At 41.4% G+C, this 117,235-nt stretch overlaps 2 protein-coding genes across 5 annotated transcripts; both read right to left on the bottom strand.

Moving 5' to 3' along the window:
• Positions 1-4,104: 4,104 nt before the first annotated feature.
• On the bottom strand, positions 4,105-60,156 carry vldlr (very low density lipoprotein receptor). The gene is given in 21 exon segments (XM_078271215.1): positions 4,105-5,312; positions 5,968-6,137; positions 6,789-6,863; positions 9,991-10,050; positions 15,762-15,911; positions 18,826-18,967; positions 21,837-21,976; positions 22,530-22,648; positions 22,743-22,967; positions 24,868-25,039; positions 26,658-26,783; positions 28,000-28,119; positions 30,656-30,778; positions 32,687-32,809; positions 33,018-33,180; positions 34,879-35,087; positions 37,571-37,693; positions 44,360-44,482; positions 47,713-47,832; positions 59,613-59,698; positions 59,700-60,156. Coding segments are annotated over 21 exon segments (2,721 nt in total). The 5' UTR covers positions 59,816-60,156; the 3' UTR covers positions 4,105-5,276.
• Positions 60,157-67,729: 7,573 nt separating this feature from the next.
• sh3bp2 (SH3-domain binding protein 2) lies at positions 67,730-106,695 on the bottom strand. 4 transcript variants are annotated; one of them, XM_078271107.1, is made up of 13 exons: positions 106,585-106,695; positions 81,110-81,249; positions 80,807-80,909; positions 79,475-79,592; positions 78,998-79,065; positions 77,882-77,967; positions 77,030-77,110; positions 75,527-76,280; positions 75,308-75,431; positions 73,801-73,856; positions 73,464-73,539; positions 71,665-71,724; positions 67,730-71,122 (listed from the first exon to the last, which is right to left on the bottom strand). In XM_078271107.1, exons 2-13 carry the CDS (start codon positions 81,243-81,245, stop codon positions 70,985-70,987), a joined length of 1,800 nt encoding a protein of 599 aa, XP_078127233.1. In that variant the 5' UTR covers positions 81,246-81,249; positions 106,585-106,695; the 3' UTR covers positions 67,730-70,984. The 4 variants fall into 4 exon arrangements, with proteins under 4 accessions (XP_078127233.1, XP_078127232.1, XP_078127231.1 ...); XM_078271106.1 differs by lacking the exon at positions 106,585-106,695 and adding an exon at positions 96,355-96,742; XM_078271105.1 differs by lacking the exon at positions 106,585-106,695 and adding an exon at positions 84,984-85,266 and having other exon boundaries at positions 75,308-75,428.
• Between the last annotated feature and the right edge of the window lie 10,540 nt (positions 106,696-117,235).

Here is a 117,235-nt window from a genome sequence, read left to right as displayed (position 1 = left end):
AACACTACTAAGAGTCTACAGCCATGGTAGTGAGTCTGTGAGGCTGTACTGGCAGAATGATGCTTTGAGCTAAATGCTAATGTCAGCATGCTAACATGCTGATACTTTACAGGTAATGTTTATTATGGTCCCCGTTTAGTTGAGTGTGTTAGCATTCTAACATTTGCTTAAAAAAAAAAAAAAAAAAAAGCATGTTTGTTCGATATGGCCACAATAAATTGGTGAAATTGGGATTAGTCCACTTTGTCCTGAATATCTGTGTATGTGCTCCCATTTTACTTTTGGTTATTCAACGTTGGAACTCCTTTGGTTTAGTGCCACTAACAAATACTGGAAAGGTCTTAAAAGACACGTCCATGTAAGGTCCTATGTTGTATCACGTTACGCATGTATACCATGCTGCTCTTTTATTATTTCTATTTTAATGCAGTATTATCTCATGCAGTATTTGTGATTGCTGTCATGTGTGTATTTTATTAAATTGCCTTTGTTCTAAAAACCGAATAAAATGTTGATTTAACAAAAAAATACTGGAAAGGTTCATCCTCTTAAATACCTATACACTACACTATATAATATATTAAAAAAAACAAATGAAAGTCGAATGGTACAGAGGAAGACTGATAGCTCTAATATAAAAGTGTATATAGTCACACACACTTTTATACATACACGCATGCGCATACACATACGTACAGTTGTGTTCAGAATAGTAGTGTGTTTAAAAAAAAGTGAATAATGCTCAACATCCTTAGAATAGCTTTTAATTCCATAATATCAATGCATTGATAACACTGCACATTCAATTCCAAAAAAACATGACCAAAATTGATGACGTTTGTGTTCTACCTTTACAGAAAGTGAAGAAAAAGGAATGTTATTTGCATTTTTCTTTACAAACTTAAACATTTACTTCATGAACTGAAAAACGTCTCAAGGGTTTGCTTTACTTTGAATCACTGCACTAATATTTAGTTGCATAACCATTATTTCTGAGAACTGCTTCACACCAACTTCTGGCACCTGTGAGCCCAGGACGATTGAACTACATTCCACAATTCCTCTGCATTACTGGGTTTTGCCTCAGAAACAGCATTTCTGATGTCACCCCACAATTTTTCTATGGGATTGAGGTCTGGGGATTGGGCTGGCCACTCCATAACATCAATCTTGTTCATCTGGAACCAAGACTTTGCTCGCTTACTGGTGTGTTTTGGGTCATTGTCTTGTTGAAAGACCCATTTCAAAGGCATTTCCTCTTCATCATAAGGCAACATGACCTCTTCAAGTATTTTGATGTATTGAAACCGATCCATGATCCCTGGTATGTGATAAATAGGCCCAACACCACAGTATGAGAAACATCCCCATAACATGATTTTTGCACCACCATGCTTTACTGTCTTCACAGTGTACTGTGGCTTGAATTCAGTACATGGGGGTCGTTGGACAAACTGTCTGCGGCCGGTAAACCCAAAAAGAACAATTCTGCTCTGATCAGTCCACAGACTCTAGTCTACTCCAAGGTGCTGGAAAGGAGGGGTCGGTCAATAGTCGAACCTCAGGTTGAAGAGGAACGATGCGGATTCAGTCCTGGTCGTGGAACAACAGACCAGATCTTTACTCTCGCAAGGATCCTGGAGGGAGCCTGGGAGTATGCCCAACCGGTCTACATGTGCATTGTGGATCTGGAGAAGGCGTATGACCGGGTCCCCCGGGAGATACTGTGGGAGGTGCTGCGGGAGTACGGGGTGAGGGGGGTCCCTTCTCAGGGCCATCCAATCTTTGTATGACCAAAGCGAGAGCTGTGTCCGGGTTCTCTGCAGTAAGTCGGACTCGTTTCAGGTGAGGGTTGGCCTCCGCCAGGGCCGTGCTTTGTCCCGTTTGTAGTATTTATAGACAGGATATCGAGGCGTAGTCGGGGTAGAGAGGGGTGGCAGTTCGGTGGGCTGGGGATCTCATCGCTGCTTTTTGCAGATGATGTGGTCCTGATGGCATCATCGGCCTGTGACCTTCAGCACTCACTGGATCGGTTCGCAGCCGAGTGTGAAGCGGCTGGGATGAGGATCAGCACCTCTAAATCGGAGGCCATGGTTCTCAGCAGGAAACCGATGGAGTGCCTTCTCCAGGTAGGGAATGAGTCCTTACCCCAAGTGAAGTTGTTTAAATACCTTGGGGTCTTGTTCGCGAGTGAGGGGACAATGGAGCGGGAGATTGGTCGGAGAATCGGCGCAGCGGGTGCGGTATTACATTCAATTTATCGCACCGTTGTGACGAAAAGAGAGCTGAGCCAGAAGGCAAAGCTCTCAATCTACCGGTCAGTTTTTGTTCCTACCCTCACCTATGGTCATGAAGGCTGGGTCATGACCGAAAGAACAAGATCCAGGGTACAAGCGGCCGAAATGGGTTTCCTCAGGAGGGTAGCTGGCGTCTCCCTTAGAGATAGGGTGAGAAGCTCAGTTATCCGTGAGGAGCTCGGTGTAGAGCCGCTGCTCCTTCGCGTCGAAAGGAGCCAGTTGAGGTGGTTCGGACATCTGGTAAGGATGCCCCTGGGCGCCTCCCTAGGGAGGTGTTCCAGGCACGTCCAGCTGGGAGAAGGCCTCGGGGAAGACCCAGGACTAGGTGGAGGGATTATCTCTCCAACCTGGTGTAGGTCCTGCCTGTTTACTGACTCTGGAGGAGTGTAAGTCCTGAATGGAGGGCAGATACGCGGATTATCAGTTTACGGTTAGGTAACTTACGGCTTTGTTTGTGTATGTAAAACAATACTGGAAAGCCAGCAAGGCACTTCCTGTGAAATATATGTAAAATGTATACAATTATTAAAGACTGGGGTATAGAGCGGCATTTATTTTGGTTAAATTTGACATTGTGGGTCAATCTTGCTTTTATTGCTGTTAAAAGTATTTTTAAAACGTAAATGAGGCAGACTGCCGTAGTCCTTTATGTAACTTAGACCCACACATCTGACGTCTGTCTTAATCCAAGTGCGTTTGACGTATATGTCCCACTGATAACTCAAGCATTCAGATAAGTGGAGATTAATCCTTGCTGCAGTTAAACTGGGATGATGAACTGATGGAGCCCGACTCGTTCCAAATAAAAACGACTTACCAGCTCTCCTACCGCCTCAACCCACTTCACAAACACTCCTGTTCATCCTTCAGCTGACTGACCCGGCCATGACTAGTCAGGAGCGGGGAGTTTTTTGCAGATTCAGGGGATGTTTCAGCGGTATTAGCTACATGAGTTTGATACCTGACCGTGGCTTTTGTTTCATGTCTTGCTCTGTCCTGCTCTCTGAAACCGCTCCTTGAGAAGCGGGGTGCATCTTGTTTGAATTAGTTGAATTTTTCCTCTGACTCGTCCTTGCCAGTCTCTGATCCTCAATCACACTTCTTTACAACTTAAGACTCCATATTGTAAAGAGTCTTGATTAAAAAGCAGATTTAGGTGCTATATAAAACTGCGATCTGAAGGCTCATAACCCATATTCAGAAATTGTGCCTTTAAAAACAAGACTTTTGTGAAGTTTTGATGTCACAATTATATAAATCATTCAACATTTATTCATATAGCACTTTACGGCAACCAGCAGGCATCCAAAATGCTTTACATCAAGAACCAAGAATACAACATGCAAACACACACACACACAAAGATCTAACCGTAGACAAAATGGATCAAAGTAGGTCCACGTTGACGGGCTACAACAGTAAAATATTTGCACATTGATGCATCAATGATCTAATCATGTAATATATCAGCCACAAGAGCCCTTTTATACTTTATGTACATTTTGCTGATAATATTGCCGTACTTTTACTTTGAAATGTAGGACTTTTACTTGTAATTTTAGATTGCTGTATTGGTTCCCTTTTTATTAAGTAAAGAACCTGTGTACTTCACCTATGAGAGCATTGTCATGTTGAAGTTGGAATTACCATTGTCTAAATATCGCTGGATTCTGTACATTTAAGATTTCTCTTCATTGGGGCCTAGACCATGAAAACAGTCCCAGACTAGAGCTACATGTTCTAGTATGTAGACACCCCTGTTCATAGTGGATCCTCGCATGCATTCTAGAAAAGACAGGATGCAGTGTTTTGAACAACGTTGTGGACTAGGTTTTATTTCTCAAGTGGTCCAATCAGTTTCTTCACAGATACAGAATACTTTAGTTGTAATAATATCCCCCCCCCCCGCCACACTGTACAAGGCTAGAAAAAGTTCACAGCAACAGCACACAAACATACAAAATAGTTTTACCAAATTGAGTTGCGTTTTACTTCCCGTTTTCAGCTTTTCTTTGTTAAATATTTCTGATCTTTAACCCTGGTACGATGCCCAACCATAGCAAAAATGTATTTCAAGTCAAATGTATACAATCTTATTTACACGAAGAACATTTGATCAAAGTGCATTGAAGAGAGTCCTGATTGACGGTCATGTCTGAGGGCTGATGGGTAAATATATACACAATGTTTACAAATGCTGTCACCATAACTATCCTTACACAGCAATATAATAATAATAATAATAATAATAATAATAATAATAATAATAATGCACTGGCTGAAAAAAAAAAAAAAAAACGCTGCAGAAGGTACCATTGCAAAGACAACAAAATAAGCAAATAAAAGAAATTTCATCTTAGATATTGCTGCCCAAAACATGATCGTACATAAATATTAACACATCTGAGCCCGTTGGATCAGAGGAGGCAAGACAAAGTTTGGTTTATATTTTGCCGATGAAGGCCTCACTTCCTGATGACCCTTGACCCCTCTGTACTCTGAATAATAATCTACAAAGTAGTCTCACGCTGTCTTTAGCACGTCACTCAGATCCAGTTTTAAATCCTGTCCAGCAGAGTCGATCTGTTTGGCGAGAAACGTACGCCGTTCTCTTGTCAGTTTGAACACAGAAAGCCCAGTAACAGGTGATGAAATTGAGGAAATTGGCTGCGTTTCTTTCCTCTCGTGAAAAGATGGCGGACTCCTTTAGAGGGGCGGGGCAAAAAAGACAAAAGCTGTGGTCCGAAAATAATGAGGACCAAAAGGAAAAGAAATCCTCAACACGTTGGACGTACCAAGTGAAAACTGTTATGGACACATAATTCATCGTAGTATTCACATAATAACATTTCCTCAAGTCATCCTCTCTAAAAAGTTAATGACATAATGCACTTCAGAAGGCATGTGGTCGTACTGTAAGGGCTGCTGCGGACAACCGTCGGCATGGGAACAACGTGGCGCCAAGCAACGCTCCGGCAATCATGATAAATCGTCATCTGTGCTCACTATTGAAATCTGGAGACAGAGAGAGGGAGGGGGAGGAGAGAAAGAGGTTTTATTTTGAGTTGAGTGAAGACTGGAGGCAGGGAGAAACTGCTAGCCTGGCTCCGTCCAACGGGAAAACAGCTACCAACACCGCCATCGTTAATTTATCAACACGTTGCATCTCCTTTGTTACACATGCAAACAAAAAAGGGAAATGTAAAAAAGTTTCTTTGCGTTCTTTTTGCTGCAGCTGGGAGTTTAATGGCAGAGGTGGGTGTCCTCTGGCTGGGTTTAGGTTAATCTCTTTAATCTGTGTACTGAGAGATGGGATCTGGGGACGGCCTGCAATGCACCAAGGATTACCCAAGGCCACAAGGTCAGGGTGAGAGGAGAGCTCATTGACATTCAGTCTCCATCCTGTGTCAGGATGAAATTAATTTAAGCTGCGTCGCTGCTCAAACTCTACAGCACCAGATTTTTTTTTATTATCCTTTTATCATTTAAGAGGGCTCTAAAGGTGCCGTGTGTAGCACTTTGTGCATTCCAGTTCACATGTTCTCTACTGAGAATTATTAATGGGAGACGAGTGTGTTTTGGAATGAGTACATCCAGCCTCTGAGGTCGTTCGCCGACCATTCTTACCCATGATGCTCCATGCTCAGAGGCGGTTTGGTTGTTTACTCACCGCAGGGTAGGTGTGACCCACGTTGGCACCGTGCCGGGTGATGTCGATGTTGAGGTCTTCTTCTGTGGTCTTCAGGTAGACGGGGTTGTCAAAGTTCATGCTCTTCTGGTTCCTCAGCTGCCAGTTTCTCCACATCAGGTAGCCGCCAGCCGCCGCCATCGCCAGCAGCACTGAGTGGGGGGGGGGCAAAGGGACACAAATAGTTCGATCATCCAGTATCAGGGCAGATAGGCTGTAGTTCCCACATGTGTATTAAGGTGTACTATCTTGGGGGTAACCTTTAATAAATAAAAAAAACCTTGCCTAGAATTCATAGTGTTTGCCCTCAAATTACAAATCATTTCCTCAAATGAATTCATTCCAAGTTTAGTGACCCTGTTTTTTGTTTTACATTCTTGCTTCATTCATACTTGCTCAAAAAATATTGTCACAGCTTAACTGCCATTTTAGCATTACAAATAACTCAAGGAAACAGTGGATCCAGTTATATTGTATTATTTCAAGCTTGGACATTAGTACAACAACATTTGCTGTATGTGATAGTGGTGTTCAGAATATATGATGGGCACACACAGATCCTCTTAAAACCCTGGGTTCCTAAAGAGATTTTTCCAGTGAAAGGAAGATTTTAGCGAGAATTCCCACTCAACCCTATTTTCAAGGACACAAATTACTGTTTAAAGCAACCTTAACTCTATTGAATGCACATATAGTATGATGAACTTTAGACATATTACTTATTTGAGGTAACCAAGCCATGGCCGATGGATCTGTGTGTGTGTGTGTGTGTGTGTGTGTGTGTGTGTGTGTGTGTTACGTACAGACAGGAAGTATGGCCCAGGCAGCAGCAGACCCTCTGGCTGTGGAGTTCACCTGGATGGATGTGCTCACGGCTTCTGAAAAACAAACCAAACCACAGGTCAACGCTTTAAACCCAACACACATCTACTTGTTTAGTTTGAGAATGCACACGCATTTCAACATGTTAAAAAAGGGAAGACGGTTTAGTCACAAGATTGACTGGCATATTGTCCTGACACGGGCCTGAGAGGCATGCAGGCCAGGGAGCAGAGTTGGGTTGGGCGGGTCAAGAAGATGGCTGGTTTGGGTGCTGGAGCGTCACTATGAAGTGCTGATCTAAAATGCCTCAAGGCAAGGGACAGACGTCTCTATTGACGAATACTGGGTCATTGACATTGGCTCCAAAACTTTAACTTTGGTACAGCACTGCGTAAAGAACAGTTTTTTTTCCCCCCCTGCATCATCATCAAGTCTCGGTGTTCATGCAGCAGGCTGCAGGGTTTTGGTGTCAGCGACGAGTGAGTGACATGACTGGCAAACAGCTTGGCTGAAATCAGCGGCAGAGACTTCAGGACAAAAAAACGGTTTGTTAAGTTGTGTTCTTGCTGCCAGTCAGTCTGCTCTGCTGCCAAAAGGCTTGGCGATGTAATCAACATGCCTCTCGGCCAAGAAAAGGATCGAAACGCAGAGGAGCTGGCCAAACGATGTCAACAATTAACTGTACAAATACACCATACATTCTACTTCCACAATAATTTAGGCATCCACCTGCTTACACAAAAAAGGGGGTCTCTTCTCTAACCTTTAATTGTAGTATCAGGACTTGATTGGACACCGAGACCCCTGGTGTTCTTTGCCGAGTTCACAGACTTGGCATCACCAAGTCTCACAGTAATACAACTATCACACTTTCATTTTGGTGATTTGGGACACTTTCTTGTTGCTACCACTAGGTGCTGCTCCTGGGCTGTGCTTGCAGACAAACATCTGCCAGCACAGAGTTGGACGCTAAACTGTGATTTGATATGCAGAAAACCTTCCCTCGCCAGCTCATCCTAAAGTAACTAAAGATCAAAACATGAAATGGTCAACACCCTGTGGAGATGCATCCTCTACAGCGTTCCATGTGTGGGGAGAAGTGAGCAGACCGCTTTTACCAACATTCTGGCATCAACACAAAACTGAGGGTCATGAGAACAAGTGCTATAATCAGACACAAACAAGATCCCATCAGCAAACTGTCTGTGCTCCTTGTGTTGCTGATTAGAGTCCCTGTTTCTATGTGGAACTCCTTCTCCAACTGCATTTTTCAGAGGATTAGGACAAAGTGAGTGAGCAAACACTCATTTTAGCATACGTGTACTAATCACATTTAGAGAGAATCAACATGCAGCTGAAGTCGAGCCAGAAATATGGCCTAAGACGGACACAAAGCACATACACGGTTAGGCCCAACTAAACTAAATACCATGCACAAAATCGATCATTAATGAAAATGTGGTGTCAGCCTCCATGTTTAGATTCTGGTCTCACCTCAGTGGCTCAACAGGTGCAATAAAAAACATAGAACTATACGGCAATCACAGCACACAGCCTGTGTTCATTTAATCTATGGAAACCTTAACATGAATTGTGATTAAATCCAATGAGAAACATGTAGAAAGTACGTACGTTTCGTGTGCAGTGAGAAAGAAATTAAATCTCAAAACCCCACCACAAAAAAAAAAAAAAAAGAGAGAAACTGTAGCCTCAGCAAACAATCCGGCTACTACAGTTCCCATCGTTCTTTGGGCGATGAAATCAGGAAGTATAACGTTTAGTGGCGCCATTTGTTGCCCAAATAACAGACCAGAGGCCTGTACTACGAAGCGAGATCAACATGTCCTGGATTTCTTTCAGTTAACCGGCTTCACCTAACCTAACACCCGCGGTCCCGCATAAGCTGCATCACGACGCTGGTTATCAACTAGTTCAGTCAACCCAGGGTTTCCCAATCCAGCGGCGTGCGCGTTCACATAAGAGGCGGCGTTTGCACAGCACGACCAATCGCAAACCTCTACCAGAGCCGCATATTTTACATAAGAGGAAATTATAATTCTACATAAATATGAAAAACACAGACGCGACTGTAGATGCGTAAATCACAACGCTTATTAATATCACTTCCCCATCAGTCAGGACCAAGATCTGACCATAATTACACTTGTGCACTTTCCATAAACTGTCGTTGCTTTAGCCTAGTATTTCAGTTGCAACCCTGGCAGTGGGAAGCCATCGTGAGAGCAAATAAAATATATAAAAACAAAATTCAAAACTGATGTGCGCATTGGCAACACACGGCTCAAGAAGCCGAGCCGATATGTAATTCCCTCCCATTACAATCTATACATTTCATAAATACACATCAGGGAATGCTAACGGGGTTGTCGGTCTCTAAATGTTTTAACTTTTATGTGCGCACCCCTTTCTCTCTCTCTCCCTCCCTCTCTCTGCGCATCGAGCTCCGCCTGATCTAAGAACGGTGACGCCGTTATCATTCGAGTATTGATTGGTCAGTAGGCGGTGCTTTTACACCGGTTGATCTCTGATCTCCAACTTAACCTGCTCCCGACCAGGTTAGGCGTTCAGCGTAAGTTACCACGGCGATTGAACCCGATCACAAGTGATCCACCTTCGTAGTACAGAAAACCCTGGGTTGAACCTGAAGTTAGCTCATTAACGCCAAATCTCGCTTCGTAGTACAGGCCTCTGAGGACAGCTGGAATAGAATTACCGATGGAAAACCTCAGGCTACTTATCAGAAGTGCACCAAGGCCTATAACACATCTGAATGTAACCATCAACTAACACCAGAGCACAGCCACAAGCCATCATTAAAGATACGTTGGACAGGAAATAGACATTCAACCCAGAATGTTAAAAATCTCGATACCGTGGACACAAGTGATTTTACAGTTTAATTTAGGCAGTAGATTTAAAAAAAAAAAAAAGCGGAATGATTAAAGAGCACGTTGCAAAGAAAAAGCCAAATAAACTGCAACTAAGGATGCAGCCAAAAATAATTAAAAGCCAGATGTCCAGTTTAACAATTAAAATGGAAAAGCACCTCTTGAATCCACAGTAAGGGAGGAAAACAGTAAATGTTATTTCATTTTTGAACAAAGCCCAACATGCTTTAGAGTCAGAGACGGCAGTGGCGCAGGCAACAGCTGATGGTTTTACCTGGGGGTGGCTGTATCAAGGCTTTTCCATCATCCTTTGAGGGACCTTTGGTAGAATGTTCTGTCACAGAGAGGACCAAGAGTCATCCTTATGAAAAGGAAACAGGCTACAGAAGTTGTCCCATTTTTAAAACTGCACACACACAAAAGTAGGCCTTCTTTGAAAATAGACCACATCTCAGGAGACTAAACTAGTAAATAAACGCTTGATGAAAGCAGGATCCATTTTGTATAGTTGGAAAGAAGCAATAAATAAGCCAAGAGACAAGACAAACAAACAAAGTCATTGACATCATTGGCAACATACACAAACAGCAGCAGCGTTACAGATTGACATAGACAATCCTTACGGTTCCTCACAGTTAACAATCAAGCCAGATGTACACAAAAGCTGGAAAAGATAGCGACATTCCGAAACAACTCAAAACGTTTAAAGCCACATCGCACAGTAAACCGTATTGATCACATCGCCTCTATCAGTTTCTGTACAACCAGGACAGACGGCCGCAGCAACAATAAAATCCTTTCAGGCGAATCAATGCAGCGTTGATTAGCAGAGGCAGCAGAGTGAGGCTGCGTTTACTGTAAAATCCTAGGGCCGTTAGGTCTCCTGTGTAGGAGTTGAAAATGCTTACTGCTACAGGTAAATACCTCCTGCCAAACAATACAACAGTAAGCACAGTCCAACTCGGACTAAAACAGTTTCCAAATCCTTCACCTACAGGACACTATTGTGCGTCGTTGCACTCCTATAACATTGTCGGAGGCACACTGGACTGTTTTAAGAGAAAAAAAAAAGATCAAAATTGATGCAGCAGAAGCAATAATTTAACTCATAACTTAACTGTTAACAGTTCAGGGACATCACTTGAGGCAATTTATCAGACTTCACCAGATCCTCTGGAGCCACAAACTGCTTTAAATTGTTTTTTTTGTTTTTTTTTACATACACAGTAGTGCTCCCCTTAACTTCAATTTGAAGTTATTTTTTATACCAACACTGAGAATCTGACACCTTACAGTTTGTATGTTTTTCTTGTGCCTGCGTGTTTCCTTCCGGGTGCTCTGGATCGCTCACAGTCCAAACACGTGCAGGTTTGGTGCGAATGTGTCCTTCTCTATGGGTCAGCCCTGTGATTGACTGGTGACGGAGGGCGTACCACCCGATGTCAGCAGGGGATCAGCTCCACCCCCCTCCCCCAAACTCAGGTTGTCAGAAACAATCTGACAATGAGAGTGTGAGACAATGGCCAAGGTTTGAAGCCCTCTTTTCTCATTCTTCTCATAATCTATTTGTCATTTTTCATCCGTATAGCCTTGGAGAACAGACAGTCCAAAAGCGTGTGCTTTTGGAAATTTGATTAGCATTTTTGATTCAGAATTGAGCTTTGATACAACATGGACAAACCCTCACTGTAAAACCCTTAATCTAAAACTATGACAGGTCAGACTAATGATGAATAATAAAACAAACTGGAGTCCCAACAGCATCTTGTATTTCAGCCTGAGATTGTTTAGTCTGAAGTAAAACACTCTCCAGTTGCCTCTAAAGGCTGTTATATAAATCCCTCACTGGTAGTTTCAGGTTCAACCCTGAAGTGAAAGCATTGCTCATTACTTTCTTTTACTAACAAGATTAGAGCCGGTCAAAGCTGCAACTGCACAATGCTCTACAGTTCTATTTGTTTCAGCTGCAATGGCTGTAAAATGGGATAAATATGTTAGCTCAAGGTTCAGTAAAGAGCTGCGAGTCTTTTGGCTGCAGCCCAACTCGGAGGAAGGTGGAGGAGCATTCAGCGAGTGACAGGCATCCCTCTTTAACCCCTCCCACACCATTCTCACATTTAAACACTACCAGACACAGACAGGCGTAGAAACACAGTTGTATCGACACACACACAAAGACACTCCACACACACGACAACCCGAGCACTCCCAGATACACACAAGACACTCAAGCTTGATAGAAACGAGTTTGCATTAATCCACATGCTCAGAAACACACCCTGGAACTGCACACACACACACACACACACAGAAGACACACAAGCTGCATGAAATTGTGCAGAGAAAAAAATAAAACCGTCTGGGTGGTACATTCAGTCATCCCAGCGGCTGGAAAGAGCCTGGAGGCAGCTCCAGATTCCTAAACAGGCCGTAAGGAGGCTGCAGGGACGTTCACGATATAAAGGCCATTACATTTCTGTAGACGAGGCAGGCTGTAAAACCGGATACAGAGCTGGCAGACTTTTACTGGAGCACAGAGCTCATCCTACCATATCTACTGGTTCCACACCTCTACCGCCACCCATACTGTATCTGGGAATCTTTCAATGATTCAAATAGAACTGGTGTGGTAAAATAAAAATGGAGATTTGAGAAATTAGAGGCCAGGGGCAAACGGCAGAACCCTCTTAAAGCTTTCCAAATACACTTCAATTTTACATTAAACCACTGGTCACAGAGACTAAACAAAAGCAAACAAATGTTAGCATCCTGGATTAGCCACTGCAGCAAACTGCATAGGGATCTACTCTCCGGTAACCTTCACCATTTGTTTCTACTTTTGAGCCATGTAAAATACAAACTTGGATCCATTTGTAAAGGACAAGAGTAGGTCACCTCCTGAGTGAGAATTTGATTCGTATAAACAAGGTCAAACTAAAGCATCAGCTAACTGTACAGCTCTACTTTATAATTAAGGACAAAGAGGTGGGCGGTTTGTTTTTTTCTCAGTAAAACCTTGGCTACTGGACAATAAGCCCCAGGTTATAAGTAATTGTAATGATACATACAAATTAATTTACAAAAGAAAAACACTCGGAAATTACTTATTCCACCAATATACAACCTGAGTCAGACAACCACATTTGAGGCAGTTATAAATGGAGCAGGAAAAACAAGAAAAGACAGGCTGCACAAACAGTCAAGAAACTCTGGAAACAGACCCAGAAGTTCTCACTTGGAAATCGAGGAAAGTAAAGAACAGAAGTCTTAAAGAAAACTGAACAGGCTAACCAGGCAGACTTTCATTCAGGAGGGCAGGAGGACGACGCAGAGAGTTGCTTGGGAGATGTTGCAGTACTTTGTGTATACCAGTGTCTCGGTCTAAAGTTTGAGTCCAATTAGGAGAGTATGTGCACAGAATTCAGCTGTCAGGTTCCTGGCCGCTGCTGCTTGAGTATGAAAAGGCTAATCTGTGGGAGCGCAGAAAGGAGCTGGGCTGCAGAGTAGATCGGGGGGGGGGGGGGGAGAGACTGATGGAGGGCAGAGTTGCAGTTTGGTGCAAAAATAATGGCAAAGACATAGCCGCAAATATTGAAAATGTTTAAACTTAAGAAATTATTTGCACTTCTCCTCAAGTTGAAACGAAAGAGTCAAACAGCTTGAGGATAAGTGCAAATAATTTCTTCAGTTTAAACATTTTCAATATTGGCGGACATGTCTTCGCCATAATTTTGCAGCACCTCGAGCTGATTTTGACGAGAGGGAAAAAAAAGACAAACTGGAAGAATATACCAGAACGTGAATTTCTGGTAGGTTAGAGAACTAATTTGACATGTGGAGTTCCCCCAAGGGTTCATTCTTGGCGACAAAGATTTACATGACATCCCCTATGGACTATGATCCCATACAATCACTAAACAAGTGGATTAAATGCATTGACTGGATGGGCCAACATTTTATCCAGTTAATCAGGATAACATTGAAATAGTTTGTTTTGCTGCCAAAGAGGACACCTCCGTCGTCACACTCTGTACTTTTGGTCTGGGGCCGTTTTCCCTGGTTTGGGCTCAGCCACTTAGAGTGGAAGAAGGATCAACCTCAGGAACCCACAGAACTCAGCTGTCAGGATGAGACCACAAAGACACTTTCAAACAAAGAGGGAGGAGACAGAGCTGCAGCTGAGATGTGCAGCAGCACGGTGTTGAGGCTTGCCAAAGAGACGGGGGGGGGGGGAGAAACTGGATCAAAACACTAACGACTCAGCTACTGTTCAGCTGTCAGACTACTAACACAAACCGACAGCTGGGTTTGTGGCTGGCATGGATACAGATAGTCAAGACTCGCAGAGGGAACACTAACACCAAGTAAACATGCTTGAGCGGCTGAGAAGCAGAGGAAAAAGGGAGGGAGTGACAAAACTCTTTAAAAGCCAGTTCCACCCAAAGAATTAAAATGAATTAATTTGGTTTCTTAGAATTGATTCCGTTTTGGGGGATCCCCTGTGAAAGCCCAGCTCTCTTTAGCCTTTGCTTTGTAATCAATTCTTTAAGAAGAGGCCCATTTGAGGCAGGCAGCACAGTAAAGGGAAGATGAAGTAGGGAGGAATGCACAGGATGGCCTTGCAGTATGTGTCCAGCAGTTGAAATGCACATTAACACGATTGACAGCTACATGTTTACCATTCGTTTGGTGGTTTAACCTGACCCATTTGTGTAAAAATGTCTCCAGATTTGCCCATATATATACGGTCATAATTCTCTATGGATTATTAATGTTTCAGCTAAAAACAGCCAAACAAGCAAGATGACACAGGATCCACAGAAGAACATGGAGTAGTGTATACTGAACAATTCCAATATCGATTTGAGCTGGCTCCATTTTAAAGCTAGAGGAAAGATAACACTATCATGTGGAGAGAAAAAAAAAAAGACTACCTAATGCAAACATTGGTACCAACCATGTCATCGTTTTCTGGTCAACCGATACTGACGGTGAAGTCTGCAGAGTTGCGTTTCATTTTGTTGACTGCAGAAGTGCGTGTGTGTTTATGTTAATTAAAAAGTACATTTAATTGTTTGGGGTCAATTCTTAGTGTAAACATTTTTGGTAACACTTTACTTGAAGGTATCGACAATCATATCATGACACTGTCATAACTACGACATGACACTGTCTTGAACGTGTCAAACAAGTCCTAAACGTTTAGGACTTCTGTCATTAAGTGTCATTCGGTTTTTGTCATGATGAGTTGACATTGTTTGGGTTGTCTTGATTATGACAACTTGACATTAAATCAAAGTGACATTACCAGAAGTTGTCTTGGTCATGACAAGTTGACATTAAACAGGAAGACATGTCAAGTTGTCATGACAAATACATCTTCTGGTAAGGTCATCCTGGTTGTAAGTTGTCATTACAAAGACATCCCAAACAAATTGAATGTCAACTTGTCATGACCAAGACAACTTCTGGTAATGTCACTTTGATTAATGTCAAGTTGCCATAATCAAGACAACCCAAACAATGCCAACTTGTCATGACAAAAACCGAATTACACTTAATAACAGAAGTCATAAAACGTTTAGGACTTGTTTATAACGTTTATGACACGTTCAAGACAGTGTCATGTCAGTTATGACAGTGTCATGTCACGATTATGTCGATACCTTCAAGTGTTAAATAGTAATGTTTACATTAAGAATTGACCCCAGAAAACGAAATGTACTTTTTTTAATGTCGATACCTTCAAGTAAAGCGTTACCCATTTTTAATAACGTTAAAAGGACTCTTTGTAAAAAATTGCAACATTAGTTCTCTGGGAATCTTATTCATAGCCAAGAAAAAGATAATTGTAAATAAAACATACCCAACTAAATCGATTCGGGAAATCAGTGCTGATAACCAAAATTAAATGGGATGAGAAATGATGTCGTGTTGAAAATTGAAGCTTGCATGTTGCAAATGTGTGCTCCTGGTTCAGGTGTAAACATGACAAATACATGCAAGTAAATAAAGCGGTTTCACCACTGTGGTGCTGTGACTCACCAGGTCTGCAGCGTAAGCTGTCAGCAGCCAGCTCCTGTCCCTCTGGACACACACAGGTGTATTTGGGGGAGTGTTTGTTGAATTGCGGCGCAGGCAGACACATGTAGCTACAGCCTCCGTTTGCACCTTTCTCTGCACACCAGTTAGGACCTGCACACAAGAGTCAGTAGCTCTGAGTACTTTGACAAACGCGTCTAGAAAATGTGCAATCAAGTTGTAGCACAGAAATCATCCATCACATCCAACTATAAATCAAGGAGTGTGTGTGTGTGTGTGTGTGTGTGTGTGTGTGTGTGTGTGTGTGTGTGTGTGTGTGTGTCGCATGCACAGTATAGCAGTGGGGGCAGGGCGCCACATCCCTAGAAGGCTTATAGATTGCGGTTCATTGGCTCTGCTATGAACCCCAGTCTCCTGGGTGAAAGTCCTGAGTTGTTTGATCCCATCCACCACCCCAACCTGCCTCCTTACGCCACTTTCACACTGGCACTTGAAATCAGCTCCGTAATACGCAATGCGCCCCCCAGTGGACATTGTACTACACCGTTGAAAGCGTCAGAAGAGAGTAGAAAAAAAAAAATGGCGGAGAGACTAGAACAACTCATTCGGTCAGTGTCCAAATGCCCAATTCTCTATGACCTCTCATCTGAGGGTTGCGTGGAGAAAAGTTGCCCAGGATGTTGATATGTCAGGTCGGTTAAATGTGATATAGCGGTATAATGTCAATACAGTAGTTTGATGTCTGTTGCTAACCAACTTAGCCATAGCAGGTATCCTATGCATCGTTTCTGCACGGAATAACTTTTCTCATACTCCAAAATGAATCGATTACATGACAACATATCGTTATGAAATCATTATTTTATTAAAATGAAGAATTCAAACTTGTTTATCTGTACCATAGCAACACTAACTTCCGCTCGGATAGGAACCGTCTGTCGTACGAATTCAAGTTTTAACGGACACGATTTTTTTTCACACCGCACTCGTTCGCATCAGTTCGGACCCATTCGCATGCAGCCTGCAAATCTCCATAGGAAATGAATGACTTCTGGTCGTTTCGCAGGTGTATCTACTATGCCAATGTGAAGGCGGTGTCACATGTAGATTTCGGTCATCCCTTTGAGGGTTAGCAACTGCACAGTGACAGGATGTCATCACTGGCGAAGTCATGGCAACCAAATAAACCGCGCGAGTAGAGTAGCAGTTTCTCCTCAGGCAGCGTGGCATACAGCTACGGAAGCCTCAGCAGCCGATTTACCATGAAAACCCTGTGAAATATGACAGCTACAGTAGTTTGGAAAATAGCATAATGGGCAGTGACTTTAATGGATTTACTGTTGATCAGACCCCAGCTGAGACACAAAGCTAACGTCAGAGAACGCTGCGGTCCCTCTGCCTTGGACTCCCTGCTGAAGGAGACGTATTCCCGACACGCTGCAATAACAATACGGTTTAAAACGTTTGAGGTTAGTGCGGATGCATACCACTCAAAACCAAAATGAAAAACGTTCAATGAGTATTTTGTTTTGTGGTTTAACTATGTAACATGAGCGTTGCCATTAAATCACCCGTTTCACGTAACGTTGTTCTAAGGTACTGTCTATGTACTGGAGCAGTGGTTAGCTAGCAAATAAGCCCACTGACGTTATTGTTCATATTTTGGCACAATGTTTAGTAATGACAAAGTAGTGGTCATAGTCAGTGAAAAAGTGATCCAAGATGCACATTGCAAAATGCGTTCTGCATCTGTGTATGCATTGGTTTCGTTTATTTCACACGTCATCATTGCGTCAAACACAATTTCAGAAGGTACAATGACCATACGTAGGTCGCGTGAAATGAGGAACCCCAAATAAGCTACTAAAAGCTTTACGGAGGGGGCACGATAATGTTTAACTGTTCATTAGCTCCAAATGCTCTATAAATCCTAGTGGAAACACTAGGTGTGTGCATGAGAGAGAAAGAGAATGTTAAGATTTTCCTTAAGTCCTTAGGAAATAAACATGCACGTGTATTGTAGATCTGGTTGTATTATTTTTCACATGAAAGAGGCAAAGAAAGTGAGTGGTAGATTTCGGAATCCACCAGCCACAGTAGCAGGTGAACAAACAAAAAATAATTTCTATCCCTGCTACCTGGATGTGTGACGGCTGGACGAAAAAAAAAGAAAAAAAAAAAGAAAAAAGGACATGTCGAATCTCTAGATTAGCCACAGCCAAGCTTATACTATAGTTAAATAGCACACATTACTGTACATTGCTAAGAGCACAGCAGTTGTCAGTCGTTACATCAGCTATCTGGCTATGAATAATGTGCGAGGGGCTGTGCGCGTTTTTGCTTCGATAGAGATTAATGCAGCGCTATAGAGATGGAGAGGGTCGATGTGTTGATAGCCCATCGGCAATAAACAGACGTAGACGCTGCTGGGCGGCAGACTTGCCAGTTATTGTATGCCTAAAATGCCCGGAGGTGCTAGTGTTAAGTCAGTGCTGAACAGGCTAATCTCTCACGATGCACGATAACGTCCTCACCAACCTCTTCTGCTTCGTTTGTCAGACATTTCTTGACACATGCACACAAACATTTTAAATTGGGCAGTCAGACCGACATGCAGGACTTTAAGATACGTGATCGGGTCTAGACCACCACGTGTTAAAAATAAAGAAAAACAAAATGAAACTAAAAGATTTCAATGGCAGAGGAAGGAGCTCAAAATTGAAATGTGTAAGAAAGAAGGTGGTTTGAAAGTGCACTTTAACCTTGGAAACAGCCGATTCACAATTAAAAAGGTTGAACTTTCAAGTTTAAAAATCAGCAAACTCCAACTGATGAACAGCTAGCGGACAACATTGTTTTGTCAAAAAGCAAAAAACTATTTGCCCTTTCCTTTCAGAAATCAGTGGCTAGTAGACCGGTGTAAATTATGGCTGCATGATTAAAGCTAAAATGATAATCATCATTAGTATTCCCTGTACCTGAATCATGTGTAATTACAGTCATTTCTGATTAACTCTCCCCATTAACCTTCATTAACTAACTGCAGCTACTTACTACAGCTTCTTACCTGACAGCTGGATCAGCTCATGGTACACTATGATGTCCTGGGGGTCATTCAGGTTGCTGGCCAGCGTCACCACGTCCGAGCCTGAGAACTTGTTTGCGCCAAAGATGGCTTGATTTTCACCATCCGTCCAGAAGACTCGATCCTGGAGAGGGGACAGGAAAAAAAAGAGACCGCTTATATTCCCATTAATAGCTAAAAGAAGCTCAGAAGTATTGTTGCCGTGGTAACTTGTAGCAGCAGTATCCGGATTCAAAATTTTGATAGACAACTGCAACCTAGTCAGAAACGAGAAGTTTCAGTGGTATTTATTATACAAATACAATATAATCAATTCTTTCTTCAGTAATAAATACTTTCAAAGACATTGATCTTACACTGCCTCACATAGCCATTCCCTGCAAATTATATTTCCTATCTGAACAACCGTGTGAGCCGACTGAACAGAGGTTCACCAGTAGTCTTTTTTTAGAAGGTCCTTTCAAAAATATTTGAGTCCAATGTTCAGTCAGATGTTAAATGGGGATGGAAAGACTACGTCACAAATTCAGCCATCTGTGTGTCAGGACCGTGTGTGTGCTGTTCCTGCACTGCACACGTTGCGGGGACCACCTGTCAGTCAAATCCACGTCTCCACTTGGATTTTCTGCCGATTTAGACTGCGCTCCGTTTTGGCCTCTTCAGCCTTGGTGGCTTTCACCGCTCATGTTAACATCTTAATTCTTCTCATGTTTATCCCCAAAAACACGGAACTTCCTGTGCAGCAGAGGATTTTTCCCATGAAGGAGCGCCGAGGTTGCCTATGATGAGAGCACTGAACCTTAAACGCTTCATGGACTGATTAGTTAGATCACACTTCTATCATTTGGAAAAAGGAAGATGCAAAAATGGCTTTAATAAAACCGTTACTAATTGTTACAACCGTATACTGTAACTAACATTGTGCACTACGCAGTGTTCAGACATGAGCTGCATCTTAAGCACAAGTGTCTGCATGTGAATAAATGTCATCCGTCTGAGTGAGCGAGTTAGCAGTTGTGCGAGTGGGTGTAGGTGAGAGAGACAGCGAGAGAGCCACATGTCCACGATTCTATAATCCCGATAGATTACATGTAAGAAAGCCCTATACATGCATATACTATATGAAGACTACAGGTTTTAACCAGCAGATATCATTGTTGATACTTGAGATTAGGAAACTATAGTTTCAGATAGAAGGCGTGATCCACTAGCCTGGATGCCAGCCAAATTTAGCCCCGCCCACAACATTTGAGGTCGGGAAGTTTGGTCTGGACTTGATCCGTTGTGGAGCAACTGTGCTCAAACCAGAGCTGTTTGGACCAATCAAATTGTCAGGGCGGGCTTTAGACGATGGACAGATGATCAACAGTAACGTAATCAACCACGTCACCAAACAGCGCTCGGGTTGAATTTGTTTACAACAAAGATGGCCTCTGCTGGAGAACTAAGATGTGTAGATTACTCCATCACGTCTGTTATGGAAGATATCAACAGCGCATTCATTTAAAAAGGAGGAACAGAGAACCACGATCAAGGCATTTGTCGATCGGAAAGATGTTTTTGCCGTCCTTACGGGATTCGGCAGCAGTTTGATTTATCATACGTCACATACTCCGTTGCTCTGATTGGTTGGAGGTCTGTCCAGTTGAGTGCAGAGACATTCTCTTTCCCGGTTCGGTTGAAACACGCCCCATAATCACAGCCCAATGGAGCAGCATCAGACTCAGATTCTGACTAGAATCCGAGTATGACGACATCAGGCTAGTGAGCCACCAAGTGTACCTGCTTTCCATGAGTTAATCCCCTCACTAGAAAATAGCTGATATAAACTAAACATGCTTTAAATAGCTGTGTACTCACTAGAAGGCAAACTGCAAGCTATTCTTAATGTTTTCATTTCTCATCAACGTAGATTGCTGGTTACGGCAGCCAGAAAGGAGCACATATTGGATGAGTAAATGCAGACAACACAACGGACGACACGTAGACGGATTAGCGTCGCATTTGCAAGGCAGCCAACAAAATCCAGCAAAACACACTTTCCCTATGAGTGTACCAACACAAACTATTAATCCAAGTTTGCTGTGCTTAATGATACTGCAATCTCTGCAGAAAGTCAAAGACACGAAAGGAAAACATTTTGTATTAAAAAGGGGGAGGGAGGACCGTCAACATGACAGTGAAGTGAATTCAAAGCAAGCTGTGAATCTGCACAAAAAGTTAGCTCCGCCCCGATTCAGGACAGGCCATGGTACTAGAGACATAGAATGATGGTCCTCGATCAGGGCTACTGTTTATTAGTTTCGTTTTACATATGTTGAGGGACCTGATTCCTGTCCTAAAACAAATACAATAATTATAATTTTAATGATCAGACAATTAAACAACCCCTTGTCTATATCGACGAGGATTCATTTGTTGTTCCGGTGCCGCCGGATGTCCCTTATTTTCGTCCGGATGTCCGTCACCTTCCGCTTTCATCATGTTGGCGTTCTAAACTCTGGTGGATTTCTGAGGACTATGGTTAACTGCTCCTCAGATCTCTGCAGGGTAAATCCAGACAGCTAGATAGACCATCTGTCCAATCAGAGTTTTCTGTTGCACGACTTAAAACTTTTTGAACGTACACGTTCCACCAAAACAAGCATCTTCCCGAACCTATTTTGCAGAGGCACCGTGGTTCCGTCTAGCACTTGGCACCGCCCAAGACGACTGGGATTGGTTTAAAGAAATGCCAATAAACCAGAGCTCGTTTTTCTCCGCAGCGCTGCAGAGGAAGGTCTTGCAATGCGAGACTAGACAACCCTAAACGATTTTATCTCCAGACTGTCAACACCAACTGACCCAGACTGCGGTTTCCGTCCAACTTGTTTCAATGAGTCAAGACCAAATGATAAATCATTATAAGACAATCATAACCTGTGTGCCACCTTTAGTTGGTCAGAAAAAAAATAAAGAGTTGTGTGAAAATGAGAATATAACAGCAGCAATACCTCAAAAACCGTGAGAGCGAAGGGATGAGCCAGGTAGTCCGGAGACTGGAGTACTTTCTTCCTGTTGTCTCCGTTCAGGTCAACACTAGAGAGCATGTGCAGTTTAGAGTCAACCCAGTACAACCGGCCTTTGATCAGATCTGGGGGGGGTTGGGGGAGAAACAGGAGAGGATGAGGTGAGAAATTCGAGATGGAAGAAATAACAGAAGAATGGTTAATAAATGAGAGAAAAGAAAAGTGGAAACAAAAGGAAAGGAGTGATACATGATAAATGAGAACAGGGAGTTAAGGAATAGGGGGACGAAAGAATGCAGAAGAGTACAGAAAGAAGATGAGGCATGGCAGGATGAGACAAGGAGAGAAAAGAAATTGAAATCAATACAACATTTCATTAAGGACAAATCGATGGCTTTTCCACAGTGGGGGGGGGGATGCAAGCACAGGAAGAGAAGAGAGACCGAACAAAGGAGAGCATTTCATTATAAAATATGATCTGGTCAGGTGTTTAATAAAAAGAAAATATTAAATTTATTTCAGGAGCGGAGTTATTTTAACAACATAAGGCATCTGGGAAGAAATCCACAACATTTAATTGGCAGATTAAATGTAAACACTGCTACAAAAGGAGTTTGTGTATAAGCTGAAAGACAAGAAGAAGAAAAAAAACGTGCGTGCGTGTGTGTGAGATCCTACCCAGGGAGATTCCATTAGGCCACTGGATGTCCGTCGCCACCAGAACCTGTCTGTCCCCTCCATTCATACCAGATTTCTCAATCTTGGCTGGCTCGCCCCAGTCAGACCAGTACAGGAACCTACAGGACCCACACACACACAGACCTGTAAATGTATATTGTCAAATGGAAATGAAAGGTTTTCACCTGAAATCAAAACGAGCTTTCCACCCACCCAGACAGCGGATCTACAGCGATGGATGCCGGTTCTTTGAGGCCTCTGTTGAACAGAACTTTCTGCTTGGTTCCGTTGAAGTTGGCTACAGAAATGGTTTTGGTGCCGAGATCAGACCAGTACAAGTGCTTATAGATCCAGTCCACGGCGATTCCCACAGGAGTCTGGACGTTGTCTATCACTTTGCTGTGGATGCCGACGTCCCCGCGTTTGTCCAGCACAGTGCTGAGGAGAAAAAAAAAAAAAAGAACAGACCATGTCACTAAAATTTAAGATTCATATCATCTATCAAGACCTCGACAAACAATCAGTTGAATCTTCACATGGCCACATTAGTTTAAATACAATTTTTCAGAAAACAACGCAGGGCAAAGTCTTAACTAATCTCGCCTCAAAAAGTCCAATATAAAAAAAGTCCAATATAAAAAAAAAAGTCTAAATATGGATGCCTTACTTCAGGCAAAGTTAGTGGTTCAGATAAATATACCCAAACTTGAGCTTAATGCTAACATTTGCTAATCAGCACTAAACACAGAGTCCAGCTGAGGATGACGGTAATGTCATTAGTTTTGCAAGTATTTGGCAAATTAAAATGACCCGATGATGGCACTAGATGAAAAGTCAGGGGATTACCAAAGTGATTACAATTCATCCTGAGGGGGCCACAGATGTGTGAACCAAATTTAATGACGAGCTCTAAAATTGTATGTAGATTCTCTGCCCGAGCCGATATTTTCCGCCACTATCCTCGGGCCAGGGCCTTGATCAAGCATTTGTGTTTTTTTAATCACTACTTTATTAGCCTTATTCGGTGGGGAGAAAGCTCTGCCTCTCCAGCTTCTCCTGTAGCTCTGGGTGTCTGTCCTGCACTGACTTGAGTGTGAGGTAAACTGGGCTACATCGTGTCTCCGCCCCCCCTCTGCAGCACTGTTGTCGGCCATTGCGTCAGCATGCAGACCGTGGTGAAGGACAGTATTAATTAGGTGATCGAGACAAGAAAGTCTCCTATATGGTTCCAGGGCTTTGATTATGTTACTGCCCTGATCTGTTACCCACGCTATTCAGCTGAGGGAGCAGCTATAGGGTCGAGTTTAGGTTAGAGTTTTTTTGTTTTTTTTTGTGTTTTTTTTTTTTACACGTTTCTTCATTTCGGATCCATTTGCGATACATTCCATTCTGAATAAACAAACAGCGCAGTTTACATGCTTCGTCCTTGTTGCATTACCTGTAGTTAAGAATTCTAAACCGATTTCTGTAGTTCAAACAACTCACTGCATTAGGCTAAGTGCGGCACGCTGCTCGCCTATGACGGCAAATCAAACGGGGACTTGGATGATGAACAGACATGAAGCAGGCTCGCCGTGGCAGAAAAGATGATAGTCGGCCTTCAACGTCCTCTCTTGCTACTTCTCCAAACATGAGGGCGAAGCAAGCCCTCAGAGAAATGCGTTGAGTTCAAACAACTCAGAATTGTAGTTGAGAACGTCAGTTATAACGGCCCACGTATTAAAAGTGTCGGGTTTAAAATCGGGCTCTGGCTCATAATTCCAGTTAATGTGTCGGGCCGAGCCGGTCTCGGACACAACGTGCACAGGCTCTGGTTGGATCGGGGTGGATTTTTTGGGCCAGATCTAAGCTCTACCAAGAGCCATGCTGCTAGCATGGCTAAAAATAAAATCAGGATTCATGCTGTGGGAAGCACGGACATACTCAACGTCATAGTGACCCATCCAACAGTTAGAGGTTTTACTCTGAACTTGGCGATGTACTTTTCAACTAACAAAATTGACATATGTGGAACCACACCACTAGTATGGCTACAAGACCGCTAAATGGTTTTCTTAAAAAAAAGAAAGATGCCAAGGTTAGATGCACTTTGAAAGAATGATCACTGTGGGTTGTTTTGAAGATGCTCAGAGGTAACAGGTCTTTATACTGACAATTATGTTTCACTGCTTTCATGCAGCCACCATGTTTCTATCATGTTAGAAACCGTGAAAATCTACTTTAACTTGAATGACAAAGTGGAATCATCGTATTGAAATGTCAAATCAGAGGAGACTCTGCAGCTTCTTTGTGTTAGTGGTGTTACCTCACATGCTTCTGTGTGGTGTGTGTAATCTACCTATAAATGGCCCTCTGGCCCAGGTCAGCCCAGAAGATCATCTGCTGGTTATAGTCGGCATCCAGAGCCACTGTGTTCCTCTGCTGCTCCACAATCTGAGTGTACTCCTTCCTCTCCAGACCCAGGCGACGGATGTCACGGCGGTTGGTGAAGATCAGGGAGGGTTCCTTACCTGAGGACAGGGAAGGCTTAGTTTATAGCTCACGTCTTCAATGTACCTCCGGTTGCTCTGTTCCACCTGCTGATGCTGGATCATTTCAAAGCCTTTTAAACATGGGGGGGGGGGAAATCTCTAAATAAAAGGTTTTATCAAATGGTCAAAACTTGTTATAGAGTGTGGGCTCTTCTTTTTGAGTCTTTCATGTCACTCAGAATCTGAACAGAGCAACCAAATGACTGAATATTATAGTGTGATAGAAGAGGAATTCTATTATAAATAACAGTTTATAGGATTGGATGACAAATCAATAGGAAAAAACTACTTTCAGATTGAAGGATACAATGATGGTCTTTGTCAACAGGCAACACAATAAAGTCCTTTCACTGCAGAAACAATCAGACTGCATGTGATCACCAGACTAGAGAATGGCATCCCCACCTCGAGCCTCTCTGATGATATTTGAATGGTGATCATTTATTGATAACTTTAATGTATAGTTTAAGTTCATTTTTTTTACAAATTAAGATTCTTCTGGCATCTTGTTTTCACCTACCCAGCTCTCGCTGAACAAGTGTGACTTTTTGTTCATTTTACTCATGTACTTGCCCACGTTTACAAAGCTGCTTTTTATGATTGTATCTATTAATTCTCAGGGAAAAAATGATTTCAGTGTGCAGCCGGACAGCGGTTCTCAACCTGCCGGGTGGGTTAAAAATAGCATTTAAAAAAAAAATAAAGAGTTCTACCACACAAATGATTTGCCTTTTCCATTACTCAAATTCTTTCATAAAATGCTAATGATTTTGCCTATGCAGGTCCTTTAATAGTTATCCACTTTTTTTATTTTTTTATTTTTTATTTTTTTTAAACACAACCTAGAAACACTGTCAAGACATAAAAGCAGGTCAGCCTATGTTCTTAATGAGACCAGTGGGGTATCCAAGAACAGGATATCGTTCTTTGAAATCTGAATTTTTGCCGATTCAGAATATCTGGATTTTCATTTCAAGGGGAGCCTCTAAGTATTGAACTGCAAGACGACCCACCACCATTTAAACTTTACTTCATCTCTGACCAGATCTGTAATTTAATCTGAACACAAAAATAGACTTTGGGAGCTTGTGAGTCATGTGACACAGCATTGCCAGATTAGTAAAATAGCTCAACAATTCTACGACAACCCATCATTTTCCAGGGCATTTTGGTTAATTGGGTTTTGTTCCCACGACGTGTTCATGACTAGAAAGCTGCATTATACCGTACACTCAGAAGCCCATTTAGAGAATTCACCTATGCGGAGTAATAAACAGCCAAGGTCAAAATGTTCAGTTCATATTCAACCACTTTATATTTTATCTGCCCACATAAAATGGGTGGACAAAATATTGGAGACACCTCTCAGCAACCCGTTACAATACAACAGCCTTTTATCTCTAAATCCAGTCAAGCCAAACAGCCTGACAGTAGCCTGGTATGGTGTGGCTCACAGTTTTCTTGAGCAGAAATTAAGTATACAAGCCTGAGACCTAAAGAAAGAACATTTGGTGTAATACTTCCCCACTGTGCATCTTAAAAGATGAGAGCTGTTCTATTTCAGCGAGTTGCACTGTATTCCCAGCTATTGACTCACCAACAGCCTTGCAGACGCCGGTGGTCGGATCCATCTGGTAGCCGTTGTGGCATTCACACTTGTATCCACCCTTCAAGTTGATGCAGATCTGACTGCAGATGCCGGGGTTCACACACTCATTGATGTCTGCACACAGAGAGACAGACGAAGAGAAGAGGGGATGAGGAAGAGAACACAGGGGGAATACAGCTGGTATGGTACATGTTTAATTAATCAAGCCTGCTCAATGCTTCAATTTGGGTGATCAGACGTTTGCACACGGCTCTTCTACAAACTTTTTAAACAATTACTTTTCCCTTGATTGCTATTGCATGATTGTAAACTGATGTGAGCTTGGGATACACAGTGAAAATTATACCCAACTATAATTGCTGTTGCCATTTTGCCAGAATGCTCTCTAGCCAGATGCTCTCATCACAATCAAATGTAAATACACTGATTTTCATGAGTTTAGTGGTTTATACCTGGGAGTAGATTAAGCGCCTGTGCAACCAGTGGGGTGCATTCCGGATGGGATTATACACATTTCTCAATGTCCAAAGTGGTGCTTGAGGCCAAGATTGGCTCAATAATGAAAGTGTGTCGGATCAGTACCTCCCTAACATAACCAAGAGGATTGCTACTTTTAGAAAAAAATAAATGCAACACATCCAATCCCATTACACACTGAACCCTTCAGAAGCCAGAAGTGCACGGACCAGCCTTAAATCAAACATCTCCGAGTCACAACACCAGCCTACAGTATGTCTGACCCGGCCCGTTGGATTAGGGCTTTCTAAGAAAGACAAATGCAGTAACGCATCTTCAGTCCGACAGTCTCTCCAGTCTTGAGGTTTTATTTTCAAACCATCCAGGACAATAGCCTGACAAGGACATTGCGATTTGGGATTAATTTTGAGCCCCATGATGTTTAAAGCCGACAGTTCTGTCTGATCTACTGTTCAAACAATTGCATGGCTGCCAAGAAACAAAAGTATGTCAGGGAACAACAATAAGTGGTGGCGTTTATGTTGTCTCCTGAAAATAAATGCAATGGAGCCCGAGTCCTAAATACATATGGTAATGTGGAAAATGCTGCCAATGTTTAGCTTACACTAAACGGACTAAACTGGGTTCACTGAATCACATGTCTACGATCAAACAGACTTACAACCTGTAGGAAACGACATTTAACTGGAATAGACAAAGCTAATCTGTGTGTATTTACGATTAATGCTACCTAAAACAACAATGCTATACAAGTGAGTGTTTTGACAATACTACTAAAAAAAAAAAAAGAAAAAAAAAGCAATTTACAAATGCAAATATTTTGTCAAATGGCTCGAATGTAAAGGTCACCTACCTCCGCAGGTCTTGTGGTCTATGAGCTGAAGTCCCGGCGTGCAGTCACACTCAAAGCCGATGACCATGTCTTTGCAGATGTGAGAGCAGCCGCCGTTGTTCATGAGACACTCGTTTAGATCTGAAGCACAGGAAGGAAACAGGGCTTTGTTGAAGCTATGAGAGCACAGTTCAATCATGCAAGCAAGGCACACAAACCGTAGATACCAGTCTAAATAGTAATCCTGTCACGCTCGCATCAGTTAACGGCTATAAAAACAAAAACTTGGTATCATCCAGGCATCGACAGTTTAGACAGGAAGCAACAAGAGAGAGGGATGATACAAAGATCAGTCTGGATTCAAACTGGCGCTACTGAGGATGTTGTGGTTCAATATGCATACTTTAACCATGAAACGTTATTACAAAAAAAAAAAATTACATTTTGTAATGCTAGTTTGTGTGCCTGGTTAAGTCTGTAATGTCAAAACAAAAACAAGTTTTTGACAACGTAGCAGTGAGTTCTTCTTTGATTTCTTTACAAACATACCATTTCTCCTGATCGCCACGTTCTTTGATAAAAACACACGTTCCCTTCCTTTATTCAACAAAGCAGACAGTGCACCAATACTGGAAACAAGATTATCCAGCTCATTAACAACTGTACAACATTACACTTGAAAAAAATTTAGTTATTTTATCCATTAAATTGACCATTAACATGATATGCCAATCTTTTTCTCTGATTGAAGTGCAGTACAATTCAGACTCAGACTTTAGTATTCAGATTGTGGAGAGCATATTCACTTTTGCCGAGTTCTTTGATCCATGAAAGAGAATTATTTAGGAGGCACTATTCATTCGCTCATGCTGAAATGCAGGACTCATTAAAGCTGCACAAGGCGGGATTTCATACGAAAACCCACATATTATCAGCATAAATCAATGTGCAACAGAGAGGAACATCGTGTAGTTTTACCGTGTTTGCCCAAATGAAAATCTTCTTTTAGGTATGGACACTTTCCTGCCCACAGGAAAAGACATCTGAACTTACTGAAAAGCAATTTGTGACAGAGACCTGTCCAGTGCTATCTAAATGTTGGACCTTCTTTTATCGCTTTGGTTTGGTTAGGGTAAATACGGTGGCCCTGAAGTGCAAATCACAACAGCAAATAGAAAAACGCAACAGCAAATCATAAAACACGACGGCAAATAGGAAAACACGACGGCATTAACTTCTACCGGAAAAGATAGGGCCTATCTAGCAGAGGACGGACCCTCCTGATTGGACAGACTGACTGTCTGTCTTTTAACAGGAAGGAGAGGTGAAAAACACGGAAAAGTGCATACTTTTAACAGAGAGACAGTCCATCTGTCCAATCAGGAGGCTCCGTCCTCTGCTAGATAGGCCCTACCTTTTCCGGTAGAAGTTAATGCCGTTTTGTTTTCCTATTTGCTGTAGTGTTTTCCTATTTGCCGTCGTGTTTTGCACTTCAGGGCCACCGTAGGTAAAGCATGTAGAGAATCAGCATTCTAGGAACTCATGATCAAATATTTCTAGTTCAAACACTTTCATGTCACTGACATTGAAAGCTGCCAGCTGGGGAAGCACTACAAGACTTGATAAAAGTGACATTTGCAGATTACAGGAGCCAAACACTGTGGGTTGATCACAGCTCGAACTACAAGATCATTCATATTTACGAAGATTCTAGTGCAAACGTAATATACAAAAAAAAAAAAAAATCAAACATATTGCTCAATCCACATTTGTTCTGCCCCTCGGTTGGGAAGGCTGGGGAAATATTTTAATAATCATCTGTCAAGTGTCATCTACATCCGTTTGGCATAAAAAAGGTCCCATGGCATGAAAATTTCACTTTGGTTTTTTTTTAAAAACATTAATATGAGTTCCCCCAGCCTGCCTATGGTCCCCCACATCCTAAGTAAAGCTCATTGTGGGACTGGCTCTAGTGGCTGTAATTCTGCACCAAGGCTGAATTTCAGGAAAGAGACTTCAGATACAGTATTAGGGGACGACTGAGGTCTATATAAAAGCATCCAAAGAGCACCATGTCATGGGACCTTTAAAACAAAGCTTTTGTGTGAAGGCACACCACTCTGCATCTCTTCAGTTGTTCCTCATTAATGTAGGCACAAGGAAAATATCCTAAATAACTAAACTTCAAATCAGAAAATCGCTACAAATGGTGATGTCAGGCCCAATGTTACTAAACCTGATAACCTGACCGTGACTACAAGACTCCAGGAAGCAGACAGTCCCGACTGTGGGGAAGACGAGCTTTGGTTTTGTGTACACGAGTTGTGTCTGCTGCTGGGATTCCAAACTGCCTACTACATACTACCAACGAACGCGTTACGCAGACAGACCGTTACTGATTGAGAAAATGAATTCTCCATTATGCATCGGACCTTCCAGGTATTTTTGGTATACAGTAAGTTTTGTCTAGATGCTACATTTGGGCCAAAACCATACATATTGCTAGTATAGTAGTAGTAGTAGTAGTGGTGATGATGATTAGTGTATTTATCACAGAACAGACAAAAATCTGTAGAACCTTGAAAATAAAAATCGACAAATGTAGAGTGTTTCTGGCTTTAGATAAGCGTTAATTTGATTTTTTTGAAGATGTTGATTTTCTTTGTTCTCTACTTACTACATTCCTTGATGGGTTCGTCGCTCCAGTCGGGACAGTCTCGGGCCTTGTTGCACACTTTGCTCATCTCGATACACTCCCCGCTGCGACACTTGAACTTCTCTGGTCCGTTACACTGAGTCACTGTGGAGAGAAGCACACAATTTTACATGTCCCGCTTACACACAACATTCTTTATTCCTTACACACAATGCATTCCTTTAAAAATCCAATTACATGAAAAGCCATCATATCATAATGCTTTATTACATATAGATTTAACTTCTCTTTTACAGTCTCCTGTATGTGTAACAGCCAAGCTAGTGGTTGCCCACTGCGACCAGTCCTATGCTAAACTAGCCACTCTCCTAATCTATCGTCCGTACTACGGCATACTACCAAGGATACGCCATACAAATACGTGTGTAGTATCAATCTTCTCATCACACTCAACTGCCACAATTCAAAATATGTTCAACTATTCCTTTAAGGTTGACATTCATTAAAGCGTCAACTTTTCAACTCCATATGAACTTCAGGAAGCGAGACTGCAGACTAGGAATGGGTGAGAAAATATCATTGGGTTTTGAGCTTCACCAACATGTATTCTGTTTTGGAACAGTTGAAGCTCTTCTCAGTCCTTCAAGATCATCTAATAAAAGTAGCTCGATTTCAAACCGAATCGTGACAACAATGTCTCTTTCAGCAGTCTAAATGAGAATCAGGAACAAACTCGTCAAAGTCTGTTTTATGCTGCTACCCCACACACACACGAATGTGGTAGAAAAATTCCTTTAAGGTATAAAATGTATGCATTTCTGCATCGTCATTGTTAACTGCCCTGGCTCTGAGTGCATCTACACTGTCTAGTCCGAAAGACTGAGAACTTTGTCTCAAATTCTTGACATGCTAATGGAGACGGGGTTCTCCATTCTTAGACTGATAGGTCAGAAGTGCTACACAGGCCTCCAGGTGTGACCTTGTTCTTACGAGTACTAGACTGTAGGAAAGATCGTTTATCATGCAAACTCCATGCCACAGCTGTTGTTTGGGGTCTGTTTTCTGGTACCAGTATTGTAAATAAATTAGGGCTGTCAAAATAACGCGTTAATTTCAATTAATTAATCTGAGAACAAATAATGCGTTAAAAACAAATAATGCAGATTAATCCATTCCATATTGACCTTTGACCCGGAGCCGTTCTAGCCACCATTGGACTGTAAAATGAAGGAGGGAGACGAGAATGTTCTGCCTGGATCATTGATTGGAACATTTACTTGTAAAAATCTTCTTCCTGCCAACCCTGGCTACCAAAATCTGGTGCCACTGATGTCTGCGCTTCTCTCTGATGCTCTGAAACACAAACACCGCTGCACGTGACGCTAGTTAACACTATACTCGACAGCAGCTAACGTTAGCCTACCGCTAGCTAGTAGCTGGATTAAACACGGTTAAAATGCTGACAGCTAACGCTAAACGGTGTAAAGTTTGACTGTGTTTTACTGTAGAGGATTCAACAATCTGCAGCTGCCGTCGGAGAAACAACACAGACGGTGCGTTCAATGAAACTGGTAAACTACAGCCTCATGGTGCATTTGAAGTTATTGTAAATGTCCTTTTCCCATCTGATGGTTCAACAGCAATTTACTACTGAAATTAGTTATTGTTATACATTATTATTAAATAATTTAATTTTGACCATATTGCCTTAGCAATAAACAAACCGTTCTTTAATGCCACTAAATGTTTAGTACCCTTTTTTCCTTTTCTACTTTCTTAAAAAGTATCGGTTCAGGCACTGTTAATTATGTATGCGATTAATTAATCACAGAGTATGTCAATTAGATTACATTTTTTAATCGCTTGACAGCCCTAAAATAAATACATTCATTTTAAGACTACATTTTTCTATTTACCAAAATAGAGACCGACCTGAAAGTTCCCTTCTTTACTTGACAATTCCCTCAGGATAATTACACACACACACACACACACACACACACACACACACACACACACACACGTAAAGCTGCAAACACAAAGAGCACATACGGTTTTTGCAGTTTACTTCATCTGATCCATCGGCGCATTCTCTGACGCCGTTACACTGTCTGCTGCCCAGGATACAGTTTCCATCATCACATTTGAACTGATCCGGAACACACGAGCGTACAGCTACCAGGGACACACAAACCTGAGTTACACATGATTCGTGCCAATCACTGGCTCATTCACTTATTGACAATCTTTAGTATATCCGTGAAACGACGATTACCACATTTAAATAGTTAAAAAATTCCAATCTGCCGTGGTACCAAAAATGAATGCCATTAGGCTCTTAAATGCTCAATGGTTAACGTGTCGACAGCTGGTCAGTACATACGACAGTTGGCTTCATCGCTGCCGTCCTTGCAATCTGGGTCTCCATCACACCTCCACTTCTTGTGAATACACTCTCCTGAGCGACACTGCATCTCGCTGGTTGAACACTTGGCAGGTGGAGTCGGGTGACGGCCGCAACGAGACGGAGACTCATCTGACTGGTCCTGCAGTGGAAAGAGACGAGAATTTGATCATACACCGTCTACAATGCAACTACAATTAAGAGTTATCCCTTTTATATGTATTGGTTTGGATGAGGGAAATCGATGCCATTTTCAAATTTTTAAGAAAATAGTCATGTTATAGAGTTTGCCAGTTTTGCTCTGTGTTTTAGCCAACATTCAGCAGTTCACTTGCTCCGAGACCAGTTCGAGTAAAAACTAAGAGCAATTTTGAACACCGGAAGTGTGAGGTTTAGATCTGGTATGGCCCTCTGAATGAAGAGAAATGTGTGGGACAGAACATAAACATACAGAGTAAATCTCATTATTTCCAAAAGGCATTGACTTTGATTATACAAGAATCTGAGTTCACTAAGAGTAAGCTAGCTACAGGCCTGTTAGTGTTTCAGCCCTTGGTTGCACATTGTGGCGCTGAGTGTTTTCCCCTCAGTTGGGCGTGGTTTTTAGAGTATGATGCAATGCGCTCCGACTATGATACACCCACGTTGTTTGATTGACAGGTGATCTGGGGGATGTGCAGGGCAGAAATGCCACAGCTTCAGGACTCTGCTCTCACAGATGTTTATCCCTTTAATTAGAATCAAGCAAGAGAGTGAATAACAATGACCTTCCCATTGAACACAGTACTTTATACATTTGTGGATGAAGAGTTGGCATCAGTTTTTCATTTTGCTGCGAGGCCGTCACAGTGATAACCACACAGCCAATTAGCAAGGAACAGGCAAATTGCCGACTCAGTGGAACTTGTTCTGCCATGTGAGGAAACGTGTGTATGTATGTATTGGGGGGGAAGAGAGAGAGAAGAATTTTTTGCAACAGAGAGTAGCAAATCTTTAGACCAGAAAGCGATTGTGAAATTTAACACATTGATTAAAGGCGCTGGTCCACTACTTGACATAGCCGTAGGCCTGTTGCTGCTCCTCTGAAGGCTTCATGGCGTCTTTTAAAACAAGTCGCTAGATTTGTCACTAGTCACTTTTTTTGACCCGCCCTACTGCATTTTTTGCGCAAGCATGATCGCTTGAAAGACAAGCATGCACAGGAGGTTCCTCAATTTATAGTTGGATTTCAAATAAACTCAAGAAACTCATAACATGAAAGACAAGAGAAGAAGCAGGTCGATGCTGAATAAGTGTAGTACAAAGTAGAGAAGTGGCAGATCGGGACAGGGAATTTAGTTCCTTAATTACCGACATTTGGGCAATTTTAAAAAGTGCGCTAATGAGGGACGCCAGTCCACACTGGTCACAGGCCACGTTTACTGATGAGAACATCTTGTTTTAATTTGGAGAGTTGCAGTATTTTGAATTGCAGCAATCCATGTCTACCATGCATTATACAGCAGAGGAGTGGACTTATTCATGCTCCTTTCCACAGCTTATCAGCGACCTCCACTCCCACATCATCTTGCCATGCCACTCAACCATCCAATCAGGATTGTCAGACTTCCTGTCCAAATATGCTGCCATTAATAATTGCATGATTCAAAGGGCATTCAAAAAGGGCATGACTAGAATTCATAAGGACAATTATCCAGGCCAGGTCAAATTGACTTGCCAAACTCCTGCTAAGTCTTCTGATGGTGCAGGAATAAAAACACTCCAAAAATTTTTTGTCCACAACTTGTAATCCGTTTTTCAGAATGCGTGCGTATGTGGCATTGTATTGTGTTCATCTTACCTGGCAGTCAACGTCGTCGTCACACACCCAGCTGGCCGGGATGCACGAGGAGTTTCCACACTGGAACTCACTGGGGCCGCAGGAGGACGGTGCACACTCCATCTCATCTGAGCCGTCGCCACAGTCGTCCTCGCCATTACACACAAAGTTCCGGGAGATGCAGCGGCCGCTGGCACACGTGAACTCATTTGGAGCACAGGTGATGTTACCTAGAGGCAGTTGGGGGGACAGGAAGGAAATAGGAGAGCACTGTGAGGATTAACAGCTCAGTCGCTAAAAGCAACATGACCGTGTGCAGCAAGCATCACTTTCCAGATGGAAGGCAGGTTATCGCGAAACGGAACTTGATACTGATTTAAACATTTGGGCTGCATCTTCAGCACTGCTGCTCATTGGAATTTTTTTTTTATTTTTTTAAAGGACGTCCCTGTGTCCTATAACACTACCCATACATTATTATTAAAAAAGGGGACATAAGGTTGGTATCACTGTGTGGCAAAAAGTATATGACACCGTCCTCCAATTAGTGGATACAGTCACGTAGACATCCATGCAATCTTCATTGACAAACATTTGGAGTAGAATGGGTCACATTGAAGCTCAGCAACGTGATGCCGTCATAGGATAAAACATTTCAAATAAGTCAGTCAATTTCTTGCCTGACCATTGCTGTTAGTGTAGAAAATGGTCATGCGTTTGCATGGCCTAGCAGTGACACACAAGCCTGAGATTACCATGCATACACAGTCCCAAGAATAAATAATGCAAAGCACACTTCAGTTGGATGGTCAAGTATTGGAAACGTGTTCACCATTTGACAATCTGAGGAATGAATTGGGTTTGGCAGATGCCAGGACAAAACCTGCCACCACCTGCCTAAAGTGCCAACTGTAAATAATGGGAGGAAAAATAATGCTCTGGAACTATGGAGTCCAAACTATGGGAAACCACTCCAATTAAGGGAAATCAAATGCAACAGCATGCCATTACATAGACAAAAGTGCACTTCTAACTTTGTGGCAGCTGCTTGTGTCGGACCCTTTTCTGTTTCAACAGGACAGAACACCGCGCACAAAGCCAGGTCAATTAATCGTTTTCCCACTTTGGTGTGGGAGAAGTTGACTGGTCCGCACAGAGCCCTGACCTCAACCCCCATACAACCCCGGGAACACCGACTGTGAGCCAGACCTTATCACCAAACATCAGTGTTGGACCTCACTAATGCATCTCCTTCCTTGAAGTTTTTGTATTTCAAATCCAGCATTGTTTACATCCATGTTTTACCCGCATGCATGTGCGTCCTTGTGCACGAGTCAAGAGTCCGACCCAGGGCCCTTTGTTGCACGTCACCCCCCCCCCCCACCTTTCCGTCAATGTCTAGAGATTTTGATTTACGTGGGCCTGTGGCAGCTCACTTTAAGAGGTGTGTGTGATTTACTACACTGCAGTAAAACATACTGGTATAAAGAGATTACATGGAAAAAAAAACAAGACAAATAAAAACCGTCTTCTACTAAGTAGCCGATTTCACTGATGCTAATCAGCTCCCAGTACGCCAACACTGGGATGGTATAGATGAAACATTCATTGGAGTGATTAACATCTTCCATCGTCAGATTCATTTTAATCATTACTCAACTTATTATCGGTCAATTTGGTTTGGCAGATAATAAGTCTAGTTAAATTAGACATTATCCTTCATTTAAAAAAAAAAAAAAAAAAAAGGATTCTACCGGTATTTCTCATCCAGGCTTGGGGATGCCTTAAGACCCCCCAGGAAGAGCCGCCTTGCTCAGCCTGCTGCCACAGCAACGTGACCCCTGATAAGCGGGAGAAATTGGACTGACGTATAAAATGTACCAGCATGCTACAGGCTGCTTTAGCGTTTGTCAGATCCAATTATTTTAGTTTATAGTTTGTCCAGGCACAGCATCATGCTCTGCGCAAAAGGCCGTTAGTGTGTTTACGCTGCACAGTGTTTAGGATAAACAGCTGGAGGTTGAGAAGTAATTGATACACACATCCATTAAAAACAGCTGTTACTATTTGAATCCCTTCTGAAAAGCTGCATCATTGCACTTCTTCAGGTCACCGCAGTCTTGTTTATACGAATCAGGCAGTTGTCTGTCCATGGACAATACGAATCAGATAGGAGGAGGCTATGGTTTAAGTATCTTGGGACCACATCGTAGGTCATAGGTCTTTGAGTCCAAGCGCTCATCAATTACTCAAAATGCAGGACATGATCTGGACAAATGAACAAACCACAGCATAATGCAAGTAATGAGAGCCGGCTAATGAACCTGCTAATAAACTTGGAAGTCTGAATTTACCTAACCCTAAAAAAAGCATTCAGGTCCTCATCAACTTAAAGTTTCACCATTTGGGGAGAAGGTGAAGGTCTATTCATTGTGTTTTAATACACCTACAGTATATGGGCCCTGGATCCAACGCTTGGACAATTAAGTACCGGGGGAAAAATAATGCCCGTTGTTCACATCACTCCTTTCAGCTAAAATATATGCAATATTCCCCACTCACCGACTACAAAAATCAACAAATGTTTAAGTCCAAATCCAGGGATTAACTGAAGTGAGTTAGAAAAAGTTAAAGTCTACCATGTTGTGTACTCCAGCAAACCAAAAAAAAAACAAAACAAAAAATGATTGTCCTAAATGCTGTGTCCACTTACCACAGCTGACCTCATCCTCTCCATTGTCACAGTCCTTCTCTCCGTCACATTTCCAGAAGACGGGGATACACTGAGTGGAGCCCGCTCCGCAGCTAAACTCGTTCACACGACATGTCCTTGTGTCTGCATAGACAAAAACACAAAACACACCGTTAGAAAATGTATCATTTCATTTGTGGTTCTCTTTAATTCACACCAAAAAACACATTTAAGAGACGCATATATTTATTGATGACATTACAGAAGTGCAAAATGGAGTGGCCTTTGGATATTATGTTGCAGCCAAAAACTGGCCAAACGTTTTTTGTTTCAGATTGGTCCCTTACCTCACACGTCTTTGCTGGGAATTAATACATTCAAATACATGTAGCTATATAGCTAGCTCTCACTGTGACCTCCACATTGTTTGTAGAGGATGTCCGTCAGTCTGCTGCTGAGAAAACACTTTCTAAGCAGAGAAAAAAAAAAAAAAAAAAATGTATCAAATAGTTCAGTTTAACAAGTTTTTACAGCGGGACGGCCTCTAGCTCAATTTGTAGAGCGTGCGCCCCATGTAGGCTGCATCCTTGGCAGCAGGCCGGGTTCGATCCCGACCTGCGGCACTTCTCTCTCATTTCCTGTCTCTGATCTAATAAGAGGTCTGAAAAGCCCCAAAAACTCTTAAAAATATACATTTCTAATCATCAGGTTTTTATTTTACAAAGACAGTTCATCTGCATATTTGGGACTTCAAGGCCACGTTCAAGCCTTACCAATTCAGATTGACAGCTAAGATCTATCTTGGGATTTCTTGTTGTGTGCTTAGAAACCTATCCTAGGGCAATTTTACAGCGGCCACAACGATCATGGCTGCTGTGCCTCCTCAGTTTGGCCTTCAAAAAATGATATGCCCTGCAGCCACAGTGGCCTTGAGCTGCTGGCACTACTATAGCCGATTTCGCATTAACACCTATGCCTCCTTCCAGTCAATACTGTTTAGTATCTCTTGTCGAGACAGAAATGCGCATATGCATCCTTTGTCAGATTTATGGGAAACAAAAAAAGGGTACAGTATCACGTATGCGGTCACCACACAGTTGCAGTGGCTACTTGTTGCCTACATGACAGCAGGGCCAAAAATAACAAGTGACAGAACAACCAAACTGCTTGTTTCCATAAAATTTCAGCTTCAAGACCCGGCTTATCTCTTCAATCTTCCACTGTGGAGGGAGATAACGAGCAGCGTGGCACAGAAAATCGGACTGCACTGTGATAAGAGCTGCTCAGTGGAGCAGTAGACAAAGGTGAATTGAAGCAGAGGGATCGTAGGCTCTGTTCGGTACTGCTGCTGCTGCTGATTCGTGCAAACACTGTTTAGTTGTAGGTATCAAAGCAATGTTTGTATTGTTTTTTTTGAATGACACATTACAGCCCCCTGCTGGCATGGAGAGATTTCTTCTCCCGCAGGAGCAGAACGTACGTGGTAGTTAGCCAGCGGGTGTAGTCTTTGGTTTTGTGGTCAAGCGCAATTTTTGGGCCAAAGGTGACGTCACCGTCGGCCTTTGTCCCCACTAGATTCTCAGGACAGGAGTGTAAGGTTGTTTGTAGGAGTGGTTTTGCAAGCAGCAATACCACAGTCTGAGCAATGGGTTTTCAATGGACACTGCACTAGGGTTTATATAAATATAAGTGAATTCAGTTCAGACAGTGCAAATTAATAAAATGCATGGATAACAAAAAAGGTTAAAAATGCCAAAATTAGCCAAATGGCAAATCTAGTAACTACGGTTTTCCTTTTGGAATCGTTTTCCATTTTAAGCGAAAACTGGGCGTAACAAATCAGCAGTGTGAGCCTGTGTAAGCAAAACTCAGATGGTCAGCTAAAACCCAGGTTGTAATTTGAGCTAATGGAGAACTGAAATCCTACTTTTATGATGATCAAGTTAATAGAAGCTGCAGCTCACTTCCTGAATTCATCACTGATGCAATATAACTGATGTAAACATAACCACAGCACCTTTACAGAGAAACTGCCAGACGTTTGCACACGCACACACACACACTTTAGATTCCATTCCCAGCTGCCAAGTCATGTGTAACAGCTGGTCAAACAGTACAGTGATATAACAGCTATAGTAGCTGGGTTGAACAGCACGTACACCACTGCGGCTATTACTGGAACTAACACACAAATTATATATGGACTACAAACTGGAATGCTATTGATGACCTTTTGTTGACCGACAGAAAAATGTGCAGACAGGTTGTCCACAATTTGAACTTGATAATCACCAAAACAAAATTGATTGTTATGAAAATAAGAGCATTCATACATTGGAATACAGAATACTAGGTTTGTAATCATTTCTGCTTCAAACCCTTTTATTTAAAAGAGTTTAAAGTATAAATAATTCAATAATTATTAAATAGTGTATGGTTAAGGTTAATCTATTTTCATTGTCCAACACAGGGTTGCACAGTTCAGACCAAAGATTCCCCAAACTGTTTTTAGAACATTGCAGCCAGGCGCATTTGTACCTTGGCGCATTGCTATTATGATGGCGGATTTGCTAAGCAGGAAGGATGTTTTGCATGTTTGTGTGGTGCTGTACATACATACATGTGTAACAAGCATAGTGTGCACACGTTGTGCACAAGCTTATGCGCATTTTAGTAATGCACTGTTAAAATAACAATGAAACGCTGCTTTATTGACTTTAGACCAGGTTTTTGTTGATCACTTCCCGCTGCCTCAAGATAGGAATACGCCAAGAATGCACCTGAACACACCTCCCTGCAAGACCAGCACGCCCATTTGCTATTTAAACGACGTGGGCGCTTGACGGTCTTAAACTAGCAAAGACGCTTGCGTCATGCTTTGCGCTGGCCCGTCACTGGTGCCTTCCGAAAAAGTAAATACCTTCAAATTGCAAGAAATAATCCATTCCATTGTTCTAGTCAATGTCATTTGTTGTATATAGTCCAAAATCCCAAATCACATTTGTCTTTACAATTTCTTTTACATAAAAATTTTATCCTGAAACCCTCAATTCTGACACAAAAATCCCTTTAATGCATAGTTTCTAAAACACGTGTTATGTGTTATTGATTACATTTTGTTGCCTTTTCTTCCGTTTCTGAGAGACACTGCTCATAGATTATCCTTTAACTTTTATTGCATATGATAACCATTGTCACCAGTTGTATCTCCTAGTATTTTTTTTTTTTTCTTCTTCCAGAGTTTTCATGCATAGAGGAATTTTTGCCACCTCCCAAAGAGGTTTGAGCCAGCCCCAAAGGAAAATCACCAGCACCAAAATGATAAGCATTGAGAATAAAAATACCAATTCAAATCCTCACTCGGGCTGATTTATTTAAATATTTTTTTTTTTTTTTTAAACCAGTTTTGTTAATTGGGGTTCATTTACTCAAGCATAATATACATTTGTCACAATCAAATTGTCAGAAATAACAGGAAAATGCATAGATTTCTGTCAAAATTAAGGTAACAGACTCATTGATTTTACTGTACGTGGACCGATCATGCTTACTGCCATGTGTAGTTCCCCCCCCAAAGACCCATTCTGATCCAGGAAAAACCCTGTGCATCTATTTGCTCACCATCACTTGTTTATTAAACTGCCTGATGAACATGGTTGCACTGAAGCTTAATACACCTTTCTGTAAACAGGTGTGCAAAGATGACTTTTCTTTTAATCATTTTGTAAAAACAGCAAGCATTTATCATTTAGTTTCAAATTGCTGTCGACTCATTCCGCTGCGTTGCACTGGCACACAGTAAAGTTAGAGCATCCAAGAAATAGAACACTTATTACTGACATGGGTTTAATAAACGGCTGCTGACAGTTTCTTTTCTACTACTAAAAAGGTATATTAAAGGAGTACTCACCGTCTCATCAACCCTCCAGTGAGTTTCATTGAGGTACTTTGTGCTTGAATAGCACAATAGGGTTGGGAATAGACCCCAGGTTCAGCATTTACATCAAGTACCATGGATGAAAGACACTCGCTGTATTTATTTGACTTTGAGTGAAAAATGCTTAAATGCTTAAAGTATTCAGGAAGCAGTAAATATCAAACCAACATGCATTGGATGAAGTGCCTTCATTTTTCCTGTGAGGTTTCTCTCTGTAGCTGAGAAAAGCTATAGTCCATCGGTTTTTTTTACAACAGCACAGTAAAGGCAGTGCAGACAAGATATTCTCATTAAGATGACTTCAGTATAAACACGTTCCATCTTTGATTTCAACAAGCACCTCGGCAAGACTCACATCACAGTTATACCATACAAAGCTAAGCAGCTCTCCTCAGTTCCATTTAAACAACTTATGTTTGACAGGGCTGCTCCCCCCTCCCCCCCGCCACACACTGCTTTTAAGTGCCACTGAATTTCTGCAACAGTGAGATAAGAGCTAAACACAGCAAGAAATCTCTACTATGCACTTGGATTCAGGGAATGTAATTCTTTCGGCCCTGACGGAGAAAGCATATACGCCTGCAAGTGTTCTACTCTGTCAAAGGGTAAAAAAGAAGAACGCTTAACAGAATGCAAGAACAGTGAATGGCTCTTCATCTCCATGCACACTGACCGTAGGCCTCTGGCTTTACGGCACATCTACAGCAAGGGCTGGCTCACCTGGAACTCCCAAAACCGCAAGCAGGTCTACGATAGCCAACAATAGCTAACGCTAGTGCTTGTTATAGCGGACCTCTGCCAAACCAGCATAAGTTAACTGTATCCTGCCAGGCTCTGTGAAAAAAAACAACGGCAGAGAGAAACAGACCTAACTTAACATAGATGCTGTTTGGGAGTTCCAGGTGAACTCATTAAGACATTACGGTATGCTAGCTGTGTGCTGATGGCAGGTTCTGTGGCTGTGGGTCCAGACCCTTACTATAAACGTCCACTTATTAGCCCTTTCAGTAGCTTTCAACTGCATTTCTTGGTTTTCATCGAATAGAAGGCCATGACCAAAGAACTGCAGTTTGGTCAATTGACAGCTCCAAAAGCCACTGTAGAAAGGGAATCTTTGAAAAGATTACTGAAACAGGATCATTAAGAAAGAATTTGCATACTCAAAGTATGCCGTTTTAACTGTACAGCAAATATTGATGCATGGTTAACATTGAACCAAAGACTGTCCATTTCAGTCTGTCGGGGTTATTCAAGACCAACACTATGAATCATGACAGCCTAGGTATTTATATACTACCCACCACTAGTAATAAGTGTGGGGACTTCTGTATAAAGGCTCATTGTGTCGGTTGCATCTTTGTCATCATAGCAGCAGCAAGCAAACACCCAATTGTCAGCTCCAAAACAAAGCAATTAAACAATTTTTCTTACCATGACGTTTACTACAAATAGATTGGATAAACTGCTTTTAGATCAGTATGGACTAGCCATGTATTGCTGAGACTGCAGTAATGAACACTGACCACCTGTGGGACACAGGTGCACAAGTCCTAATTTCATACATTAATGTTCATTATGAACTGCCTTGTTGTTAATCTGCAATTATGCATTTGCTCCTCTGAATACACCCATGGGAGAACCTGCCCTTGGTGCACCTGAGCTCTGACTGAGTGTTGCGTCTACAAGACTTCAAACACAGCCATGTAATGTCGATTTTAGAGGTTAATTACTAGGCCCGTGTTTGACGCCTTCAAAAGATAGATACTTGTTGAGGTTAGAAAAATTATGATTATAGTTTTTTTGCTTCATTTTAGTGTTAAAACTATTTGCATGAAGTCTGTGTGCAACTATTTCCGTTTCTCATGAGATAATCCTAATTATCACTGACCTTGTGGAAAGCACAGAACACCCGAGGGCAGGACATGCCGAGGAGACGTCAAGCCTGACCAAAGCTAAGAAAGTTTCTCTTTGTGTGATATTACTCCCTTTTCCCTATAAAAAGCTACTGTTAAAGACTATCGACAGTCATTTTCTGTACTTATGCTGAAGTGCTGTAAACTGATTCTAATTGCTGCAAGTAAACTAACTTAAGAGAACGCCAGTGATTGGGTCCATTCTGTGATAAATAATTATCCTAACAGTTGATGATTTGAAAAGGATAATATTTAAGATATTCTATATTGTTCTCACTGTCACAAATCCAACGAAAACACTAGACAATGAGTGTATGTATGCATGTATAAAAAGAAAGGTAATATATTCAACCTGCTGCTGATGACATTCGTACCATTACCCAACAGCATACTGTACCCTACATTTTTTTAGAAGCCAGGAGGGGGGGGAAGAAAAAAAAAAAAAAAATCCTTTTGGTTCACACCTACTGTAAGAGGTATGAAAATTGACTTGGGAAATGAAATTGACAAAATTGTTTTTGCATAATAGTCTAGGATGGAATTAATAGAATAGGAATTGAATAGCTTTTCACATATAATAAAGGTTCCTCTGACATATCCAAACCACAAACACAGTAATAAAGTATCTGATTCATGATATCGTGTTACTGCAGAACAATAACTTCAACCAAGATTAAGTAGACAAAAAAATGCCTGAAATGACCTCTCAAGCATGTTTCAAGTTCCTAACAAGTAGTCTATATCCACGACGTTCAACTTCTGGGATGGCATACCATAATTTACATCATACTGAAATAAATAAAACTCAGTGACTGCCTGAAAGATATTAGGAAATCAATGCAAAACCTACGTTTACCTTAATACAATGCATATCATCAGTTTCCATTATCAAAAACTCAGAACAAAATCTGACTTGTGTGACCTGTGGGAGATTTGTCGGAGAGGAAACTGTCTACTCACGGCAGATTTCTACGCTTTCGTCGGACCCATCCTCGCAGTCAGGCTCCCCATCACAGTGCCACCGCTTCGGGACACATTGGCCGTTGCGACACACGAAGTCCACCTCCACACAAGTCTTTCTAACTGGAGTGGGAGAGAAAGATGGATTCATTATACATTTAAGAGGAGACGGACGGGCTCCTTTAATGAAACGTGTCATGTCAAAGAAATAACAAATGGGTGGAGAAAAAAGTACACACACACACCTACCTTTCTTTATCAGGTGAAAAGGTCACAAGTTTACCATTTGTTTCCTTCGGATTAAACAAAGCTCAAACTCCACATTTGCATTGAAAATGCATTCAAAACTATCCTCTGGCGATTTGACCGATATTCATTTTCCATCAATGGGGGAATATGGAAAACACACCTTAGAGATAAAAGGGAAATTAAACTCCAGTCCTAACCACGAGGCAGATACATTTAATGGGAATTCTTGCTTTACAAAAGGACGCTGCGTCGAGGGGTAAACCTCTATATATGGGCATCCGCTCTAACAGGTGAGCCCACCAGGCGCCCCCATATTGCATTTTAAAATAATATTGTTTCTACATAAATACAATTTGTTTTAACAAAGTTGAGCACCTCCCAGGTTTATAGGACTATAGGAAAAAAATGACCAAGTTAGCAATTGGAAACTTTCATGGGAATTAATGGAAATTATGGGAATTTGGATGGGATGTAGTCCTTGGGCTCAAGTGCAGTACTGTCTTCACTCCGCTTCAACCTGCTGTAGAATGTTGGATTCTAGAAATGATCTGTGCAGTGGGTGTGGCCTCATTAGCCCTGCACTAGGCTACGTAGTAGCCCAAACCATTGACTTTTAGCTTAATATATGAAGGTAGCTAGCATGCTGCCTTTGATTTACCATGGTTATGGTTATATGCATGCTAAGCTAACCACCAGTGCTGGTTATTGTTTCCAGCCTATCAAGAACAAGTGGGCTATACAATTAACACAAATTAGGTTAATAGCAATGGGTTATGTATTATTACAAAAAAAAAAAAAACACCCCACTCCTGGATTTTAAAAACTAAATGTTGGCAAGTATGTAGTAGTCTATGCTGATTATGGCGTGCGTGCATGTCAGACGAATATAGGGAGGACATTCAAGCTGCAAGATGGGTTTTTTCCACACTACATTTAAGTTCCCTGTTATGGACTAACAGTATTATAACAAGCATAACAAATATTTATTTTATTCCCATTAATTCCCATGGAAAGTTTCCAACTTTGAAAATTCCCGGAATTTTGCAACCCTACTCTAGATACACTGTAATCATGAATTATATGTTGAAAACAGCTACATTGCAGTCCGTTTACAGCCTCCTTTCCCAAATTTTTTTTCCCTTTGATTTATTAATTTAGAATTTTAGAACCTTGACAACAATGATTTGACTGGCTGTTGATGTAAACTCATCTTCCTCCATGTTTACCTTGTCTGGATAAAAGTAGTGTGATGCATTTTCTTCACAGCACTAACAAAGAGCATAATCCCTCCCATTTCTGACAGGCTTTAATTTTGAAAAGCAGCAGTGTTGAGCTAGTTGTGTTGAACTGCTGTGAAAATGTACATTATATTGAATATAGTATGTGAGCCATTAGAGTACAGGGAATTAATCTACCAACTTCAATTTCAGGATATTACATGTATTAATATCTTGGGGGGGGGGTCTTCTAGTTATTTGGATTCTTTTCCCTTATATTGCCCTCCAGTACGATCAGCTGTTCTTTTACTCCCCCTCCTTCCCTTGCTTTCCCTCACTTGTTTTGTCCTCCCTCCCAGTCTCATATGACCCAGATAGATGACAAATATAAGAAAATGGAAAGAACTGAAATGTATTGGGCACGCACACACACACACACCTCTGTCGTATGACTCGTATCCATATTTAGCTCTGCTCTATCTGCAACCTTCACATCACCAGGTCACTCTGTCCCAAGGGATGCTGGGAAGTCTCTGGTGGGGCCAAGCTAACATGGTGGGGTTTGAATGTCATGTGACATCTACTGTATGTGCATAAATGTGCAATAGTGAGAACATGCAATCTATTCTATACTGTCTGTGGGCACTTTACACTAAAATAAATTATGTTGTGCTTGACTGTCTGTAAACCATCTACAGTATGTGTGTGATTAAAGCAATCAACATGTGTGCATCAGACTCATGCAGTGTGTATTAGTGCATTATATAGACACTTTCCTGAGGTAATAAGTGAGAACAAGCAAGGCATTTTTAAAATTTTCAGAAGGTTTCTAAGTGATGAAATCTACAGGAAGTAGGGGTGGTACGGTTCCCAAAACCCACGGTTCGGTTCGTGTTATTTTTTCTTTTAATCTTTAACACTCCAGAAATATACTTCAGTGTATGATATATAGCTAAAATTAGCATATTGAATGCATGTTGCATAATACATGCATTCAGTGGCAGTTTTTTTTATATATATATATATATATATATATATATATATATATATATATATATATATATATATATATATATATATATATATATATATATATATATTTTTATTTCTGCTGTCATCATAGGTAACATGAAATCCAAAATGTTCCCACACACCAGACTATATACACGACCCTGGTATCCTCCAACTCCAGGCAGCCTTCCTCATCTCTCCCACTTACCATTTCTGCATGTGACCTGCAGCACTCCACCTGAGGAGCGGTCGGCTCGGCGCCGGAAATCTTTTAAACTGACCTTTGTCGATCAAAAAAAACTATTTTCGTAAAATACGAGATCGTATTCAGAACGAGACCCCATTAGAGTCCGTTTTGAAATTCGGGAGCAGCAATAACCACATGACGCGTTCGTCCAATCAGCTGCCATGTGTTGCGTTCATGTTGCTCCTCCCCCTCGTCGTTTCCAGTAAGTGTTTTAACATAGGTGTCGAAAGTGGGCACTACGGCAGTAAGTGGTTAGTGCACATTAACAGTGTACCGACGAACCGTGCGACACACACACACACGCTCTGAACCGAGACATGCGAACCGAGCGGTTTGGATGTTTGTTCATGAACCGTACCACCCCTAACAGGAAGCCAAACTAAAAGTCCTCAAAATCATTCAGTGCTGCTTAAACACCAGAAAAGCCAGATAGATGCTAAAGTTAGTTGACTTTCCCCTGTCTGTGGCTCTCAGCCCATCGGTTCCAACTAAAGATGTAAATCTTTAAAAACTGCTAACAAATGTATTGTTTAGGGGTGCAACGGATCATCAAAACGTGGTCATAGTAATGCAGTTATCTGTGCTCAGAGTGTGCGTGTGGTGCGTTAGCACTGTGTTTAGCATCTCACCACAGGAGTGCTCGTCACTGCCGTCGGTGCAGTCCTGGTCTCCGTCACACTGCCAGACGGACGGGATGCAGCGACCGTTTCCACACTGAAACTGGCTGGCCTCACATTCCGTCTTAGTACCTACAGAGGAACAGAGACACAGAGGGGGTATGAGGAAAAACTGAAGTGATTATGGTCCCTTAAATCATTTGTTGAGCTACAGTTTGCTGTTTGTTTAGTCCTAGCAGCATTCCCTGCAGTGCTGAAATTTAGAAACAAATTGCATTGAAATTCCAGCAGATCCCAGCAGCTACTTAGCCACTGTGGAGATATGCCAGCTCCACATGTTGGATTTCCACAGAAAGTTGAGTTCTTCTTGCTTCACATTTTTAACAACTGTACCTCTGCTACTAGGGCTGCGTAATGCAGAATAATGTTCTTACCATTTGCAGATAAATATAAGAACGTAAAAAGAGACCAAATGTGTTTTGGTGTATGCTTCTTGCACAGAGTTGTGTGCTGTCAGAGACGGTGGTTCCCCAAACAAAAGGAAACTGACAGACGGTTCAACTTAAGCGGTAAGGGTCACAGTGGCCTCGAGCAAAGTACATTGAGTAATAAACGATGACGAGATATAATACAGTGGCCCCCACCCTGGCGTGTGTTGTGTGAAGACGGCAGTCCCGGTGCTGAAGAAGAAGACGGGGCCCAAGAAAGAAAGTATAAGAGATGAGGGGAAGAACAGATCGGGGCTCACGAGGTCTGACAGTCTAGAGATACGTGGACCTAGGGCTGGGCGATATGCAGAAAATCTGATGTCACAATATTTTTGACCAAATACCTCAATGTCGATGTTGTGATGATATTGTAGGGTTGACAAATCGGTACTTTTACAAAATAACTTCACAATTAGATTTTAGATAAATAATCATCAATAATGTGGATACAATAACTAAGTGGGTAAAGGCAAATAATAGAACAGTTACAACAGTCTGGTAAGTTCAGAAAATGACATCACTTTACTGTAATGCTGCCTTTAAAACCAGCAAAAGACAGAACTTTAGCCATTTACGATATTACGATATCTAAAATCTAAGACGATATCTAGTCTCAAATCACGATATCGATATATCATCAAAATATTGTCCAGCTCTACGTGGACCTGGATTTTGTCTGTTGCTAGGGAAACTTAGTCTCTGCGTGCCTTGTGATCCCACAAATCTGTATTGAAACTCAGATGCTTGACTGATTAAATAAATGTATTTGACTTTATCTTATTCGGCTCTTGCTTAGGATCAATGTAACTCCAATTTAACAAATGTGCGGGGGAGATCGATCTATCTATCTAGGTCTTTTGTTTGGAGTCAGACACCTTGTCCCAAAGGGGGGGCACAGAGGAGGAAATCCCCAACAGTACTGAATTCAATACTTTTTAGGCACCGACCGAATTGCCTCTAAAAGTAGTACCAAAAAATGCCTTGTCCTTCAATACTCCATTTTAATACCCAAGGAGTAAATCTCATCAGCGTCAGTGAGCCAATAAGCATGCGGCATGCTTCTACCTAGATCTAATAATGTCTGCGATGGGCTTTCTAACATTACACGTCGTAGAGACACAGGAAAAACTACGTTACGCACAGAGATACGGGGCTCACGTAGTAGGAACTGAAATATAACAAAATATTTGTGCCGTAATGTGTAATGTTGTAATTAATTGTTTTATAAAATTGGTATCGAAAAAAAGTATCGTTAAAGGAACCGGTATTGAAGTCACGGTATTGGTACAGAATAGTTTTAAACAATACCCAGCCCTTACTGCTACACCTCAACATTCAGGAATTGCGGTGAAACATTCCATCCAGCTCCACTTGTGCAAGGCACTATTCATACGGGCTGTTAATCTAAACAGCTCTATAAATAGGAGAGAAAACCCTTCCTCCAATAATACTGTGTTTGAGCACTTGAGACGCACACTGCTGATGTCTGAACTGAAACCCTGTGTTTGCATTTGCAACTGATGATGAAGTGGCATCAATATTTTAGTGAAATATGCCTCCGTGTCCTAAATGTCCTGAATGTCTACGGGGTAACATCTGTTCAACAGTCGTCTGAAGGACATCAGATGTACAGAAACTGAGGTAGAGGGAAAAGACGGAACCTGGGAGGATTTTTTTTTTTGGCCATTATTCATAACCACGTAAAACCAAATGCCTGACTTTTAATATGATTAAAAAATAATAATAATAATAATAATAATAATAATAATAATAATAATAACTCACTGACTTTAGAAAATTAAAGAACTGTACCAACAACAGCAATCTAACAGACTCTAGAGTAGAGCTGGGAGATATGGAGAAAATCAAATATCACGATATTTTTGACCAAATACACCGATGTTGATATTGTGGCGATATTGAAGGGTTGACTATTGGCGCTTTCACAAATATTTACACAATGAGTTTTGATAATCACCAATAATGTGGATACCTTGGCAAATTATAAAACCGTAAGTCAGGTTAAGTCCAGAAAATGACATCACTTCACTGTAATGCAGCCTTTAAAACCAGGAAAAGGCAACACTTCTCTCATATCACAATATCCAAAATATAAGACGATAGCTAGCCTCATACATTGATGTCGATATAATATAGATATTGCCCAGCCCTACTCTATAACGTTTCTTAAAATAAGAAAAAAAAATTGATTTTCCAATCCGTTTAAGTAAACTATAGTATCAAAAACTGCAGTAAGATCTAGTCCCAGAAGCACCGAGATGGAATCTTAGCAAATATTTACCACTTAATCATTTTTAAAGATTTGTTTTTGCAAACAAAGAAAGAAAGCAAAGGGCTGTGAGTTGCAATCAAACCTGCTTTAGTAGGTCTACCATAGCTCTTAGTTGTGTAACGGACCATAGTTGATTCGTGTTCCGTATGGATCAACATTAAACGATTCGGAATGCATGTAAACCGCAGATTAATTGCAAAGTTTAATCATAATAGTGTATCAAATGTTTACTGTTGCCACTACTTAAAGTAGGCTGCTAAATCTCTATGGAGGGAATGTGAAAAGGCCAGGCAAAGCAATTTTCACGTTAAAAATGACTTGATAGAGACCGTCATGGCTACTCGAGCAGTGTAAGAACTCAAAACCGTGACGCCGTCTACCGAGCTTTGTTGCATCAGCGGCAGTTGGTGATTTAGTTACCCAAGAATAGGGGGCTTTGAGCCAGGAACATGGCACCACGTGCTGCCGGCCGTTAACTTTAGGCACCAAAACGACGCTAATGGCTTTAGCAGGTGAGCTACCCTGCACCCCAGATCTTTTACCACTTAAGTAAGTGCAGTTTCAGTGGAGCAATAGGCTTTGAAAGTAGAGAAGCACTGATTGACCGGCTGGTGAGCCATATAGAGAAAAAAAAAAAAAAAGGAAAAAAATCGGAACCGGCATCGGCTGGCCTAACTCGAAAATCGGCCTAGAAAGTTGGAATCGGTGCATCTCTACTTGAAAGCAGATTGAAAATGTTAAAAATTACTTTTGAATGTTGACTGAAAGTTGCTGAGACGCAACCGTTTAATACTTTTCAAAAGAATAGAAGGTTAGAAACTGGCTAATAATTATTTAGAAACCTTGGATCAAGGTGAGGTTTTTCTTCATTTTTTAAGTAGAGGTTTAACCACAGCATTCTTAAAGCTAGTGGAGACAGCACCAGTCGTGAGTCATAAATTGACAATGTTCAGCATTGGAGGTCCACAGATGGCCAGAGATCTTTAAAACGTGTAGCTGGTTGGTGGTCAAGGAGGAAGGTAGTTGGTTTGGAAGCAAACTGCAGCTTAGACATTTTAAGAATCCCTAAATGTCTAAGAACAGAGCCTTTTGGGAAAATCATCAGGGAGGAGGACAGGATGAATGACTGGCACGAAGAATAGTCATTTTTAAAATTGACATTTTAGACGTTTCCAGTGAGACATTCATGAGTTTATAAAGTGACTTGTTTTAAACATTACCGTTGCTGCTCTACAAACATTCTGCCTAGTTACATTTAAAATATTCAATTATAATCCAGTTCTGAATTTTAAAAAAAGACAACCAGGCTGACATGGGAAATGTATAGCCAATATGCACACTAGGGCTGGGCAATATATGGCTATTATATCGATATCGTGATATGAGACTAGATATCGTCTTAGATTTTGGATATCGTAATATGACATAAGTGTTGTCTTTTACTGGTTTTTAAAAAAAAAAAAAACAAAAAAAAAACAGTAAAGTGATGTCATTTTCTGAACTTACCAGACTGTTGTAACCGTTTCATTATTTGCCTTTACCCACTTAGTCATTATATCCACATTACTGATGTTTATCAAAACTCTCATTGTGTAAATATTTTGTGAAAGTACCAATAGTCAACACTACAATATCGTCTAATTACTACTAAACTACTAATAATTGTCTAATTATCACACGTCACGGTCAGCCCAATGTTATGGCAGATATTTATCATAGTGCAGGCCTGATAGTCAGGTGGGGAAACTCAATATAAAAATGATTAGCAATCATAAACCAATCGTATCGAGACCAAACTGAAGAATTCAATCATTTATCAGCAAAGCTTTGTTAGACAGTGATCTGATACTTGTAATTGATTCACAGATTTATTATCAGCTAGTACAGTGCCCGTTCAAAACGGCCTGTTGGGAAGGGGCCAACTGCTTGGCCTCCTGTATCACTGCTTGTAGCCTTCTCCAGAACCATTGTACTCCAAAATAACTTACAGAAGGACCCAAAGCACTTAACATGACACTCCACTGTATACTACTCACTCACTGTGTACTTCTACTTCAGGAGGAAAACATTGTACTACTAGATTTACCTGAGAGAAATGTTACTGGTTAGGTTGCAGATTCAGATTGTACCCTTTTATCAAAATATTACAAGTAAAAATGTGGAGTAATCAGACATTTGCCTCAGCAGTGTGCCATGTGTCACCCATCCGGTCTGTTATGAGAGCCAATCAGCAAAAATATGCATTCATCAACCACCAGAACCGGACCAAGTACAGAGACTGACCCACACTGGACTGGCAAAGATGGAGTCAACCGTACGGAGGAAGGCCGCTCAGCTCCGAGATTACATTTTTTTGCGGTCTGCTTAAGTTGTGAATTGACAGCTTAGCTTGGCTTTTGTTTTATCTATGTAGGCAAAAAAAAATGCCTTTTTAGTGAGTTTCCTCTTAGCGGAATGCTCAGAGTGAATTTATGATGGGCTTTAATTGTGAAGGGTAAACGCGGGAGAGCCAGCTTATGGCAGCGGGTTTTTTTTCCCCCTCAACCTTTATTGTGCGGTCGTTTAGTTTTATTTACAGTTTATTAATGGCCAATATCCAATGCTGTCCAGACTTCTCAGAATTCCAAAACACCAAGTTCATAGGGTACCTACGAAACCAAGCGTGAAGTAGATCGGATGAACGGTTCATGAGATATTTGAAAGACTAAAGCGTCGCAGCAGAATCATCATTTGGTAAACACTGAAGCAGTTCATATTTTCTGTTCTGTGGAAACAAGTGAAACTACAGTGGAAACAAAACTGTCAAAGGTTCGATTCCACGTCAACAAGAACAATTTGTAGTAGAAAGCAGTGTTTGCAGTGCAGTCTGTCGTAGTGGAGATAGGGACGGCTCCAGGTCTTTAAATAACACTGTCTGACCTTGACGACTGCTTTAGTCTGGACTGTGGGTAAATGGAGCAGAAGAGGACGCACATATCGCTTTGCCACCGAGTGGTCAACTACTTTTCATTAAAAGGAGGGTCAAAAGTTTCCCTGTAAAAACATTTAGGGCGATTGCCAAAATAGAAGACAAAATCCTTTTCGGGCCAAAAGGATTGCAGGGATTTGTCAGAATGGAAGGAAAAAAAAAAGAACTCCAAGTCTCCAAGAACTGCATTTAGTCACTGAAACGCCATTATGAAGGGAACCGTTTTAAGTGGGTCAGCAGCTCCTTAAGGGGGAGAGAGAGAGAGAAACATCGCTGTTTGATTGGAACCTGAGGAGCTTCAGGCCTTTAACTGAAGCAGCAACACGCAGCTGAAGACCTGCATGTCTGAAGCTGTGCCAACGTTACCAAATCTATGGTTCTACAGACTATGTAGTAGGGCTGCACAATTAAAATCACAATAAATTACGTGTGAAAATCGATTCCAAACTTTGGACACTGTCGTTTTCTCCAGCCTGGCTCTTCTTAGCCCCTCACCATTTATGCCCTCTCATTTTGTAAACTGCTCCGTCAGTTTCATGGCATGTGTCGCCAGCAGCGTCAAACCGGTGCGAGACTAATAATCATCCGTGCGGAAACACTGAGAACGTTACGTTTCTAACATTGTTTAAACGAAGCGTCGAGGCAGATCATTTTTGCATCGAGGATTTTTAGTAAATCGAATTATTGGAGTTACTCGAAGGAATCGTTTCAGCCCTAGATATATTTTCCTGATATCGTGCGGCCCTACTACGTAGCGTCGGCCAGTTAGGAACCTACAGTCGAGAATTCATCTTTAACAATTTTTTTTATAATTCATTAAATTGTTTAAGTCATTCATCAAGCATAAACATCTGGTTTCAGCTTCACAAATGTGAGGATTTGCTTCCTTTGATTAAACACCCTTGTTTGGTACGCCTGACACGAGTCCAGGAAGTCCTCAGCACAGGAGGAGGTCAATTAAGAGCCAACAGCCTGCAGACTTCCATTCAACGAGACTACAGCTGTACTTGCACCAGTCACGTTACAGAACACGCCGACGACCTTTCGTCCACAGTAGCATTTCAATCACCACAATCAAAGCTTAAATGGATCACAGCGTACCGACCTGAATCAGAACAAAATGAGCACATCAACCCATCAAACAAATAACTACTGCCATACAGACCGATGATAGGGAGACGGACAAAACATGTATTCTTCTTGCTGCAACTATCGACTATTTTGATTAGCGATCAATCTGTCGATTGTTACTTCAAAGAGTAACAGACAAAGACCTCCCGTCGGTTTTTTTTCTCCGTTTTGCGACGGTCATCTTCACATCTTCTAGCCTCACAGCAAAGCATTCGGGTCTAGTCAAAACTGAGCAGCTTAGCTGGCTTATCAGCACCAAGTGTAAAATATAGCAGCTGTGGATGAGAGGGAGGCTGACTGCTGGAAAAACAAACCAGACCTTTTAGCGCTCGTGATTTTCCGGTGGCGCCGAGCGTTTCTTTCCACACGAATGCATAAAAAACATGGCCTGTCTACAAATTGCATGCAGTTTCATAACAAAATGATCCATTTCACATTGGTGACCTTGCACAGCGTTCACTATCACCGTTTACTTTTGAAAACCACTTACTCAAACTATGCTGCAAAAGCACAAACTCTAAAATACCATAGAAAAGCCAAAATGTTGCCAACACGCACCAGTCATCATCATGAGCTGCTACATCAGGGAAATATTTCACAACAAGTCCTGACTCATCCATCAGCCTGACCTGGTGATTACTGCTGACGTACATTTAATGCTGACGGAGCGAGAATGATCACAAACAGAGGGCCTCAGGCGCCCGGTGACGGCTCAGTCCTGTGTTGATCAAAAACAATATCACCACGTGAAGCACAGACGCATCATAAAAAAAGGCGCAGCAGGGTTTGAGATAAAACAAAATCTCAGCTATTCAGCAGTTCATTTGGCTGAGTCCATCCATCAATGTTCCCCCATGTTTGTTTTTGTAATTCACAAGGGCGGCTACAGAGCTGTGCCAATATGAAACCACAGTTTCGGGACCAATACCAAAGCCATATACTGCATGGTAAGATGGCAGGTTAGGCTGTGACTGAGTCAAGTCTGTTCAGTACCTACTGTAATCGTAAGGGCTGCACGATATGAGGAAAATATGCGATCGCATTGAACAGCGCAATAATGATATTAATTGCGATAAACAGATGTTAAAGTGTACTCAGTTCTGTATTTCTACTGCTTTCAGTATTCTGGTAAAATACAACAAAGTGCTTGTTGAATTTAAAAAAAAAAAAAAAAAGGACATCATTTAACATTTTATTGAACAAATGGAGCATTAAATATCGCAATAAATAAATGAGTGATGTATTGTGCTGCCCCAGTACTAGGACACCCTGTTCTGACACGTAGGCCTACGTCTAAAAATCAACTCAAATCGGCATCTTTGGCAAAGTGGTTTGCTGTAGTGTAAAGTAAATGTGAGATGAGGTTAACATGACGCAACATGCAAAGCCACTGGAACCAAGCACCCGAGTTGCAGAGAATGATCTATTCCTGCGTTGGTTCTTTAAGGGTGTATTCTCTGGGGTTACCATTCTAGTGTCTCTTTGACTTAGTCAGGAAAACTGCACACCCTGCACTTTGAGCCAATGATCAAGTACATAAACCTGTACAAGAGTATTCTCCTTTTCCCTGCAGTGTCAGACTCAATTTTTAGCTGACATCCGAAGTCAAAACACTCCAAACTGTACACCGATAGTGCTGCCACATAATGGCTGAGAAAGCTTTCAGCACTTTTTCCTTGCAAAAAGGCATGAAAAAGGTCACTGCTTCTATTCCTTCAAAAATCCTTTGTGTGCTGGACCAAGAACACATCAGCTAACTAAGGATTGTGGAAAGCTAGATGCAGCAATATTTTGTAATAGCTGCACAGTACCATTTCAAACTAATTTCTAAAAAAAGTTCAAACCTCAAGAAACATGAACCAGATAGAATTTGGTGAATCCAGAACCACGTAGAAAACAGGTTTGTGTACTTCATGTGGAGGATGTTTGGCTCCATTCTGGTCAAAAAAAACGGCAAGACCGTGACATCTGATCACAGAAAAGCTTCAGAATTACTCTCAAAATATTGTGAATTTATTGTGAAAGTATTACAACTTTGCAATGTTGGGACTTTTCAAAACATTTTTCATATTAAGCATAACAATTCTTAAAATCGGATTGTTGTCCCAACAATGACTATAGTAGTAGGGCTGCTCAATTATGAAAAGAATCATAATCACAATTATTTAACAGGATAACTGACTTTTGGAAAGATGTTGCATATATTGAAATACAAAAAATAAAAAAGTGAAAAGGTTAAAACAGTCAAAACAGCTAGAACTGTGAAATTTCCCTTTATAAACAGGTTTTTATTCAGAACACAAGACAAAATATGAGTTTACACGCAACACGTAGTTTCTCAATTATTCTGTTTTTGGGATCATTAGGAGCCCAAATCGGAACCGCGATTAAAATTCCGATAAATTGCACAGCCCAAGACCCTAGTCCACCATCTTAAATGTGTAAGTCACCGTTATTGCATGCAAATGCACATTAACTGAAAGAGCAAAGCTCTCCTTCACTAAAAAGGCTCGAGTTTGAAAATGACAGATTATTCCACATGCTAATTATTCACCTGCTTGTACTCCCTGTGGATTTCAAACCATAGATTCAACAGGCGTGGGGCTGAGTGAACCGTCTACTTCCCAAAATAATAGATCATTGTGCGCTTTATAAAAACGCTGTCACGCTGGAGGTCATGGTAATGCAATTTTCCCCAGTAACAGAAACTGGTTGCAGTGTACTACTCCTCCTCCCTCTGTCCACCACCCCGCCCACTTCAAGAACAAACACACACACACGTCTAGCATGGTATCACACTAACCGTGGAGGAAAAATACATCCATTTTAATCAGGCCAGCGTTGTTGCTGCTGCTGCTGCTGCTCTTGCCGCTAGCCAATTTGCGTTACGTCTTGCTCAAATAGGCTCACACAATCTCAATCTGCGTGTGCGTACACGTGTGTTTGGGTTTGGTTTCCCACTGAGAATGAGGTGGTGGGTTTATGCATGTTTTGGGGGAGTGTGTGCACATTATAAGGACTAGTTTTCTCTCTCTCTCTCCCTCCCTCTCTCCCTCTCTCTCTCTCTCTCTCCCTCCCTCTCCCTCTCCCTCTCCCTCCCAAAGGCCATTTTCCACAGTAGGTAGGAATTCGAGAGACTGATCTGTGTAAGACGCAGGCAGCCAACACAGCTCTCTGCCTCTCTGAGCGGTTACATAATTTAGCCTGCGCGAAAAATACTGCTGAAATATGATTTAGCCTGCGTGCAAACTACTGCTGAAATGAGTGTAACTGCATTAATTAATTAATAATATGTACCTGGGGTAAGAAAGGTCCCACAGTTCTATCTCCAACGCCGATAACAAAATCCTTGGATTGTAGCCAATCTTCTAAGCAGCCCATAAGGTGGGAAAAAAACATTAGGCAAGTGCAAAGTAACTACATATCACAATTTAACTTAACCAAGAAGGGTCTCTTCAATTATAGGATTTACCCTATCTACCACTATAAGGCTTAGATGCAGCACCGAAGCCGTTTTGGGCACCAGCTAAGCTGAATAAATGTAACCGAAATACTTTTCTCACATCTAATGATTGTAGTTTGTCCCCAGTGGACTTCTTCAGCAAGTTTTGTCTTTAAGCTTTTTGAGTGTTCATTTGTATTATCTGTCCATTTGTCACAGTTTGAGAAACAGATATGGTGATCACAATGGTCCAAAATGTGAAATTGCATTTTTAGATAAAAAAAAAAAAATGTTTCTAACCCCTAAACCCCCTGCCAAATAAGTGCACCTAAGTCTTCCACAAATAGGGAAAAACACTGGTAAATACAAATTATTCATAACCAACAAACTATATAAAATATTTTTCACTAAGCGATAGATATTCTTGGATCAGGGCTGGTTGGCAACATATTTAATATAACATTTAGGATGTGAATTAGTGCAATTAATTAGTTGATCAAGTAAAAAAAACAAATTTTATAGAACTAAATCATCAAGCTAAAGCACCCAACATTTGCTGCTTTCAGAATCCCAAATGTGAATATAGAGAGTTAGTCACAGCCTAAACGTGGCGTCTTCCAATTACTCGTTTTGTTCATCTCAAAACAACGGTCCAAAATCCAAAAACAATATAAAACAGAGGATGTCAGCAAACCTTCACATCACTAGTATTTTCTAGATTGATTTACCACCACCAGTTAGTAGCCTAATAACTTAACCTTGGCCACTCTGCTTATAATTAGGTCCTCATTGGGTTCACCTGCGGTCGGTAATTGGCCGGTCACTCCTCACCTGCTGCCCCCCTACCGGGACTGCGGTGCTGCTTCATACCCTATTTTTATCGCTATACATCAGTCCAAAGTAACCCCGTTTTCCTTTTCCCCTGCCACCCCCGCTGTCGGTTTCCACTTAGGAGCAAATACATAAATTACCAACCTCGCTGGGGGTGGTGACGGCAAAAGAAAATCCCATAGCGGAAGTGAACGAGAAATCAGGACACGCACAACCACCAAACCAGTACAATACCCAGGCGTTTATTCGGAAGGGCCGCGTGTTTTCAGGGCGAAAAATTAACGTTAATTGACCGCAGGGCTAATTGGCCAGGAATGAGTGGCGACAAGCAGTGCTGTACAGCAGGCAACACAAACCACACGGGCCTCTCCATCCCCCCACCCCCTTTCATTTCCAGAGACGGATATTGAGCTGAAACACTCAAGCTACATACATTACTAATTTAAGGACGAACACATTCCTTACAAATACATGTAAAGCACGCACAAGGCAGAACATGGCCAATTTCAGCCCCCAAATTAATGTTACTTAAGAGGTTTCTATGCTAAGAAGAAGAGCCAGGTTGATTAGCCCAAGGTGTAGCCAAGCACGGTCATTCCCTCAAGGAGCAGCCAAGACAGGTGTACAGCTCGGCAACGTTAGCTAACCTCACAGGACACGGTGCGGGTTTCCCAACACACACAGACACATTAAGCGAACAAATATACACACACACACACACACACACACACACACACACCCAGAGGACTCAAGACTTACCGTGGACGTTAATGCAGTGCTGGAGACATATTAGCATGGGCAGCAGGAGGATCCCCGGTGTGGACGTGACCATCTCTTGCAGTGTACGCACGGTTGCTAGCTGAGCGCTCGCGGGCTGCATCTCTGCCCTGCCTGCCTTTCTTGCTGGCTCGCGCTGGCCTGCTTCTACTTTGATTCTGCCGGTTCACGCGCAAATCATTCATACAGACAACAGACACGAGCGCTCACACACCGAGCAGAACAGAACCGAACAGCCGCTCCTGCCGAAGCCAGCGACCGATCAGCAGCACGCGCAGCACAGAACTGCGTCCGAAGAGGGAGCAGTGAGAAATAAAACGGAGGCGGCCGCAGCGCAAAGACCACGCGCCTTTATGAGCTCGTTCTACACACACGCGCAGTGGGGGCCGTTCGGGCTCCCGTTCACTCCTCTCGAGCTGATAATATCCATTTCCTAAAGTTGACGGTAGCGAGCGGCCCCGGTAACCGGGTTGATAGTGGTGCTACACAGCCCGTCACAGCTGAGGAGGCTTTCTCTTCCTCTCTCAGGAGTTCTTGGAACATTGTTAACCCTTCACTATCCGCATAAATGATAGATAAGAAGTAGATCCTATTTACACACAAATCTCAATAAAATAGGAGAAATTAGACTATGTATAATCAGTGTTACGCAATTCTATCTATATTTCGTGGTTATTTATTTGTCAATCAATAGATAGATAGATTATCTATCTATCTATCTATCTATCTATCTATCTATCTATCTATCTATATATCAACTTACAGTTTATTTATCAATTACTCTGGACCAGTTGCAAAATATAACCAGGGAATGATTAACGTGTGTTCGACAGGGCACATTTCTTTAGTTCCAGATTTTCCTTCTAGCTATCACTACAGTCTAATAAAAAAAAAATATCACTCCTTCACCTTCAGCCAGAAAGGGGCAAATAGTGCAATCCCTTGGTTTGTGTTGATTGGCTCATATGGAAGTCTGTAGCAGCAATAGGCTACTGTACTGCAACTGCACACTAAAGCTCCACCAGCAGAAAAGTAGTTTGCCGAACATAAACACATGTCTTTACTAAACAGTGGCCACTGTGACCACAAGTGTTAATTACAGGACAATGTCCCATTTCATTTCCATACATTTCCCAAGATTCTCTGACTTTCCTGTCCCAGCAGGACTTTAGGCCACATACTCAGGGGGACCTTGACACCTTGACACTTGGCATACTTTGTGTGAGGAGGTTCACTCTGTCTGGTAGATAAGCTGAAGACCCTTGGAGATGCCTCATCCTCACAATAAGCATGAATGATAGGAAAAAAAAATCACAATTACCTAAGCTCATCATTCTAAATGTCAAGATCAGCCTACAGCAGTGGCGGGTCTAGAAGAGGGGGCACACGGTGGCACCGGCCACCCCTGAAATATGATTGCGCCCCCCCCAGCCCGGTACTCCATCCAATCCATTGGGCTAGAATGCTGTCAATCTAACAATTGTGGTTTCCATTGGATCAGAGTGCTGTCACTTGGCTGCCTGTTCTGCCAGTTTCCCCCAGCCATTGTCACACGACCAATTCATGTTTCCATGATGACTATCCAAAATTCTGATACCATTGAACAGCACTCAAATCTTTTTTTTTTTTTAAAAGTGGCAGACTAAGTCTATAAAACATGTGTATTGTATTCTGATATACAATTTATTTAAAATGAAAACAAGTGAAACTATTAATGAATGTGATGTTTTATTTAGCAGAATTGCATTATGTTCCAGCCTATCCAATATTGCCTATATTTCTAAGCAGATTTTCTATGCTATATTCAGATAAAATGCAGCTACCAGTTAAAAAAAAACGAACATGTTTAGTTTGGTATTGTTGAGTAGAAAAGCAACATTCACTCCGCTTGCTTTGTCTCCTTTGTGGAGAAGGGAATTAAATCCCCCGGAAGATCCATTTCCAGAAGAACAAAGAACATTCCCACACACTTGCCACCTCTGCATCGGTTTATTCGGTCGACATTTCGCTCATGAGGATCTTTCTAAAGACAAATGACTGAAACGTCAACCCATTAAACCAACGCAGAGGTGAACAAAAATGTGTGCGGGAAATAGTTTTGGTTTTCATTGCCAATCATTTTGTAAGAGCAGACGTCTCATAGAGTGAATACCAAATCCTGGCACCAAATTCAGCTCTTACGTGTTCTTCCCTCCGTCTGTCTGATGCTATTTCTCCCCATTTTCATCACCAGGCCTTTGGATTTTCCAGAGGGCTGCATGCTGCCAGCTTTCATAGGCTCTCACCAGTTCTTATCAGAGGATTGAACCTCATCTTCAGTGATGGCTGATGGCTGCTGATAATACACCCCAAGGCTCATTCTGTCCCAGATTTTTACATGCCCTGAAAAAAAATAAAACAAACACAAACCACTGTACAAATCGGTATAAGGAAGTGTCTCCGTCTCTCTACGACTGTCAGCATCTCTTTCTTGCAGTCACCTCCAAACACACACTAACACACAACCACACAATTGCAGATCAAACGGTTGAAAAATCCAGTCTCTTATGAAAATCAACTGTGGAAAATCATTATTTGAAGGCCCAAAAAAACTAAATCTAAATCCATCACCTCTTATTTCACTTAATAATTTGCTCTATAACTGCTGGAAATAATTAGAGCTTTGAAGACACAATAAGTTGACTTTTTATCGTCCCATGGCAGAGAATTGTCACAATATATTGCAGAGGTGATGCGGCTGTTGATCAGATACAGTAAAACACACCAGAATTTAGTGAAATCAACCAATCTTTTATCATTAAATAACAAAAAGAGCACTGTGTGTTGCTACAGATAAACACAGGGGCGTAGCACAAAATTCTGTGCCCTGTAGAAAAGCATTTTCTATGGGCCCCTCCCTGCATCCACACCTATTCATTCTAGCATATTTTTGGGTCCTCCTCACATGAGGGCCCTGGGTACTCAGTCCCCCTTTTCCCCCAGTCCGACACCCCTGGGTAAAAAGGAGACAATGAAATACAATCCAAAACGTTTTTCTGTGATAGATCCATAAGTGTGGAGGCCAATCAGACACCAACACGCTGCAAATGGTTAATAATGCTGTTTATAATGACAGCATTTTACAACTCTGAAAAAGTTATAACAGAAGCAATCATTTTTATTCTCCTTGGTTGTGATTGGCAGGTAAACAGTAAAGGTACCGTTACAAAGTAATCTACCAGGAACATGTGTTTGCACACATTTGACCAAAGCAGTGCATTGCTGGATGAAGCTGCTTTGCGCTGCACTAAAAGCAAGGCTGGAGCCGCTGCACCAACACAGTGGACTCAATAAAATAAACAATATTAGGCTGTTGCATGTTTTATGCAGCGCTAATGTTGATCTGAATATGGCCTGGTGTTGCAATGCACATTTTTAAAGGTTTGGACATAGCCAGGCTAGCTGTTTCCCCGTTTCCAATCTTTGTGCCAAGCTAAGCTAATCACCTGCTAGCTCTAGCTTCATATTTGGTGTACATACATGAGAGTGGTATGAAAACAAAATGAGCATTTTTTTCAAAGTGCCAAACTATTTCTTAAATGCAAATGCTCGTTTTGACGCTTCTCTGCTGATAACACGTCACTGGATAAAACACATCAGGTACGATAGCGTTACATGTGTTCCGGAACAGCGCTAAGCTAGCTAGCTAGCTAGCTAGGCGACGTAAATTGTGGTGGACGAGAGATGTAGTTCACTGAGCGGTTTCACGCAAAACTAACTGGTCATACGACAAACCTTCGACAAACTGAGACTTTCTTCGGTTGAAAAATGTCTTTTAAATTGGCGAACATCATATTTGTAATCCATGGCTCAATTCAAACGGGATCAAAAAATAATTTGCTTCTCCCCGTTCACTACCATGCATATTTCTTTTCCGAATTAAGGTCCCATAAGGTCCACTGGAAGGGGAGGGACTTTGCCTCTCTATAGCCCTGGGCTTGGGTTAACCCTGGGTTAACAATGTGTGTGGGGACTGCAGTAAGTTACCCCAGGGTCAACTAAGTATAGCCCTGGGTTAAGAATATGCAATGTGAAACCGCCTAGAGTGGCTTAAAGTGCCCATATTATGAAAAAAACACTTTTTCTGGGATTTGGGGTGTTCTTTTGTGTCTCTGGTGCTTCCACACGCATACAAACTTTGAAAAAAATCCATCCATGCTGTTTTGAGTGAGATACGGTTTCTGAATGTGTCCTGCCTTCAGTCTCCGGGTGAGCTGTTCAAAATCGTCACAGCTTGTGACGTCACAAGCCGAAACGAGCTGGCTAACCGCAACCGTTAGCTCATAGCGTTAGCATGCTACCTCGTTCTCAATAGCAAAGCGCTGCTACAACACACACAAGTTCACCATAATCTACAAAAGAACTACTTCCATGTGCGCCCTCATTTAGAAGTCTCCCAGCTAATCCTGCCTCGTAACTGACCGAAGTTGGAGAAACAGCCTTTCTTTTATTGTCTATGGAGCTAGCTAGCTGACATGATCTACATCTGAGCTACTGCACATGTGCGAGTGCAATCAAAGATAGTACAGAAGAAGAAGAAGAAAAGAGGTCTCACTCTGTAGCTAAAACAGAGACCAGGTGGAAAGAGGATCTGCAGCAGTGAGAGAGAGCGGTGCAGTACAAAAATATGGTGTTTTTTGAAAATTAAACCATGTAAACCTATTCTGGTACAACCTTAAAATACAATTATGAATTCTGAAAATGAGCATAATATGGGCGCTTTAAACTAACCAAAAGGACACACTGGCTGAAAAGAGGCACCTGGCCTCTGACTTTAGGGTCCTGTTAGAGTACAGAGATACCATGGTTTAAAAATGCTTTCAAATAAAAACAAAAATGTGCCCGCCACTGTGACTGTGGCCAGTCTGCGTTGGCTGCAAGCTGATTGGTTGCTTTTGAGAAGCTTAATGATTTTCTGCGCAGTCAAAAATCTCTAATTAAACATGGCAGATTGATGTCACTGCATAGTGTCAACATGCACAAAACCCAAGGTGAACATTTACAGTACCAGATGGCTCCATTTAAGCAACTTCACCCCCCCCCCACATCCATGTTAACCTGTAAATGTTGTGGCAGTTTTCCAAGGTTTTCCCTAGATAAAAAAAAAAGATATATCGTATGACTGTGTTATGCAGTCAGCAAGGGGTTCCTGTCTTTGCAAAGGACCAGTGCAACATATATGAGAGTTAAGGCTTTACCTGAAAACACTGGCAGGGTTTTTGTTTTTAAAAAAAGAAATGTCTCTGTATGTTCAAATCCAGCTGAGAAGCGACATTTATAAGGCAGAGAATTGCACACAGCCTACAGATATCAACACTGACTCAGACCAAACAGTTTTATTCTCATCTCACCAGGAAGCTCTTAGCACCGGCTGAAAGCAGATAATAATCGTGCCCAAATCTGGGCCAGGATTCTGAAGAGGTTTGTAGCCAAAGGGGGAGTTACTTTATCCCTCTGCGAAGGAGAGCTGGTAGACCACTCTCTTCAGTATTTTTATTTCCTCTATTTCTTAGCCCTTTGAGAAAGTGGCAGAGAAGGGAGAGGAGGTTCCGCTGTGATTTAGCACCACCAAAATGAGCTATAACCTTGTGAAAAATGATTACACCGATTGGTACACCAAAAAAAGTCAGTTATAAAAAAAACACAGTGACCGCGGAATGAAGCATGATGAAAATGTCACAAAAAGAAATTAATAGAATGTGTAGCTGTGAAGCTATCTATGAAGATGAAACTTATTTCATGGATGGGTGGATCACAGTTAGTTTGCTTAGTCATTCATTACACAGTTTACTGGTCAGTTTGGAGCCATGATCTCCGTGTGCAGCACCACAGACAGCGACACAAGTCTTTACGTGACAGTGAGAGAGATGTCGACGTGATTATGTTCACATGATCGGCAATCAGCTGGCACAGCTGGTATTAATTAGGGGCGTCGAAATGAATCGTCGCCTCGATGCATCGCCATGCGGACCTGGACGATTCTGCATCGACGCAGTGACAGACCACAGTCGGTTAGCGCCTACGGATGTTGCTTGTTGATTTTTCCGCTCGCTGCTTTTTTTTTTTTTTCTGTATCTGCCTTTTGTCCTTTTGTGTTCAGACTCCGCTACATTCAGGAAGCGTCTTTCTCAAGAGCAGATACGAGGGTTTTCATTTTCATTTCATATATGTCCGACTGCTTGAATTTGTCCATGAAAACCATGTGTAGTAATATACAGTCCTTCCAGAAAAACGCGATTATACGATCGCATAATTCAACGCATAACCAGCCAAAGTCCGTCATATTTATGCGGGGGCCGCATTTTTTCAAATACGCCGCACTTTCGGCGCATAAATTGCCGATTTCCGCGCAGAATATGCGGGGCTCGCATGATTTCATAATCCCCGCATTGTCGTTGCAAAAATGTCCCATATATCTTAGCAGAAAGTTGAAAAATGTTGCGTTTACGTCACACAAGAGCAGCCATTTCCCCCTGTTGCCATGGGAACATTATGAAGTGACGTTATGAAGTGACGTTATGAAGTGACGTTATGAAGTGACGTTATGAAGTGACGTTATGAAGTGACGTTATGAAGTGACGTTATGAAGTGACGTTATGAAGTGACGTAGTTTTTGCAAGTTCCCGCAATTTCATCGCATAAAATTGCATAAACATCCCGCATATCCCATCGCATTTTTGAAGAAAACGTGCCGCATAATCAAGGATTTTTGCCCGCAACAATCACAAAAAAACTCCGCATTTTTCTGGAAGGACTGAATATAATAATATTGAGGTGACGCATCGTGACCAGTGAAGGTTCACAGCCCTTGTATTTATCAGCTGTTGTTTCCTGACTGTAGGGATGCATCTTGGTCTTGCCCCGTGCCAATTCGGATACCCCAACTCAGATTATCCGCATGTCAGTTAAACGTCCGTCCCGACCCAGAGCGTCAAAAAGGGACGCCAAGAGTCCTGTCCAACAACGTCTGTATGAGGAGACTTTTTGCGTCAATAAGAAAACACCAAAGGCACCCGACCAAGCGTCGCTTTTTGACGCAATGGGAGTGAGAATATGTTGACATGACGCAAGCCTTCGGTGCACCGAAAAAAATCAAACATGATGGAGGCTTTAGAAGAGGGAATTATTTTCACTCGAGCTTCTGCACGCGAATGTCACTAGACTACACCAGTTTCTGACAACACAGTCTCACGGCAGTTCGTGAAATGGTCACGTCATTTTTAATCTATTGATTCGTGTACAAGAACACGTTTATCTAATATTTTATAGGTTGGGTTTAGGCAAAGAAGAACGGGGGAAGCAAACGTCACACCCCGGGACACGATCCGAGGTCTCTGGGGGACACGCAACGACAACAACGGGATGGCGGAGGTGGTGTTTAGGAAAAGAAGAACGGGCAAAGGACACGTCACACGCCGGGAGACGGACGGTTGTGTTTAGGGAAAACAACAACGGGGACACGAAACGCGACACGCGGGACACGATCCCCGTTCTCCGGGGGTGAAAGTCCTGTGTCGTTTGACCCATCCACCACCCCAACCAACCTCCTTACGCAGATCTTCGGCATTTCATACTACTCGCTACCGTAGTTGTGCTGTGATCACGAAATATGCTTCCCATTGAAATACATTAGTTAAAGTTTCGTGCTGTCCACCACGAAAAAAATGAGAAAAACGTGCCCGTGTACACGAATCAGTAGATTAAATAACGTGACCATTTCACAAACTGCCGTGAGACTGGGTTGTTTCTGAACACAGCCATACTGAGAAATACAGAGAGAGTTTCGTGGAGCCGATAGTCTTAATTAGCTTTGTAGCAACTCATTTGGCCAATGGCTTGAATGTTAACGGACGTTCATTATCATAAAATAGCTGCGCACTATAGCTTTAATCAAAATAATATATCATTTTTTACATTGGATGAGTTTCTAGAATTGTCTTTCTGAAGATCAGACAGCTGTTTGGGCGTTATGAGGCTCAAACCTGTAACTTCTTTACAGGACAATCAGTAAGCTCAAAAATGTGGATACAGAAATTGAGAAAAGGCAAACAACAGGAGGCTCTGAGTAATCCTTTATAACAACATATATTTCGGTAGAAAACAATATATTTACATTTTTACAGATGTGTTTTTTTTTACAGTACATACAGCATTTACATATAAATATAGTGATTTACAGCATTAAAGTCAGTGGTGTACAAACTGTATACATTTGCAGAATGTCAACATTTTTGCAATTGAGAAACAACTCAAATTTGAATTTCTTTATGTTCAGTTTGGCATTTAGCACCATTTATGGTCTGGCTTCATTTCTTAATAAGTGAGATGTTTTGACCCTCTAAGGACTCGCAAGAAAAAAGTACAACTTCAGGCGTTGGCATAAATCACAAATTAGTTTTTGGACTCTGCACTTGGACAAGAAAGATGTGCATGTGTTCTGCACACTAAATAGGTTACACAGAGATAATAGAGGTACAAAGTCTGGGCGAGAGGCTGACGATTTGTGTAATATTTAAATATGTCGCTGCCCTCTTAATAATGACTTTTGACATTTGAGGTTCAGGGTATCTGCGTCTGTTTGGGATGACACAAGTTTGTGTGGTTTGGTCCTGAAACTCGTCCGATTGGAATCATCTTGGGGCACGTGATGAGAATATAAGATTGGTCCATCCCAAACCCAAACTATTGGAACACTTAAGCGCTTGCCATGCGCCACCAATTAGTAGGACAGTTATTATTATTATCCCATCACAGCTTCAGAGGGATATTCAGAGGTACGTGTCTCCCACAATTCACCACATCCAACCCCAGTCCAGATGTTGGCAGTACAAGTTTGTTTAAGGGCTGCCGAAAACCAACAGACACAAAAAAGTTGAACTTTTTTTTGTTGGATTCAGCCTAAAAATGATTCCTGTCCAAACAATATGCTGAACATTCGGTGATGGTTATCTCTTAAATATCAAAAATATAGTCATATTGATGAGACTTAGCATATAATAGCACACATTTGACATTGTAAAAACATTTTTTTTTCTTCTGTGATTTTGAGAAATCCTTTTTCTTAAAATAAACCAGAAATCATTCAAAAGATAACATGGTTTCTGAGTGTGAGTTTGTTTTTTTCAGTTCAGTTGCAGTTAAAATAAGAGACTTGACTTCTCCCAAGTATAGAGAGTGGCCATTGGGACAGACTCAAAGGAACTGCAGGTAAACACATGTCAGAGACAGATTCTCAGGATCCTACATGAAGCTGGATTGGATTTTTGGAATTTGGTGTCACGGCGCCCCTCTGTGGACAAAATACATCACATGCATCTGACCACACTGGCTCTTGGATTGGGCTTCATCACGATCATTTCACTCCTGTTAACCCTGTGTCTTCAGATGGCATAAAGCAGCAGGAAAGTTTCAAAAGCAGAGCCGGCGTCCGATTAATTAAAGGGGAACACTGCATGAATCAAGAATTCCAATATGTTATTTCCATGGCCTCGGAGAGGTTAGTCGATATGTGTGAACATGAGCTACTCTCTCTCAAAGCCAAAAACCACAGCAAGTGTCAAACTTGTGATGTCATCAAGTATTAAGTCTGGAACTGCTCCATAAACAACAAACTGGAGACTTTGATTTTGTCCTCTGTTTTTTACCCAAATGAGGTCATTCTATTTTATAACACGGCTTTGTTGAATACTCAATTCTGATTGGTTAGTTATTCTACAGTCTGTTATTTCTGTATAGCAGACCACTTCTATGAAAAACAGCTATGGACAGCTATGGTCGCAGTTCATACGCAGATCATACACTCTGGAGGACCATTTTCAAATCAATAAAATCACTTTTACATCAATGTTTTCTGTTAAATTATTGATTTCTTTAGTATGTAGCCATGTAATAAGCGAGATAATGTCGAGCGAGCGGGTCATTATTTCGCGAATTGAACCCCAAACAGGGTGGTCTCGCATTGCAAGACCACAGCGCTGTGGAGTAAGGGCCGGCTACACTACTGATACATTCTGGGATAGGAGAAAAAAAAACGCTCTGGGTTGTTTGCATTTCTTTAAAGGTCCCATGGCATGAAAATTTCACTTTATGAGGGTTTTTAACATTAATGTGAGTTCCCCCAGCCTGCCTATGGTCCCCCAGTGGCTAGAAATGGTGATAGGTGTAAACCGAACCCTGCTATGCCTTTGAGAAAATTAAAGCTCAAATTGGCCAATCTGGAATCTTCCCTTTATGACGTCATAAGGAGGGAGTTACCGCCCCTTTCTCTGATTTGCCCGCCCAGAGAATTTGGCCCGCCCATGAGAAAGAGAGAGACGTCATGACTTGCAAACGAGCGAAGTGGTTGTTGGTCAAGGCCAGCTTTTAGAACGGGTTTATTGCTGTCAAAACTAAAATATTCCCTTAATAACTGACCTGTACTTTACACGTTTACAGTAGCTGATTTTGTCAGTGCACAAAAGATGACGATGGCTTGCTGTGTTAAGATATGATTCTAGTTTGTCTTAAAGTGAGTTAAAGTGCTCATATTATACTCATTTTCAGGTTCATAATTATATTTAGAGGTTGTACCAGAATAGGTTTACATGGTTTAATTTTCAAAGAACACCGTATATTTGTTGTACTGAACATTGCTGCAGCTCCTCTTTTCACCCTGTGTGTTGAGCTGTCAGTTTTAGCTACAGAGTGAGACATCTCACTTCTGTTCCATCTTTGTTGGGAGTCGCACATGCTCAGTAGCTAGGTAAGGACTGCTAGCTTGTCAGTTGTAGAGTATGAGGATGTGCCATGCTAGCAGCTAGGTGAGCATTATAACGTGTGTTACGAAGTGACGCACGTTCGTCACGGAAGTAAAGGCTGGACTACAATAGAGCTGTTTGGAGCAGTTTGTGAACAGTGTTTTCTCTGGAAGACGGTAACTCCCTTTGGGGTGGACTTTGGGCTTTTTCAATTTGTAAACCTATAATATGCACAAAAAGATATATAACACAATAAAGGAAAGGGAAAAAACCAAAAGGCATAATATGAGCACTTTAAATAATGTTCCATTAACTGTTAATTGCTAATGTTTTTTTCTCGTTATTACAGTTGACATAAGTTGCATACACAACACCATGATGTCCGAGCAGTCAGAAAGTTACTGTCCTTGCTGTTTAACATGAAGCTTTGCTGTGCATTCTGGTGCAACCGCAGGTCTCTCCCACTGAACAGTGAGAGGTATGATCTGTTATTTCATCTGCGCGAGCGAATTGATCTCCATGTGTCATTGACGGAGACGCATCCTGACTCTCCGTTCTGATTTGGATCGACTGTGTTGATCAGAAGCCCAGTGTCTTTGTGTAGGGCTTCTGCAGGCAGAGCGAGCCGTGGTGAGGAAGCGGATGGCTGTAGTAGTGTTCGATCACAGCTGCCAGGGTGGGGAAGGTGACTTCATTGTCCAGAAACACACAGTCCTCCTGGCAAAAAAAAATAAATCACCCACAGTGAACAGAATACTTAAATAATGTAGATGTGACATTTAGGGCTGCACAATATGTCAGTTTTTTTGTCATCGCGATATCAACTGGCGCAATAAACACACCGCAAAAAGGCTGCGACGTATCGCAATAGACACTCAGAGAATTTTTGTTAGTTGAAAGAAAGTATCAGTAGAAAACGGCACTTTAAAATGTAACACTGTCACTTTTTTCAGTGGTACCCTTTTATATTTAATGTATGGTTCAATTTGTTTGATAAAAAAGAATGTTGGAAATGATTTCCTTTTTGTTGTCTTCTAGAAGAATAATGAAAGCAGCAGAAATGCAGAACTGAATACATTTTAATATTTGTTTATTTATCGCAAGTAATATGGTTGTCGTGATATTGAACAATGTTATCGCATATCGCATATTTTTCTCACATCGTGCAGCCTTAGTTACATTGTCATGTCTACACATAAATAATTAGAACTGTATATATAAATAAGTCAAAGAACGCCAGAGAGCAGCAGGCCTCTTACCTCTTCAAACAGTCGGTAGTTTCTGGCTTTAGCTATACTGACATCCCACACCACCAGCACCTGGAAAACACACCAAATGATTTTATTAGGACCAATTTGTCAGTGACAGGTGATGTTTTGACTTTAATGCCATGCTAGATCTCAGAACAATATATAGTCTGTTTCCTCTTTCTGCCTATCTGTAATGACCGTTTGTGAATATTATTATTATATTAAATTATAATATATAATATAATATTATATTACTAGGCCTAAAATTTGATATATTACACAGTACGGTACATGCAAGTAGGTTTATTTCTCTTAGAAAAATAATAAGGCTCCTTGAGGCTTTGTTATATTTGAGTGATATTTTCATTTAGAGAACTGGCTTTAAGTTCTCTGTGTCTACGAGGACATAAATGAGCTCAGTATTTATTTCGTACAGAGTGAGCTGAGGGTAGAGCATTAATAGACACAAAATTCATTTTCTGTATATTTTCTGTAGAGAACACTGAGCCGGAGTTTAACTGTTCAGCATCTCTAAATACACTCTAAGAGGAGAGCCTGTGAGTAATTCACCAAACGTCATTCAAACAGCACAAAGGGTCTACAGCCATGCTAACGGCGCTGTGACATAGACATGTTATATAGACTGGCTGTACATAGACACAAAATGAGCATGCTAACATGCTCACAATGACAACACGCTGATGTTTAGCAGGTATAAAGTTATGTTCACCAGATTAGTTTAGCGTGTAAGCATTACCATTTGCTACACACAATATAATTGAGTAGTAGCTGGTGCTAGTGTTAGGACTATAGAGACAGAGCACATTTGAAACAATTCATGGCTCTCCATTGATTTGCATTGCGTGGAGGTGCCTCCTTGTCAATTCCGTCTGCTAGCAAACAGAAAAATGTCTAAAAGCTGCTGTGTGGTGGAATTCACTACCAACATGGTAAATAACCCATTACTCTTTTTTTTAAGCTGTTGAACCGAAAAAAAACAACTTTATGAGCTTTTATGAAGACAAAAGTTGATACAGGTGTAAGGAATTAGGAGAATGAATGGAAAGACTGGGATTCTCACCATAACATAACGACATGCCCATGTTACGTGTGCAGCAAGCATTTAGTTACCAAGTCAAATATCCAAATGACAGTTTTAAGCTAACTATATATCTGTAAGTGAAGCTAAAAACATTTTCTACACAGTCTGTAACTTGTGTTATAGTGGAATGTGGATAACTCAGAAAGCTATGCAGTGTTATGTTTGGAGGTGCCTTAGCTTGCTAACACATAGCTAACATTAGCTTACTAACAGCTAAGTTGTCCTCTCTGGTAGACATAGGTTGCTAAAATACTCCTTTGACATGCTTAAATCTGATGTTTTTAGCTAGCTACCGGCAGGCACCTTCCTTTTTCTTTTCTTTAAAGATGATTTTTTGGCATTTTAGGCCTCTATTTTCATAGGACAGATGAATACATGAAAGTGGAGAGAGAGAAGAGGAATGACATTCAGTAAAGGGCCACACGGCGGAGTCAAACCCGCAGCCGCTGCATCGAGGAGTAAACCTCTACATATGGGAACCTGCTCTACCAGGTGAGCTACCCAGGCGCCCCAGACAGGCACTTTTCTAGTGTTTCAGCCCTTGCATATTGTGGCCCCCCTCCCGAGGGCGTGGTTTTCAGAGTATGACGCCTTGCACTCTGTCTCTATGTAGCGACACTCATTTCTGCAGTGGACAGGAAACCTTTTTTTATTTTCATCATTTTTTTATGTCACTGACCACAGGAACCTCTTTTTTTTTTTTTACCTTTGATGTTTTGGTTCCTGAGTTCCTGATGGCGTACAGTCCATCCTGTGGAGGGATGGGGCTCTCTCTGAACAACCTGCAGGTACACCCATCACAGGTGACAGGTTATCAATAGAGACACATACTGTGAAAACATTATCACACGCTAAATATTTTGTCTCTTATTTCAGATTACTTTATGGCTTTATGGAAATAAAGGCAATGTCGAAAAAATAATTGCATGCAATACAGCACTAGAGGGCAGAAATGTTCTGCAAAGTAGCAGAGCTGTGGCCTGCTGAAGGAACATTTCAGTTATGCAACTCTATATTACAAAAAAAAAGGGTATCCTTCTTACTTTTCTACGAAGCTGGATTCAGTCGTATCAATGAACACGGAGTCTGGCAGCTGCATCTGCAGATAGAAACACCTGGTTAAACACAATGTGTTTATTGAAGCACTGATCTTGGCTCAAATATAGGTCATTAGGATATTGAGATTTAGAAATGCACAAAATTCAGTTTGAGAAATTGAATTGTTTCTCAAAGATTTTGTAGTTGTAGAAATATTGAAGTTACCGGTATCCATTTTAGCCCTGTCTTCGGCAATCTCAGCGACCTCTTACGTGGTTTTCTTGTAATGCCACAAGAATTTAATCCAGTCATCGACACTAAACGACTTTTCAAGCGATTCCGCTGTCGCAGACAAATTTCCAATATCGGAATGAAATCCTGAGAGTTGGGGCGCGCTCCTCGTCTCAGGTGGTCATAAAACTCAATCTGAGCGGTCTTAAATCAGGCTTTTGTCCATCTAGACGTTCCAACAATATCAAACGTGTTTGATATTATCAAAGGTTTTAAATCGTGTTGTATAGTCTGTGACTAAAACCTCAGTGACATTATGACAGCTAGTCTTAAGATGTGAGATAGTGTCAGACTTTAGCCTTAAAGTGTATGGTATAATCTCTCAGTACACCTGGTCTGAGATCAGCACTGGGTTGCACCAGCTATGTGTAAATTCAAACGTAGACTAGTTTAAACGTAAGTTCTAACTTAGGTTTTTAGGAGTTTGCACGCTACTAACATTTTAACCAGTTGAAATAGTTCCAACGTAGTCCGAAGTTACAACATAAATCTTACACCTTGCCATTAGTACAGTATGTGTAAAGTCCTCCGTAAAATCTGTTGTCCTGGCGCATCATTTTGAAAGTTGGGATAACTTGGAGGACGAGGAGGAGGAGCGACCGGCTGTTTTGCGTCGGCAACGCGTTCTCCGGGATGGATTACACCCGTTGAATATGTATGATGATGTTGATTTGCATACACGCTTTTTCACGAGCGGAGATGCTGCGAATTCCCGGCCTGCTGGCAGCTGAATTAAAACATGACACGGAACAGAAACGGGGCACTCGGTCCTTCTCTACAAGTGTGTCTGGCACTACGGTATTTTGCTACAGAATCATTTCAAAACCTGGTTGGTGAAGTGCATAAGTCCACTATGTGTGTTGCAATAAGAGCAGTCGCTCTTTCATTATGTCAGCGCTTTAACCATTATGTAATGTTTCCAACTAATCATGAGCAACAAAACATGACCCGTCAGAAGCTCTACCAGATTGCCAGTTTCCCCGACATACTTGGGCGTGTCGTTCACTCACTCAATTAACGCCCGGATTGTATGTGACCTTATTATACCAAATGCTGTGATCAGCATGACAGCTTCTGGGACAAAAATATCTGGTGGAATGAGCCGCATTTGACTTAGAGTCTTGTAGTGTGCACGAGGAATAAAGCATCTATACATGATGTGTTTGAGAGGCCCGTAGTGAAAGTCAGTGTCAGTTGTCACATCACTTCAGTCTCTCTTACGTTCTCATAGTCCCCATCGAAGTCGTTTCCTCCGCTGTGTTTGGACGAGTCCCGTTTCCTCCTGAAGTCTGTGGGCGTCTCGTCTCCCAGCGAACGGAAGCTCTGGCCGTCTGGCGATGCTCTTCTGGGGGGAAAACAAAGCCTTAGTGCTGCTGCTTCAACCAGATTTACCTTTTGTGTTAAATATCTGTTATTTTGTGTTCTCTGAATTCAACTTACTGAAGTGGTGTGCCTGGCTGCCTGGACTTGGCTGCAGGCAGCGGGGGTTTCAATGTTGGCGGAGGAGGTTTAGGTACCGGTGGCTTATTTAGTAGTCCAGCTTTAAGTAGAGGAGAGAGTGGAGGGTGGCCAGGCAGTGGCGGGTGACCGGGGGGCGTCTTGTTGAGTGACAGGGTGTCTGACATCACAGGTCTGAGGTTAGCCCCTCCAGTATTTAACTGAGGAGGTAGGCTCGGCTTGCTGTGGTGGTTGCGCGTCTCCCTGTGGTGGTTGCTGCCCATTGATTGGCTCCCTAAAGCATTAAGGGAGTGGTGGGCGGGACCATTTAGGACCATCCTGCTCTCTAATTGGTCACAGATGGGCAGAGTGGCGGGGGTTTGGACCAATACGCCCGGCAGAGGCCTCCAGTCTCTCTTATCGTTCCCAGGCCCCCCCACTGATGCCACCCTGCTCTGAAGAGTTTTCTTTGCGATGGGGGGAGGAGGAGGCGGCGGGGTGGGGGAAATGGACCTGTGCAGGTGGGGGGCAAAGGGCAGAGGAGGGGGTGGGCCTTTGTTGGGTTCCTTCAGTATGGAGGGAGGGGGGGGGACAGAGGGCGGGGGTTTTTTGGGGAGCGGGCTGGTCGGGATTCTGTGTAGAGGCAGGACGGCAGGAGGCGGGCCTTTGTGGAAACCCGGACTGGAGTCTTGACGGAGCTGGGATACTGCCGGCACTGGGGGAGGGGGGTAGGAGGGGGGCGGCCCCAAGGGTCGACCTGAAGAGGTGAAAAAAAATCAGACTAGTTGTTTATTTGTAAATGTTTTTTTCCCTAAATGTTTATTGCACTCTGATTTTCCCTATATGTCCAATAGCTTCTGATAACTGGTAGAGTGTCAACCGACTATATTACTAAATTCTACATACATGCAGCATACATAACTGCACATTTTATGCATCTGAGGCTTAATAAATTTCCAATTTTTTATAGATTTCCCTTGAAAAATGTGCAGATTGTTTAAATAAGTGGTTATCTTTTTCCTGTTTTACAGTGAGCAAGGTCCACTGGTGGTGATCAGAATACACTCAACTAGTGTGAATCTTTCAATACATGTATATTTAAAATCAAATCTTCACACATTTCTTAATACTCACATAAACTGTTGGATGTGTTAAAAAAAAAAAACATATAAAAAAATAGGAAAACTAGCAAAATGAATATTACGACCATGAAAATACCCAAAACACGCGTGGGTGTATTTATATGTACAAGTGCACTTCCAGTTGCAGTTCTCTTTATTGTCCTCGCTTCCTTCAACCAAATTATTTCCCTCTAACTGTCACTTTCACCTCAGCTTGTAGTTCATTTACAGGAAGTCCTATTGCGTATGATAAGTAGTGCGGGACGAAGACACTAGAGGGTTCTGTGTCTCCACATGTGACCTTTGACCTCACTACTATTGGTTCTTCTGTCAGAGAGTCAGACAGTACAGTGTGCGTGCAGTGTGTGTGGTGGGGTTGCGTCACCTGTCGATGTCGGCGAACAGTCACCGTCTGGCTTCAGATAGTCTGCCTCATCGTCATCGTCGTCATCATCCTCCACATAATCTACACACAGAAAGAAGAGATACCACAGTGTAACAACACGCAGGTACAACGGGTGTGTTACGTGTCTGCAGGGTGCGATTTGCCGTGGGGGATGCGTGGGATTTACCCCCTTTCTGGTCTACGTATCCCTGCCTCTGCCTTTCTGGTCTACGTATCCCTGCCTCTGCTGAATTATTTGTATCCCCGGTGGGGAAAAAATGTTACTGCATCTACTTCACCAATAGCGTAGACCATATATTAATTATATAACTCAAATAGAAGTAGTCTAAAGTGCCGTAGAACGGTAAAATCAGAGCAGCAGTTGCTGGTTGGATTTAGCAGCTACAGAGCTCCGGGACGCCGGCTACCAGCGGCAGATGTTTAGCCGCCGATAGGTGACTGTGAGCTGGGTACAGGCACCGCCAGATGACGGTCCTTTCAGGGGCCATGTGGTGGAGTTAAGCCAGAAAAAGTGAGCGTCATCTGGCGCTGACAGTTTAGTTTAGGCACCAAAACGACTAGTTAAGTTCAGGAAAAAGATCGTGGTTGTACTATTTCATTTTGAGATTATTTACCATTGGATATTGAAGTGCATAAGTGTTTTGGCATGACCGGCCGAGTGGCACTATATCCATGGTATTGGTATTGGAAGGGAGATTTAATTCTTGCATGTTTTGTTTTGCTGTGCATGATTAAAAAAAAAAAAAAACATCCCCACCATCCCCCCCCCCCCCCCTCCCTTTGCATTTCGCACCCTGCGGGTATGTACTGTATTCATTAAGGTGGTCTCACCATCTTCTGCGTTATTGAAGGTGTGCTTAATATCCATGGGCTTCTCAATGGTGCCATAGAAACTGTCGGCATCTGACTCTGAGTCGCTATGGCAACAAAGAAAATGTTATCATTAATACATAATATATAAAAAAAAAAAAAAAGGTACAAACATCAAATGTGAGTGGAATGTATTGGCTGTATAGGTTCATGACATTTTCTGCAGGATGTAGATATATGAATAGCCACTAGTCTGCTCTCAAAACTAGCTGTTATTGCTATAAGCTAGCCAGTTAGCTTAGCTTCCAACTAGAGCCGCAAAGATGAATCGATAAATTGTTAACTATTAAATTAATCGGCAACTATTTTGATAATCAGTTAATTGGTTTGAGTCGGGTTTTTTTTCAAAATTCTCTGATTCCAGCATGATAAATGTGAATATTTTCTAGTTTCTTCTCTCCTCTGTGACAGTAAAGTGAATATCTTTGAGTTGTGGACAAAACAAGACATTTGAGGACGTCATCTAGGGCTTTTGGAAAACACTGATTGACATTTTTTTTTTTTTACCATTTTCTGACAATTTCTAGACATAACAGCTAATCGATTAATCGAGAAAACAATCGACAGATCGACTGCGATTTATTATTTTTTTATTGACTCTGAAAATAATCGTTAGTTGCGGACACACTGCAATTTTTTGTCTTTCTTATGCTATTCATTATGTCATTTACTATCCCAATTTGCCAGCTAGCCAAAAGCTAACATGTAATCCAATCACTTCTGGCTTCTATTTACTGTATTGTTCTGTTCTGTTTAGTTTTATTTAGCTCAACCAACGAGACTATTTCGCAGCCATTAATGCTGGTTATTAGGCTATTACAAGATGGAAACATGTTGCCATTACATCCACTAAAACAAATACATTTAAACATGTAATTATTCTAGTTAAGAGTAGGAAAAGCTTTTTCATTTCCTGCGAGATCAGGCTCCCTGACAGACTTTGTGTTTTGGGGTTTTGTATCGTGTATAGTTGACGCTTTAACTGTTTTATAATATCAACACAACTATTATTCATATAGTAAATACTTTCCGTATCACACATTGTATGCCAGTTCAGAGTCTACAGTGTGTCATTACCTTGAAATCTGGGAATCTTTTCTTTCGTTATAGTGACCTATCTCCCTTCGCAGGTATCGCATCCATTTCTGTAAAAACAAAACAATAGGTAATATCGAGAATTTTGGCAATTGAGAGGACAATGTGTGACTTTTGCACCCTATAGCCTGTGAGCCAATAATAGCTCATTTATAGGGCTAAAAACCACTATTGGAATTCAAATTGAAATTCATTGTATAAGATGGACAAATTCCATGTGTGAAATGGCACAAAAAATAGTAATATTAGTAATGATATTATTATTAAAAAAGGCATAACAGTTATTTTGGCAATTGAAAATGTTGAATTGGCAATTGTTTGAATTTGGCAATATTGTGAGCTACGCACACACACACACACACACACACACACACACACACACACACACACACACACACACACACACACACACACACACACACACACAGTACATATGAGTCCATGTGTGGTTGTCCTCACCCTCCTCTCGTCCTCACTGGCTGCAGAGAAAAACCACGTCCTGTGTTTCTTGCTGAAGTGGACGATCTTAAAAGGAAATACATTACTGGACGTTGTCTCCTCTGCTGCTCTCATCACTCTGTGGAGGAGGAGAAATGTGGGAAGAAATATTTCTATCCACGAAGAAAAATATGCTAATTTCAACTCTGTTTATGAGCCTGAATCCATCCTTGTGATAGTAAGACAAGAATTTCCGACTACCCTAATGGACTATCTGTACTGGTGGCTCGTGTCATTTTTCTATGCTCAATGCTATGGCTAAGGGAATTCGGAGTTTGGTACCCAGCCCTACCCATAGACCTACTGTCCCCTGTTATGGACATGACAGCCACAGTCTGGTGATACGCTGAGTGAATAGTTAATGATAACGATAAAGTTCCCTTGGCCTTTGGAATTAAAATAGCCCCACATCATCACATCCCCTTCACCATACCTAGAGATTGGCATGGTTTCATTTCAGTTAGCCTAATAGCTGGTTTGATTTGCATTGAGAGATGATGGAAAGTACCCCATGCCAATCTCTAGGTATGGTGAAGGGTATGTGATGATGTGGGGTTATTTGAATTCCAAAGGCCAAGGGAACTTTATCAGGATGCATAGTATCCTGGATCCATGAAATAACTGGCCTTTAGAAATAAAACTCTTCCTGCCTCTATGGGAATTTAACATAGGGGTGTACTTACTTATGCCCCCTGTATTTTAAGGAAGAACATTTATTTATTTACGATACATTATTCATTCACATAGACAATTGGTGCCCTTAAAGGTTGGAATTTTCCTCATTTTTTAATTAAGGCATTAAGATCAATTTCCAAAAGATGATTTTTTTATTCCTCTTTTTAGCCTTTTTCTTTTAGCCAATCGCAAGACAATCACAGCTTTCAATCATGAAGTTTCACCCTGGTTTTATAGCATATTTAACATCAAACTTATCCCAAAAATGAACACTTTAACAAACATCAGCGTGATCAAAACTACCTTGAATGACAGAAACAATCTTTGTGAAAAATCTATTTGACGTGTACTTTAATTTTTTTGTTTGGCCCATGTCCCATCCACTAACATGGAGGGGGCGGGGTTTATGACCTATACTGCAGCCAGACCCCCAGGGGGGCGATCAGGATGTTTTGGCTTCACTTACACAGTCTATGCATCAACCCCTGGTTGTTATTAATACACCTATGCTATATTAGTCATTTTGTGCTATGACAGGTACAAGGTACAATGTTGTGTATTACTTTCCTACAACATTACTGATTTAGGACTGTGAGCAGCTGAAGAATTTTCACTGACCTGTTGTACCCGTTGAGAGAGAATGCCCCCTGTGGTGCAGGTGAGGTACTGCTCTTAAAGTAGTAAACGCAGCCCTTATGGATGATGATGTACCTCAGTGGCCCTGTAAGACACGCAACAGATATTTAAAAACTTTTCCATCCATCCGCCTGTGTGATGAAATTGAACATGGTTTAACTGAGGTGTAAAAGTTGCTGGCTCAATAAATGAATGCAAAAAAAAGATAACTGTAGATTACAATACATTGTCAGATCTTCTGCTCATTGTGTCCACCCACACTTCATATTTTCGACATGAACTCACATTTCAATAGGCTGAACTGGCTGCCTCCCTTCTTGTGGAGGTATCCTGAAGTGGAAACTCCTCCCGGCATTGTGAGGAGGTTCTGAGCCCCGATGGCTCGCATCGGCACTGGCCAGCACATCTCTGGAGATGACATGGTTCTACCAGAGAGGAAGACAGAGGAGACGTTGTTATCATTATTGCATCGTTGTGTGATAGATCACATCAGGAGTCGCACAAGATCGTGGAAATGTAGGATTGAATCCCAGCAGAAACAACAGCAACTCTGTTCTTGTGGAGAAGTTAGTCGTGCAGATAAAAGAAGGCAAATATTTGAACATCCAGAAAGAATTCAAACCCATAACCACTCTGTTACCAAACCTGCTTCCTAACCAGATAAGCTTTCAGGTATGTGGGATACATTTTATTTAAAGAAGTGGAGTAGTTCCTAAAAAACAAAGTCAAAACCTTAAAATAAGCCCTATTTTACAATGTCTTTCAATTTTTTTTATCTGCACCTGGATTCGGGTTAGCAGTAAAAAATATCTTGCTTCTCAGTCTCCTGTAAGCTTTAAATATAAAAAGTACAAACTCAACACAAACTAACTCTGCTTCAAAACACAGTATTACTGTCCATATAGGGGGGCATTTGTAATCCCTGTGTGCTACTGTTACCTTTAGTTGACAAAAAATAGATGTTTCACTAGTGTCATTAGTACATTGGTATCAATACAACTATGATATCATTAATACATAGGCCTATATGATATCTTGGCCCCCACCTCTCGTCCACCCTCACACTCAGCTCTGGCACCCCACAAGGCTGCGTGCTGAGCCCACTACTGTACTCACTTTATACACATGGTGACTGCACAGCAATCCATACCTCCAACTCTTGTTATTATTCACAAAGAAAACGATCTTCAAAAACGAGGTTCAGAAACTGTCGGTGTGGGGCGGCCAGGTTGGTTCAGTGGGTAGAGCAGGCGCACCTAAACATAGATGTTTATGCCTTGACGCAGAGGTCGAGGGTTTGAATCCAACCTGTGATGATTTCCTGCATGTCTTTCCCCTTTCTCACCTAGCTGTCCTGTCCATTAAAGGCGAAAAAGCCCCAAAAAATAATCTTAAAAAAAGAAACTGTCGGTGTGGTGTTCTGACGACAACCTGACGCTAAATACAAAACTCCCCCAAAATAACTCATCCTAGAGTTCAGGAAGTGCAGAGCTGATCCCCCCGCCCCCCCTCCCATCTTCAGAAATGGAGACTGTGTGGAAACAGATCACAGTTTTTAAATTCCTGGGAATCCACACATCAGGAGATATCTCTCCTGGTCTCCCAACACCAGAGCTGCTGTCAAAAAGGCACAGCAGCATCTGCACTCCCTGCGAGTTCCAGTATCAGTTATGTGGAAAGCTGCTGGCAGCCTCCTACCACTCTGCAATAGAGAACATCACAACATACTGCCTCACAGCGTGGTATGCTAGCTGCTCAGCAGCAGACAAAACAGCACTTCAGAGGGTCATCACAGAAAATCATCGGCTGCCCTCGCCCCTCACTCCAGGACATTGCAAACACCCGCTACCTTTCCAAAGCAAAACACATCATTAAAGACTGTTGTCACCCTCTTTGATCTCCTGCCCTCAGGGAGACGCTCCAGGTCCATCAGAACACCAACCACCAGACTAATGAACAGTTTCTTTCCTAAGGCCATCCACACTCTAAATCTACACACTTTTTTTTATTGTTCTTACATTCATTTTCTCTGTAGTGTTATATTATTATTAAAATCGGTGCGATATATTTATTATCACAACCTAACGGCCGTTTTATGATGAATGTTCTTGTTTTTATCTTCTTTATACGGATGTGTGCAATATAGTTTCTTTTAAGCACCGCTGGGAGGGGCATTTGCAATTTCGTTGATACATTGTCAAATCATGACAATATAGGCTTCTTATCGTATCGTGTATGATAGATATTTGTGCTATGACAAGGTGCAAACTTACTTATACTGTATACCTCCTTACAGGCCCCTGTGAGGCTGTGCTGTATTATTTCAGGCTGTCCCACATGGGAGTTAACCGGGATTGAAACTGGAAATGTTTGGTTGTTAATTTAAAGTCCTCAACCCGAGATCACACCGTCAGACACATTCAGACCCAACACAACGTGCCCACATAATCTCTCTCTCCCTCTCAAAAACAAAACAAAAATCTGAACTGACTTGTTTTCATCTTCGTCTCTGCAATTAACCCTAACCCTAACTAATGAGGAGCAGTGGCTATGGCTGCCATAGTCCGGTGCCTGGGGTTCTCCAGTTGTAATGCCAGTACCTAAGTGAAGGGAGAGGTAGCCTATATCCTCAACGTTTTCTGTTGCACGACTAAAACAACTTTTGAACGTCCACATGTTCCACCAAAACAAGTTCCTTCCCGAGGCTATTTTGCAGAGGCACTGCAGCTTTTCATGGTGCTTTGCACCGCCCAAGACGATTGTGATTGGTTTAAAGAAATGCCAATAAACCAGAGGGGAGTGTGCCTATGTTCCCACATTTCTAAGATCTTTTTCCAAAATTAAGCCCTATGTTCGCCTAACCTCTAACCCACCCTAACCCTTGAAGGGAAACATAGGAGCACAAGACCTCATTTTGAAAATGTCCTAGAAATGTGGGAACATAGGTCTGTGGGAACATAGGGCCTAATTTTCAGTGGAAAAAAAAAATTCTTTAGAAATGTGGGAACATAGGGCTGTGGGACCATTGGGCTGTGGGAACATAGGGCTGACCCCAACCAGAGCATGTTTTTCTCCCATCCTGGAATGCTGTGTGGACTAGCCAGACCCTCCTCCGCAGCGCGGCGGTGGAGAAAGGTCTGGCAAAGCGAGACTAAGGGAAGGGTAATGGCAGGAGTTCCTATGCATGTCTTTATGGTGGGAGGAAACCCACAGAAACCCGATGGAGAAGAGGCACACTCCACACAGAAAGACCCTGCCCTGCCCGGGGATCCACACCAGTACTTAGCAGTGCCTACTTGCTGTGAGGCAGCAGTGCTAACCACTGAGCCACCATGCAACATCTTATGATATACAGTTCATGGATGATCCACTCATCAGGGGTTTGAACTGTATGCGGTGTGCAGTGGTGGAAGAAGTATTCAGATCCTTTACTTCAGTGAAAGTACTAATACCACACTGGAAAAATACTCTGTTACAAGTAAAAGTCCTGCATTGAAAATGCTACTTAAGTATAAGTTTGTAAGTATCGTCAGGAAAATTTACTTAAAAGTAATAAAAGTAAAAGTACTTAATGCCGAAAAATCGTCACATTTTAGAAACTGGAAACGATCCAAACAGCAACTATGTGTTTAATGGTCTGATCATTTCAGCTGGACTTGTAGGCCGATATATTGTTGGGTAGTTTAATTTGTAATAAAACGTCATATTTAATTAACTACATGTGTTTCGTGTGTAAAAATCTTAATTTGTAAAGTAACTAAAGCTGTCAGATGAATGTAGTGGAGTAAAAAGTACAATATTTCTCTCTGAAATGTAACGGAGTAGAAGTAGAAAATGGCATTAAAAAGTAGTACCTCAAATTTGTACTTATAAGTACAGTACTTGAGTAAATGTACTAAGTTAGTTACATTCCACCACTGGGTGTGTGTATTCACTCTATATGCTTATCATGAACACAGAGTTGAAGCATGCAGTTGAGTTTCCAGAATTCCAGTCGTCATTATTATAAATGGATAAAGTGATTGGACGCATGGAGCTAGCCAGAATCAGAAAAAAGGATTTATTGGCTGATGCTATGGACAGTTACTTCATATATCTCAGTCTCAAAACTCTTTTTTTTCTTTAGAAAGTCATCCAGACATGCTCAGGCGTTGCCTACCTCCTGTTGAGCCTCCTGTTGATGCTCTGAACAGCAGCGCTGTCCCTCAGCAGGCTGACTGCGGAGGCTAACACTGTGGACGCTAACGCCGGCAGCAGGTCCATGACAGAGACGACCAATAGACTCAAACTCCTTCTCTTTCTGTCCTCAGTGGGTTCACTGTTGCGTCTCATCAGATCCAAACTGAGAGGGTTTTTTTGTCTGCTTTTCAGCCTCCTCTGATCCCACTCCCTTTTCATTTCTCTCTCTGATGATCTCTCTTTCTCAGTCTCTCTCGCTCTGGCTGCCTTTGATGATGTTTATCTCTCTCGCCCTCCCTTGCACATAGCACACATTTAAACGGAGATAGTGCAGCCTACTTAGGCGTTCAAGGCTTTGTGTGTGTGTGTGTGTGGGTGTGTGTGTGTGTGTGTGTGTGTGAGTGTGTGTGAGTGTGTGTGTGTGTGTGTGTGAGTGTGTGTGACGGAGATAGCAGTAGTCAACATAAACATCCCAAGTGAAGTTCTTCATCCTCTAATGTGTAACTTCCAGTCTATCAACAGCATCTGCTGACCTCAGAGGGAGAAGGGAGGAGGTGTGTGTGTGTGTGTGTGTGTGTGTGTGTGTGTGTGTGCGCGCACTTAGCAATAATTAACCTCAATATTTATCAGGACTTCTTGCCAAAATCCACTCCATTTCACAGAGATAAAACCCTGCAGGAATGGTTTTCTACTCAGTGTACTGAAACTAATCTGCCTCTCCACCTGTTCTATGCGTGAAGGGACCTTGACATGCAGTGACTGGCAGGTTGTTAGCTTGCTATCTGACAGTTAAATGTTGTAGTCACTTTATCACCAAGCTTCCAGCACCACCGATTTTGCACGAGTGGATGAACTATACAGCGCTGCTCTAATATGACCGGGCTCACTAAGAACACTTACTTAAATGGAGCTGAATAAATAAATAATAAATGTCATGGCAATCAATGCGTCTGTTCTTAAACCCTGCTCAAAGAAATTCAACCAAACACTTTCATTTTAAAGCTAGAGTGCGTAGTTTCTGTCGTAGAAGGAGGGCGTGAGAAAAAATAAATAAAATGGAGGCGAAAAACCTGCCTGATGTAAGACACAATACATAACTAGGGTGGAGCTGCTGCTAGTTTCTGACCCCTGGGTGCCCTGTAGTTTGTGTGTATGTGTGTGTGTGTGTGTGTGTGTGTGTGTGAGGACTTCAAAAGGACCCAAAGGTTATCATTTGTATACTGATAACAAGCGCACGCAGGCCGCACGCAGGCCACACACACACACACACACACACACACACGCACGCACGCACGCACACACACGCACACACACACACACACACACTTAAATTCCAGGTATGAATTTTAGCCCCGTCTTCGGTAATCTCAGTGACCTCTCACATGATTTTCTGTCATGGACATCTGTCATAATGTCACTGAGTTTTTAGTTACAGACTAACCAGTGAACGCAGGCCACAACACACACACACACACACACACACACACACACACACACACACACACAGATAAACTGTGTCTTTTTTGATACAAGGATTTCCTGAAGTCGTCATTTGGCTCCAGCTGAGCAGACACACAGCTAGCGGACGACACTGAAGCAACATGATGACACTGACTGCACTCAGCATTTTCCTGTTTTCTAGAGGAAGTGGCCTGCAACTCTACACGTTTCAACATTGGTCCCTTTCCCACAGATAGAGGAAAAAGATGTGCTCGGGTGACAGAACAGGCAGACACACGAGGGACATCGTTAGTTCATTTAAAGGTCCCCATCCTGAACTCTGCAGAGGTTAATCAGACAGAGATGCTAATCAGAGAGCAGCAGAGTTTGTCCGGAAGGGAAGCACAGGAGCTCCCTAGACATACACACACACACACACACACACACACACACACACACACACACACACACACACACACACACACAACGTAAAACAATGTCTGGGCTCAACAGGGATTTAAAGTCCCCTTCACACTGTGTTTTCAGGGCTATTATGTGATGTTGTGAGTCCATTTTATGGAAAAGTAAGTTTAGTGGCTGAAGAGCAGACGCAACTAAATGTAACAGGATCAGAAAAAAAACGTTTAAAAGTTTAGATGACTGACAGGTGTTGGGGTGGGAATTTAACCAACATAAGGGCATAATCCTCTGGGTTTTAAAAAAAATAATAACTGTGATCATCTGAACCAATGAAAGCCTAAAACGGATACAGGACAAATGTGAATACAGCAAGGAAGCTGCTACACTACAGAAATCAACAACACACGTTGACAACAGGTCCCCATCCCTCAGATTCTAGTCTCGCTTTGCCAGACCTTCCTCCACAGCGCTGCGGAGGAGGGTCTGGCTAGTCCACACAGCCTTCCGGGATGGGAGAACAACATTTAGAATTCCAACACTTGAGAAAGCGGAAGGTACAAAGGGCCGAAAAGAGGGACGTCGTGGATATAGACTACTCTGATCCTATCTGAGAGGCTACGTCTGCAGAAGGCCGCAAAACAACCCAAGCATGATGCCTCCGTTATCGGACTGCTGTGAAAAAGGATGTAGTAGTAAAGAGGTAAGTCTGTAAAGTGCTCGTCTCTCACAGTGAACAATGGACTGACCCATGGGCTGATCTAACAGTAGGGGGGGACAATAAACAATTTCTGAAGAGCAATTTTTGAAGGGGACACATATAATACAGCCACAATTATACTCGTAGAGGACGTGTGTACCCAGATGAAAGCCTTAATACTATCATTAGTGTAGCATGGAGACTGTACCATTATCCTTCTTTTCAGTGCTTCTCTCGATTCAATGAAAAAGCTGACTAAATTGACCAAAATATTCTTCTTTAAAACCATGTATTTATTTCTAAGTTGTTTACAATCAAGCCACAAAAATACCTTAAAACATAATGACTTCTTTTGAAAAAGCTTCCCCATGTGAAAGAAATACAATGCTTTTGTACACTTGTTAAATTAGCTGATCATAATGTAAATTAGTGAGCCACTGGTAAAGCTCATCTGCTCACCCTGACAGACACACACCTCCAAAATATGAACTGAGCTCAACACACTTACCTGAGACTCTACACCTGACTGTCCCTGGTCTCCCTGAGACTCTACACCTGACTGTCCCTGGTCTCCCTGAGACTCTACACCTGACTGTCCCTTGTCTCCCTGTCCCTCAGTTCTTTCTGTCTCCTTTGCCTGTAACATAGTGACGTTAGTAGGCTATTTCCATAAGCACCCATTCTTATAAAGATGTTACCAAATTGTCTTGATATGAGGACTTATGTCTGTTTTTCTTTTCTCTGTCATTTTATGTGGGCAACAACACCACAAATCTTTAACGTCAGATGTCTAAATATGAGTTAGGTTCATAGGTTCACCACGCGGTCATATTATAATTATAAAATGATCTTGCGTCCTCCACATAAATATTAGGTTTCGTCTGGGACAGAGGATATATATTTATCTGATCAGCCACTTAACTTCATATTCAGCAAAACACAACTGTAGATCTTCAATATTAACCCTAATATCAGTTCACACACATAACGTTAGGCTTATCGCTGTGATAACGTTAGTTGTAGTGGGTGCATTTCTATCCAACAAGCTATTAAACAAGCTAGGTAATGTTACGTTATATTACACTAGCATAGCAAACTTTTTTGTCATGACTAATTCATTAATTACTCAGCATCATTTCTATTTGAGAAAAGAATAACTTCATCCGATGTTTAATAATAGCCTTGAACCGCCTACTTACTACACTCCTGTCACTACCCGATGTGACTGTGTGTCTAGTGCAGATCCTGATGTACAGCAGGCAGTGGACCAAACCACTGTGAGGCAAGGGAGGGGGGACTCAAAATGTTTCTAAACTCAAAAAGCATTTTCACAGATATTATAAAGTATACATCATTATGTTATTTACAATACGCAGCATTGTTTTACTGATATTTCGAGGGGGGGGTCAACCCTTAGATGACCCCTGGGATTTACGCCCTTGGACTGACCACAGAAACAGAAGATGAAACTAGTGCAACTGTGAGATAAAAAATCCCTGATGAATCATGTCGCAGGACATATTCTTGTTGAACTTCCCCATTACAACATGATAGAGGCAAGATAATACAATACATTTAGATGTATGTAAAGGTTAAAGTTCTAACTTTAAGTTCTAATTTAAGGATGTTTCCATCCATATTAGGTGAAGAGTGTAGCCTTGTTGTACACAGTCTATATACATATTTGGTGTCAGAAACTTTTGCAGTCAGTGGCTGTCTTAAGTCTGTGATCTACAGACAAACAGCACGCTCTTCCCTGCTGTTGTTCTGTCAGGCCTGGACTGTAGCCTGCATCACATCTTGCTGGTTTTGGGAGGCGTTGTGCCTTTAGTCTGCCAAAGTGGTCATTTGCTAGTCACATATTTTGGAAAAACTGGGTGAAATTAGATTGAAAAGGACATTTTGTACAAACAAACAAACCTGATCCTTTTGGAAGCATATTATATTCAAATCCTGTCATCGGTTCTTTTACCATCACAACATGTACAGTAGTGATGGGCACCCCGGATAGAGTCTGCAGTTTTTCCTTAAAAGTAGTAGCTCAGATTTTTTTGAAGTGGAGTTGTATGAGGTACTTTACAGAGTCCAAAATTAGCACCATCTAACAGCCAACTGCTGGTAAAATATGCAAGTGGCTGGTAGATTTGCTTCACCAACCAGCCCAAAAAAACAATGGTAATCTATTGAGTGGCTGGTAAAATTTGATCATTCACTAGCCATTTGGCTGGTGGACAAAAAAGTTAATTTTGGAACCTGGGTACTCTTTTATAGTCGGTGTATTAGCAGACAGGAGTACTGGCACAGAAGCAAAGCAATGTACTGCTGTGGATAGGGGCAGCAGCTAAACGTATTTTAGCCCACCTTAAAAAAAAAAGTAAATTAGTTTAGGCGTCAGACAGCCCTGTCCCGCTAGGAACTGAAACCGTTATCTATACTCTGTTTAAAGCCACCAGACTCCATTGAAGAAAAAAACCCACAGTATTTTACCTCACAGAACACAGGTGTTGCTAGTCTACCGCTGGCAAAATGAACCTAGGGGTTAATAACACGTGTACCGAGTCGACCGTTCTCTGGGATTTGTTTTCATGCTAATCGAATGTGACCAGTTTTAGCGCAAACCGCTGATTAGCTTATAACGCTAGTCGTCGGGGCAGAGAGTAAAGTAAAAAGAAATCGCTATTTCTATAACACTAACAAGGCTCAAAATAGCACCACACTTCCACGGTAGCATAATGAGGGTCCCTACATGTAAACTGAAGCATTGAGAACTTTGTAAGTGTACAGACAGTTTATTAAAAAGATAGTTTATAAAGACAGTACCGTTCACGTATACATGCGGGCGCCATCTTGGGAACGAACACCGTATAACCCGTGAGCAGTAACATAGCTCAAGCACGGCGTTCGTCATTCGACTGGTCGTGATTGTTTTCCCAAGATAGTGCCTGCCTGTATAGTGAACAGTACTGTATTTATAAAATATCTTTTTAATAAACTGTCTGTACACTTACAAAGTTCTCAATGCTTCAGTTTACATGTAGGGACCCTCCTTATGGTACCGTGGAAGTGTGGTGCTATTTTGAGCCTTGTTAGTGGTATAGAAATAGCGATTTCTTTTTACTTTACTCTCTGCCCCGACGACTAGCGTTATAAGCTAATTAGCAGTTTGCGCTAAAACTGGTCACATTCGATTAGCATGAAAACAAATCCCAGAGAACGGTCGACTCGGTACACATGTGTTATTAACCCCTAGGTTCATTTTGTGCCGGATTTGTCCTTTAAAAACACCAAAGTCGTACAAATAACATAAACAAACTAATCAATTGAGGCAGCGGTAGCCTAGCAACTCCCGTGTCCTGGTGGTAAAAAATGTTTTTTTGTCAGAAGACTCTGATGGCTTAGAAGAGAGCATAGATAAGGCTTCAGTCCCCTGTGGTAAAACGCTGTCTGACAGTAAAGCAGGGAAAATATTCTGAATAGAACTTACACTTAAACTGATGTCAATTGTTTTAGGCTCTCGCCATCTACTGTAGGTAATACACTGACTATGGATAAGTAACTCATACATACCTACTTAAAGCTATAATGTGCAATTATTTTATATTAATGGACGTGTTACAAGCCATTGCCAGATGAGTTGATACAAAGCTAATTAAGACTATCAGCTCCACACAACTCTCTCTGTATTTCTTAGTATGGCTATGTTTACAAAATGGTGTAGTCCAGCGACTTTCGCGCGCAGCAGCTTGAGTGATGCGTTTTAGCAACGTTCAGCGTTGAAGATGATAAGGACATACAAATTACAAGATAATTACCTCTTCTGAAGAGTCCATTTTTTTTTTTTTATCCTCTGTGTCCTCCTTGATTTGTCAGGATAAATGCTACAAGCAACTGCGTGAAAAAGGGGTGGGGGCGGTGCGCGATCACCAAAGGCTTGCGTCATGTGGATGCACCAACAGTGTTGTTGTCATTACTTAGAATTCCTCATGGGGGCGACAGAAACTACGCACTATAGCTTTAAGAAAATCCAAACGGTCCCATAGACAACCTCCACTAATCAAGGGATTAGGACAGCCTGTGCGTGTGTGCCCACGAGGCAAAACCCGGGGTGAAAAAAGTCCACTAAACACAGATTGCAACTGAAAAGCATCATCATAAACAACACAATGTGAATACTGAAGAACACAAGCAGATTTCTTGCTAAGTCTGAAATGACGTGTTTTTTTTAATAAACAGACAGACTTCTCAGTAACCCTGAGGTCCTGGATTTGATTTCTAAAATAGCATGTAACTGTGAGCAGGATCATTAATCAGCAGATCCGTTGCCATGAAAATGGAGCAAACTCAATCCACTGATGAAGTGGAGTGCACAGAATCTCCCAACTGTCGTAGGGTATTTCACACATTTGTTGTTGTATTCTGTTGAGTTGTTCTGTTTGGCAGCATGGTCTAATTGTTTGTACGGTTATTTGTGGGTCAAAATATATTTCAATTTACATGTGTACATGCTACCTCAACATCTGCAATGGTATGACACAGATTACAACAGCTGCCTGGTATTTGCGGATAACCAATGACCTTTCTGTGCTACGAGGAAAGTGTGTGTTTTAGGCTCAGACCTGATCATCAAGCACCCACTGCCTCCCAGAAACACACATGCAAACACACCACCACGAGCAGATGGAATGGCCGTAAGTGAACCGCTGTCCGAGCTGCAGCACACGCAGAGAAATGTCTGTCCTGCTCAGGATGAGAAACTCTCATACAGAGCTGCGTTTGCTTCCTGTTCCCCTTGATGACTGACCACAACGGTTCCTCCACTGTGTGAATGCATGAATAGAAACTGAGAGTAGTATTTTCAGAGAGGTTTATGTAAACTGATTAGTTTATTTGTCCAGGTGAATGATTAACAGGGCTGTGACGGATCGTTGCACACTGTAAACATGAACAAACCATCAACAAGTCAGAACAATGACTTTGAATTTTTGTATGCTATTGAAAATGCCAATATTGATTGTTTTTGTTGCAAAAGCTGAGTTTGTTCTGAACATTTCGATATAAAACACATGGGGGATCGGTTTTATGCAAATTCCCTAAAAGGTAAATTTAAGAAGATAAGTCAGACTCAGTGGTAAGTGGAACCGAAGCAGAGGGACAGACACAGAGCTGTAGCCGAGCCAAAGTAGAACACTTTTTAATTGGTTAACTTTATCGGTTATCAGGCAAATAAAACGCTGTTACAGATAATCTGCAAACGGCCAAAAAACGGCCCCGATAATCGACCAGGGCCGATAATCTGTCTATTCCTAGTACCTCGTGCTGCTGGTGTCATCTGATTGGTGGAAATTAACATACAAGATTTAGACATATTGTTGCTCGTTCCTTATCAAAACAACAAAAACAGAACAGAAACCGAAAGTTAACTTAATACTTTACACACACACACACACACAGATAAACTGTCTTTTTTGATACAAGGATTTCCTGAAGTCGTCATTCGGCTGCAGCTGAGCAGACACACTTCCTGTGTCCAAATATGGCCATTACACTACAGAGGAACTGTCACACTTCCATAACGGCTAGGAATTAAGAGCGAGAGAGAGAGAGAGAGAGAGAGAGAGAGAGAGAGAGAGACACTCTACAAAGATAAGAAATCATACTGTATGAGTTGCTGTATGACTTGGAAAGAGAGATATGTATAAGGAGGAAGAGAGAGGTAGAGAGAGAATCAGAGGCAGCAAGAGAGAGCGAGAGCTGTATGCCCACTGTATGCCCACCCCCCCCGACACAGGGTCGAGAATGAGAACACATTTCCTGTAAATGCTCCCTTTTCTCTTCTCTGTCTCTGACAAAAAACCCTGCTGAGGAATTACCCTGGCAACTGACAGGTGACGTGACTGGAGCACCATCGGCGAGTCTCATCGCTACTGGAAAATAAAATCTATGTGTCTCTGAGGAGAAGAACACCAGATAACCGTGATTTATGTCTGATGCCTGCATCATGCTTTGTGTAGCTATTCAAGTGTTTGCTGCATATGCAAACCAAACCAAACCTCATTTGTGACATTGGCACTTTGTATTTTACTGACTGATTTGGTCACACAGTGTTCTCAATTCAAAATCTTTGGAAAAATTATCACAGATGTCAACTTTCTGCCCAAAATGACAAACAAGTTTGCCTCTCTAGTGGGAACCAAACCTGTGAACTTTCTCTTATGGTTTCTGATCTTCAGTTAACAAGTCCTTTTGGATTAAACTGGGCAGAACAAGGCACAAATTAAGACTGTATTCACAAATTGACTAGCATCTGAAACATCCAAAAAATAGGACGTGACCTACTGCACAACCTATTTGTGTGCGTAATAATGTGCTTTGCAATGTGGTTACATCATATTCAATCTCTGTATTCAGGCCTCATTCACAGTGATGTGACCAAGTTATCTTTGCTCAAGTCCTAAGTAAGTCTCATGTCATTTGGTCCAAGTCTTGAGCAAGTCTCCAGTTATCTTTTTTGTGCAAGTCAAGTCACAGGTTATGTCAAGCCAAGTCAAGTCCTTAGTTAAGGCAAGTCAAGCACTCTAACCTGTAGTATCTGGTCTTTATTAGAGATGTTCCGATACCGATACCAGTATCGGTATCGCCTCCGATACTGCCTTAAACGCTGGTATCGCTATCGGGAAGTACTGGAGTTTATGCACCGGTCCGATACCACGTAATAAAGCCCTAAAGAAAATCTACGTTAAAGTAGTTTATTTATGTTCTTTTTCTGTTATAACTGACTGTCAAACTGGATAAAAAAAGAAAGTTCTGTGGCGTTCATTGTTTGTGTTTGTTCATGTTTCATAAAGAGTTTAACCTGAGCCAGACCGACAACAAATCATATCACATCCATACAGGGATAGTAGTATACAGTTGTTGAAACATAATCAAATATATGACACACTGGTATCGGATCAGTACTCGGTATCGGCCGATACGCAAGTTCAGGTATCGGAATTGGTATCGGGAAGCAAAAAAATGGTATCGGACCATCTCTAGTCTTTATAAAGAGAAAGGACATCTAATAAAATGATTGGCTAGTTTGTATAACTAGTACAAAAAGTATGACAATGAATTTAGTGAAATTAATGTAATCAAAGCCAAAACAAATTAGCATTTATTTATTTCACATTCCCTCCCTATCACTTTTTAAACTGTGAAATACTGACAGCCAGACTACAACATCACACATTTAAACATTCAACTTGGTGCATCTACAAACCCCAATTCCAATGAAGTTGGGACGCTGTGTAAACTAAAAATAAAATAAAAAACAGAATACAATGATTTGCAAATCCTTTTTAACCTATATTCAATTGAATACACTACAAAGACAATATATTATATTCACTCATTTTGAATTTGATGCCTGCAACACATCCAAAAAAGCTGAGACAGAGGCCTGTCTGCAGGCAGGCCAGTCTAGTCTACTTTTACAAAGAAGTCACTCTGTTGTAACATGTGCAGAATGCAGCTTGGCATTGACTTGCTAAAATAAGCAGGGACGTCCCTGAAAAAGACTTTGCTTGGATGGCAGCATATGTTGCTCCAAAACCCTGTATGTACCTTTCAGCATTAATGGTGCCTTCACAGATGTGCAAGTTCCCCATGCCATGGGCACTAACACACCCCCATACCATCACAGCTGCTGGCTTTTGAATTTTGCGCTGATAACAATCTGGATGGTCCTTTTCCTCTTTGGACCGGAGGACATAACGTCCATGATTTCCAAAAACAATTTGAAATCCCAGTCTTTTGTTGCCCATGTCCCAGCTTTTTTGGAACGTGTTGCAGGCATCACATTCAAAATGAGTGAATATTTGCAAAAACAATAGTAAAGTTGATCAGTTTGAACATTAAATGTCTTGTCTTTGTAGTGTACTCAGTTGAATATATGTTGGAAAATTTGCAAATCATTGTATACAAAACATCCCAACTTCATTGGAATTGGCGTGTGCATATTTATTTGACAGATCGAGCTCTTTGGGTAGGTATATGGATTTCTTATTTCCACCTACTATTTAAAAAGGTGCTGTAAGTGATATAATGTTTGTTAAAATAAGTGTTAAACTGTACATTAATCACAGTCATCACTGGTAGAGTGTTTGGTAGAGCTTTTACATACATTTTTTTTAGATACCGCACCTAACAGCACCTTAATGTCTTGAGTCATTAACTTACCAAGTCCAAGTCGGGTCTCAAGTCATTTATTTTTTGTCAGGTCGCAAAAAAACAGTCAACAAAACGGTGACTCGAGTCGACTCGAGTCCAAGTCACCAAGTCTCAAGTCTACATCTCTGCTCATTCAATATAACGTGTTTGCCTCTCTGCTCTGCTGCAGTAGATCAATTATGCCTATTACATCTCCATTCTCTTCTTTTTTAACAGTGTGTCATACTGCTTGGCTGCACAGAGATAGCGTGTAGACAGTACAATCTTGGTATTGCTGTCTAGTCTGCTTGAAATACAATGGACATTGCTTATGAATGTTTTGAGATATTTGAAAGCTGTCAAAATGCCTCTACATCAAATGGGTCATGAGAAAATGCGTACGACATTCTATCAGGCTCAAGTTGTTGTAAAACTGATCACTTAAACAAGACAGGTAAGGACAACCTCGAGTCAACTTATCTGGGAACACATACATACATTTAGTCACAAAAAGTCGACAGCCGAGACGAGACAGACAACAAAAGATGAAGTCAACAAGACAAAGTGTGCCAGGCTCACGGAAAATGAAGACAGAGTCTGAACTTACATGACGTCCCTGTGTTCCCGACTACATATCCTGGTGGGCTTTGAGCTCCGCGCAAACGACTTCTTCTTCCTCATGGACAGGGCGGACATGTCGGCGGACATGAGGGCGGCAGCACGGCGCAATGTACCACCATACTTTTCAGCCGCGTGGACCGACAGAGGACGGATGCACGGTTGAATGGAGAGCAGAATGGTATAGAGACACGGATTCGAGATTTAAGGGCTGGTTCGATTTGGAAGGAAGAAAGCAAGGATACCGATAAATGAAAAAAAAAAAAAAAGATGGAGTGAAAGACGAAAAGAGTGACTTCAAATAGACGGGGAGATAGAACAATCAGTCGTGTTGGTTAGGAAGTCTGTTGGCTCTCTGAACCCCTAATACATTGCCAGTGGTTTCCCTGAAGGGGCCTCTTCCTCCAGCCCAGGCTTCTCATTGGTCGACTGGCTGCGACATGTTCCTTCCTGCTTTCTCAGAGCTGGTATGTGGTTGGCTGCCGGATACAACCCACACCTTGCACGCACACACACACACACACACACACACTCGGACACAAAGGACCTGAGAAAGAGGCTTTGGGACTTTCCATCCCCTAAGATGGAACAATACAGAGGTCAAGTACACACACACACATACATCTATGTGTAAATATATATATATATATACACTCAACAAAATTATAAACGCAACACTTTTGTTTTTGCCCCCATTTCGTATGAGCTGAACTCAAAGATCTAAGACTTTTTCTATGTACATAAAAGGCTTATTTCTGTCAAATATTAGGCCTCTCTAAAATGTGCAGTTTTATCACACAGCACAATGCCACAGATGACGCAAGTTTTGAGGGAGCGTGCAATTGGCATGCTGACTGCAGGAATGTCCACCAGAGTTGTTGCCTGTGAATTGAATGTTCATTTCTCTACCATAAGTCGTCTCCAGAGGCGGTTTCAGGGAATTTGGCAGTACATCCAACTGGCCTCACAACCGCAGACCAAGTGTAAAGTAAAGTAAAGTAAAGTTTATTTATATAGCACATTTCACAGATAAAAAAAAATCACAAAGTGCTTCACAATAAAATGTAATACAGTGCAACAAATTAAAATACAAGAAAATTAAATACAAATAGAAAACATAACAAAGATCGGTCCCCTCTAGTTTTAAAATGAGTGTGAGGAACCACTAATAGCCTGTGACCTAATGACCTCAGACTCCGGGTGGGAGTGTGAAGCTGAATCAAGTCAGATATGTAGGTAGGAACTTGACCATGCAGGGCTCTAAAAGTAAGGACCAGGATTTTAAATTGAATTCTATACTGGACTAGTAACCAGTGAAGTGCTGCTAAAACAGGCGTGGTGTGTGCTCTTTTGTTAATGTGAGTTAAAAGCCTTGCAGCCGAGTTCTGAACAGCCTGGAGACGGTAATGCTCCTTCTTACTCAAACAAGTAAAAAGACTGTTGCAGTAATCTAAATAAGAGGAAATGAAAGCATGAATGATCATCTCCAACTCAGCCTTAATCACCCTTAGTCACCCTAAGTCAGCCCAGTCAGTGTAACCACACCACACCAGCCCAGGACCTCAATATCCAGCATCTTCCAAGACCAAGATTGTCTGAGACCAGCCACCTGGACAGCTGCTGCAACAATCGGTTTGCATAACCATTGAATTTCTGCACAAACTGTAAGAAACCATCTCAGGGAAGCTCATCTGCATGCTCGTCGTCCTCATCGGGGTCTCGACCTGACTGCAGTTCGTCGTCGTAACCGACTTGAGTGGGCAAATGCTCACATTCGATGGCGTGTGGCACTTTGGAGAGGTGTTCTCTTCACGGATGAATCCCGGTTTACACTGTACAGGGCAGATGGCAGACAGCGTGTATGGCTTCATGTGGGTGAGAGGCTTGCTGATGTCAACGTTGTGGATCGAGTGGCCCATGGTGGCGGTGGGGTTATGGTATGGTCAGGCGTATGTTATGGACAACGAACACAGGTGCATTTTATTGATGGCATTTTGAATGCAGAGATACCGTGACGAGATCCTGAGGCCCATTGTTGTGCCATTCATCCACGACCATCACCTCATGTTGCAGCATGATAATGCACGGCCCCATGTTGCAAGGATCTGTACACAATTCCTGGAAGCTGAAAGCATCCCAGTTCTCGCATGGCCAGCATACTCACCGGACATGTCACCCATTGAGCATGTTTCGGATGCTCTGGATCGGCGTATACGACAGCGTGTTCCAGGTCCTGCCAATATCCAGCAACTTCTTACTGACTGGTTTTTGGACCCCACCGGACCCCCCCCCCCAATACAGAAAAACTGCACATTTTAGAGTGGCCTTTTATTATGGCCAGCCTAAGGCACACCTGTGCAATAATCCTGCTGTCTAATCAGCATCTTGATATGCCACACCTGTGAGGTGGATGGATTTTCTCGGCAAAAAAGAAGTGCTCACTAACACAGATTTAGACAGATCTGTGAACAATATTTGAGAGAAATAGGCCTTTTGTGTACATAGAAAAAATCTTAGATCTTTGAGTTCAGCTCACAAAAAATGGGGCAAAAACAAAAGTGTTGCGTTTATAATGTTGTCGAGTGTATATGTATGTATATATATATATATATATACATATACACATTATATGATCTGAAACATAGCTGGTCCTGTGTGAGGTTGCAGGATTACTTTCTAGTTCGGAAATCTGAAATGTGTACTGCAAGTGGCCTAGACTGTTTCTAACAACTTCCCTGTGCCCTTGTCCTCATACACACTTTACATCTTCTATGTACCATATAGATATTGTATTCCTATTGCAGACCAATTACACATCCAGTTTAAACACATTCTGTAGAGTTGGGAAGTGGGAGAAAAACAGTTGGTATTGTATTTTCCCACGCTGTAAATTCCTGTTTTTCCTGATACATAATCAACCATCCAGACCTCTCACGTCGTCTGGGATGGGTCTACTTTCTTTTATGCACCACATAACTGAACAAACTCCCAGAAAACTCGAGGTCTGCTTCAACTTTAAGTTCTTTTAAATCACGGCTTAAAACGTTTCTGTGTGACACTACATTTGACTAAGTTACATTTAGGACTATTTGTTCATATCTTGCACCAGAACCGTTGCATGGGCTATGCAAAGTGTGCGACCACACAGGGCCTCACGCCTCTAGGAGCCTCGCACCTGGCCTGGAATCCTGCAGTTTTTTTTTCATGACTTGACTCAACATGCCTATTAAATGAAATTCATCTGCTTTATACTGTATAAAAAAAAGCTTTATTAGTTCATGTAATCCCTGCAGCATCTAAATGCAGCAGGACTGAAATGTTGGTAAATCTGAAGCCTCAGAGCACAGTGCCATTATGCACGGCCTTTCACTGGGTTTACATGTATTTAGTATATCGACGATGTTTTACTTCTGGGATTGTTCAGGTGGTCAATTCCGCTGGATGTCCCTTCTTTTTCGGCCGGATGGCGATGGCCGTTACCTTGAGCTTTCTTTGTGTTGGAATTTGGTCACTCATTAAAAATAATGGTCACAAAACCTGCTAATGTACTGTATATTCACCTTCACCCAGTCCTATTGGTCGTCACACTGCTGCACATACACAAACCAAAAAAGAGGCTGAGCACAGAAACACCCACGCAGTCTGTGCACCTAAAAATAGTGCATAACACTTAGCATTTATATGCAAAATCTAAATTGGGAAATTTTAAACATAGCCATGTGGGTGTTACAATGATTCATGCGTATACATGTCAATGAGCAGGGCCTCGCACCTTCACACAAAACACATGTAGTTTATAAAAAACTAAGTTTATATATAGGTTTACAAGTCCAGCTGAGATGATTAAACAACACTTTTTTTTCTTTTTTTTCTTTTCTTTTTTTTCTTTTCTTTTTTTTCTTTAAGTGCATTTTCCTGATGATACTTACATACTTTTACTTAAGTAACGTTTTCAATGCAGGACTTTTACTTGTAACAGAGTATTTTTACATAGTGGTATTAGTACTTTTACTAGGGCTGTCAAAATAACGCAGATTAATCCATTCCATATTGACCTTTGACCCAGAGCCATTCTACCCACCATTCGACTGTAAAATGAAGGAGGGAGACGAGAATGTGCTGCCTGGATCATTGATTGGAACATTTACTTATACAAATCTTCTTCCTGAATAGGGTTGGGTACCGAAATCTGGTGCCACTGATATGTCTGCACTTCTCTCTGATGCTCTGAAACAGACGTTACAGGTAACACAAACCCCGCTGCACGTGACGCTAGTTAACACTATACTCAACAGCAGCTAACGTTAGCCTACCGCTAGCTAGTTAACACTATACTCAACAGCAGCTAACGTTAGCCTACCGCTAGCTAGTTAACATTATACTCAACAGCAGCTAACGTTAGCCTACCGCTAGCTAGTTAACATTATACTCAAACAGCAGCTAACGTTAGCCTACCGCTAGCTAGTTAACATTATACTCAAACAGCAGCTAACGTTACCCTACCGCTAGCTAATAGCTGGATTAAAAACGGTTAAAATGCTGACAGCTAACACTAAACGGTGTAAAGTTTGTCTGTATTTCACTGTAGAGGATTCAACACCGGGGTGTAACAATCTGCAGCTGCCGACGTCAGAAAAACACAGACGGTGCATTCAATGAAACTGGTAATTTATAGTCTTGTGGTGCATTCAAAGTTATTGTTAAATGTCCTTTAAGCATTAAAAATCTCTGAGACCCAACAGCAAAGAAAAAAGAAGGAAGTCTATGTTAAGTAAATCCTGAGTGTACCTTTTTTATTGGGGTCAAGCTCCTAATCAAAGAGGCACACATTCGTTTACAGTTACAGTATTGTATCTAGATGATATGGCGGTAGTGGTATGAGTCTATATTTCAAAAAGAAGTGCTTGCCCACATTTGGGCATTACATCTTTTTTATGTAAGTCAAGTCTGGAGTGGTTATCATTCAGGTCAAAAAAGGAAACTACAATGCCCCAACCAGCCACTGATGACAATATTTTTTTAAACTTTACATTCTTGTCAAGTACACATGTATAACATCTTAGAAAATAGAATTACATCAAAAAAGAAAATGCTTTTGCAGATCCGTCAAGCGAAAAAAAAATAGTTAGAATAGGCTACAGTTGTTTTGGAATTTAACTTTTGAGTGTGTTACTGCAATTACAGACAAGCATGCTGGTTAACCACAGGAAATGCCACTGCAGCTGAACATAGATTAAACTAATGATGTTCAGTGAAGATGTAGTTAAGACTACAGATTCTACATGCAGTATGAGCCCACTAAGAAGATTTGCACCGCAGTGCTGTAACACACAGCAGAGACACAATGAAGTGTGTGTGGTGTGACCTATGATAGTCACATTAGTGAGGACTGGATTCTGATTACAGTGAGTCATCTGCCCTGTCTCAAACCACAAGGCCTTTGTTTGTTAGCAAGCAACAGACTGAGTCAAAGCAAAACCGGGCTGGCACTAACACACTCTTCTTGCATCAGCTTACTGCCCGTACTGTATCCAATCAATTAAGTGACTACCAACTACTACTGTCCATGCTTTCATCTTAAAGGAGAATTCCGGTCGATTTCAACACGTAGCTCTGTGGTTTGTAAATTCTCTTTTCCGTGTTGTAGTTTGTAGACGGTCCCTAAGCACTCGTCTTGCCGTCTCAACACCGGAACTAAACAGAGCTGAATTAGCAAAACTTGTATGCATTTCTTTCACATCTACTGCAGTCAGGTTCACTGTGTTCACTCGGAAGGAATCACTTCACATGGGTAGGCACTTGTAATGACATTTCGAACATGTTAAGAGGCTAAAAGCACGTTTAAAACTTGCCCGGTTTCAGCCTCCTGGGTGCTAACGCTAGCAGGAGGATATCACGCCGTAGGCAACACCGATTGTTTTCGTTTTTCTCGCTACTGACAGCAGTCCAAATTTACAAACCACAGAGGTACGTGTTGAAATCGACCGGAATTCTCCTTAAAACTTTGACCATCTCACTGTGTGTTTTCACTTCATCAAAGTTAATTGGAACATTTTGGTCACCTAGAAATGTCGTTTTCAGAGTTCTTCCAACCGAACTAGCTAGCGCTAGCGTTAGCTGGTCACTTAAGAGAAAGTCAGCCGACTTTCAACAGGCTTTGTGCAGTGCTGTTCGTGCTGACGAACGGCACCAGTACCCGGAGGTCCGCGTTTCCCCGCCAGATAAAACTCTGCTGGATCACTCGTCAAGGGTATAAATTAGCCGACTTCTACATCTTCAGTGGCAAGCTTAGCGCGGCGCCATTGAAACTGTACACAACACTGGTTTAGACATGTCATCATCCCCACCTCCGCCCTTTTGTCCAAATATGGTCACTTCTGGCTTCAAAAAAACTAAATGGCAACGGATAAAATGCAAACTCTTGCCTCCAAAATGTCAGTCCACAAACCAATGGGTGACGTCACCGATGTTCCATACGTGCTTGTGCAAATGACAGGGAGAGGCCATTGATGTATACAGAGAAAAGCCATAGGTGGGAGAAGGACAGTCAATCTGGGGCTAATTTGTTTCGGTGTTGAGTTCAAATGCCAACAATCTTTCTCCAAAACCGCAGACTCCACCTTTAACTTCCTCCTCTCTTTTTCTACCTGTATGTCTTATGCCAGAACACACAATATTTTATTATAGTGACATAAATGTTTGTTGTGACTTGGCTTGGAGACATGGCAGACTACTACTACTGTAAAGTTTGCTGTCCTCAAACTCAGAAACACCTTATTCAGCTGCATACTGCTGTGGGAAAGGCAGAGAACCATGTTTCAATGAATTAAACATCAATCCTCTTGGCTTCTCCATGTTTACAGTTGTGTTCCACAAGTACCACAAGTGGAGGTTCATTAGCCCTACCTGTGAAAAGAACCTACAGCATAACAGCAGGACTAGTTGGAGGCTACATTATGATGATACTGTTGCACACACTGATAGAAAGCAACATGCACATGACGGCTGAAAGAGCCGATCTAACACATTTGAACAGAGACAAGGGCTATGATCCCCATCCCAATACAGTACACAACTACTTGTTATTGTGCGTCTTAAATGTCACACTTTGAAACGGCTGGAAGCTCAGAAAGCTAGTAAGTGGACTCGTGAGTTTGGATTGTTTTGTTACACATACTGTTCCCAAAGGCCAAAATTAACTTATACGCTCAAAACTCTTTTGTATTAAGAACAGTCCAAGTTAAATCCAACTCTACATATATTTTACCGCTTAACGTTCATGTATAGAAAAAAGGCCTACATGCCACAAAACATTTGACATCCATTTATAAAGGAGACAACAGCAGAACCATGGCTACATGGCTTCATATAAACCATATGTCGTGTGAAGTTGTGTTTAAACAAGCGTAAACAAAGTTTATTATCTTCTTACCACAAACTACCCAATAAAAAGCCATTCAAGAGTGAAAAACAGATCAACACAAACACTGTGTCCCCAGTGCTACCACCAGCATAGCTTAGCATGGCAACAAACAAGCTTACAAATCTTTATCAACTGTATAAATAAGGATATTTTGTGACATCAATATATATTAAGTATTGCATGTGTTCAAAGCTAAACCCCTTCACTAGTGATTATCCAGTCATATGTTAGCAACCTAGGCACGGTAGACCTGTTAGGTTTAGATTTCTTAGCCTGCCAAAGCATGGGGCTGTATTAAGATTGATACTTAAAATCGGCAATAAAGCAGGGGGTGTTTCAGGGCGTGGCTATGATGTGATTGCCAGTGAAAGTGTGTAACGTAACGTAGAGTGTAAGGGCTCCTCCCTCACTCCTCCCTCTCGTCTAAAATTGTCACATCCGCAACCAGGATGGCTGCGCCCGTAACGGCAAACTCGACGACTCATAGCAGATCTCCACAAACCAACGGGTGACGTCACACATGCTCTGTCCATTAATATTAACAGTCTATGATAATATCCAATAGTCTAACGTTAATTCTTGCTTCTCATACACATTCTTTACAGCCTGCCAGACGTCCTCAGTATGAGCAGGTAGCTGTTACGTTAAGATCACTAGCTAGATGTGTGTCAGGTGGTGTGGGTGTTGGTTTTGTGGATGCGGACTGACGGCGATAAATCAGCGCTGTAATCTCCAGATTAGAATAACAAAGTTGAGATTGACAAGTTTGAGAAGTTCCGGTATCAGTTTATATGTGAATGTTACCCAACTAAACATTACATGTTGTGTGGTGGTAGTATATTCTTAATATATAACTTAAAACAGTGGCAAATCATTACCAGATCAATTACATCAGCTCTGTAACTGTGATTGTCAGTCATCTTTGAAAAGTGCTATTTTCCTTGTCATATTTGGTTGGACCCGTGTGTGCGCAGTTTCTATGGGAACACAACCGCCAAGGCTTTTGTCATACAGAAGTGAGCGTGGTTTCATAGTAGGTTAGAAAAACGATGGACGCCTCCAGTCTAGCACTGCAGTATACGGTGGCAGATATATAACTCGAAATTCATTTGTACATTTCTGAAAGAGTGGGTCTTTTGATTTCAGACAAGAGTAGAGAAAAGCAGGCTTCTCAATTTTAGCTTGTGATCATGAATTTTGCCTTGACTGAAATAACAACTGTCGCTGGAAGATTTTGTCAGCAGCTAGCTAGCTTACTTAATGTTAGCTCTGTGAGTTGGTTGGACGCTCTGACTGCGACTTTTAAATGTTTCGACCAGTCGAAAGACGAACGCCGTGCTTGAGCTATGTTACTGGTTACTGGTTGCACAGTGTTTGTCTGGTCATGACTGTTTTCCCAAGATGGCGCCCGCCTGTATACGTTAACGGTACTGTCTTTGTAAACTGTCTTTTTAATAAACTGTCTGTACACTTACAAAGTTCTCAATGCTTCGGTTTACATTTAGGGACCCTCATTATGCTACCGTGGAAGTGTGGTGCTATTTTGAGCCTTGTTAGTGGTGTAGAAATAGCGATTTCTTTTTACTTTATCCCTGCCCCGACGACTAGCGTTATAAGCTAATTAGCGGGCATGAAAACATATCCCAGAGAACGGTCGACTCGGTACCCATGTGTTAAAAACAACAAGACCATAATTCAACAAATGAACATCATTCTGTGTTGCAGAAGACTTAAAACTAGCGATTGAGACCATAAACTAATTATGAAACTGATCACTGAGGTAGTAAATCAAGTGAGAATTGGGTCACTTTCTCATAGACTTCTACAGAAACCGACCTCCTTTTGCAACCGCACATGTCGCCCCCCTGCTGGTCTATGGATATTATATATTTGTGTAACTTAAAACCGTGGCTTATTAATATTAACAGATCAATTACCTCAGCTCTGTGAAAAGTGCTATTTTTCAAGCTACTGTAGCTGTATTTGGCTGGACCATAGGAACGCAGCCGCTAAATGTTTCGTCATATACGTGGGCGTGGTTTCATCTAAAGTAGGTTGGAAAAAACAATAGGAGAGCTTGATAGGTATAGCAACTAGGCAGACAGGGCTATGCAGTGGGGAAAGGCTAAATTGTGTTCCATTGTTATGCATTACATGAGATGAAACTATTCATATCTTTGAAGCAAGCGCTAATGTGGTAATTGTGGTAATTATTTCTGCACGACAGCAGTTTGTAAAGCAATTTGAGAATCAAAATGTCGTGATATAGATCGGCTGAGTAGGTAATGGCGCGGTGGCTATGACACATTCCTTTGGTGTGGGAGATCTGGGTTCAATTCCCACTGCGATACATCAACCACTGTGTCCCTGGGCAAGACGCTTAACCCTAGTTGCTCCAGAGGTGTGTGGCCTCTGACATGTACAGTACACCAATTGTAAGTCGCTTTGGATAAAAAAGCGTCAGCTAAATGACATGTGATATTACATAATTGCCCTGCCTTACACACATTGCATAGGAACTTTACTAGTTGGTCTCATTGGTGTAGCTTTTCTTTCCTGATCCATGTATTGGTCCATTAAAATCAACAAAAACAGCATATGAAATATAACAGCATATAAACAGAAAACGTTATCTAAATGACTTATATATATTATACTGATAGAGAGAGTGCTACACACAGCAAGTGTTAAAACAATCCTAGCAGCAATGCAGCTATCCTAAATAACTGCACCCCAAATAGAAAATAAAAGCACACATATTGGATAAAGTCTTGTTAAATGTGTAATTAAACTCACCCATGGAGTGCTGCGTCAGCTGTGTCGCTCCTCTGTCTGTGTTTGTTTCATCAGTGGTTTGAGCTCTGCAGCACTCCGCTTCAGGCTGGTTCACTTCCTGGCGTGGTGCTTCAGAGCTACTGTATGAAGTGTCATGACACCCTCCCTTCAACCATAAGATAATCTGGCTGCAGCTTTTATACAAAACACATACAGTGCTGTTTTATGGCATAACATTAACCTTATTTTGCAGCATTTTGAGTCAGGCTGCTTGAATCCTTACCAGAGATGACAACACTGTTAGAACATGTATGTGTGTATACAAGTTGTGTGTATCAAGTTTCGCTGGCTGTATGACTGCAGCCAGAACATCATGACTAACTTCCCCTTTACAGTATCGACGGGCCACTCCTAGCATCTGCTCAGCAATTATGTCATGAATAAACAAGAAGACAGCAAAAAGAAAGTGGCATGAAAAGCAAAGACTCAAGTAAAGTACAAGTACCTCAAGTTTGTACTTTAGAACAGTAATTGGGTAAATGTACATAGTTACATTCCACCACGGTACTTTCCACAGGTCACATTAACTTCTCCTTTCATCATCATTTTCATGACAAGAATGCTGTTAATATGCTGTTACTGAAAAACTCCATGCAGGAAGTGTTGATGTTTTGAACACTCTCACCCCTCTAGTTGTTGGACACACACACACACACACACACACACACACACACACACACACACACACACACACACACACACACACACACACACACACACACACACACACACACAGTAGTGAGTTGTGAGTGTTTGGTGTCTGAAAAGCATCAATGCAAAAGAGTAGTAGTGTCTGCTACCTGTTGTATTATATAACATTAGAGAATAGCGATTTGATGTAGATGTGTTGCTATTCTTACATCCTTTGTTGCTGAGTTAAAAATGTGAATTTTGCCCTGAATGTGGCACTACAGGGTCATGCGGTCATCAAAATCAGTCTGGTTCATCCTCTGGAGGGCATGAATGTGAACTGTTCCTTTAGGGAGCAACTGATATTAAATAGCATAGTTTTTTTTTTTTTTACTTTCTACTCTGATATACTGTATAATTCATGTATTGTGTTCCCCTTTGAGAAATAAAAAAACAAAACAGGAAACAAGCTTTTTAAATTTGAACGGGCTACAGCTCAACATTCAGAACATTAATATAGCAGCAAACATCTTGAATATTGTGGTTACTGTATCATCCTTTTCTTGATTTTTGTCTGGGTGGGATATGCTCATGTTGCAAATTGAATGTTTTGTGTGTTGTGTTAAAAATAAATAAAAAAAAATTGTTAATCACAGACAAAATATGGCAGCAAACAACCCGGGCTTCTCTGTTTTTTGTTGTAGCATGTGGCTGTAAACGATTTTTGGTATTTCTCATATTGGGGATTGGTCCATGTGAGAACTGGATGGAGGCAATCACAGCCCACTGTTTTTTTCAGTATTTCAGGTACAGCCCCTTTAAGGTACCCTGCAACGTGACATCATGACTTCGCGTAAACATACATGCCACTTTCTAAAGCCAAGTGGTGTGTTATCTGTACGCATTTTGAGCTATCCGTGTGTATGTCTACGCCGCATACAGCGGACTGGTTGGTTTTAGGAAAAGAAGAACGGGATGTTGCATTTTGAGCTATCCGCGTGTATGTCTACGCCGCATACAGCGGACAGGTTGGGTTTAGGAAAAGAACAACGGGACGGTTGGGTTTAGGAAAACAATAACGGGACGCGGGAAACAACGGCACGTTTGGGTTTAGGAAAAGAAGAACGGGACGGTTGGGTTTAGGAAACGTGACACAATCCCCGGTCTCCTGCGTGAAAGTCCTGTGTTTGACCCATCCGCCACCCCAACCAACCAGGCTTTCATACTACTCGCTACGGCGTAAATTGACACGCAATCGCAAGGTAACGTAAGTCAATGGAGGCCAAACGGCGTTGATAAACACGCTAAAAAGCGATTACGCGTCTTGATAACACGCCAAAATGGCATACGAATTGGCGTGTCATACATACGCCACTTATTGAGATCAGTCCGTGGTAAAATGAAATAAAAAGGCATGTATTCAGTAATCTGTAGTGGAATATGTTTTAACAGTAACCCTCCCAACACTGCGTCCAAGACTCTGAACAGAAGAAGAAAAATGTTTTCCCATTTGTTAAAACTTGTCTTTTTGTCTATAGCCTGATTATACGATACATCCGTAGTGTTGTGGTAGTGGTGTCAACGTAAGAAATCTGACTCTGAACTGTAAAACAGTCATCTGCAAATCAACGGAAGGACTCCCAATAACGGGTTGTGTTGACCATAAATCTGGCTTCAGGCCTGCTTTTTTTTGTTTGTTTGTGTAAAAAAGGCACATCCTTCTGTAGCATGTGTGGTGTTTACTTTGTGTCAGTCTAGAATTTGAACATCAATCACTTGACAGGAAGAGTATATTGACTGTGGCTTGTCTTTGTCAGTGCACAGGGAATAATCACAGTGACTGTATGGAAACTACAGTGAATGAAACGGAGCTCTCCTCCACCGCAGCTTGTCTGCCTGCCTGCATCATCTGTGTAGTCTGGACTTTGTGCTGGTTTGGAGAACTTGGATAATTGTGCGACAAGATAAACTCTCTTCTTAACAAAAACTAGAGCTAGTGTCTGTAGACACAGAGCAAACTGTGTAAAATTTAACAGCACACACACACTGATTTGAAGCCAAAATGAGAGATTTAAATACCTTTGCTTGGATGAGCCAACATGTGGGGATACAGACTTGCTGGGTTTTAAACTTCTGCTTTCTGTAGCTGCCTGGATTAAAAGAAAGCCAGAGACTTTTAGAGAAAACCATAGACACGCCCATACAGCATGGTGACCACAGCTGTTTCAGAAATGTTGGAGCAATTAAAAGAGGATAAAAATGGCAAAAGTAAAAACAAAGTACACTTCAAAATCGTATTCCTAATCTCACCTGCAGTCACAAATGTTGTTTGGTTGGGCTTATCTTGTTATCTTTGTGGGAAATAGCGACTGTATAGCACTACTGATGATCCCTTTAAAATGTTGTGGTTTGTGACCGGTTTAATTTTTGTTCTTCCATTTCAAAAATAGCATCCCAGCTACACAACAGAACCAGCCTGACCGACCAGAGTAGACACAGCACATGGAATTACAACCAGTCATTATATTTTTCTACAGCTCTGCAGTAATATCTGCCAGGCTACGCCACTATATGAACCTCACTGCCTCACAATTGCTAACCCACAAGCCTTAGTTTTATTTAGTTTCCCCGTCTTTGGCAAAACTCTCTCTGCTGTGGCAACGAGCCTCGATAGGAAAGCAAGTGTGTGCACACTTGGACAGAGGTGGAAAAAGTACTACAATATGGTACTCAAGTAAAAGTACCAATACTTTGATGAAATATTACTCAAGTACAAGTGAAAATACCTATCTGAAAAATTACTCAAGTAAAAGTAATAAGTAGTTCATTTAAAATGTACTTTAAGTAAAAGTTACTTAGTTATATTAAAAAAAAACTGTAAAACGGGGCGGGGGGGATCTCTCCCATGTAGTGAAAATAGGACAAGGGGTCATAAATCCAAAACTATTGTGTTTTTAATTAAAGAAAAATCTATACAAATGTATACACATGTAATAACAACATAACACATGTCACACATGACATTATGACAAAGTGCCTCATGCTACAATCCTCTCCAAAAAAACTGAGCTCTCCCTTTACCATTCACACTGCTGATACATTTGATGTGACTGTAAATCAAAGCCTCGTTTACATTCAAACCGGTGACAATTCCGGTGGGGCACGGCCTATTTGTTCAACCGAGACTAATGTTCACACACCTAAGTAGCCCATATGAGCTAATTAGATGTATTAATTTAGCCAGTGTCCTACATACGTTGTCCTACGCAGGCCCTCCAGGATTTCGCCGTCTTTTTTTGAGATTGTTGCGGCCCAAAATGCCTGATTTCGCGGGAGCTTTTGTAAAAAGTTGCGATAAAAGTTGCAATGTCTTTTGTATGTTTGTTGCAATGAAGGTGCGGGAGACAGTTTTTTTTTGTTTTTTTTGTATAGTTCTTTAAAAATCAAAAGGAAACTTGTTTTGGGGAGAACAAAATTACTCTGGGCTGAGATTTCCTATGTAACCAAAAAAGCTCAGGATGCTGCAAATGTTGGTATAATATGATAATGGCTGGTGGGTTTAAGACAAATAAATAATAATTTATTGAAGGAATCAAATCTGAACATATGTGTCAATGGCTTGTTGATCTTTACATTGTTAGTTAATTTCCTATCCTGGCCTGGCCTGGGACACACATTCATACAGTTTGATAAAGTAACGTTACTTATTGGACTTTAACTTATCATTGGACTTACAATAACGAGCATAGCTGTCCTCAATTTAGGTAATTGTGTTGTCTCATCTTCGGTTTTTCCTGCAGCCACCGTGTGTGATTGTGTGTGTTTGTGTGTGCGTGCATCAGTCGCGGGGGAAAACTGAGCAGCCCCGTCCACTGCAGAGAGCCGACAGGATTGAACCAGCAGCAGCTTTCAGCGACTTTAGAGAGAAAAAAACGTCACAGGTTGGCAGGACGGTCTGAAATGTTTTACACGGTCTTTCGCTGTACGTCACGATGTCATGTTGAAATGTGAGATGTTCGAGTCAGTCACACACGTCTCGTCTTCATCAGAAACAAGGAAATGATCAACCCGGGGCTGTTCTCACTCCCGCTTGGTCATTGGCTCTCAGAGTCACATACTGACGGCACGTGGGACTGCTGGGATTGGTTGAAGTCGCGGGAAACTTCAGGTTATTGGTCAAATTTGCAGAAAAGTTGCGGTGATTGGTAAAAATTGCGAGTCGCACCAAATTCGCGGTGATTGGTTGAATTTGCGTGAATTGGCGCAATCACGACATCGCGAAATCCTGGAGGGACTGCCTACAACCCGTAGGCAGTCCCTCCAGGATATCGCTAGTGCTAGACGAAAATGATCAATGCCACGAAACATGTTGTTTTGCTAATTGGCAATTTGCTATTAGTCATGAAAACTTTGTTTGAAGTACCAATGCAGATTAGATGTGGAGTTAGTGAATGCTGCCAGTTCAGTCGCCTTTGGCAGGCACATCTGGCATTGCATGATGATACTATTGGCCCTCTTGAATTTAAATGAAAAACAGTCTTTTAAATGTAGCCAAGGATTTTCGTCGTTTTGGGCAGCAGAATTCGATGTTTCAGCTAGCATTTCTACTGAAACCGTCGTCGCTCCCCTCCTACCTCCATCTCGTTCTCAATCTCCTACAGAAAGACTTGGTGCCTGGTAGGCAGCCTAGATGCTGATCATTCCTCACTGTAGTGCAGGGGTCATCATCTACATGTTTCCAAGGGACAGAATTTTTCTAAGCAGACACTCCGGGGGGCCGTACTTTCAAATAAAGAAAATAAAATGAATCTATACCTAATACGCCTATTCTTATTCGAAATGTTCACTTACTTACTGAATTAATGCTATATTATTTTTCACATGTATTAGTGTGAGCAAACTCCTAAAAAACATGGAAACTCCATAATGATAACTGGCTCTTTAACCAGAAAATGATCTCAGACTAGGAGGCAGTTCACTGAGGAGTGATGGTTAAAGTCTGTGATTACGGAAACATGGTTGTCATATGCAGCGTCCTGATTGGTGGAAAATGCTTGCAGGAAGAAACGGCTGTTGTCAGGTGAAAATGTCACTGTCAAAGAGGCTGAAGCGAAAAGTTGATGTGGAAAAGCCCAGCTTTAATGATGAATGGACTGATAAGCAGGCTATGCATTCGTCCTGTATGCCTCGTTTGCAACGAAACGATGCCGTTGCAAAATAATACAACCAGCATCATCATCAAGAGTGGAGAACGCGAACATAACGATTGCGTCATATTAAGTAGCCACATGCATCTATTTTGGTCTTATAATACATCCATAGATTTACCGCTCCAGCGGAAAGGACGGTTTGTTCAGCCAGAAGTTAAGTTAATAGGAATTTGTCCAAATTTCAAGATTCCCGGTAAACTAAGAGACAGTTAGACTACAAACCGACAGCTTTTGTTTTAGCTTGTTGGTAAAAATTCACTATTTGCAGAGTAGAGCTGTGTTTGCGTAAAACAGCGCGGTGGACAAGAGTGGACTGAGCAGCCAGAGCAGATTGAAATATCACTTTCTACATGTTTATGCCTATCTATACAGGTGAGTGCATTGTTAAGTATTGACTTTTTACTCACGAAGGTTTTATTGTAGCCTACTTACAGTAACGAGACTAGCGTGAGTTCATCTGCCCCAGCGGCCATTGGTAATCCTCTTTGTATCGTTCCCTGCTGTAGTTGTTCCGGGACGCGATTTTTTTTCTTCCTTTCGGTTTTTGTTAGTCAAAGTTTTTTTTTTTTTTACTCAGTAATAGATGGGATTTGTAATGTAGCAAATTTCAAATATGCAGACAATACCTACCTTTTACTGGGACAACTGAATAGAACAGAGCCATCGTTAATGTTATTAGTAACACCTGTGCTTTTCCTACTATGACAAGTCAAACTGTCCGCTGTAAAAAAAAGACCCAACAATGCACAGAATTTTTATTTTGGACAGATGGAACATTACATTTGTTTATAGTGTGAACAGTTGTTCGAGTTTCCTAAGTGACAGCTAGTCTGTCAGCCAATACAGTCTTTAATGACTTTTAAGGTTTATTATAAGAGCCCATCATAATAATATAATAGTTTCCCAACCATGTGGAAATTTGCCACAGGGAATCTGTTACCTCAGTTATTGTAGATATAGCTACTGTACGTATTCTGTTAAAGCGTAACTCTCACCAAAATGCAACCTAGGGTCTTTTTGTGAATGTACCCGAGGCAAAACTTCGTTTAAAAGCATATTTAGGACGGAATCGCCACTTTTAAGATTTACTGTATTTTCGTTTTTGGTCGAATGACCTTTTGAATGGAAGCGCTAGGGGCACTTTTATGCTAGCCTCAAAATAGCTATTTTTAAAACACTAAGAAGGCTCAACACAACATGAAACTTTGCTTGAAGTATCACCAGGGGCTCTACACCTTAACGAAAGCACTGACAACATTGTTTGTGTACCCAGAGTTTACTAAAAAGGTTTTGAGCAACTCTCGTTAACAGTTGTTGTTTACACTATCCGCCATTTTCCCAGTCAAAAATAGGCGATCTCCTAATACGAATGAACGGACTCCATAGGAGGAAATGTCATTCTTATATGAGGCTCCTTTTTCTACTACAAGGTCAATATTGTGTTTCGCTAACGACAAAACAACGAATGATCCGTGCATTTATATGGAACTAACCTTTTGGATCTTTCCATCTTTACTCTCCTCCCTCGACTATTTTTGACTGGCTCGATAGACGGCGACCGGAAGAACAACAGCTACAGTGAGTTGCTCAAAACCTTTCTTTTTAGTAAACTCTGTGTACACAAACAATGTTGCCAATGCTTTTCTTAAGGTGTAGAGCCCCTGGTCATACTTCGAACAAAGTTTCATGTTGTGTCGAGCCTTCTTAGTGTTTTAAAAATAGCTATTTTGAGGCTAGCATAAAAGTGCCCCTAGCACTCCCATTCAAAAGGCCATTTGACTGAAAAACGAAAATACGGTAAATCTTAAAAGTGGCGATTCCGTCCTAAATATGCTTTTAAACGAAAGTTTGACTCGGGTACATTCACAAAAAGACCCTAGGTTGCATTTTGGCGAGAGTTACGCTTTAACGGTCATGTCTATATGAAGTCCCCAAAGTTATTGTTGTAGTTTCCCACTCTGAGTGTTCAAATCGACTGCCATGGGAATAAGGTCATTGTCTACCACCACTTACTTCCTGTTTTGCGAATTATAGGGGCACCACTGGTAATGTGATCAAGGTTTCTTAGATTTGATTAAACAATATTCAAATATTGCTTGTTGCTTGAAAATATTTCTGTGTGGGAGTTACCATGCAATGACTGATTTGCATGTTGCAGTTTTCTTCTGAAAAAGGGACTTTGGGAGCTAGACATGAGACCCACAAGAAAGGTGTGGGTAAGTGTACGTGCAAACGTGGTGGGTATGTGGGTGGTGTGTTAAAGGTATTCTAGATAGGAGAACTGATGGGTAAATAAACTGCTCACGTTTCTCATATGTTTAGGGACTGCCTTTGTACTATATATGATGGTACAATTTAATATTTAAGCATCACTTTTTGTGTCATACTATAAAAGCTTTTTCTAAATAATTATGACCTCCTGTAGTTTCTGTGCTGAAGGGTATGTCGAGGCAGATTTTGTTTCATTCGCTTTAACTGAAAAACTCTAAAATGTTCTTGTTTGCAGGTTTACAAAATGGCTAGTTAACTCAGATGAGTAACTTTTTTCATAGTTTCAACTACATTTTTTAATCACTAAAGGGTTATGATACACGTTGTGGAGTAAGTATATGTTAAATACTGTGTACATACTTGTAAGACATCCAATATTTTATATGTATTAAAATAAAATAAACCTTTATTTATCCCCAGTGGGAAAATTCTGTTGTTGAAGCAGCACAAGGACAGTAATACCTATATATATATAGAGAAAGTCAAAGAAGTAAATAAGATATAGGCTATATAACAGAATATAATATAACTATACCAGAGCATTTGGAGACAAGAATTACAATGTAGTGGTACTAGAATAGACAATAAGAACAGTAAACCAGGATTATTGTTAAATATGGAGGAATTTGCTTCCTTCAGCTCTTCAGTATGAAAATGATCAGGATCAGTTTGAAGAAGTTACCAGTCTCGTATAAAGTACTTGAAAGCAATACTTGAGTAAAAGTGCAAGTATCTTACAAGAAAATGAGTTTGGTAGAAGTTAAAGTCACCTTTTCGAATATTACTTGAGTAAAAGTCTATAAAAAAAGTATATTTTATTTACTGTACTTAACTATCAAAAGTAATTTTCTGATATTAAATGTACTTAAGTTATTGTTATGTTGTTTTATGTTGGCGGCAGAGCCTGCAGCAGATGCTTCTATGAGGCTATCAGTTATTATGCTTCCTCCTCTTCTTTTTTAGTTTTGGTTTATGGTTTTGGCGCTTGGCAACAGGCAGGCAGGCATTATGCACAAACTGGAACGGAGCGTGCATTAAGTTGCAATCTATGATTCGCCAAACCTGCTTTTTTGCAGTCTTAACACATTTCTTATGAATTTATTTTGCATTAACGAAGTAATGATCATGCTTATAGGAAATGTAGTGGAGTTAAAGTATACATTGTATTTAGGAAATGTAGTGGAGTAAAAGTAAGAATTTCCAGAAATATAAATAACTAAGTAAAGTACAGATACAAGAAGTACAGTAACAAAGTATTTGTACTTTGTCACATTACAATACTGCATGTTATAAAATTCAATGTTGCACATCAATTTACTGTACACAGACTGAACAAACCCATTTAATAAAACCACTATAAATCCTCAGATGGAAAACATTTTGTAAATAATAATGCTTTACCTTCCAGTTCTATAGTTAAACACGGAGTTCCACAGGGATCAGTACTTGGGCCGCTTTTGTTTTGTGTGTGTGCACCCTCCTGGTCACATCTTCAAAAAATATTACATACATTATCATTACTACACTAAGAACATAAATCTATCTTCCTGTAAATGCAAATGACTTGCAGCTTTTGAAAAAAGAGAATCGCTTGTCAGAAGTCCATGATTTTTATCAACTTCCTATATTTGAATACTCAGAAGATAAAAGTTGCTTGTTTGTCCAGACAGACATATAACATAACATGTTTTATGGATGTTTCTATGAATGTTGATGACTTAATTTATGAGAGCTACACAGTCAAGTCACAATGAAATCCTCCTATGAACAACATTTAACAGTTTTCAATTTAAAGTTTAAAGTTAAAGAAAGACGAGTAGAAAATTGATTGGAAAGTTAAAGCTATTTTAGTAAGCATCATTGTGCCCCTTTGAACCAGCTTTAACAGTCTAGGATGGAGTAAAGGAAAAATTGACAGCATGTTTTTAAAATGACCTTCAGTTTTTAATTCAGTAGCTTAATTGTAACATGGCTGTAAATGATGACGTCTGAATCAGTTTCACAAGTGGTTTTCAAATTTTAAAGTTATATATAGTGCTGACTTAGTTGTTTGAAGATCATTTCTGTGGGTGGGGGGAGACAGGCTGAAATATTGCGTGTGTGTTTCCTTATAATGTATGATGCATCACTCTATTTGCAGGTACGCATAATGCTTCAGTAATGGTAATTCATGGTTAGGTAATCATTCGTTAATAAGTAGCAGCTAACTAAGGATCAATCCTTCTTTGGTCTTTAACTACCGCTCAACAGGGCACGAAACCCAGGGTGGCAGGATTAAAGCATGCCCTGCTGTCAGGATCCTGCTGTAACTGACTGCCTTTGTGCCACTCTGGTGGCCATTTTGTATATTGTGTTATGTTTTGTGCTTGTTGCTGTTTCCCATGTGCTCTGTGGTTACCTGTCTGTCATGTGTCTTTGTCTCTGCCCATCCCCTTATATGGTCTGCACTTCCTGTCTTGTTAGTTTCCCTCCATTTCTGCTCTCACCTGTTCCCAATTATT

This window comes from Sander vitreus, chromosome 16 (genome assembly GCF_031162955.1).
Source record: "Sander vitreus isolate 19-12246 chromosome 16, sanVit1, whole genome shotgun sequence".
Classification (NCBI taxonomy): Eukaryota; Metazoa; Chordata; class Actinopteri; order Perciformes; family Percidae; genus Sander; species Sander vitreus.
This window is presented reverse-complemented; position numbering and strand designations above follow the sequence as displayed.

What these genes read in the sequence shown, in the direction of transcription:
- sh3bp2 (XM_078271104.1), bottom strand. Translation starts at nt 85,222, where the DNA reads ATGAAAAGGGAGTGGGATCAGAGGAGGCTGAAAAGCAGACAAAAAAAC. An exon ending in CCAGTTCAGCCTATTGAAAT is followed by an intron (nt 80,910 to 81,109) that starts GTGAGTTCATGT and finishes CGTGTCTTACAG; the next exon opens with GGCCACTGAGGTACATCATC. An exon ending in CTGTTCGCCGACATCGACAG is followed by an intron (nt 76,281 to 77,029) that starts GTGACGCAACCC and finishes TCACCTCTTCAG; the next exon opens with GTCGACCCTTGGGGCCGCCC.